General features: G+C 41.1%; 1 protein-coding gene across 1 annotated transcript; it reads right to left on the reverse strand.

Moving 5' to 3' along the window:
- Positions 1-9,088: 9,088 nt before the first annotated feature.
- EEA1 (early endosome antigen 1) lies at positions 9,089-82,840 on the reverse strand. Its single transcript, XM_059816592.1, has 29 exons — positions 82,797-82,840; positions 74,048-74,140; positions 59,790-59,917; positions 55,566-55,620; positions 55,365-55,430; positions 54,483-54,522; positions 53,535-53,642; positions 53,327-53,448; positions 50,127-50,282; positions 45,163-45,279; positions 40,017-40,355; positions 35,549-35,698; positions 34,383-34,502; positions 33,950-34,153; positions 33,147-33,347; positions 31,508-31,621; positions 30,113-30,268; positions 28,053-28,192; positions 27,115-27,445; positions 25,516-25,617; positions 23,866-24,060; positions 21,547-21,729; positions 16,004-16,189; positions 15,433-15,564; positions 13,395-13,580; positions 12,852-13,090; positions 11,273-11,393; positions 10,830-10,928; positions 9,089-9,761 (listed from the first exon to the last, which is right to left on the reverse strand). Exons 1-29 carry the CDS (start codon positions 82,818-82,820, stop codon positions 9,639-9,641), a joined length of 4,230 nt encoding a protein of 1,409 aa, XP_059672575.1. The 5' UTR covers positions 82,821-82,840; the 3' UTR covers positions 9,089-9,638.
- Positions 82,841-144,179: the final 61,339 nt, after the last annotated feature.

A 144,179-nucleotide genomic window follows, 5' to 3' on the forward strand; every position in this document is an offset into this window, starting at 1 on the left:
ACACTCCAGCACCTCAGTGTCCTTCTTGTAGTGAGGGGCCCAAAACTGAACACAGTATTCGAGGTGCGGCCTCACCAGCGCCGAGTACAGGGGCACGATCACCTCCCTACTCCTGCTGGCCACACTATTTCTGATACAGGCCGGGATGCCGTTGGCCTTCTTGGCCACCTGGGCACACTGCTGGCTCATCTTCAGCCGGCTGAAAGCTGTGGGGCAGCTTTCCAGCCACTCGTCCCCAATCCTGTAGCATTGCATGGGGTTGTTGTGACCCAAGTGCAGGACCCAGCACTTGGCCTTGAACCTCATACAACTGGCCTGGGTCCATCCATCGTGTCCAGATCCCTCTGCAGAGCCTTCCTACCCTCAAGCAGATCAACACTCCCTCCCAACTTGGTGTCGCCTGCAAACTTGCTGAGGGAGCACTCAACCCCTCATCCAGATCATCGATAAAGATATTAAACAAGACCGGCCCCAAAACTGAGCCCTGGGGGACTCCGCTTGTGACCGGCCGCCAACTGGATTTCACTCCATTCACCACAACTCTCTGGGCTCGGCCATCCAGCCAGTTTTTAACCCAGCGAAGTGTGCACCTGTCTAAGCCACGAGTCGCCAGCTTCTCCAGGAGAATCCTGTGGGAGACAGTGTCGAAGGCTTTACTAAAGTCCAGGTAGGTAACACCCACAGCCTTTCCCTCACCCACTAGACGGGTCACCTGGTCATAGAAGGAGATCAGGTTGGTCAAGCAGGACCTGCCTTTCATGAACCCGTGCTGGCTGGGCCTGATCCCTTGGTTGTCCTGCACGTGTCCCGTGAGCGCCCTCAGGATGAACCTCTCCATAATCTTCCCCAGCACCGAGGTCAGGCTGACAGGCCTGTAGTTCCCCGGATCCTCCTTCCGACCCTTCTTGTAGATGGGCGTCACGTTGGCAAGTACTTCACTGCTATCCCAGATCCGTGGTCTACATAGTAGAAGTGTGCTCCTGTTAATCACTTTATTTTTCCCTCTTTTTGAGGTACTGGAAGAGACCCATAGAACAGACCGAAACTGCTTGCTACAACATTCGTGCAGGTTACTACCACAGAGGGAGGGTGCTCTCACCAGGTTAGCTGTGGCTAATCCCCTGAGATTAGCCATAGTCAAGAGAGAAAGGGAGACTTCCCTAAAGCCACTCTAAGTGACTCTGTCACTTCTCCCACTTTCTGTCCCCAGTCAGCTACTCTCCCTCAGCAGAAAAATTAGCCTTTAGAATAGCCCCTCAGTGTCAGAAATTACTTTGGGGGGACTGAACAGAGAAGCCGCACAGATAAGGACTATGCTGAAGAATGTAGGAGTGCCATTCCAGTTGTTGACATTATTCACAGGTAGGTCAGCATTCACTTCACATTCACCTCTACTCCACAATCGAATTAGTCACAAGTTCAAGTGTTGCCCCCAAACCCCACTCCTCCCCAGCTCCACCCACGGGGATGTGGTGGTACATTTTATCCACTCAAGCTGGTTCACCTGTACATACAATCAACAGTCTGGAGGCTGTATATATGTATGCACGTACTTACCTGGTTCAGCACCCTCCAGATACAGCCTAGGCCGCTGCCGTCCACATTCCTGCTCCTCCCCCTGTGCCTGCGATGGGCAAGTTTTTGTCACAGCTTCCTAGGAAAGGAACAGCCACTCAGGCTCCATGCCAAGCAGTGAACATGTAAGGCAGAAGAGCAGCACAGGGTGGAGACAGCAGATCTGCTTCAGGACACCACACAAGCTGCAACCACTTAGCCACAACATGGCTCACACAGCTGTGCTCAATCTCCCCGATCCCAAGCTCAGCTGCGTCACACCCTTCCCCTTCCACCCCTGGTGCCTCACCAGAACCTCACGGTATCTTGAAACAAATGCTGATACCAAAGAAAGATATTTCAAGCCCAGGGAAGTCATGCCTGGCAGACGAAGTTCTGCACTTTGTGCTCTGGAAGAAGTGAGGGGGTGTTCAGCATCTCTGTGTATTTTTGCCAAGACGACCTTAAGCCAGGTTTACCAGACAACTAAGTAGTCCCAGAGATTCAGTATTTCCTGGAGGCCCACACATGTCCAAGGCAGACACCCCAGGGGAAGGAAGTTCTCACCCGCAGGCTGTCTTTAGGGAGATGTAAGCTCAACAGGCTCTTCTGTGGTCTGGAGAGAAAGATGCCTCAGAAAGCAGTCGAGGCAGAAATTTACTTCCCAACTCGAATTGCCTTTCAGAGGAGACCTCTTCTTTCTGTCTTTCCCCACTGCCTACACAGAGCCCCGAGGAAAATCTGCTTCAACAGTTTTGTGAATGACCCCACAATTCAACAGTGGCTTTGTCATGGGACTGATCACACACATATTAATCCTCTGGCTTCTCTCTGCAATGCAGCTCCACCCTGAAAAGTTTCCATCTAACAAGCAAGCCCTTCATTAGTCTAAAGAACTAAAACAAGTGCTACTTTCAAGTCTTCCAGTTATGCCAGTTGTCCGACTGCACTGGATGTGGTCTGAACGCTGCCAGTGACAGGAGGACTTTAACTGAACACGGGATACCCAGCAGCCTTGTGCAGTTATTGGGAATGGAAAAACTACTCTGAATTTAACCTGTGAAAAAACAGATTTGAAAAACAGTCATTATCTCTGTCTCCTCAGGAACGTGAAAGCTTTTGTTGAAGCTCCCCACAAGCCTAAGGAACTGGAGCGTTTAGCTTGTTCTTAGATGTGTGGCTTCCCAACAGTTCATTTGTAAAATAATATATCCCCCATTTCAAAGTAGCTTTGCTGTCTGAAATGGGGCAAGGTAGTTTTGAATGACAGAACTGGTCTATTACAAAGGTCTAATTTATTTAGTTTTATTGTCATTAATCATTCCTTTAAGAGGTTAGAAAACAAAAATGACATTTCAGCAACATTTCATCATAGTTTATACAGAACCGGTTGATGCATGGTGTCATCTTCTCATCCAAATCCACAGCCACCTTCCAAATCGCAGAGTTTAGGGATTACAGTGCGCACTGGACTAAATTATTTCACAATGTAAGGCACAACTACATGATCACAAGTAGTAAACACAAACACTGAAAATAGAACTTAAAAGCATTGAACTTCAATTAAAAAGGAACAAAACCAAAACACACCCATGCAAAAAAAAAATAAAAAAAAAAAATCTATCTACACCTACCAAGATGGTATGATCCAGTTTAAAAGAAGTGCAGTACTTTGTAGGTAAAACTGCAACATGAGGCTATTATAATACATTACCTCTAAATACTGTGTAAGAACTTAAAACTTTTTCCATTTATCTTTTATACAATTATACAGAAATTAAGCTGTATGGCGATATTCACATCTGCAATAATAAACTGATCATTAAAATTCAGAAAAGAGGCAAACAAGACAATGTAATTTGTAGCACACATCCATTACAGAATACCATTCACCAAGTTCACATCTCCAGTACTGAATTAAAAAAAAAGAAGACTAAATTAATGGTACATTTGGTGAATAAGGCTATCTATAGCCAAATGACAGAGCTGCACACAAAATTGTTTCTACCCAGCAGACCATGATTATGAAAGCTTGTGGTTATGATTTATTTCCTGTCCAGCAGCTAGAGTTTGCAAGATTGAAACTACAGAAGTTAAAAGAATACAAGAGTTTACAATAACTTGAAACTACTGGATACTTTCAAACACATAAAAAAGAAAGACTTAACTTTTTTCCTTTTTGGTGATAAACTTTTGCAATTTTGGCATTCACTTTTACATAACATGACTGAGTAAACCTTATTAAACTTATCTAATGTCTGAATTTCACGCTGAGAGGTAGTTTAAATGAAATCTTATGTAACGGCAACAAACGGTGGGGTTTTATGGTATTTTTTTTAACAATTTTTTTTTCTTTTCTTACAAAAGTGACAAATCCTATACAAGCAGCATTTTGGACACATTACTATAAAAAGTTCTGCTATTCGCTAACCCAGCGAGACATTCTTTCAAACATCCCTTTTGTGCCAGGAATCAAGCTTTAGCGGGATACAATGGAGTACTTTGCCATAAATTCAACAGCAAGAGTCTGGACCTGCCAGCACTAGCCTGTTGACATATAATGATGAACACTCTTTCCCAGCCATATTTACCCAAAAAGGGCAGGAAATACAGATTAATTTGGTTTTAGGTCATAGGGAGAGGAAAAATTGGAAAACACGCCTACCAGGCTTCTGCTTTCATAGTAACATTGATCCAAAAGGGTTAGCAGGGCTTCAGTAATCCTCAAACGAGCAGATAATCCTGTATCTGCTGCACAGTGAGTGCATAGTATGTGGTAAGCTACAGACCAAAGGCAGAGTTTATTACATTAACTAGTACCTATCATCTTTATTATTGTGATCTTAAGTGGCATCTAATGTTCTCTCTAAAGATGCAAACTTCTTTATTCAGTGCCCCTTAAAAAAAACCCCCAAAATACCCCCAAAACTGAGTTTCTGTGGAGGGACTTCACTATCCAATTATTGCTGGTTTTGAAAAGTACACCACTTAGTGCTTTTGGAGAGGCTGTGGTTGGACAATAATTTTAAACTTATCCTAGAAGGGGTGCTGAGGTCAAGACTTCAAAAATTAAGAACTGGACAACTGGCAAGACCCTTGAAAATACATTAAATTAATGTTTTTTCATTTTATAATCTTAAAATGAAGCTCTACAAAGACAATGTATGTGTGACTACATGCTTTTTGTTGTTACATGTGCTCTCAGACAATGACCATATTTTTGGTACAGAGGAATTATGAGTGCAATTCTCCTTACTTAGGAAGGAGCCAAATGTAATACAGTGGAAAGTCCAGCTGAAGATAAACCTTCTGTCCATTGATCACTGCTAACATGTGGAATGCCAATGATGCCATTCCACTTACTGTAGATTATATTCAGTTAGACAGCAAAAAGTGCATAGTGCAAATGACAGTGTTGTTTCCTAGTCCTCCAAGAATATGAGAGTGGGAGGGGTGGTACTTGGAGGAGTAATTTATCAGTTTCAACATACTCAAACCATGGTATCATTCTTCTTGGCACAGTTTATATTCTGTTTGAACTTAAGCTCCAACAGTTTTCTGTCTGCCACTGAGTAGTGGTCATAATTTTTTTAAGTTTTGCAACACGCATTTGTTCCCACTCCACATTTAACTGACATTTAACAATCCAGAAAAGTACTTGAGTTTTCCAGGTCCCTGCTTTAGGAATGTCACTTGTCTTACATCTAGCATGAGAGACTCAATTGTTCTTGCTAATGTAATACAAACACAGCAAAGTTACTTCATGCTTCTGCTCCCAAATCCCTTCTTGCTTCACTAAGAAAGCTTTTCCAGTGAGGATTCACAAATAATCCTAATCGTCCCAAACCCAACAAAAATAGTTATTAATTGTTCTTGTTTACCTAGCGTTCCACACTCCATGGCAACTTGGTTACTTGACACCTTCCAAAAACAGGAAAAAACCCACACTGTACCCTAGAGCCTTGCACTCTTGTGCCAGAGAGTGAAGCCAGCTGAAAAACAAGATCCCTCTAAACCTCTTGCCTCTGTTGGAAGCTGCAGCAGAAAATTCCTTTTGTCTCTTCATCTGCAGACAGCAACTTTTCCTACTGTGACTCATTAATTTTATCCTCTTTGTTCAACCTTTGCAGAAAGGGGAAGGTTACTGGAGGGAAGGAATACATGGGGAGAAGAAATAAATAACAGTGAAGCACAGCCAGCTAAGATCAAAAGCCTGCCACTGACCTCTGCAACGCTACCTGCCTTCAGAGGGGCTGCAGGACGGAAGTATTTATTGCTGACATGTGGCCAGAGTAGAACAGTAGGATTTGGCATTTTGGAGGCAGCAACGCAAGTGATTGTGGCTCTTTGACTGGGAAGAGAGGTGATGTCTCCGGGAAGTTAAAGAACCTTTCCCCACCCTTAACAAGACTATCCCTTACACTCTTCCAATTGCCTCCACAGCTTGTCTCAGCCCACATAGCAGCTGGTTTCTCATATTCTGCTCCCCCAGCAATTCTGAACATGGATGAAGTGTCCTGCAGAGGGGACAGTTTCTGGAACAAACCCCACATTTCACTGTCCCATACCTGATGCCATGGTAATGGCTAGTAATGAAAGGCAGCTTGATAATCCCACACACCTACTCGTTCAAGTGCTGGTTTTACCATTTCCACCTCTTGCTCTATAATGGCCTCTCCTCAGTGAATCAAAGCAATCTGGTTCTTGCTAGAGGGTATTAAAACACATCGCTGTGAGTCCTCCGGTTCCAAGACTCTAGTCTCTTCTGCCATTTTATTAGTTTTTCCCTCTGTTCCTGTGTTAGCAGTCTGAAAAATCAGTGCATGAAATTATTTTGTCTGGATTCCTTTAACTCAGCATGGTAAAAGTCAGCAGGCTTTTTACGAGGTTTTCCTATTATTTATATTTTAAAGCAGTGCAACAAAAAACCCACATTCCTACTGACAACATGCCCATCAAAACAGTCAGACTCTGCAAGCAAATTTATAAATACAAAGCTTTTCACCTTCCAGTTTCCCTTATTATATATCTCATAGGTCATTTTACTGAGCTTGAGCACAAATTCAAACCTGGCAGTGAGGCCAAGAGCATGGCAGGGTCTATTATACCAGCAACTTGTCGACAAATACAGACCAGCACTAAGAATCATAAGCACAAAAGAAGCAGCATAAGATTTAGCAATGGAGTCATAAATTTACTCCAGTGAAAAGCTGCAGAAATCCTGACCTATTGCTGCAGACTCAAAGCTCAAGCATGAAAGCTTCTACCCCACCACTGTTCCTCAAGACTTGAACAATCCCTCGTCCTACAAATGTGTATTTGAAAAGCATTTCCATCCCCTCGAAAAGTTGGTCATATAAACTGGTCAGCAAAAAGCAACATTCAGAAATTGAGCTGGTTTTGCCCCTGAAGCTGAGGAGCTCCAGACCAAGGTCTGATCTGCAGTCAACCAACCACACTGTTTCAGCAGCCAGCTGAGTGAGGTGACTCTGCTTGTCTTTACACAAAGGCATCCCAAAAGGCTGAATTAAGAACAACCCTACTAGAGCTTCTACCACTTCCTCTTTACTGCAGAGCTCTCTCCTCAGCTTTCACACATTCCCATTCAAAAGCAAAATGCCTTAACATAAGTGAGTCTTTTAACCATTCTCCTAGCTCCCCCGAGAGATTTCCATCTTCCTCTGCCTCATGCGTTTTGTCCTTGTTGTAGGAAGCTTCTCTCTTCCCTCTCAAAATCCCTTCTGCTCGACGTAGTCATCCTTCATCCTGAGAGCAGCACTGTCGTCCGTGTGTTACACAACAGGGCAGAGCATACCTAGGCTGGAGCACGACTGTCACATCTTTACTTTTCCCACATTTCTGAAGCCACGTGTCAGAAAAAGAAAGGCTCAAAAGCAAACTCTTCGGATTCTCTCATTAAATAAACAAGCAGAAAAAAAATTCCCACAGGCAGAGATTCTGTTTGTATTTTCTATTCAAAAGATTCTTATGACAAAGTTACACTGATGAGGAGAAACAGTGAGTCCAGAGGCTCTGTTCATACAGAATTGTTGCAGCAATTGTTTCTTTTCAGCAAGCAACTCTCAAGTTTGAACCAGAAAAGCAGGTCAGTATTTCACATAAACCACGGTTGTACTCCAAATCCTTTTACAGGGAGGACAACCAGTTACATAATTCAGCTGGCTTTTGGGAAATAAGAATTTAGTTTTAAGGAAACTGCTTGAGGAAGACTCCTTGAGGCTGCAAATGTAGAACTAGACAGGTAAGCTAAGAAGGGATACGAAACATACATCACTACTTCTGGAGAAGAGGGAGAAGAGGGAAGAAGAAGAACTTCTGGAGAAATTTTTCCACTTGAGAGTTAATCACGACTAGACATTTTTCAGAAAAGAGACCCTTCTTCATTCACATATAGAGCTGTCAACAGATAAAGCAAACGAACCTGCCTAACGATGGCTAAGCTTCCATCATTGTGACAATTTGATTCCTTACCTCAGGCAAGAAGTAGAGGAATTCAGGACACAGTTCTTTTCTCTGAACAGCTGGCAAAATTTTGTAAGACACAGAAGGGCTTGGGGTGTGGGGAAATTATTAGGGTATTTAAGACAAATATCAGAAGGCATAACCCCGGCTTGGAAGAAATAACCTTAATGGTTTTGAAATACCAGATACAAAGGGAAGAAAAGTTAAGAGACAGGCAGGCAAGAACGAACAGGTGTAAATAAAATCACAAAAGAAAAGAAGTCTGGAGCCTACATGAACTCTACAAGAAACCTCTGTTGCAAGTACAGAAAAGAAAATATGAATAAATATCTGAAGACATATATATTGGCCTTTCATTTAGAGCTATTGGCTTATAACTAAGCCAGTAGCAGGAGATTCACACCACTGTTCTGAGCAGACTAAATCATATAACTAACATAACATTTAAGATTCCCTGGTAATGGGGGTCAGATGGAGCAATGGAAAACAGGTTTGTCAGGTGTAGCAGGGGTTCAGCTTCTTCCACCAAAAGCTGAGGCAAGGGACAGAAGAAAGTGTCAGATAAACTGCAGCAGTCTCAAAAAAGGCTTTTTCTTAGTAGGATACCTAGCGTGGAAGGTCTGGAAGTCCCTTAGAACCACAAGGACCTCTGAGGGCTTCCAGGGTATGGGGTAGGGGGAGAGATGCACTGCAGGCTACTACCAGTATTGTTTGTTTGCTTTTTAAAACCCACATATAAGGGTTTCTGGAATATTAAAATCCATCAACTGAATATGTAAAAGTGAAATTAATCAATACGGGATGGAATATTGTGATGTATCATGTAGTATTCCTACAATGCCGTTTAAACTTTGTCTCATCATTTGCTCACACGTACTCTCCTAGACACACACACACACAGACACACACACAATCTATGCAATACCGTATGTGTAAAGATGTTCCAGTATCCAAGCACTGCAGTTGGATACAGACTCAGGTGCTGATACTACAACAAGTTCTAAGTGGGCAAATAAAATTGAGTTGGAGTTGAGTCCAGGTGTTACCCTCACTGTGGAGTTCAAACTTTGGAGAGAAAAGTCCAAGAACCAGAGAGAGAGAGAGAAAGAAAACAAAATCACAAGGGGTTATAAAGAACATCAGATATGCAATCAAATGCAACAATTAGTTATGCTTTTGCAGTAACATTTGATACATAAAATCCTCACAAGTTTTTGCATCTTCCTTTCTCTTTGAAGGAAACAAGAATAAACTGCAATATCACATAGACGCTGTTTCTCTTCAACAAAAAAATAAAAGATAAAAAAATACATTGTTACTCCTCTGTTTAAACTTTATTTACAAATAACTGGGTATTTCTAATCTAGACATAGAAGCTCTTTCCAGGATAAATGGCAATAAGCTATGGATGATCTGAGCCCATGTCTCACAAAAAATACAATAGTTTTACTTGGTATCAATAAACATTTTAAAATATACTAAATTTTGCCAAGTGTTACAATCATTGTCCAAACTGAATAGTAGTCTGAGTGCTGAACGAAGTGCATCAACAGAAAATATAAATTTTAGTGTAACATTTCTTTGTCATTCATGATAGCCAGTTATCCTTGCAAGTCATTAAAGCAAGTATCACAGACCCGGACAGGCTTCTTAGAAGAAGGAGTTAAGGCATTCTTTGCTGAGCACTCGGCACAAAAGATATTTCCACACTGTCTACAGTGATGCTGTGAAAGAGAAGAAACATACATGCTGAACATCAATGACAGGGCATTGATCACTAAGAGAGATCATTATCATGTCAAGTAAACTTTCATGTTTCAGAAGTTAGTTTGAATTTTTAAATAGTAGTTACATAGCACACAGAAGGGCATAGGAGTAAATCCTTTCTAAAGGGTATAGGAGTAAAATATTCAGAAGCACCTCACTGAGTCAGGAGACTATACCAGTTTCGGAAATGAACTGGTTGAAGTTCATCCTCCTCTTGAATTTCTCCTCTTGAACTTATTCTGGTCACATAAAACACATTCTTCTTACATGTAACTATCGCTTTCACACTGAGAAGTAACCTTGAATCTAAGGATCCAGCAGCCTTTGATCAAAGACTACCCAAAGGATATCACTGAAATAATGCAGGACAGGGAGAGGGTCCTAAGACCAAGTCAGGAAGTACTGCAAAACGAACCGCATTAATATCCCTTATCTACTTCATTACCAAGTCACTTTATTGGAGGGATGGTAATCTCTGGATGAAAGGCAGACCCTGCCAGCTGAGGGATGCTAACATCTTAGCTGACCACAGCTGTTTTTACAAAGGTCTGACTACAGACCTGAAACACGTCCAGTTGTTTCTTCTGTTTCATGTCTAGTTAGTGTTTAGAAATATATAGTCACAAAGCACCAGATCATGTTGATGCCTCATATTTTCACATATATCGAATTTCAACAAATCTATGTTCCTTTTATACCTGTAAATCCAGTTCAAACTGGTTGTAAATAAGTTTACTGTAAATACCCTTACAACAGTGTCATTTTGCTTGCTCGCTTAGGGGATTTAACTACTTTAACACTGTTTATAAACTGAGGATGTTAAAATGGCAAAAGAATCATGAATAAAGTAAGCTCCACAAACTTTATTCTTAATATTTAAGGCACTGCAAGTAATAACTGTATTCTGAGATGTCCTGAGTATCACAGCACTATTAAGGCCATTTTCTGAAGTTTGTATCCCATCTAAGTGTTTCAAAAGAATAGAAAAAGAAAATCCCCACAGACACACAGTAAAACACACCTACCCTTCTCACTGTCACTGAAAAGCCTTTTCCACAGGCCATACAATTCTGTACCTCATTGTCTTCTGCCCACTTCCTGTTGAGAGCTTGGGTGTGTTTGATCTATATAGAAGATACACAAAAAGCAGGGTTTTTTTTAAATGCATGTCTAATTCCTACTAATTTCCTCTATTTTCACTGCACGCACTACCCAGTGTGGTATAAAAGCACCAATTCTGCCATGATACTGAGAAGCTGTATTTGTTCAGAGAGAAAATCTTCCAACTTTCAAAACTATAAGCAGATTTAAGAACCCACAGACAGCAATATGGCCCTCGTACACCACAAGCATAACATCTTAATCACTCTGGAGCAGTAACCCACCACCAATCTGACAAAAACTTGAAATTCTCATAAGTTCCCACACAGAGAATCAACAGGTTTAATTGCTTCAAATCAAATTATACCTGTAATGACTGGTTTTCTCGGCCAAGTTCCTGCATCGCAGCAGTAGTGTTGTCCAGCTTTTTCTTCATTTCTACAAGTTTGGCTTGAAGCTTTTCAATTTCTCCCTCACTTTTTATACACCTGAGGGAAAACAGTAAATAGTCAGCTCAAAGCATATAAGGCAACGTACACTGCCTCCTTTGGGCAAGTTGTCATGTCTGAGAAGTTACTCTCATAAAATCCAGCCAAAAATATCCTTGCTGGGAAAAGTTCTTGGATGCCTTGAGTGGAAAAATGTTCTGTTTTAACAATCAGTTTAAGATTATCTGGCATTGCTCCCAAATATCTGCAGCTTATTAATAGCTGGAGTTTCTCCCAAAACCAGGGACAGTACTGAATGCAGTCCATCAACAGTAAGCCCCGATAAGCACCCCTGTGCAAGAGGACACTCTCATGAACCAGCTGCAACAGATCAGGTCAGACAACAGAGCAGAAAAGAAACATTTTTCTTTTAGCAAGGCCACCTCCCATCAGCTGAAATTCAGTTAACTGTTGAAAGCCAAATTTCAAAGAGTGTTTTTCTGCCAAGCTGTAAACGGCTACTGGATGAGTTCAGCACAGTATGGCAAGGGATTGCCAAAGAAAGAGGATCTCACTTGAATTGATCCCATCCTTTCCTAATGTCTACTGCTCAAAAAGCAAATCAGCAAGCTTGACAGTATCGAAAAAAGTTTTCCACTCTGCCTTCACCAAACATGTCAGGAAATAAGGCCAAAGAAAGTTTCCTGTCTCACAGGTGTTTCTTCTACCCTTGTAATCGCTGCTTTCAGGTAACTCCCACTGCTTGCATGCCTCCTGCTGCCTGAAGGAGAGGTGCTCTGCTTACCTAGCATTTAAGTATATTGCAGACACAATAGCAGAACTGGAGAAAAGAAGACTGTAGGTTTTCAGGAGGAAGAAAATGCTTCCTGTGTGAACCTTAGCCTATCTAATCCAATTACATGTTCAATCTCCTAACATTGAGCAGCGGGCATACCTAGAAGTCCCTAAGCAAATTCTGTTACTGGAAGCACTAAGGAGTCTCTTCCAGGCTTGTGGATGACTGCTGCATCTACTCTGACTGAGTCAAGGCAGGGGAGCCTCAGACTGATGGAGAAGAATAGTTAACTCAGGCAACAAGGCCTTGCAAGGTTCACACAACAGATGAGATAAGAAGCCACAACCTACACACCTCAAAGTTCAGAGAAGCCCAATGGATTTAGAAGGCTCTTACAGATGGGCATAAATCTTCTAGCAAAAGCACAGTTGTGGTTTTGCTGATAAGTAAGGTCCTGATAAGCCTGCCTGATTTTCTACAAAGCGATCACCCTGTCAAAGCCCACAAAGAGCACAGTTTGTTCCCAACACCCCTTGCTGTGCTTTGGCAGGGATGACAGAAGGTTGCACTCTGGAAACTGCACCCACAGGCCAGGCACTAGGAACAAACACAGATTTAGATAAAGCATGCATAGTGAATCCTGAATCAAATGAAACAAGTTTTCAGTGTGAGGCTATCCATTTCCCAAACTATGCTTCCACATCATCATGACCACAGCTTACCTCTCCAGCAACGCTCTTCTCTCGTCCTGATTATTCTGCACTGTTGCTTCCAAGACAGCAATGTCCCCACGTAGATCATCTGTCTGTTTCTCCAGCTCGCTCACTCGCCTCTGACTGCTTTGCCATTCTTTCTTCACAGTAGCCAAGTTTTCATTCAGAGCTGTGACCTGCATGGTGAGCTTGGTCTCCTTTTCCTCATGCTTTCGGTTTTCTTCTTCTTTCTCTTTTTTCTCTGTGTGCTAAAAAAACAATGGAACAATGAAAAACAACCTTCCAAGTATTCTTTCGCTATTCCCTACGTTTAATTGAGCAAAAGAATCTTACTGTACTAGAATCACTACTTTTAATCAACAAACGCTATTATACAAGGCTGTCATCCCACTGAATTTTTTTACACCATTAAATGCCTCAAACATTTCTGACCTTGTCATTTAAAAATTAATGTAATGTGAAACTTAAGTCAACTCTCTGCTTCCTCTCTGTCCCTGAAAGAATCCAAAGGCATGTTCACAAAACAAGTCTTATACTCTCTAACATACTAACCAGTTTATCTTCAATTTCAGCACATTCTTTCTTCAGGTCCTCTTCTCTCTTTTTCAGCTGATCTTTGACAGCTTGATGGGTTTTCTTCTCCTGTTCCAGAGCTGAATTCATATTATCTACTTTGACCTGCAGCTCTAATTTCTGTTGAATCAATAGCTGTTTTGCATCCTTCAGATTTGCCACCTCCTGTTAGGATACAGAGCTCAAAGTTAAAGTAGCAACATTGAAAGTGTAAATGATTTACATTCAAAATGACTGTAATTCTTTCCAAGGAGAGTACAGCAATAATTTTTAGTTTTATCACTGGAAGAAAGGATGATTTTATAGGACAAAGTATCAGTGATTTTCATGATCAAAGATTTTAAACTTATACCTGTATTATGAACAACCTTCAATTTTTAAAATAAATTTAATGTATGTTTCTACTAAAGTAGTGGAAGCTCTGTTGGATTATTTTATACAGCTCTTTGAAAAGATACATCCATTGTCATTTTCTAGAGTCTGTTCTAAAATTTACTTCACATTGTTCTCTCGTTGCAATAATGAGGTTAAAAGCATTGTAATGACAATGTAAAAACCAAACACTGATGAAAGAAAGCTAGTTTCGATTAGTCTTAAAAGTATAAATAATTACCCTGTGTTTTAAGCAAGTAGGATGATACATTTGGTCCTAAATATTAGTTTTACTTGTTCTTCTGTAATAAAACTTAAAAAATCCTGAAGTAAAATAGTTAGTTAAATTTATAGGAATCATTTTCCTTAAAATTACACAGCTAAGCATGCAGGTACTAACAGACTAATAGGGCTTGCCAGTTTTCCATAAATCAAAACTCACATCACAAATTAAAACAAACAAAGACAGCGACAGAACATATCCTGAGGACAGGGGCATTCCCTATAGATGCCTATCTATCCATTCCTTGGTAGGACATGGGAAACAGAGTATAAGCCTTTAGGAGACAATTTCTGTTTTAGTCTAATTGCTTGTAAGGAGACCAAGAGATTAATATTAAGCTGCTATTGGTGTGCACACATTTTATATACATCTTCATACATTTTCTTCTTTAGAATAGAGATTTTAGGAATGATGAGAATTATAAAAGCCTTTCCCCAAAATCCAAGAAAGTACCGGCCATAGATTGCTTGACAGAAACAAAATACAGACTTCTATCTAAAAATAAGAGACCATTTTTCTAAACACTGGAGAACAAAAGAACATCTGAAACTCGTAAGATATCACGTTATGTTCTTTTTATTAGCATATAGGGACTGTACCTTCATTTATACTTGTGCAGCAACTTAAACGCTGTGTGCTTAATAGATGCAAATACAACTACTAATAGTATAATACGGAAAACACAAACTATGGCCTTTTAGGAGTGTTTGTTTCTACAGAAACTAAAAAATAAAATACACAGAATGTGGCAAGAAATAGTTTGTTTTACTGAAGACTAAAAATTATTTAATTACAGCTTCCAAACTTTTACCCTTTAGAGAGCTCATTTGATTATGATGATTTTGGAAGTGAGTTAAGTCTTTTATGAGGCTCCTGACGTTGTTTCTTCCCCAACTGTGACTTTTTAAGACATTTTAAGAAACCACAGCACATCAAGGGGGTTTCAACTCTACCACACATCCTTAAGAAGTACCAGCTGTGCCTAGAATATCTGGGAAACTTCATGTTCATGACACTTCTGGACATCTTTTCTGCATTTCAGAATAGTCAAGCAAGGGTATGCACAGTGAATCTACAGTGGAACAGAAGAAAAGCCAGGACATACAACCCATCCTGAAGCTAAGAGAAGTTACATGGTCCACCTGGCCAAGAACAGTGGGCACCGGCGCTCCAGTATTATCACTAATCAAGTCAGCATTGCTCAGGAACCTCAACAGAATCTATGCTTTGGTTCCCTTACCTGCAATACTGATATTTACAGCAACCATCTTTGCAAAGCCATTCCAGATAACATCTACTGAGTAGGCACATATTTCCTATCAGATAACCAACCACATGAAGACTCAGTGTGTCTTAATATACCTTCTCAAATTCTTGCTTGCAGGCTCTAAGCTCTTCACCCAGCTTGGCACTTTCTTTTTCAAGTCTACTCCTTATTTCCTGGAGCTCTGTTGTTTTACATTTTTCATTAGCCAAGTCTTTTTCTTTCAAAATCTTGAAGAGAAATAAAAAGTGCTAGAAAAGTTACTTCTTCCAAGTTTACAAAATAAAAAAACAACCAAACAAAAAACATCCAGGGCCCAAAACCTACTTAGAGGCTTTGTAATTAAGGGGAAACAACTGCCATGTATCTCTATCCACAGGTTGTAGTGCAAACAATTAGCAGCATGTTTGCAGTTTTAGATGTAAAACTAATAATGTTTTTCCACCTGTCTAGCCACTTAGAACAAATTAACAGCCTATTTCAAACCAAATTCACTTCAACTGTCTGTTAAAAGTCTTTGCACCAGAGGTTCAGGAGAACTGCTATGCACTACAACAGTGCTATGCCCTCAAAATACCCCTTGTTTAGAGATGCAACAGAAATTAATAAAGGGTGCCTGTGCGGGGTGGATGTGTCTGTCTGAAGATTTCAAAAGATAGAGGCATTTACCCTGTCATTCTGAAGATCTTGTAACATTTTAGTCTTCTCGCCCAGCTGCTGCTCCTTCTTTGATGCATCCTGCTCCAGCGTAGACTTTGCTTTCTTAAGTTCCTGAATCTGCTGATTATTGCTAGCAATTCGATTTCTGCTGGAAACTAACTCTTCTTGAGCTAGAGCAAGTTTTTCTTCTGTGGACTAATTACAAAGAGAGTTCTGCAAATTATCTGTCAGTATACGAGCTTCAGATACTCAACAGTCACTTAAATATTTTCCACATGGAAAAATCATTATCTAGCATGCAAAATTTAGCTTCAAATGTTGACAAAGCAAATTCTTTCAAGATAAAACTAAATTATTTTTTAAGCTCTTACTTAAATCCTATTCAAACCTCTTGTTGAAGGTTAGTGATTTTAAAAGGTTAGTGATTTTAAAAGGAACAATAAGCACAACTTTGACTTCACTTAATTATGGATATGGTTTAGTCATATGTTGATTTAAAAACAATTTGATTTCTGATGCCTCCTAACCCTCCTGTTAATGTCTAAAGTACTTAGTCTGTAGAGTCAGACTTAGTTTGAAACACCAATGATGGAACACTGCTGATTCAATAGCATTTTCAACAACTGCAGTGGGTCTTAAAAGGTTCACACTGGCTTTTAAAATTACTTTGCAGACAAATTCATTTGTTTTCTGAGCTATTAGAGTTTACCACTTAACACTTCACAAGGTGTTAACTCCGAAATTTTTTTAAGAAAATAGGAGGTGCTTTTGCAATTTCAAGCTTTCAGCAGGGTGGGTCTTTCAGAAAGCAAAATTATCCCACTTTGCTCCACTGTGGGTAGTGGAGTACCGTATTTTCCTAACAATGAGAAATTATGGGAAGCATAGCACCATCATATAACATCTTCACAGGAAAACCCAATAGTCTCTGCAGTTTTAGAAAGAAACATAACGAAGCCACAGCTTTTATTCAAATTTGTTTCCAGTAGAAGAAATGTGGTTGCATCCAATTTGTTAGCACAGGATGATGAAATCTGATGAAGTGGAGAGTGACACCCAAATTAAAAGCCTCACATAGGGGATACTCCTCTTTCACCTTCCCCCCCCCCCCCCCCCCCCCCCAAAGTGTCTACATTGGACAGGTTATCTCATTGCATCTATACCTAGGCTAAGACAATGTAAATATTCTTAGAAGGGGAGCAAGTATTCAGCCTAGTCTGCACTGTATTATGTGCAAACATTTCTATAATTCAGTAGTTTGTAATGTAAGAGACTTGGAATTTTGCATACAATTTAGCATACTATAGTTTACATATACAAGTGCCTCTTAATTGTGCTGCAATTAATAAAGATGCTACCTACCTTAACTGGGAAACCATTCAATATAATATCAACAGTAAATCAACCTTCTATCTATTTATGCCTTTCTTTCTGATTTGTGCAAAAGTCCCTCACAGCATCCTTTGGAAATGAGCAGAAATCTTCTGGCACTTGGTTAAACATTCCAGTTATTATCCTTGCTCCTGGCCCAGTCTCCACTGAGACTGTAATTCAGCCCAATTCTTTTGGACTGCTGAGGAGCTCACATCTTTAACATAAAATCATCTCTCAAAACATCTGATGCCATTTACCTTATTTAATTACCATTCAGTTTTGCCATTGCTCCCAGAATATGATAGGTGTTCTCCCTAGAAGATACCCTCAGTCATGAGATTGCTCTTTAGGATGACAGACAAAACTGAATGCAAGGAAAAGGTACAGAACAAAAGATGCCAATCTGTACTTATTTTTGTAAATAAAAACAGATGGGAGGATGACTGGTATAGAATTTAAATAAATAAATAAAAAGATAAGAAGATAATACAGTCTGATTCACTACAGCTTGGGCTGTTGCAGTGCAAACAATAGTGCCAACTGGTCCTAGCTGGGTGGTGGGACCTGGATTCATTCCACGTAAGTGAGGTGTACAAACAAGCATTTTAGTCTGTGTGCTCCCTGATCCCAGTCCACAAGGAGAGACATGGAATTATTCACAGATGCTAACCTGATCTCTCTTCACTTCCTCAGAAGGAGGGTTAGACTGACTGTAGGCAACTTAGGCTCCTGACTTACAGACCTGAGGTTTGGCAGCATGAGTACTGTCCCAGAATGACCACTGAAGATACACTGACAGTGATGCCAATATTGGAGGCAAAGAAATATTGAGAACACAGAGGAAACCAGGACTGACTAGAAAAAGCACAAATGCCAAGACTGAAGGATACTTGGCAGAGCTCAGGAGAGCAGGATTCACACAACGTAGGTTTGCACTAACTCAAAATCAAGGCAAAAATAACAGTTCTGCATTTTTATTAACTCTTCTATATAAAAAATACCTTTTCAACAAAAAAAAACCCCTATTAAATATTTTGTGTGTGTATATACTAAAAAGTATTTATATATTACATATACACACGTATGTATTTGTGTATATATATGTGTATATATACACACAGAAAAATATTTAGTGGTATTCTTTTTTATTACTTATATTCCTTTTTATCAAAAACTATAGCTTTTACAAGCACTCAAATCCTACCCACTTTCTTTTTCCAGTTACAGAGACAAAAATGTGTGAGCGTAGTTACTGTTATAGATGGTGCATTTTTAAACACAGTAAATTTGCAGCAAATAGTATCCATAAAATTTTAACTACGTTCTCACTTCTGATTTTGTTACAACTCTTCTCACTTTCCCTCTGCAAGACTTACAGCTTCAAAGTTTGCATCTGGGTACAGCTACATAGCTAGGATCTTCTGTTATTGAACCAGAAACTAGGATTCTGCCGTGCTGACGGCACTCCAGAGAGCAGCTGCCTGTTCTGCGGCTCTCTCTCATGCAAGTCTCTATCTCCAACTGCAAAACTTCACTGAAGCATTTGCTGACTTTTCAATCACACCTCAGTCTCCCAGCGAGAGATGAGCCAGCAATCCCAGCAGTGATATTCGAACAGATGCCAGCAGATGGTGCTCTGTGTACGGCCCAACTCCTGCGCTCCCCTCCCAGGAACTACACCTACCACCCTCCTCATGTCACCCATACGCTGTACAGCCTTTTATGATCTATCCCCACGCCTGAAACCTTGGCCTCACAACTAGCATGGTGCTACACCACGTGAGACTATTTAAGTTCTCCCTTGTAGTATTTTTAACTAAAGAAAACCTAGCATTGCTAGGATCTCACGATACAGCCTGGCCCTGCCTGTCCTGGACAACGCTGGGCTTCAAACCATGCTGACTCAACACAGCTGTGCAGCGAGCTCATACCTCTACTAAAAATCCTGCACTGAAAGACACCCAAGTTCACCTTACATGCAAGTTTTTAAAACTTCTACTACTGCCTACAAAGAAGACTAAGACCAATCTGAACCACAGCCCACCCACCAGCTTTGGTTCCAAACTAATCAAAACCCATAGCTCTGGCTCACATTATCTACTTTTATTAAGTAACTCGCCCAAGGCAAAACATAATCCAGACAACTGACTTTGAATTGGACTGTGAAACTCCACCATAAAGTTCTTCTGACTTGAGTGGCATTTTGATATTCAGCTCTCAAGACTAACATTATCACACTGAGGCTTTCTGAACGTGCTTTTTCCTTTGTGATCTTCTAAGACAAGTTATCACTGCTTCTTTAGGTTAATACTGCAATGAGGCAGTACATCCACGATTAAAGATCAGCTTCTCACCTCTTCCCTCTTCTACATTTTACAGAAAAAAGTAGTGGCAAGCAGACCTCACTAATCCTAATTAACATACATTTTTAAAAAATCGTTTTTAAATCAAGCAAACAGCCTCCAAGTTGGTACATCACTTCAGTACTGAGGACCCCAATCTTCCTCAGGCTCTCTAGGCTCCACAGAGACTTACATAATAAATCAAGTTACCTGACTGCTCATCTTGAAAATCTTTTTTTCCCATTGCCATCACCTTATTTTACCTTTTTGCACAGATGTTCTCTCTCTCTTTTGCTACCATCCCCATTCAGGTTTAAAAGCATGTGGGGCGCCTACTGTCCTGTTTTATACTTGCCAGAACTAGAGGTCATCGAGCTGGTTTAATAATACCTATTCAGAGCTATTTTTGCAACAAGCGATACTTAAATGAAAATGATACCAAAAACCCAGTTACTCAGCACATGCAATGCTTTTACAGGTCACTGCATTACCATATGTTGATCTAAATGCATTGCAGGTAATTAACTCACACTTACATATGCTATAGTAACTAACCATAAGAAAGAGTATGTTTAAACCACCGTTGCTTGTTAATCATGCTGAAGCTCTTCACGATTTAACATAGCAATTTAACCAAGCTGCACTGAAAGTAAAGCTTCTGTAACCTGCAGGGCCATGTGGCAGGTAATCTAATGCTACAGAGGAGGAGCAAGATTAATAAAACTCCAATGGCCTATATGTAAAGGAGCTATTTCTCTTTTTCTTAAAATAACCCCAAACCTGGAGTTTGGCTGGGGCTCCACAGCTTACATGGGCCAATCTGAAATGGCCATAAGACCTGTAATGATTTCAGTGGTGGGACTGAAAGGCCTCTACTGGGACAGGTGAAGGGGAGTGATGAAACCTACGCAGTCACCAAAGGCTCCCTTTATACATAAGGAAGCAAACAGAAGCTGACATCTAAAACAGATCAGATGATCTGTCCTCCTGAAGTGCCTATTTCTCTCCATAAACTTCAGAAGAGCCTAGAACAACAGTGTCACACACAAAGCTGCAGTGGGATTCATCTGAAGGGAAAAGTGCCAAAGCTACACACCTTGCCAATAGACAGCTAGTCTCTGCAGCACACTATGTTCTGGGACTAACTGGAGCATTGGCTTAGCACTGACATGAAGGAAGGGGACAGGAAAAAAAGGGCAAAAAATACCTTTGCTGACTGACTCTACTCCCAGCAATACCTCTTTGAAGGCACTACACCCTAATACCAAATCAGATAAATTCAGCTTAGGAATAGCAAAAACTTGAAGGACTACATTCAGACACTTATATTCCAGGCAGTTCCCTAAACCTACTGTTTCTATTAGTTTGACATCTCTGAATGTCTACAATCAGCCAGGAAGAACCAGAAGGGGCAAGGACATGGGAAAAGATTGACAACTAAAATTTTAATTAAATCATCTAGAAGATAGCGGTTACTCACATGCTGGCAGACTGCCCTAATTAGCTATGCTGTTTAAATGAGTTGAAAGCTACAATATGTAACAAGAAAAGGCAACATGAAAAATTAACTCTTAAAAAAATACAAAAATAAATCATCTTTCACTTTGGGGCTGCACAAATGCAAGGGTATTTCAGGTAAACTGGCAAATACCCTTGGCTTTAAATTAGTTTCAGGATGTCCTTTGCCCCAGGTGAAGGGATTGAACAGCACTAAATTCTATATATAGCAGAAGAGCCTTTTTCCACCTATACCGTTCTTGCACTGTTTCTTGGTCTTCAAAACGGACATAAACAGATCTACTAAGTCACATATGACATTAAAATGACTGTAAGTACCTTAAGGTCTTGCCTGGTTGCCAGCAACTCAGACTCTTTCCCATAAAGGTCCAGCTGCAGCTTCTCCATGTTTTCCTTATGTTTTTCATGGGTCTTCTGTAAGTCTGCTAGCTTGACTTTCTCTGCTTTAAGCTCCTGTGCTGACAAAATAGACTGCTGTTGCAATTTATTCTCCAGTTCTGCCTGAAACGTAAGCATAGGAAGTTTCATTTAAAGTTACAGACAGTAAAGTAAGCTTAATCATTTCAATAAACTGCATTTCTACTGCAAGATGAGATTTTTTTCCCCACTAAAAAAACAGCAGTTCAGTAATCTGATGTTGTTTAATTCATGTCAAAAGACTAAGTGAAACACATTAAGACCAAACATTAAAAATCTAAGTAATGTTTCCAAATCCTAAAGTTTTCACAGATTGACTAAAGCACAAATATGGTCCTGTAGCATAGGGCAGCCAAAGCTGGAGCAACATTTAACAGTGCATGGCACACAACACAACATTCCCTAACGTTGTAAGACATTTGAACCCCTTCCATTACGGTTTATGAGTTTCATACTGTCACTCAGACAAATTCTTTCGGGATAATAAGAGACGACTTGGTTTAAAATGGCCATGGATGTTCCAAAACACGGCAGAGTTTGTCTAAACTACTCTCACAACATTCTACTGCTTCACAAGAAAATGGCAGCTCTTGCCTCATAGCATGCTCCTGAAGCAAAATAAACACATTCAATCTAGCCATTTTTATCACTTTATTGAAACTCAGAATCACAGAAGTCATATTTCAGCACTGGTTCTTTTTACTTTATTATTGTTGTTGTTGATGATGTTATTTCTATCTCCAACAGCATCTGAAGACCTTGTTTCCACATCCTGACCTTAACATTTGGTGAATGGAGTTAAATCCAGTTGGCGGTTGGTCACAAGCAGTGTCCCCTAGGGCTCAGTTTTGGGGCCAATCTTCTTTAATATATTTATCATTGATCTGGATGAGGGGATTGAGTGCACCCTCAGCAAGTTTGCAGGCGACACCAATTTCGGCGGGAGTGTTGACCTGCTCAAGGGTAGGAAGGCTCTGCAGAGGGATCTGAACAGGATGGAAGGATGGGCCCAGGCCAATTCGATGAGGTTCAACAAGGCCAAGTGCTGAGTCCTACACTTGGGTCACAACAACCCCATGCAACACTACAGCCTTGGGGATGAGTGGCTGGAAAGCTGCCCTGCAGAAAAGGACCTGGGGGTGTTGATTGACAGCCGGCTGAAGATGAGCCAGCAGTGTGCCCAGGTGGCCAAGAAGGCCAACGGCATCCTGGCCTGGATCAGAAATAGTGTGGCCAGCAGGAGCAGGGAGGTGATCGTGCCCCTGTACTCGGCACTGGTGAGGCCGCACCTCGAATCCTGTGTTCAGTTTTGGGCCCCTCACTACATGAAGGACATTGAGGTGCTGGAGCGTGTCCAGAGAAGGGCAACGAAGCTGGTGAGGGGTCTGGAGCACAAGTCTTATGAGGAGCGGCTGAGGGAACTGGGGTTGTTCAGTCTGGAGAAGAGGAGGCTGAGGGGAGACCTTATCGCTCTCTACAACTACCTGAAAGGGGGTTGCAGAGAGGTGGGTGTTGGTCTCTTCTCCCAAGTGACTAGAGACAGGACAAGAGGAAATGGCTGCAAGTTGTGTCAGGGGAGGTTTAGATTGGATAGATAGGAAAAAACTTCCTCACTGAAAGGGTTGTCATACATGGGAACAGGCTGCCCAGGGCAGTGGTGGAGTAACCATCCCTGGAGGTATTTAAAAGATGTGTGGATGAGGCACTTAGGGACATGGTTTAGTGGTGGACTTAGCAGTGTTAGGTTAATGGTTGAACTTGATGATCTTAAAGGTCTTTTCCAACGTAAACGAGCCTATGAATCTATGATTTCCAACAAGACTACAGCAAACAGCTGTTTATCACAAAGATAAATGGCCTCAAGTTGCACCAGGGGAGGTTCAGGCTGGATATTAGGAAAAATTTCTTCACTGAGAGAGTGGTGAAACACTGGAATAAGCTGCCCAGGGAAGTGGTGGAGTCACCATCACTGGAGGTGTTCAAGTGAAGTGTGGATGTGGCATTGTGGGACATAGTTTAGTGGGCATGGTGGTGTTGGGTTGATGGTTGGACTTGATGATCTTACAGGTGGTGTTGGGTTGATGGTTGGACTTGATGATCTTACAGGTCTTTTCCAACCTTAGTGATTCTGTGATTCTGTGATATTGACAGAAAAGCTGCAGCATTTATCAGAGAAATGTACATTAATTTTGTTAAAGGAGTAAGAGAGGCCAGTCTTACCTTTTCTAAAAGGGCAGTTTTTAATTCAGCTTGCAGTGTCTCACTATGTTTTTTCTTCTGCTCAAAAGATTCCTTTAAGTCTCTCAGCTTTCCCTGGAGATGTTGCTCGCTTTTTTCTTTCTCCTTTAGAAGACCCTGAATTTCCAGTACTTGTGCTCGTGCTGAATCAAGTTCTATCGACAACTGCTTAGAAATCTATATTTAAAAATATTAAATAACTGCATATAATTTTAATTTAAATCACTATTTGTACATGCTGTAGTATGTGAAACTGCTTATTGAACTGCGTGGATGACAAATTATGTAGTTCAAAAAGCAAACAGACAATTTCACAGCTGAAAAACTGGTCAAAGCTGTTAAAACTGAAGATACAGCTTCAGGAAATCAGCTCTCAAAAGACCGCTAGAAGTTGGGGAGAATCCCCTTGTTTGTAGGAATCTGAAAGGCTTGCCCTACTCTACTTTTCTCTATGCAACTTCTACTTTCCTCTGCCAGAGACCAGACACCAAGCTATACCTTTCTTGTGATCCAGTATGCCCACTCTTACGTTTTTACAAAGAGCTGCAGATTATTTGCAGGAAACAGTTTCCAAGTATGCTACTGTTATTTCTTGTACACAGAACCAGACCATCCCACAGTGCCGCTGCTGCTACTTCCTGCTTCAGCGCTAGGTGGTCAAACACTGGCAAGTAGATTTTAAGAGCTACCATAACATGTTAAAATCATCTGTTATTCCCAATTTCCTATCCTTAGAGCAACTGCAGTCTTTTTTCACCATTCAAAATTAAGAGCAGGCAACTTTTCTCAAGCCAGCAGTGGTCTGGGCTCTCCTGCTGCCAACTGCAGCAGACACCAAACTCATGCTCCTGCACTTGCCACAGAGCACCGTAGTGCTTCTGCTGAACAAGAGAGGAGCCAGGGGAGTAGCAGCAGTAATCACAGCACAATTACCATCACACCTGCATATCTACAAACCCTCTTTCAGGCAGTAAGAGTCCGTCACAGTCCGTCAAACTGTGTCCACTGATCATATCTTTTCAGATTCCTTTAGGGAACAGGTGACAGCCTGGGTAAAGAAATCCACAAAAGCGGATTTGGCCTTCAGGCTGCCAGCTGGACTACATGATTTTGCAGTCTGAATGCCCATCTTTAAAAAAAGAAGTAGTACATTTGGTCCTTATGCAGTCACAGGCAAGTGACTTATACAGGTTTGCAAAAGCAACTAAATCCTTCAAGGATATCTGAAAATGTCCTGTCAACCACACAGAGAACATACTGATTAGGCCTGAAACTAAAACAGATCTAAGGATACAAGACAACAACTTTTGTTGTATGAAAGTATGAAAAAAAATGAGGACATGGTAATACCAAGTAACTGTTTCACTAATGAAAAAACCTCAAGGGCTAAAATCCCCCACTAAGGTATGTGAGGCACAGAAAGGTAGCAGTAAAACCTGTATTTTATAGCTTCATATTAACATTTAGGAAATTTTTAGTATCACCTTATTTCAGTGCCCCAGGTAGGTTACAATTTGAGAACTGTCACCTCTTTATCACTCATCAGTCCCAGCATGTGAGACTGAAAATGCATCTTTTAAACATTTATTATTATTGGTTTCTAGATTTTTGAAACTGAGCAGACAAGCTTACCCCCTCCTTTTTTTCCAGTGAGTTTTTCAGTTCATTCCTCTCTTTAGTTACAGACTCTGTTTGTACCTGGAGCTGGTGTTTTAATTCTTGGCAAGATTTTTCCTAAAAAACGTAAGACAAGGAAATATTCCTGTGAGCTTCTAAGACTGGGTACCAGTTATTTTTGCAGGATCTCCAAAGCCATAAAAAATAATGCTTTGCTTTTCAGTGAAAAAGCTTTCCTTCTCAGCTGCAGATGTATTTTCAGCTCAAAACTTCTCAAAACTTTAACAGTGGTAAATCTAAGCTGAACACCGCTGATACCCTGTACTAACAAACGCAGCCATGTGCCAAAGAGTTTTTCTTATTAGAGACAGTATCCCTGTTTGAAACTGCTGTGGGCAGCCCTTCTCCTTGTGGGAAGCAGTAGGCTCATCGGTCTCCTCAGGATTCAAAACTTCTTGATGTTCTAAAACTCATGAGCAAGTACATTTGTGGGATTTGTATGCAAATACAACTACGTTTTAAGCCCAAATACTATGCACTTAAGACAGTGGTGAGCCTCCAGATGACTACAGAATTAGAAGCAGAATCTGGACTCCTATCTTCAAGTCTAAATTGGGGAGAAAATCCTTCAATGTTTTTTCGGAGAAACAAATATTTAAACAGCAGTAACTAAGTAAAGCAAACAAAAAGGCTTATCTTAAAAAGGTGAAAGAGCAAAGGAAAAATTGTTATTTTTAACTAGGAGCAGAATTTTTTTAGATCAGAATAAAAGCAGCTCTGAATGGGTTCTGGGAAATGGTGACATGTAAGATGAGAAGGGACTGAGAAAGACACTCCTACCATGTGTGAGGCAGGGGTGTCAAAACAACTGTATAAGAAAATCTATAAAACATGTATTCATATAGTGCCCATTCATAATACCAACAAAGCAAAAGAGGGAAGAAAAAGGTGTATTTTAAGGCTAGTGAGAGTTCACTTTCTTCACCCTAGTAGGTTGCTCTGGTGGTCAAGCACTTGTTGTTATACTGCCATTTGTGAGACCTTTCTGAAACTCAGATAGTTCTAGCACTCTGATAATTCCGTAAGCTAGGCATCTCCACAAACAACAGACAATGTTACTCTGCCTGCAGTATGCAGCCTTCCAGCATGTCCAGACAAGTGCACAGGAAGGTTCTACGTACAAAGACTCCAGAAGGGAAACTAAAATGGCCTCAGAAAAATAACATCTTCTTCGACATGGTGGCACTTTAGCAAAGGGTTTATAACTTTGTGTTACTATAATAAGATTATATATTTCTAAAAATGGGGACGTTTCCAATCAAAATTGTTTCACCACTTGTCTCCGCTTCATTTCTTCACCATATTAAAGGCATGCAGCAAGAAAAAGGGATCCTTTTGTGTGATATGACTGATCTTTACTACTGTAAAAATCCAGACAGAAATTTAAGGTAGGACACATGTATGAACTACTAGAAATCACAATTTGTTTTCCCTTAAGGCAATTAATTTCCATGCATTGTCATTGTATGTACACTGTTTTCAGACAGAAAGCAAAGTCATTTTATCAGACTGTAAATACACCAAACTTAATGTCTAATGAAAGAAACTACTAACCATTTCTGCCACAGCTGCTTTTCCTTTTTGTATTTCTTTTTCTAATTCCTCCTTTCTTTTTTTGAAGGATTCCGAACTTTTTGAGAGCTTGTCTTTGGTAGCTGTAAGGTCCTTTAATAGAGTATCCTTCTCTAATTTCACTTGTTGCAGCTCTGATATTGCTGTTTGCATTTTACTATCTAATTCCTTGAGTTGTTTACTTGTATCTTGATTTGCTTTCTCAAGGTTTTGTTTGAGGCTGGCCTTTTCCTCCTCCTGCTTTGAAATTTGATGTTTTGCTTGTTCAAGGACCTCAGATTTCTTCTGCAAATCCAATTTAGCATTAGACAGCCTGCAAATACAAAGAGAAAAATAATATTTTTTTTAAAATTCTTCTTCACGGGTTCTTTTGTATCATTAAATATCTCTATTATTTAATATATTAACTGTAGAACTACTTCAAAGCACATCTTTTTTATACAGAGCATGGACATTTTGTCTCAGCAGTGAAGATATACCAGCAACTCTAAAAACTATTTTGAGATGGACTTTTCTTCCTCAACTATAATGAACAGAAACTACTCCTTTGTTGCTTATACATAAATTGCAAATTAGTCTTTGAAAAAAGTTAGAGCTATGGATATTTAAAGATGGACCTCACTATATCAAACTGTTCAGATATTTAGCTGACAACAAGCACAGTGAATAAACTGAAGAAGTGTATTGAATCACAGCAGTCAGTGATTCACATGAGACAACATGGCAGATGGAGTCTGCATGGCATATAGAGTAAAAGAAAACAGGTGGGATAACACTCAGTTCTTGTAGCCGAGGGAACACATCACTTATCTATGATTTTAAGAAACCACAGAAGAGAAGAACAAAATGACAACTCCAGTCCAAACCACTCTAGTTTTGTGTCTGACTTTGAGAAGTACTATAATACAGGAAATGCATACGCTTCTCTTGCTTCTTCAAGTTGTTTACTCAGTTCTGCTGTTCGGAGGTCTAATTCTGTAGATTGCTGTCGCTGCTGCTGTAATTCCTGAAGAGCTTGTTCTTTGCCTGCTTTAGCATCAAGAATGTCAGCTTCAAGTTTCTGAGATAGAAAAATAAAAAGTTAGAGCCATCAGAACACAACCAACAAAATAAAAATAGCAATAAAAAGCAGAAGTCATCTAGTCTGCAAGTAGCATTTACTGTAGAAAGCAGTCACAATTCTCACACATGGTCTACCTGTTTCATTAGTTTGCTATTCATCTTTCATTTTTTAGTTCCTGCAAATCTCTTGCTCCTCCAGAACTGAACTATTTTGGTAAAACATTCTGAAAACATCTTTAAATTAAAGGCCAAGCAGCCATTTTACTGCAAAGTAATAGATAAAAAGCAGAAATCTTTAAAGAGCCTTGGACACCTATATTAAAAAAGGCCATACGCAGAACTCAGCTTTGGGGCCGGGTTCTCAGCCACCACCAAGTAGTTTCAGCAGTTTCAAATGACTGCTGATTTACATATCCCAGGAATTCTTCCATTCTTCATAACAAAAACAAAGACACAATCTACAGTTGTGAAGAAATCCTTTGCTTGCCTGGAAGAAGTTTTTCTTGGTGGTTTTTTTCTTCCCCGAAGGTACCTGTTCATTTACATGGAGTATAAAGAACACAGGAGTCTTCAGCAAACAGGCACTGCTTAGACTCTTCAACATACTGGCTGTTTTACAGGCACTTCTGCTTTCATGCAGTGGTGATAAAACAAAATGGACAAGTTTCTCCAAGAAAATTCCTGAGGGCTTTTTGTTTTCTATTTTTTTAATTTTTTTTCAATACCATGCATTCAACTGAAATAATCCCAAAGAATGGTGATTACACCAAGATTTTACACAGAACCGCATTCCTGTTGACAGCATCAACAACTCTGCCCAGTTTCACACTTCAACTACCAGGAACCTTGTAAAATGTTGTGCAAGCAAGCACTGTATTCCTCCCAAGCATTTGTGTCTGTTGTGAAACTTTAGCAAAAGGATGAAAAATAAAACCACAAATGAAAGCAGGCAGAAAAAAAAACTATGCAAAAGAAGAGAGAGATGGAAATACAAAATAATTACGCTAATGATGCAAACGTATGACTGCTTTATTTTTTAATAGCATTGGATTTAAAATTTCATACAGGGAAAACAACATTCCTTCTCTTCTACACAGCACATAAGCTAGGAAAAACACCCACACAGTCTTGAGCTAACCTCCCTCAAAACAGACAACACTGCAAAACCAGTTCTGCATTGCTTTTAAGACCCCTGTATCATATGGTTTTATGTATCGTGAATTTTGACCACCAAGAATACTTAACAAATATTGAACAAAGGTTAAAGCCCAAATTTAAAAGCGCTCAAGCATTAGGACTAATTCATATCCTTAACTGAAAATACTAGTATCTGGAAACGCCAAAAGGTTCTGCAAACCTTCTGCCAGAATTATGTCTACTTTAAGAGAAAAACTGATTCCCGAAATGGAATGCAAAACTCAAGATCAAGTTAGAGGAAAAACATTGATAAAAAAAATCTTGATAAAAAGCCTCTGCAGAAGCCTACTGAATGGTTTTAGAAATAAAATTAAACCAGACAGGTAGTGTTAACTTGGGCTAACCAATGTAACATATAATCCCTGCTACGACTTGTAAAGTGTATAAGGCTGAACTTGAATACTCTAATTTCAGGAAGTGTTCATGTTCCCTCTCATAACACTTTCCAGGTAGCACAGAGGTTGGTAGAAGCACACGTACAGAAAAGTGACAGTATAGGGGCAATGTCCTAAGCCTGTCTTCTTAGTGTGATATGCTAGCATGTAAAAGGAGAAGAATAGGATTAAAGGGTGGATCAGGAAACAGTAGTGAAAAAGATAACCTACAAAAGTGGTATTGATATAATCCTTCCCACATAATTTCAGCACAGCTTTTATCATATACTACCAAACAGCCGAGAACATCAGTTTCTGTAAGCTCAGATACTGTGTTCAATACAAACCTTAAGCTGTCCCTCTAGCTCTTCAGTTTTCTGTTCTAAATAAAGACGTTTCTCTTTGTACTCTTTAAGATTGGCTTCCAGCTGAGCACAGTATTCCTGCTTGTCATTCAGCTTAGATGTAACCTGATCCAACTGAATGCTGACCTTATTTAACTCCTAAGGTATAATAAAAATATGAGGGTTGTTAGTTTTTAAATAACTTCCAAAAATGACTAATGTCATATATGCTTTAAATTATCTAACATGTTCAAATTAAAAAGGAAAATAATGTTTCTTTTTTATTCTGAGGGGCAGGAAATTGAGAGGGGAAACAAACACATGCACAGATTCTCTCTGTTAAACTGATGAAATTTCTATTAAACATTCTATTCAATATTTTCAAGCCTCAATATTCCTCTCAAACTTTACAGGCTGTGGGCTAAATCTTAACAAAGGTGTTTTAAGTTAAAAATGGAAGAGAAATTGTAGGTGATAAACACACTAGATCCTGCAGTTAGTACAACAGTAACTAGAAAGTAACACTACAAAATCTTAGAGAAAATTTTTGCTGTCTTCATGAAATCAAACACCACTGAACAGGAAAGCTAATACCATGGAAACAGTCAGTTCTCCACATAGCAGAGACTATTTCAAACCATTTGGTTCGACACAAAACAACGTAATTTCCACAAGAGACATGAACACATTCACCTAGTAACCACTATGATGACAGCTACATCAAAGCTCGTTGCTCTCCAACCAAGCCGATTTATTTAATTATTAATTAATTATGTAATCGTTACAAAAAGAGGTCTTCTATTTATAGCAATTAATTACTTTCCCACCCTAAAAAATGGTGCTAAGTTAGCATTTGCTGGACGTTTCCATGTAGACCACAGCAGCACTGATTCTAACAATGCAAATATTTGATTCAGCAGCCAGTGGAATGCTTCACTAGGATTAACAAACATTAAAACATGCAATTTTAACAACAGTCTTTTGGGTTTTTTGTGTCAGTTGGCACACAGATAATGATTTCTGAATACAAGCATCTGATTTTGAATTTATCTGAATCTGCAATAAGAGTTGAGTTTTCACTTGTACCCAGTGTATTCTACAATCTTTTCTTCATAACATACAGGTGAGAATTGAATTATACCCCAAATAGGACAGCTTAGATTCTGAATCATCCTAAAGCCAGAAGTGGATTCCTAAGTAAATTCCTTACACTGCAAAATATATCTGGTCCAGATTACGGCAAAAAGAACTGAATACATATCACATGGTTAAAATATCCTAAATGATGATTTCCAAATGCATAGTCACGTTTGTTTAGTTTGTAAACAGACTATTCTTATGTTTTTAAGTAGCTTTTTAGGTAACACAGAAACTTTATGTTTCTATGTTGCTTACAACCTGTTGCTTATCTTGCAGCGTATGCTGGGCAGTGTCCAGATGATTCTGAAGATCCGCTCTTTGAGCAGCTTTCGATGCTTCTGCTGAAAGTAGCAATTCAGTCTTTGCTTTTACCTGAAAGAAAAGTTTTATTGCACTAAAACATATATTCTATGTAGCTCATTTTAATTTTGTTTCATATTCATCAGTAAGCTTAATAGTAAAATCAGTAGTTTTCATGTGCTAGTATGAAAAAAAAAAAGGGAAGAAAGATTTTCAAGGTTTAGAAAAATACCAGGATTTTAAGCCACAGTTAGTTCTTACTTTGTGCTAAAAAACCAGACAAACAAGAAAAACCCCACCAGTCTCACTCATCTTCTATTCTAGGAAAATGGTTTTGCTTACTAAGAAGGAACAATGGGGATAGACTTACTGCATTCACACCCATGCATACCTTGATAACCACAGACTATACATGCACGTTTAAGGGCCTCCAAAATTTTTAAAAGCAAAAAGAATAAGAAACAACAAAAATATGCTTCCACATGCATATTATCTTTCTCTGCTCCGATCTGCCTGTTAAGGAGCAACCTTCCTTCCTTTCAAAACGCCCAGCAAACAAAATTTAGAAGGTGGGTATGAATGGTGTTGGTGCAGAGAGGCAATATTCAGGGTCACCTGCCATTGTGGTTTACTGTTTTTCTCCCTAATAGAAATGCTACTTCTCTGAAGACTGTAAAGAAGCTCACATTGCCTTAAAAAGCAGTTGCAATAGTCCGTAGATTATTCAGTTCTAGCTCTAATGTCCTGGTGAAAAAACAGCTCAGATAGTGTAGCGAAGCCCAGTAAAAACATCACAAAGCTACGTCAGAAGAAGTTCCTAAACCTGTTTGGAAACTGAGTAACACTGATTCAAAAGGCACCACCACAGCGTATTAATCCAACAACAACAGTACTAGCTGTTCCAACTGTACCAATGCAAGAACTTCTGATCAAATGTTATTTATTCTTTGGGATAGCTGAACATCATTAGCAGCTACTAGCCGTTCCAACTGTACCAATGCAAGAACTTCTGATCAAATGTTATTTATTCTTTGGGATAGCTGAACATCATTAGCAGCTTTTAGCTTAAGCTGCACTTAATAGTAGGAGAGTCCACATTGAGTCCATACTGGGGAATTTCCTTATTTAATAATTAAATTGACAACAAGGTGGCCTGCAGCTTTTTATTTTTGTTTTTGACAAAAGACACCAGCAAAGGAAATTTCTAGGCAACAAGATCTTAGTGACTTGACAGACTTTCACGCTGGTACAGAGAATTCAGGACTCATAAGAGCAGGAGTTTGGATGGCCAATCATTACAAATATACAACAAGAGATGCCTGGGGACCGATTTTCCCAACTCAATTAAGAACTCTGGGGTTTTTTTAATTAAAAAAAAAAATAGACAAAAAACAACAATAAAAAACCCCAACATTTGCCATCTATTGCTATTCTGAATCCACTTACATTTTCCTCAATTTTATCTGCCTTATTCTACCTCTTTTGTCTGTTTCTAGGAACATGCAATTTTTCCCAAATTGCTTTGTATGTTCTCTGGAGAGAATACAGAAATCACAAGCAGGATTTATCATCACCAGACAGTACAGAGTTCCATTACCTGTACATCAAGCTGTGAAACTTTCTCTTTACTTTCGTTTAGCTGGCTGGTTAGTTCGGTGATGTTTGCTTCCAGGGAGAGCACACGGTCTTGAGCAGCTCTTAGATGTGCCTTTTGCTCCTGCACTTGCTCGTGCAAATTCTCTTGGGCTTGTTTATGACTTTCTGATTGATTCTTCAGCTTCTCTGTCAGCTGAGTTACCTGCAGTGAAAAAAAAAAGGAGGTAATTAGAAGAGAGGGCTGGAACAGCATATCCAAGGAAGTCATAAATCTTTTGAATTTTAGCATGTCTTGTCATGTCTTTGGAGACTCAACACTATCACATTTCTTTTTCTGAACTATTACAGTAAAGCTATATTGTACACAATACCAGAGTTTAAACAGGTTACCACTTAAAAATGGAGACAAATAGGATTTGTCAATTTGGCCTTACTGTAACAAAACCAAAATACTAAGAAGACAACAGATGCATGCTAAACTGAATTTTGGTGCTGAACACAGGGATTAAACCCCTTTTTAAAATAAGAGAAACAAACATGTATATGTATCCAAAAATTATTTGTAAGCACATATTACTAGCATATGTACATAGGAAACATCTAGGAATTCCCTTCCCTAAGCTGATAGCAAGGAAGTCAGCAAAACACAAGTCCTGTGAAATTTACAATAAGATCTTTAAAGTAAGCATCAAAGAACCAGCAAAGTACAAAAAAGATTAATGTCATCTCTGATGAGACAGGAAAAAAGGAAACACAATGCAATAATGAGAATGAGAGAAAAGAAACAAGTCTCCAAGTTCTTACCTGTATTTGCAATGCATGGTTTTTCTCTTGTAGCTGGTTAAGAACTGCAGTTTCTCCTTCACCAGCTTGAATTTTTGCATATAAGTCCTCTCTTTCCTTTTCTAGCAGAGATATGTTTTCTTTGCTTTTTTGAAGCAAAGCCTCAAGATTTTGAATTTTTTGGTCCTTATCTCCAATTTGTCGCAGTACTTGCTCCAAATCATTCTAGAAAAATCACATAATAGCTTCCTTAATTATAGGGACCTTAGAATTTATTCCTAATGCATAAAAAGTTGGATAAATTTATTAAACACTCTCTATATATTCTGTTCTAGATTTACAAGTTAATTTTTTGAAACTAGTATAAGACATGCAAGGCATTTTTATAGAGAAAACATTTTTAAACTAATGAAATCCTGAAATACTTTCACATGAGGATACATAACTATGTTACCTGGGCTTCTCGTAGTTTTGCTGTAGTATTTTGCTGAAGTGTCTGCTGTTCCTGGTGCTGCTGTTTTGCTTTATCTAATTGATGTTGCAATTCTGTGGAATTTGCTGCTTTTTCCTTTAGCTGAAAAAACCAACGAAACAAACAAACCAACCAACCAAACAAAACAGACTAATGAGTGAACAAGCACCATTCAGTATGCCAATAGTGTTCAAATGTTCATTCTAATGCTAAAAGATTTTACTCTAAACACAAATATTTAAAAACTGGTATAAAAGTGTGTGATGTTAGTTAAAGGATCAAAATCTAACCAAAGCATTCATTACTATTAATAGGTAAGATTCTATATCACAAGCGAGAACTATAAAACAATTATCAGACATATAAGTATTTTAGCTCTCAAAAATCTAAAACATAAAAAATCTAAAACATAAGAAATCTAAAACATAAGAACTGTTTTTTCCAACAGTTGTTAAGATGTAACATGACTGATAATATAGATGATACCTGTAAAACAACATCATCATTATTATTGTTATTAGCAGTTTTAGTAGCAACTTCAGTTTAGCAATCTCTCCATTTCTATACTGGTCAAGGCTTTGCAAATTAGCTACAGAAAAGCTTTAAAGCTTTGACAACATACCACTCAGATATTTGGCCAATCCCCATACAGGCAGCAGAAAATCAGCAACATATACAAAATGCTTATTAAAACAAATGAAAATTAATAAAACAAGTGCTTTCCGCCCATCCACCCACGCAGGCTATTAACTATCAATGACCTGCTGTGCCACGTTCACTTTGTCTTCATGTAGGGCTTTATCTCACAAAAATATCTACATACAAAAGTCTACCCATATGAGTTTAGATGCACCTAAGTCTTTTTTTCACAAGATCCTTAGACAAGGCTCCTAAGTACAAAAAGCACATCTTTTGTTCATCTGTAAAGCACCATGAACATCCATGCATCTGATAAGCATTTAGCCTTACCACAATCTGTAATGCAAGTGGCATTCTGGCAGATTTTTATGATGCTACTGTAAGACTTTAACAGTGTTAGTCAAATGAAATTCCCGTAAGGACAAACTTCATAAACCGCAACATCACAAAAGCGTATACAGGCTACTATCAGAACCAGAGCAAACTAGTGTCTCCATAAAAGCCCCTACCTGCTCTTCAGCACGAGAAAGTTTTAATTGCAGATCAGCCACCTGCTGCTCTTTGTCCATCAGTTTCTCACTAGACAGCTGCCTCTGTTCCTTGAGCCGCCCATGTGCTTCCCCTAGCTGGCGCTCTGTTTCTAGAAGTTTACTGTGCAACTGCAAAAAAAAAAAAAGTCATCCATTTATTTCAGCCATTTCTTTAGCCAACAGCGCTGTGTTTTAGACTCGCTTTGGGCAGTGTTCACCAGAAGTTTTCATAACCCAGAGTGAAACAACTACATGAGCTCCTGAAGTCATGTATGCACATGATACACCTCAGAAACACAAATCATGTTAAAGAACAGCATCAACTGCACAAGCATGAACTAATATTCAAAAAAGCAGGTTGGAGGGATCCAGAAACATCCTCATTTATCTACACAAGCCCTTCAATATGAGTTACAGAGATTTAGCAGAAACACAAAGAGGGCAATCCTTCAAAGACATAAGGATTATCATGTAAAATAATGATGCTTAGAGCAATCTCATCTTACACAGCACACACCCTCGCTCCTGTAGATCCAGTGGCTGAAGCACCATGACTTTACCTGCTCCAGTGGCTCCCACAATATACTGTTCTGCATTGCTAGACTAGTAAGAGTGTGATTTTTAGGTTGACCTGGCTATGTCAATGGCATTCATTCTCTGCAGAGAAGAGATACATGAAGCTTCAATGTAGGGTACCCAGTAATTTTGGTGGCTTATACCCCAGCACCTCCCAGTAGCAGCGAGTAAGCAGGGGGACATGATCTTCCAGCTGGACGTAAGCCTGCCTTTTTTCAGTCATCAAAAGCAATACTGCACCATCTTCAAAGTGCAAGAATGGCCTTTTACAATTCACTGTTATAAAAATCTCCCTCCATAAAATCAGCTTTCTTTATCTGAAACTGTCACTATAGGCCCTGGGTTACCTCCTGTGTACTTCTACATGAACACATTCCTGAATACACAAATGAACTTTCAACTCAATGCAAAAACAGAGAATGGATCAGGCCTTGCAGCACAGCAAGAACTTTCTACAGGTATCAGGATGAATGAAGCTTCCTTCCCTATGAATTTATGTCCAAGACCCTTGAACCATTCACCTTTTAACTCCAGGTCCTCCCTTCAATATCCCTAAACCTGTCTCATGCTTTCCTCAAAACCCTACTAATACCTAGGCAAAAGGCAGCACAATCTTATTGCTCACTGCAAGCTAGCACTTGTTGACCAGCTGGCTGCCTAGTGGGACAGAATAAGGAAGAGTGGTTTTGATAACATTAAATCTTCCCTCCAGGCATTAAGGGGGTGAGGCATGAACATAAGTCTCTCTCCTTTACCCAGCTGCCTGTTTCCACAAGAATTTAACACTGAAGAACCTAATGCTGAAGACCTTTGGGCCATCTGTCAAAATTTGGCTGAAGTTACCAAATAATGCAAAAGTTGCATTATTTGCAAACAAATGTGTCTATGCCTTATTTTCTTAGGAAACCAAGCTAAATTATTTGTTTGTATGTCCACAACCACAAAAACGTGAATGAAAAGCTGTTTGGCATGTGGCCAAGATGCTGATTACTAACTGTGACCACACAGTTAAGAGAGAGGTAGAAGAGGGAGGATAGGATGAGGAAAGAGACCATAATCTCTCCTCCAGTAATCACAAACATCTGTCTTTTTCTACAGGAATCACTAAATTATTAATATTTCCTCCTCACTAAAAATACGAACAAGAGCTGGAGGAAAAAAATCTAATGAAGAAAGGGTGCAACAACATAACGATTGTAACTATTCATGGCTATGTTGATACTGAGAGGGAATATTTGGAAAGGGGGAAATCAGCAAACAACATTTTACAAAAGTCACCTTTATTACCGGCATAGTTAAGTGAAGGACTTCTTTAAGACTGGCTTTAAGTAAACAGAACCATAAAGTTCAGGATTAACGTATGTCACAGAATACAAAAATAATAAGAAAATATTTAGACTTCCAAATATACAATCAAGTAGATTCAAATTTTCTCAACAACAACAATAGTATTTATTGGCAATTAACATTTCTTCAGGATTGAAGGAGTCCATATTTTCTTGTGTTACCCTCTTCCTATTGCTGTGCTGGAACCAACATTGTCATTCATCTTAACAATGGAAGGAAACTTCACTTCCTTCACATCACCCAAATTCTAAAATATACAAACTTAACCAGATATGCATCTGTTCAAATTAATTTTGAGAAGATGGCAAGGATTCTTTCAAAATGTGGTTTGACTAAACAACTATACCTATACCTTCAAAAGCAGCATTCATTGTGTCAACATAAGCTATTGGACTACATGCATAAACAGATGATTCCATTGAAGTATTAAGTGAACAAATATGAGAAATCTAGTCCTTTCATGACAATAGTAACTGAACTCTTGTTTGGAGGGAGAAAGAGGGAGAGAAGTTTTCGCTTGGCTTTAATTTTATTTTATACTATTTATGAAGGGCTTTTTTCCCCCCCTCCACTATTCTTTTACAATACAATTCTAAAACACATCCTGAGATCCAGCAACTTGTTCAGGTTTGCTTGCTTAGACTGGCTTCCTTCCCAACGGTGTCACCAGAGAATGTACGCTGTCTCCACTTCCTTTCATAGAAATTCATTCAGCAATGCTTTTATTCACCTTCTTCCTCCTTCATTTTCCCACCCCAAAAATCCTTCCTGAAAACATCCTCTCAGGCTGAAGCCAGATTTCAGCTCAACCACCTGGCTGTGCTTCTGAAGCTTGCATACATGTTGCCTAGGCAGACTGAGGCAGTTTTACCAAGTGAGGATTCCTAAGCAGGTAACTAATATAATTATCTCCCCTCCCCCTAACAGAAGGCTGATGGGAGAAGAAAAGTCATTCTGGGGATGTAATACATACATAAATGAAGTTTTGCCAAGCCACAATTCTTCCAAGATAACTATATGTGCACAGCTTGTAATTTAATCTATTTCAGACTTGACAAAGGGTTGAAAATTGAGAAACACTCACTTTAAAATTATAAAGATTTAGCAAGAGATTAAAATGAAGTACGCCATACTAACAAAAAAACAGATTATTTTTTCCATCTTAGGACTGGAAATGATTCCTGATGCACAAATATTTCTCCCGTCTAACACATTACTCCCCAAGACACTAGATAAAACAGAGTTCAACCAGCCTCAAACTTCCTTACGCTCAATGTTATATGAAAGTCCTGCTTCCATAACTCATTGGACTCAGCAGAACAACACATAAACGGTGGGGGGACGTATGCTGCGGGTGTACTCATAGCTATCAGCAACATACAGAGAAGGTGTTTGCGAAGAGACACAAAGGAAGCAGTATTAAGACTTCACATTATCCCTGCTTTTCACACTAAGTATTCCCTACTGTATTCATTGTTCAGTTTTAAAGCAAATCAAGCGTTGTTCAGTTTTAATGTAAAATGAAGAGTCACTTTTCTCAAACTTCCTATACAGTAGTAAAATTACTATTAGAAGTGAAGCTACTTCTGATAGTCTACCTGAATTTGTCTTTCTCATAACCTGAATTCATTATAGCTTCAGCTACCTTACTCAACCAGAATAAATAACCTGGCTGACTTCTTAGAATTTGTCTATTACCATATTTGTCACGGAAACCTCAATATTCTGGGTTGCCCTCTCATTTGACAGTACTTCCCTTATTTCAGGGAATGCATCAATAAAAAAAGGGGAGGGGAAAAATTGTACGATGAAAGAAGAGTTCATTTAACACTGTAAGAGAAAAAAAGTAGACAAAAAAACTGTCTCAGATCAGTTAAATCTTTTTATTCACATACAAAAAAAGTCAAATCAGAACATGAGAAATAAGCTACAAAGTTTATGCTCATTCAACCTTAAGCTCCAAAACTGAAATTATAAAGATAGTTTTAAGGAGAGTTCTAGATAGAACAGAATTAGTAAGATGTTTCCCTTTCAGAAAAAGGGGAATTATACTATAGATAGACAGATACTGCATTAGCTTTCTCAGAAATAAAAATGTGGAAAATTGGTTTTAATTGTAGATCTTGCCGAGTTTGATTGTGACACAGGGGCTACAACTATCCTCATTTGCCCCTGACAAGAGCTTGGACCTACTAAAAAGATTCAGATATAGCGACAAACAAATACCAAAGACTTTCTGCACCTTAATCGGAGCCTCTTCTTTTTGCCTGTTCTCTTCTTCTTGAAGGGGAAGAAGTGATTGTATCTCATTCTCTGCAGTGTTAGGAGGAATACTTTATATTTATTCAAATACCAGCTAGCTTTATATTTATTCAAATATAAGTATCGGCTAGTTACTCCCCTTCAACAAGGAAATACAAATGCATGTGCATGAAAAATATGCACACACAGTTTAAAAAACCCTAATGGGATGGTTTAAGGAACATTCCCAATAGGATGGTCTAGGAGGCTTAAGGAACCTTACCTGATTGAGCTCGCTTTGGAGTTGTAGGCCATGCTGCTCTTTTTCTTCCCTCTGCTGCTGAAGCTGTTTACATTCTGCCTTGAGGTGCTGGTACTTTGTCTCTACTTCGGACAACTCTTCTTTAAGTTTCTGGCTTGCTTCCCCCTTTTCACCTAGCTCTGTCTGTAATCTCTGTATCGAGGCTTCAGATGCAGACAGCTTTGCCTGAAGCTGTTGGCAGTCCAGGTCTTTCTGGTGAAAGCTTGCCTGCACGTTCTTCTTACTCACAGATACTTCATTGTGTTTTTCTTCTAGCTGGGTGTAGTCCTGTTCTTTCTTCAGCAGCTTCTCAGTCAGACTCTATGAAGAGAGTTACACAGCAATTCAATTGCAATTCTGCCTACAGCTGTTCAACGCATTATTCAAATTTCTTCTCAAGTGTTGATGCTGAATGGTGAAGAACTTGCTCAAAAACATTATTAAAGGAAATATTGACCTTTATTTCGTATTATACAAGTTAATTCTGGAGCCCATACAGCACACAGTTTCAACTGGAAATACTGTTTATCACATCCTCACATAATTACACTTCCTCGTACTGAGAACACCACACAAACTCTGTTTTTGTATCCTGAAGACTAATTTGCTTTCCCTGAACGTTCAAATTCTAGGTTATTACAACTGCATTTGCTTGGGGAGAAGTTGAAATAGTAATTGGAGTTCTTAGCATACAGAAAAAGTTTTCAAGTATCACTGTCCTTCACACAATTCCCTAAGCAACATTATTTATGGTTTAATTCCTGTCTAATCCTGTGCAGTCATCATGCTGGTCATTTTTAGAAGTATCCTAATTTTGCCCTGTCACTATACTTACAGCATGATCTGCTATCCAAATTATGGAAGAGAACGTGTGAAAACTAATACAATTTGTGATGTTGATAAATCACAGAATGAAACACTCATGATTTAACCTTCATTTTAGAAGACGATGTTTTTTACATTCTAATTCACACCATCTAATTTCCTTGCATACAAATCAGCTCAAAGAGGATGGTTGCTTTGAGTTTGAAAACACTAAAAACTGGGATTCCCTAAAGGAAAGACATGAACATCACTGAGCGTCACATTTTTCTTACCACATTAACAACAGTAAATATTGCAGGGTCTAAGGTCATACTATCAAATTTACACGCTGAGACAAATATTGAAAAAAAATATATTTAAAGATAATTTTCAGCTATTACATAATGCTTTTTATCAAATTTTATGAACTAATCAAAACTATATTCAGATATTAAGTATCTTAATGGACAAGATAGAATTCCAGGAAGTTTAGGTTTTCCCCCAAGCTTAGCTGAGGCACTAACTAGAATTTCAGAGATCTCCAAGCAGGACAAAGAAGCCATGAAAACCATTTTGATTCTCCAGTGGCACTTTTCAAAGCACAGGAATAGAGTTGCAGGGAGGCCCTGGTCATCGTCCAACCCAGGTAATTCATTCCATCTTCTTGAAATGTACTAGCAGGTTCCATTTAATGCAGCATCTTAGTGATATCTATCTCATTAGAGCATTACTATGCACACCTTTTAAATCCTTGCATTCTTCCTGCAGTTTCAGTGACTACTGTATTCTCTAGTGACCCTTTCAATTAAAATACAGAAAAATAAAGAACACTTCTAGCATGTCAGCTTGAAAAAATGCCAACAACTGAGGTCAGTCTTATGCACCAAAACTTCAGACAGTTCTGCAACTTCGGAGTAACACTGTTCCAAAGATAAGATAGTGCTGCAATTCTAGCTCTGCTGAGCATCTTAAAAGCACACTTCTGCACAGGATGAAACCTGTTTTGCCAGAAGAAAAAGCTGTAAAATTATTCAAATAAGTTGAACAGTTCTGTTCTTTACAGATTTTAACAAATGATGACGATATTGGTCATTATAAACCATATACAGACACTTCTATTTTACAATCATGATAAAATAAACAGAATAATCTATAAAAAAAGAGAGGTTAGAAAACAAGCAATCTTCCAAATGACAACTCTAGCAGTCCAGCAATCCATTTTTAGAACAAATATAATTAATGCCCTACATGCCCATTGAAAAAAAAATACAAAAATACAAAAAAAAAAAAAACCAAAAATTCTGACTCAAGACTGAAGTTTGGCTATTGAATTCTAGCCCTGACGTAGTATTTTTTGAAATGTTTCTTGAAAAATAAAGCAACCTGTTGCTGTTACAGGTATGCAAAAGTTTTTATATATGTAAATACAAAATGCAGGAATAGAGTACACAAAGAACATACTGAGGTCAGGTGTCATCTTTATCCTCCTGAAGCCAGCGGCAAGGCTCCCACTGCTTTTAGAAAAGGTTTCACCCTCAGAATGTGAAATAAAATTGCAATTCCCTTTTCATTAAAGAGAAATGGCCAGGCAGGATCATTAACATTCATACTGAATTGTGTTCTTGAAATACCAACACACTACAGCACCTTCTTCATCATAGCTGGGCACGTTAGAACTAAGGTATTAGTATTACTACTACTTCATAACTAGATCCACACGTCACATGTAGAACTGCTACTACCTACTTTGTGAAGAGTCAGTGCAGGGCACTAACTTAAATTTTCAAGTAAAGTTGGGGCAGGGGTGAGAAGGAAAAAAGAAAGAGAGTTAATATTGTCTTGAAGCAGGCTGAGACTCTGGGAAGCTTTCAGGAATGCTATGTAAACCAAAAAAGAAGCAAAGGTTCTTCACCATCACCTTACAAACTATCCAAAGGACAGCAAGAAGCAGCTGCTCCACATTCTGTGCTACTCTTCTCTCTTCCTCCTGGTCTGATGAGCTATACAACAATGAATGCCAGTGTTTAAAGCCACTGCCCCTGACCGCTGAACACCTTCTGCAGTCATGAATGGTCGGACAGAGCCACAAACAGCTGCTGCTGCTTTCATGAGGGAAGAGCTGGGTTTGCCCGACAGCCTGCTACCTCTGTGTGTGACTGAAGCCCACGAGCAGACCTGAGGCCACAGAGCTGCCAAGCTACGGTCATGCAGGTTACATCAGTGGACCCAGCAGTGCAGGTTACATCCAGTGGACCCTGGATGCCTGGGACACATATGCCAGATATATAAAAGGATATCTGGGCACACACCAGCCACTTCTCTTCCCCAAGCCTTGATTTCCACAGAAAAGAAAGAGGGAATGACAGTATGTTCCAGCATTCAGTGAAGAGCCCTGAGCCTTCAAAGCTCACAAGATGCCGGGGGAACACCACACTGATTGCTGCTTTTATAACTGCTCCATGCAAAAAAACATGTAATACATGTTAGTAGTAACAGTGGACAGACATTAAAGAACGAACTCTGTGGTCACTGACCAAATTTCAGAATAGTTATGTCAGTAGAAGGTTGGAAACTAAGCATTCTTCCCTGTAGATAATGCATCACAATTTTCCTAAAACAAAACAAACAAAAAACCCCACATGCAATGGGTTTGGAATTACAAGTCTTATACTTCGAGGAATGTGCTGGTTTTTCACACATTAGGTCTCTTCTGGGCTACGGGCTGTTACTGGCCTTTGCAAGGCAAGCCAAGCCCCATAATTACAGTGCTTTATAAATGAAGGAAAGGCAGTTCCTGCTGATCTCAGAGAGCTGATCTTATCTACTTGTCATCTGCTCTTCTCAGTATAGCTCCTGAAAATATAAGAAACAGCTTGCTTGCTTGAGGTTGTACATGAGCTTGAAAAACTCTGCGTCAATGCACAGAAATATCTTCCCACATTGCAATGGAATTATAAATGGATGTACATATCAAAATGCAATATATTCTATCCTGCATTAATGGCTCCTCCCCCCTCCCTGACAGCTTCTTCAAGGAGTGCAAACTGTTCGAAGGAGGAGCAATTTCTGTTATTTGGGAAGCTAGTCTTACCTTTTCCAATTATAGGTCCAAGTCCTCCAGGCCAAGATTCCTTGGCTAGCATACCACTCTTATGGATATCACCTTTCAAAAGCTGCATAAAAGAGTCACTGAAACTGAAAAAGGAAAAGCAGCTCGCTGCCACTTCTCTTCTTCCTATTCCTCAAGTGGTGTTTGGCATTAACCTGACATAGAAGAGGACTCTCTCTTAAAGTACGGTTATCTTATGCATCAATCTGTTTAACTCCATGTTGTTAATGGAATAGCAATATATTCAGGCAAGGGCTCTATACTGTATAGTAATAATTCTGCAAAAAGCTTGATTCAGTATTGTTGGTCTGTGGAAAAGTACAGCATGACAATTCTCACCATCTCAGTTCTGCACCCGATTTAATGAGCCAAACCAAGAGTCATCCTACTAAAGGCAAGTTTAATTTACCAAATTTTAATTGCACCTTCTTATATTCTTTGCAAATGCTGCTTTAATATTCGATTGCATTAAATACACACAGTTTGGTCTCTGTCCTTTCCTATCTTCCAAGATTGACAAGGTTTCTGGTAAATACACGTACGTAATGTGTACAATTCATATACAGTGTTACATATACACGCAAGAAAAAGCAGCATGCATCTTTCTCCTTGTCTCCTTTCCTCCCTTACCTCCACTTATTACCCCACAACACATGCTTTCTTAATGCAAATACAAAACACAGCAAGCTCAAAGGGCTTTGATAAAAGCTCTCAAGGAATACTTATAAGCTGAGAAGCTTCTGGAGTTTATTTCAATTTTCTACCATTCATGACTCTGATAAAAGGCCAGAAAGTATGACAGGAATGCAATCTAAAAGCTAAGAAACTGTAAGACCAATGAAGAGAGCTCAAAATGTCTTGTGAATTATGATTTTTAAGCAAACATTGTAATATTTCAAAGGGTACTGCTTTTTTCTTTTAATGTACGAGATGGCAATACTGCTTAATGATAGGTAACATATACTGCAGCAATTAGAAATCTGCAAACATAACACCGCTGAGGATTTCAGTTGTAACATACTGATGATCGTTAAAACATAGTGTTTGTTTGTACATTATGATATCCCTCATGTTAAACAAAATGGCAAAGGAATTCTCAACTTCTGCAATATTAAGAAGTGTTTTGTTACGGTCTTCAGCGCTTCCCAAGGCAATGTGTGATGTGGTTCCATTTTAATGTGAACTGACAAGCACAGGAAATAACAGCATTCTCACCTGTTTTTTCTGTTCTAGCTCTTTGACTGAACTTTGAAGTTTTTGCAGCTCCTGAACATACACAGCTACCTCCTGAGGTCCTTTGGCAAGTTCAGCTCTTAATTGGTTAATGGTAGCCTGAACAGACAAACAGAAAAATCCACACTTAAAACTAAGCTTTGCACTCATAACCCAAACAAAAGCAAGATGTCTGGTGGCAAAATAAAAAGCATCTTGTATACAAATAAACAGCTTAAGAAAAAAAATCACCTGCAAACTCATCTCAGAGCACCATCAGCTGCAGAAGTACCACTGAGCATTATTTCCCAGCTGAGAAGACATAAATTTGCCCCAGTTCAATAGAAAATGCCAGGTTGAGCCCACAACTGATGAAAATCACAACAGATTATGCATTAATCATTATCACAGTTCTAGCTCAAAGTGAAACCCTCCCAAGTCATTGCAGTCATATGGCCAAAGGCTTTGCCTCTCTGGTAAGGGAAATGTACTGGAAAAGGCACTAGAAGCGAGTCCGACATCTGATGCAAACTTGGTGTGTGACTTTTGGACGCATCAACCCTGCAGGTCAGTATAATCAGAGTAACAATACTACCCTATTAAACAGGATTGGTACGAAACAGAATATATCAATGACTGTACAGTATTTGAATACAGTAAGGAAAGCAAGTAAGAAAAGTACTTCAGACAGGGAACAATGGCTGCCCTAAAGCATGCTGTGTATGAATGCACTCACTTTGAATACACTATATAATGGTGACCTTTCTAAAGATGTTTTCTTTCCTTTTGTTCTCATAACCACAGATTTCAGCACAAAGGTGTAAATACTGAATTCAAGAATGAACTAAAGCTGTAGAACAGAAGTAGCAGGCAATAAACATACTATTTATTAATTCTGACTTTCTGTAATGCTGTGCTTTACAAGGCTGTTTTGTTACGGAGCTGTTAGCTAAAACACATCTTGGGATCTTTGGCAGACAAACATTCCAGGATGTTCTCAGAAAACAGAGTATGGATATTTCACTACTGAGAGAATATTGTGCAGAAAACATGCAGAAGCTTGCAAAGGACAACACTGCAGCCTTTCAAACTAGAACTGCAATTTATATGCATAAAGATACATTTGTCTTATTCACAATTCAATAAGCCTGTCCCACATTTCATTCTTAACACGGAAATATATCATGGATGAATATTCATTCCTGATATTGTCTGGCTGATGTGTCTGTGTGATTAATGAACCAATAAGCAAACAGGAATGCATCTGTTTAACAACGTTTTGAAATTATCTTGATACAACAGAAATCTACTATAAGAATAAAAAGCTTTCCAAAAATATTTACCTCAAATTTAAGCATCTCCATTAGAAAGCAGACAAAATAGAATGGATGGATGAAAGATGGAAATAAGCAGTCACGAAAGCTGTTAGTAGACACACTTCCTCAAATTTATTTTCAAATATTCACTGTTTTTAATGCCTTTGCTTAGTGGAAAAAAAACCCAGTCCTTGCTTTGTTAAATTTACCCATAATTTAATCTACTAATCTTGTTTAATTCTGTGGACACTCAACAATCAAGTCTAGACCCTGTATTTTATGAAGATATATCAGATACTGAAACAAATCCCAATCTGCAGAGATTCACAGAAATGCTTAGCTCCACAGCAGTGCAGCTGTCTTCATAATGTGTTTACTACGCAGGAGTCACTATAGTGAAGAACTAAACATGGAAGGAGTAGCTCAGAATGAACATTCATCTAAGAGATCTAGACACCAGAGTTGCAGGTGCAACTCTGAAATAAGGCGTAACACCCAACAAAAAAAGAACAGAAAACAATTAATACATTTAGGTGACAATTGCAGAGCTATACAGAACACGTTTCCCCTCTCCTGCAGCATTTGAAGATGCTCATATAGGGTTTAAGATGATCTTTGTTATTCTCTTCACCCAGGCCATAAATGTAACTTATTTTAAAGAAGTTTCACTTTGGAAACCAGTATTAATAAATGTATCCTCACTGAGCTCAGCAAAATAGCCAAGGATGGTGTAAGAACCACTTCACTCTTTCAGCCCTTGAGGTGGTCTTGAAGAGCAAAGCTGAGATGAAACTGCCAAACTTTTATGGCCAGAATGAAGGACTTCCAATGAAGGACCTCCATTTCTTGTTTTCTTACGGCTAATACTTTTCACAACTGTGGTTTTTTTAAGAGAAGTTTTTACCACTATGACTTTGAGTAATTTTTATTTTTTAAAAAAGTCTGACCTGTCACTTTACATCGACAGAAAAGCTTTTATTTTGAACACATCTTGGGCTCTTGTTCCCGTATGTTGGAATTAAGCAGAGAAGACAGCAACACTTCTGACAAGAACCAGACTGCCACTGCTTACCATGTCCTGCCACGCAGCAACTCTGTCTTCTCTGGTTCAGCCTACATACTGATGATACTACACAGACATCTGATATTATTATAATTGCTGCAATGTATTTTATAATCCTTCCATACATCTAAGACTAGTAACAGCTAGGGGCATCATGCAGCCTTCTCCCCCACCTGCCATTACTTCCAGGAAGACTGAAAAAACCTTCTTCATTTGTCTTTTTTCCTGTTAAAGGCTGCACATTAAAGCTACATTTTAAAATGGCTAGTTATGCCGTAACTTAAACATACCTAATTTGGGGGAACAGGAGCAATTCATGCTTCTGTGAGAATGTTTTAAGATGAAAGATTTTTGTTACACCCATGTCACTATGCCATTTCATCTTCACATGAAAACTAAATCTCCAAAACCACAAAAGAGTACAGAGGCAGTACTTTGAAATGAAATTTAAATTCTGCAGCATAGTTGCGGGATCTCACAGTTAAAACCAAATTACAATTATGCAGCAACTTACATGGCCACATAACCACATTATACTCATAACTCCAACTGTGATATTCCTTTTTTCACATTTGATGAAGCTCTTGGCATATGTAATTTTAACTTGAAAACAATGGTAGATTCATGTTTAGTAAAATACCGCACCCTTGCACAATTCCTGGAGCTCAACATATCTGTTGCGAGGGGAGGCAGGAGGGAAAGCCCTAAGGAGTTTAGAATAATGCCAGGCAGGACATCTCTAAAGCTCTACGGTGCAAATGAAGAAACAGAAAGTTAAAACTGCAGTTCTGAAATCTAGGGCGCATGAAACCCCAGAATAACAAGATGTCAGGAATCCTTCACATCCACAAATCTCAACAGGACAGAGGATACTAGGAGTCCTACAGAAACTCTAGGCATTCCCTCATGTAAGCTGGGTAATTCTGCAAGGACCCCACTTCACTAGGGACCACAGCTCCGCGTTGACAAATTTTGCTGGCATTGCTGCATTGGTGGGGGACAACAGAAAAGGGGGATGGCAAAATTAAAACGTCTTAAACACAGCTGACAGTCTTCAGTGAAGATCGTTACACTGTCAAGTCATCCATTAGTAAAACTATACCAACCAACACACTAGTGAGAGGCAACAACACTCAGCAAGAGAATTCTTCCACAGGTATGGATTCACCAACTCCTCAGTAGAATAAATTATATGTTAGACAAAAGCCTTTTTGGTCATACTGTATTTTCATTAGGATTTCTTGCCACTATCTCTGTCAGAGATTTCCCTCGCTGTCATGGTAAACAACATCAAACAGGCTTTAGCCAGGAGGGATCTAAGACAGTTTGAGGAGTAAGGTTCCCTCTTAAAGATGCAAGTCAGAGCTGTTATATCCCTTTTTCTCCATCTTGCATGGAAGTGGAAGTGCTCACTGGCAGGAAAGCAGAGGAACCAAAGCCAAGAAAACCAAATATTTGCTGTGGGAGAGGCAGTTACTTTTCCTTCCTTAAACACAGAGGTATCATCAGTTCTATATGTTTTCAAATCTCCCATCAGCAATTTAAAGCTTCTTCCACTTACTCAGCCAAAGCAGAGGCAAGCCTTCACAAAGTACTTCTGAAGAAACCAGCATATTCTGCAACTCAAGTAGACAGTGAAGTCTACTGTGTAGTGAAGTGGGATGAATTTAAAACATCCAAATCCAGGAAAAAAGGAGAAAAAAAATAAAAAAAAAAAGCGGCTAACACAAGAACAATAGATTTTATTTTCTACTTTAGACTCCAACAACAAAGAGAGAAAAACTACAGTGCTGTTGCCTGGAAACAGATTACAGGTGACAGACTGACACCTTGACCTTAAGACATGGTGAGGCCTGGCACTCACTTTCTGCTCTAGTGGCTAACAGGCAACACTTGGTGGCCATTACACAGTGGATTGTGGGGGTATCTGTGCAGAACAGATTTGTACTTTACACACAAAATATTGTTACAATAAATAATAGTTGTAAAAAAGCTTCCCATTTGACAGTAGACACTAGAAGAAACAAAAATGAAAACCTGTTGTTTATAATATCCATTGATATGTTTAAATCTTGTGTTAAGTTCAAGAATCAAATGTCCTATAAGAATATTCAAATTATTATCTACTTTGTATTAATAATTTCTTTTCATATATTTTAATACTCTAGCATCCTTTTTCAGACACATCAATTGAAATATTAACCAAAACCATCATTTTCAGTAACAACTGTTTTTACCCACCCAGCTCAGTAAGGGAAACAAGTCTTTGAATCACACAGGTACTGCTCTATTTCTCTCTCCCAATAGAAAGAGCACAGCTCTGCCAGGTAGCTTTTTCCTCTGCTACTGAGCTCTTGTAATAACTTTTTATGCCAGGGAAAGGTTTTGCAATGAAAAGCATGGGGGCTTTTGGAGGGTAGATATTGACAGGATTGCACAATTTACTGTAATGAAGAAACACATCCATTAGGTAAGTTAGAAGATTCAGTTAAGAAAGAGGTTTTTTCATTATGATGAATTCATACCTTCCATTTTCATATGAAAATCATGGAAAAGCTAATACACACATCTTTAGGTATGACTATTACCTCTGAGTTAGCCTGCTCTGCCTGCAAGTGCTTGCACTCGTCTTTCAACTTTTCAGATTCTCTCTCACGTTCCAATGTCATTTTGTCCATCAGTGTCTGAACTTGGACCAGCTCCTTTTTCAGGACAGCCACATCTTCCACGCCTGGCCTCTGCAGCTGAAAAGTAAAAGAGTAGCAATGAGCAACATACTGTTGGCAGACATGCTTCCAGTGACAATGTCACCTTTAAAAATTTTTCAAATCATCAATTTATAGACAAGGTGACATATACAGTATTACAGCTGCGGGGAAAAAAAAAAAGAGGAAAAAAAAAGCCACCAAAAACATCCCAAAATACCCAAAACAAAAACAAAACCAAAAACCCCCAAACCCACAGAAAAGTACATATCATTTCCAAAGGAAACAGGATTTAATGGCTGGTTGTCAATTCTTGCCTACGACACTTTGAACTTGTTGATTGATTTCAACCAAATCTGACAAATGGGATAAGGTCTCAAAGATTAAATTTCTGTCATTTTAATGTAGGTACATGGCTAGGTACAGGAAGGAGACCTTCCCTGGGTGAAAACACTGAAGTTACAGGAAATCCATGCAAGAAATTTATCTGAAGTCACAATTACCCGAGAAATAGGCTGTATTGACTCCACTACTCTACAGAAGAGATTACTGTGTATACTTTACTGCTGCAATACTCACAAGCCGTTCTTGGGACTGACACACATAACAATCCAATACTACACAGACTTTTATAATGATACTGCCCCAGTCTTCAAGGGCTATTTCTGAAAACCACGAGAACAGACAAGAAAAGGGCAGCTGAAGGAAACCTCTTGAAGGAACTACCAGGCATGACTCTTATCAGACCCATAGGTAAAATCTGTTGGTAATTACATCTAAAGTACCATAACGTCCCTCAAAGTGAAAAGCTATGGAGGGAAAAGGGAGGGGAAAGGCAATACTGGTCACTGAAGAAACCAGATAAAAGCAAGTGCTGGCATCTAGAAGAGAAAAGGTACAGGAAAACAGTAAGAATGCAGAAGGAGAAAGGAAGACAGGAAACAACTAAACAGATCATAGAATCATAGAATCTTTTAGGTTGGAAAAGACCTTTAAGATCATCAAGTTCAACCATTAACCTAACACTGCTAAGTCCACCACTAAACCATGTCCCTAAGTGCCTCATCCACAAGTCTTTTAAATACCTCCAGGGATGGTTACTCCACCACCGCCCTGGGCAGCCTGTTCCCATGTATGACAACCCTTTCAGTGAAGAAGTTTTTCCTAATATCCAATCTAAACCTCCCCTGACACAACTTGAGGCCATTTCCTCTTGTCCTGTCCCTCGTCACTTGGGAGAAGAGACCAACACCCACCTCCCTGCAACCCCCTTTCAGGTAATTGTAGAGAGCGATAAGGTCTCCCCTCAGCCTCCTCTTCTCCAGACTGAACAACCCCAGTTCCCTCAGCCGCTCCTCAGAAGACTTGTGCTCCAGACCCCTCACCAGCTTCGTCACCCTTCTCTGGACACACTCCAGCACCTCAATGTCCTTCTTGTAGTGAGGGGCCCAAAACTGAACACAGTATTTGAGGTGCGGCCTCACCAGTGCCGAGTACAGGGGCACGATCACCTCCCTACTCCTGCTGGCCACACTATTTCTGATACAGGCCAGGATGCCGTTGGCCTTCTTGGCTACCTGGGCACACTGCTGGCTCATCTTCAGCCGGCTGTCAATCAACACCCCCAGGTCCTTTTCCAATGGGCAGCTTTCCAGCCACTCGTCCCCAAGCCTGTAGCGTTGCATGGGGTTGTTATGACCCAAGTGTAGGACTCAGCACTTGGCCTTGTTGAACCTCATACAATTGGCCTGGGCCCATCGATCCACCCTGTCCAGATCCCTCTGAAGAACCTTCCTACCCTCAAGCAGATCAACACTCCCGCCCAACTTGGTGTCATCTGTAAACTTACTGAGGGTGCACTCGATCCCCTCATCCCAATCATTGATAAAGATATGGAACAAAACTGGCCCCAACACTGAGCCCTGGGGAACACCACCAACTGGATTTAAGTCCATTCACCACAACCCTTTGGGACCGGCCATCCAGCCAGTTTTTTACCCAGTGAAGAGCACGCTCATCCAAGCCATGAGCAGCCCGTTTATCCAGGACAATGCTGTGGGAAATGGTGTCAAAGGCTTTACTGAAGTCTAGGTAGACTATATCCACAGCCTTTTCCTCGTCCGCTAAGCAGGTCACCTTGTCATAGAAGGAGATCAGGTTAGTCAAAAAGGACCTGTCTTTCATAAACCAATGCTGACTGGGCCTGATCGCCTGGTTGTTCTGTATGTGCCGCGTGATGGCACGCAAGATGATCTGCTCCACGGTCTTCCCTGGCACCAAGGTCAGACTGACAAGCCTGTAGTTAGATAGAGAGGAATGGATAGGCCCCAGGCAGGGCCAAGAGGGACTCATGAGCCCTTCAGGGCAGCCAACGAGGGAAGAAGTGGGATAAACAAGTCCTACTTTCCTCCAGAGTCTAAGCAGTGGTTGAGTGGGAGAAACTAGGAAGTCCCCTTCACTACTGCTTTAGAAGCAGCACGACTGCTGAGTCACTGGGCTTGCTCCCTGGAGCCACGGCTGTATATAAAAGTCACCAGGAGCCAAAATCCTGGAATACACACACATTGGTATTATCAGCCAAGCGCAAGAGGGACAACATTAACATAGGCATGGTGATGACAGCTGCCAGCCTTTCAGCCACCGTGTCACAAAACACCTCTCTGAGCACTTCTTATGAATGCAGCTGGCGAGGGACAGTCAGAGCATAATACTTCATGGAAAAAGGGTGATCTAAAGACAGCTGTGGAAGTCAGCAATGGCATGCTCCAAGTACAGGCCTGCACAGCATATCTATACATGTAATACTCTGCAAAATTGCTGAAAGGTAGAGCATCCAACAAGCAGACTGTAATATAATGTAGGGTAAATTTTAATATATGTCAGAAACAACATATGTTTCCTCACTGGAAAAACACTGAAAATTTAGGTCAGTGAATCAGATAGTGTTCTGAACTTTTTCAGCCCACAAGCAGATGTCTTCAAGTTCAACAGAGTTTGACTGCTTTAAAACTGCATTTGCAAGCATTTAAGTATATCCCTCCCTTGACATGAAAATAACAAAAACATTACTGTGACGTGAATACCAGCTCTGTCTTTAAGTCTTCCACTGTACTTCTCTCCTTCTGCAGTTCTTGTGTCAGGTTTGTCACTTTCTGTTCTGCACCTTCCCGAAGGCTGATTTCTTCATCATACTTTGATTTAAGATCTAGTAAGAAGGAAGTTGAATAAATGATCACTTGCACAAGTCGCACAAGTAGAGAACAGAATCAGACCTCATGTCAATATACCTACCCACAATTTCAGTGGCCAGTTGTGCTGCTTTTTGCTCAAATAAGTCTTTCATTTGCTTAATGTTAAAATTTTCTACTTGGATCTCTTCTAGTTGCCGTTCTAATGACTCTATTTCCATAAAAAGAACAGTATTATTTTCTGGAAGAGCTAGGATGATACAGTTACTCTTGCCCATAATGAACCACAGCAGATAAATAAGCAATCCAAATTCACTTAACATCCAATTAGCTTAGCAAAGTGAACAACTTTACTGAAGTTAAGTATCTACAAGCATGATGCTGGAACCTGTCACTAGTTGAGTACTCTGCAGGATTAAATACATATTGCTTTTCACTGGTCACAAATAACTCTTCAGATCACTGCAACATGCTGCTGAACTGTGAATAAAAGCTCCTTAATCATGATCAGTCAGATACTTTATGCACACATAAGGAAAACTTTATTCCATTAATGCCTCATGGACAAAAACAGCAAAAATTATTGGTCTGCAAAACAAAAAAAACAAAAAAATTCATTGTTTTCTTTGCTAGCAATGAGTACAGAAAAACACTAAATAAAACGAACACTGACAAATGCTATAGTTTAAATATCAACAATCACTGTCTTTCTCAGCAGAAGATGTGTACTGAATGCTTGGATATATGAAATTATTAAAAACGTGTTCAAAACTACTCATGAGAACTGCTTTCAAAGTCAGGAGAATTCCTGTCTCACTTCTAGAAATTACAAACCCTGACCCTCTGGAACATTTCCCCAGACTATAGCTATCAAGAGCTATCTATCTTAAGCACCTACAGTGAACTTTTTTCCCAGTAATTGTACCATTCCAGCTTTCTAGCTCTTTAATTTACCAAATTTATGGTTTTTCATAAACCTGAAAGCTACACTGAAAAAAATTTCAGAAATTCCAGAACAGCGCAGAAATTAATGTATTAAAATGTTAGCCACCTGTAGATGTAGCCGTTGTCAATCCATCAGGCTTCGAATCCTTAAGAAAACAGAATAAATGCATCATTAGACAGTAGGAATAAAAACTACTACTTCTAAAGTTCATCCCATTTTCGGAAAAGACAGGGAAATACAGACTTCCGTGCTCAAATACTGCACAGCAATAGAAAAATACCTGATTTCAAACAGTTATATCTGGAAGACTGGAAAAGGCCAAGACTATTTTCCATTTCATGTATCACTACGCTATCAGGCTTCAAGACTTGCAAGACTCCAGTAACAATCCCCTCCCCCTCCCTTTCCTCAATATTGAAATCTGCCCTAAAACCAGAGGTTACAGACGTCATTAAATATATTCTGAGAAGGTATTCTGTCCAAAACCAATTTCTGAGGTTTGTAACAATCCAGTATCTAAGTAGCTCATAGTAATAAAAGAAGTGAGAACTTCCTTAGGGCACAACACACCACAATTTGCCTTGCTTTGTTTGTTCAGTTCATCTGGACACATCTGTGAAATCACACTACTGTTCTCCAAAAGTTCTTACAAAAAAAGACCCCATTGCCCTTTCTTGCAACAGATGAAACACCACATTCGATTTATTTTCTTTAATAAACTGAGTTCTGAATAAGCCCACCAGAAGGAATAGTCTGAACTGAACTTGTAGTGAGTAGTATGGAAGAATCATTATCTACTCTGACTTTGTTCTTCAGATTTATATATACAGTTACATTGTGGAGAGATAACCTGCTTTTTTTTCAAGAACATGTCAATATTCAAATTACGGAACTGACTAAATCAGGCCACGTGCCTTACAAAAAAGGTATTAATCTTCAATGTCAATGCTGATGATAAACCTGCTTCAAGTATTTTAAAGCAATTACTTGCTGCCGCTGCCCCTGCAATTTCTCTAGTTCTTTCTTCAGCTCTTCTGAATACCACCTCTCCTCCTAGGGGGGAAAAAAACAAAAACAAAAACAAAAAGGAGATGGGGGAGAGAGAACTGTAAATTTGGTTGCTTAAGACAATGGAACACTTTGCAATTTGAAACAAAGAACCAAGTGCAAGTAAAATACATTTCCAACCTTCAGCGAAGCTTGCAAGTCTTGGACTTCTTGTCGGAGCAGCGATACTTCATCTCTGAATAAATATACCATGGAGTGGAGAAAATGAATACGCAGTGGTTATATTTTGTCAATTACATACAGGTTATAAAGTGTGTTAAATAAATGGAGTGATGGCCATGTACTACATAACTTACATAATTATAAAGAGTTATTTCCATATTTTTTGAAACTTGGAACAAACTGGATTAATAGATACTTATTAGTTCACTTTGCACATCACTTGAAAAATGCTAAACATATTAATTGGATAAGCAAAGAAATAGATATGCAAAAAGTCTCATGAAAACAGAATGTAAATCTAAATCGGTCCATCAGCTCAACTACATGAGTTCAGAATTGCAAAGCTGTGCATTGTGACATTTAACTGTTTTGCATGCCTTTTTATGAAAAGGACAGGTCTATTCTCCTTCACTTTCCGTATCATGTAAAGGAACACTGCTGAGAGACAGCACAGTATCTTACTCCTTTTGAAATACGCAGTTACATAATTTTTCATCCACACAGCAATTCGGTATGCCCCACAGACACACTCACTTAATGGTCTAAATGTTTTAAAGCCTTGGAATTTTAAATTCTCAAATTTCATGCTCAAGCCTCCAGCCATGCAAGATTCAAGGCTAAAATTGTCACTAACTGATTTAGACAGCACGCTTCTAAACCACAGGTCTCCTTACAGAACTGCACAACTATACATACAAGGGTAACGCTGCATTACTGAGATACAGCCATTCTAAATGTATTAATGCAAACATACCCTTTTTTATTGTTTGTACAGAGGCAACACTGAGGAGTACACAGAATATATGTGCAGGGGTGCCAATGCCAACAAATTCTCTCAGTTTTATACCACACAATTTTATTGCTGCTGTGCTGCATTCTCCCCACCTCCAAAGATGTTCTTTTAAATTATCTCATACTTACGAGAAAAAAAAACACCAAAGCAAGCTATTCTTTAGCTAAACTGGGAAGGAATAGATTCAACCTACATTGGCATATTAACATGAGGTCAGGGTCATCAAGAAGCAAGTGAAACACACACATTTGAAACAGTGAAGCAAGAACTCCAAAGTGGACCAATTTTAATGGCAAAACAAACATGGGATATTAGGAAGCTAATTTTTTTCAGAGGAAGATTTTCTCCTATTTACACATTACTCCGCCTGTGTGAGACATTCACTGGAGGTTTGCAAATACAACTTAGTACTGAGACAGGTGTAGCTGTAATCCAAAACTCATAAATTGGTTGTGGGTGGAGAAGAGGGAGTAGCTTTCTCACCAGTATGAGTAAGTAAATAAGCTAATATTCACACCTAAGATTATAAGTGAAATCTCAGGCAGGTGAAACAATTAACTATATTGAAGTTGGGCCTGAACACATACCAGATCTGCATATTAAAGCATATAACATGTCCTGGTCTTTGTAGCAGATAAAAAGTTTTGAGCTGTATAAAAAAAGTCTGTAGTAGAGGAGACAGAGGAGGGGAGGAGAAAGGGAAGAGAGAGAGTTTGCAGTGTCAGGACCCTTATAGAGTAGTTGCCTTGATACTCCCAACATAGTTTTGCTTGACAGTTTTAAGATGAAACCTAAATTCAGTTCAACTGACCAGTGGAAAATGGTATAAATGAGAATCTTGAGTCTGAACACTCCTGAAATTAGAGAAGGTTCAGATCTGAACACAAACGTCACAGCATCATCCCGGTTCTGAATTTCAGCAGTGATTTTTCAGGTGGGGGAGACTGAGCAGCAGTGTGTGATCATAGAGATATGGATGAGAAAGAAACCCTTCCTCAGTAATATAGCAGAGTACCAAGCAAGTACACGGATTTTAATCCTGCCAGATGATGGTTTTGTCTCATGTTGCTTCATGGCAGATCCTGCCTCTCCTGGGGAAAAAAAGGTGTAAAGGATCATTCTGGACACTGTAACTTTGTTTTTCTTACCACCGTCCAAATCCTCACCAAATCTCCCTTTCTGCTAGGGCTGTTACAATCCCTTCACTCCTCTCAGCACATCTCCTCAGCCTCACCATCTAGCAAATCCTTACTACCTTTTCCTTATGCTCCACTCCATTCCCCACATGTAATGCCGGTGCTTCCATCCTAGCACCGAGTACCAATGGCCTTGATAGATCACACTGGGGAGAGTTACACAACTTACTCTTGGCACTTAATTATGGTAGTTTATTGGGAGGGTGGGGGGAAGAGGACCAATGTAATTCATAGTACTTAGCTTTCTCCATTGACTAGATAAGGAACTTCACCTCCTAACCTTTGTCCTATGAATTACATGTAAGCTTCATTCATAGGCCGCTAACAGAGCTCCCTGCTGCAGGCTGCAATATTTCTTTAATGCGGTATTCCAAGTCTTGGAAAAACATATTTATGTTGAATGAGAGTTTTCTCCAGCAAGCATGCAACTGAGAAACATTAAAGAATGACACACTAATACGAAGAAATAGCTCATGTGTTACACAACAACTCTCACCAGACTCCCTTCACTCCATCCAAACTCCCTGACCTTGTCCGCTTTTTCAATTATATGAGAGAAAACAAAACCACTTGTCCTTAAATTGTCAAGAGCCAGGAAAAAAATAAACAAACTTCACCAGACAACATCTGGTTGACATTGGAAACTTGCAGGCATAAAAATAAATCTTTCATAAACTATATAAACAATACAGTTATGACCAATAATTCCCCCATGTGAATGCTATTATTCTACTAAAAGTACCATTTCAGGTCTAAGTTATATCACTCTGAAAAAGCTTTCATCAGACAGAGAAGAAATACTCATTCTTGAATAAATGTGCATATAGGAAACCCAATATAACTCCACTAGTACCCTACCACTTTCTCCTATATAAAGCCCTAATTTTGGTTTCTTTTCTTGCAGCAGCTGGGAGAGAAGGCAGCTACCCACAAGGAAGGCCCCATCCATGCATGAAGACATGACCTCTGCTAATGCTGGCTCTTACTGGCTTGCCAGCTCTGCACAATACTGGGGAGATACGGATCTTCATTCTGATGACAACTGAAATATATTACCTTCCACTCTTTTCTCACCAAAGAGCCACCCTCTCTTGAGTTAGTTACATAAACACATGTATTTCTTTCAATGTAATTATTTATCATTTTGGGTCACAGTTCTACTAGTGACAAAACATTTGAACCATTTACTTCCCAGCATCAGCAGAAGCCAGCTCCGTTAGCAGGTGACCACCCGCGGGGTTGTGCGGTGTGTACCTCTGTTTGCTGGAGAAGGCCACAGGCAGCTGCTCACTCTGACACTGCTGTGCACAAACCAAGAGAGTTTGGGGGAGTATGACAAAACAGCAGCATGAACTGTCATTTATAACAGTCCAAAATAAACACTGAACAGAAAAGGAACTAGCAGGAAGCAAAAGGAAACCTATATAAATTTTTCCCCTAAGAAAAAGCTCCCCAAGCCACCATGAGTGATTACTGCTACACAGGCAGACTACTCAAGTTAAACTTTTCTAGAGAAAGTTTCACATTATCAGTTCCTGCTACATACCGCTGCTCTCAAAAATAAAACAACCTGATATGTTTCCTAGGAATATATTTAACAATACAGTTTTGACCAAACAATTAAATAAAATAAATTAGAGAAGATTTCTAAAGATCAGCATGGAGTTTCTGGAACACAGAAGGAGAATTAGTGACACAAACAGAAACTTCTCAGATTTGCAAATAACTAGGTAATATGGGAACCTATTTAAGCAAATAGTTATGTTACAATTACCCACTAAGTACACTAACAATCCAGGGACAAAATCAGGTTTCTTCTCTATCTTCAGGGTTGTCCTTCCCCACCCTCAAAAGATGACATTTCAGCTCTATGCCGGAAATTAGGAGGAACCTGTATTTTTTCTACCACACTCCTAAAAATCATTCCAGTGTGTAATATTGCATTGTCGGCTGCATGAGAAACAGGTAATTTAATTAACAATATAAACATGTGTATCTGATTTTCATTTATTGTCAGATCAATATCAGCCAATGTAAGTTCCAAGCTGCTTTTTAATTGTAGTTGGAAATGGGGCATGAACATTTAAATACTTAAATACATAATTAAGTGTTCAAATTAATACAGCCTTCAGTGTAATTAGAAGCACCTCAACACCAACACAAAAGCACATGCACAAATGAGTACTGTTGCACCTTTCCGGTGACAGATGACCTTCCCCTCCATGAGTTGAATCAATGCCAGAATTATGCACTGCTTCATAGTGCTTGAACAGCTCCTCAGCTGATCCATGAGACTTCATACAGAGGGGACAAATAAAGCCCTATTATAAAAAGGAAAAAAAAAAAAGTGAGAAGTAAATCTTTTTTTTTATTTTTACACAGAATTCTAAATTTTGTTTGCCCATCTAAAAGGTAGCAAATACAATTGTTAAGATTCATACTAATTATTTCATGCTCTGATAACAGTTTTGGCAATTAAAAAGTTATAAAATGCCTACAAAAGTCATATTCCATTATTCAGTGGGGTTTTTCCCCAACAGCATTATATACTATCAACAAAACCTTCATTTAGAAAAATAAGAAGTCATTTCAGAAGGATTGTTCTGCTATTTCTTCCACCCCAAGAAAAAAATATTCCATACAACTTTTCATAAAATCAGATTCTTCTTCCAAAGAGGAAGTAGGGTTTGGAGTTTGGTCTTAAAAAATAGATACAAAAGATACAAAAACCCACTCTAAAGCACAGCTATTCATACACCTACTACCACCATATTTAGGCTACCGATTTTAATACGGGCCAGAAGATTAAGAACCACTTTTTACCTTGCATATAATTTAATTATTAAATGCAATTCAGATAAATACTACCTCAAGCAAATCAGATCTCTACAGCCTAAAGAATCAGAAATCATCCATTTTCATTCCAGCATATTTACTGCAAGCTTACAAGAGTGAAAATTTAGCAGAGCAATGCCCTCATTCTACCCATTAGCCCACAGACAAATGGAAACAGTAAATACTATGTACCTCTAAACATTTGTGGAGTGTCCAAACAGCCATTTATCAGAAGTACCATCTGCCTCATTTTATCTAGCAACCTATTACACCTGCTTTTAAGTGCTGGATTCGTATCGGTTCTTCACTCATTTGTTTATCATGCCAACTCCGAGCCCAATTCCCATTTACGCTACAGCCCATACACACCACAGTGGCAAAACAGAGACATTTCAGAGTCAGAGGAAACAATTTATTCTGACAGTAAAGGCTCCCTGTAATTCCAAGTTGTGCAGAGAGCACCTCGTGTAAATGAGATTAAGGCCCCGTTTCTTAAATTCATTTCAAATACACCTTTGCTTATTTATATGTTACCCTTAAGTCCCTTATGCCAATACAAACTGTAGTGCGCTCCAACGCTAAACCAAGGCTCTCCAGTATCCAAGATGAGAGTACCCCTGTGGGATTATCACACTTCACACAACATATGCTCCCGTACGATTTCTGAATTACATATGAAGAGATTTGATACTCCTTTTCTTCTCTTAACTTTGCCTTTGGATGTTACAAGACAAGCCACAAAACTTAAAATAGTAGCACAAAATTAACATACTGAATGTGTATGTTGATAAGCACAATAGCACTCATTTTCTAACTTGACATTCATAGTATTCTGTTTCACTACTCACTAAGAATTGAACAACCAAACACTTCCATGGATTTAACCCAGAAGAACCATCACATTCAGCCACTCAAGCATGGCCGGAGCTCCAGACCACTGAATAGGGACTTCATAACTGCTATTACTTGTTCAGTGTTTCAGAAATAAATAACCAAATACAGTTGCTTGTCAAACCTACCACATATCATACTGAAGACTAATTTTGGAACAACTAGATCAAAAAAAACAGTATACTCCTTTCTAAGCAGACAACAGGCACTTACCCTTAACAACCATTTATTTATTTCCAGAATTGATCAGCACAGTTTCACTCCAGATTAAACCAAGTTAACTCATATGGATGTATACGTGAAATGGGTACAGAAAATTGGTTAAAGTACTAGGTTCCCAATGATGTTTCTCTTGTACAATTAGCATATAATTATATGATGGCAGTAACAGTCACTCTGAGCAAAAGAACCAGAGGGAGATTCCTGGCAAATAGTAATGGCAATGTACTATGGGAGGGGTCAAAAAGCAAGGGATTTATTTTTCCTAGTAGGTGAAAGCAGTCAGTCTCATACAGTGATGCTACAACAGCATCCTTTTGGGATGAAATGCTGCCAAGTGGTTCTCAATGTTTAGTTTAGTTTCCCAGTGATGGGAAAGTCTGCTGTTCACAGAGAAAAGCAAATGTTCCTCCTAGCACCAGTAAGTGCATCTGGAAAGAATGAGTGTAGAAAATCACTCTGGCCTCTCCTACTTTTTGCCCTTTCTTTCTTTCTTTCCATTTAAACAGCAAAGTCTGTTTCTTTGCTTGTTTTTTTTGTGGGTTTTTTTGTGGTTGGGTTTTATTCTGTGGAACTAGAAGTCCTGGAGAAGAGGAAAGAATAGATTATATGTGCAATTAGCCTGAGGGGACAGCAATCAATCATTTGTCTCAATTATTAGACAAAGCCAGCCCAAGTTTTCCCAGGCAGGCAGGCAGATCTGAAGGCAGCAGCTGCAAGGACGAGGGGCCAGAGGCAGAGGAGAGCTGCTGAGCCAAGGGAATGTGCTGTGGTTGAGAGTCCACGGGGTGGACAGGAGCTCTGGGGAGGCAAGTGTGCTGTCACTGGCAGAGGGGGGAAACATGGACAAAACCTCCTCTTTACGGTAGAAACCACCTTCTTCTCACATGGGCAGGGGTAAAAAGTGCATCACCCACCAGCCCCAGCCTCTCCACCAGCACTGCCATGACCATGGCAGGCCTCGCTTTTGAGGGACCTAGCATTGTTGGAGTCAGCGCTGGGGTACAGCTCTCACACACACCCTTACTCTAATGCAATGTTTCCTAGAGGTCTGACGCACAAGCTCTAACAGAGTAAGATGTCACCCTTCTGCAACTGGGCATCCTCGCCAGGGAAAATGTCATCCTTCCTATGCAGAGCTGGGGTGGGCAGGAACACCGGCTCCTGCAGCTGCAGGCACCACCACTCACACATCAGAGCCCTAAACTGCACAAACCCAGGACCCGGCTGTGTTTTGCAGGCTGATAATATTCAGTCTGATGTCAGCAGCATTAATTCAGTTCTCCTTACAGTAAGAAAATCAGAATCATCAGGACCTTCCTGGGTACCAGACAGTAACAGACAGAAGTGCAAAGGTTTCCTGGGCCTGCAACTATTAGCCCCAGGTGACAATCTTGTTCAGGGACTTGGGGTGGTGGGGCTCTTGCTTTATTTCCTTTAAAAAAAAAAATTTTAAATACAGTCATAAAAATACCTCTCTCTGAGCATTATCTTGAGATGAATTTTGAAAATATATGCAAAAGTGTATTTTACTAATCTAAAGACAAATGTGTGAGAAGAAGGAAAAGGGGAAGAAACCTGATGATCTGAGATGCTTAGATCTTGTAAGCATTTTTGTTAGTTTGCAGGAATTTATATCAAGTGCAAGATATTCCTGTATCGGGACCATGCCTGCCCTGGATAAAGAGGAGATTGGGCAGTTACAACCATGAGATGTAACACTGGTCACCGCAACTTGAGGGAGCTGAGGTGTCCTTGCCAGTAAGTCTGCACTTGGCTCCCTTAACCAACAGACTCCTTTACAGAAGCAGTAAGTATGAGAGCAATGTTCTTCATTAGAAGAAGGAAGCTACCATATAAAACATGCAAAATATACTTTTCAAAAGGCTGTATTTGCCAGACACTTGGTAGGTTTCATTTTAAAATGCATTTAGGAGTTACTCTGCACTGCTACAGAGAAGTGAAAGGCAATTCATATTCTTCGTTTAATAAAAGCGAAGACATCACTTACAGCCCCTGCAGCGCTGCACCGTAAGTCCTAAGTCCCTAATCAATGTTTCTAATTGGGCTTTATCTTTCGCTTTACACAGGGACAAAAGAGCCCAAAAGAAGTTCAAGGATGATTAGTTGGGTTTTGTTTTTATAGATACAGACTCTTTCCACTAGGAAATGACAATTTATTGAATCCAAAGCTTTTTGCAGACACCTGTCAGTTAACGGAAAATAAAAATAAAACCACAACCACCACATGCACAAGTGTTTATCAGGAAAGAGTTCTTAAGATCACCACAGAATTGCTGAAGCAAGACAGAGCAAGAACAGTAAAAAAGAAAAGTCCAAACCAAAACCCCATATACATGCAAAAACAAGCCACTAGGAGTCAGCACATGATCTACAGCTCAAAATAGCCCTTAGCCCAGCGGTCAAGGCATTCGAATGAGAATGAGAGAGGTGCTAAACTTCAAATCCCAATTTTCTGATCCCAAGGGAAATGTTTCTTTTTCAGGTAGACACCTGTGAGCCATGCCTAGCACCCAGCACCTCCACAGCACCACGCTGTTCACGGTGGGACAGGCCCTCCTTGGTGCAAAAACTCCAAAACATACCGGTTTCACTTGGAGCAGAACAGAAATTGCTACATAGAAGTTTTGCAGGAAAGTGTCTTGCCTGAGTTTGAGTTATAACGCCAAATTTCACCAAAGATCTTGGACTCCATGGAAGCACCAGAGGCTTCTTTACTTGCATTTCTTAAGACAGACTTATGAATAAGCCTGTAGAGAACGTTTGTAGCTATTTGTCCCCTCTAATAATTAAGATTTACTTTCAGGCCTGATAAAGTTAAGCTTCTCAGTGCTCTCTCTGCTAAAAGGCATACAAGGTAAATGATTCCTTTTGGGTAACATTAATATTCATACGAATCATTAATACAGTATTCTTTGGGAAGTAAGCCACCATGCTAAAAGCAACAGTGGAAGGAAACTCTTGCTGCAAGAACTACTGTATTTATTTTTATTGTACCAATATAATTTACAGGGCTATTAACTGTTGGAAGAACTTTGGCCTCCCACATCGAAACACACTGCCCAACGAGAGCAGGGGCACGGACCCAAAGGCCCACAGCACACAACCAGGCTGACTGGAGGCTACCGTAGAGCCCTCCTAATCCTCAGGCTGTTTTAAAACTGATTTAGAAATAGTTTGCATAACAGAAAAATTAATGTATAGGACTGAATGGATTCTGTTTCTCTGGCTTCTCCTTGTATTACTCTGTAGGACTGGAAGGGAGTAGGGTAGTGGTATAAAAATATATTTCTGAACATTTCTTAGAATATTGTCATACTTGTAATGGTTTTTCCTCACCATTCTGCACAAACCTGATCTAATGAAGTTGTGTAGTGTGGCAAGACATTTTGAAAAGAAGTATTTTCCTTACTCACTAGCAAAGAAAATTGAAAATCTTCAAAGACATTGCCTCAACAGGCTGAAGGCTCCCGCTTGAGGTTTAAAAAGTAACCAAACATTTACATGTAGGTGTCTACTCCCTAATGACTACCAATGGAGAGCTATTCAACACAGTTAACAGAGGAAGAAACTGGTAAGCTGACCCAACAAATGTGTATACCATAGGTAGGGTCAGCATGACAGCTCCTGGGCGCCATCATTGATAACTGGAGCTTGAGACACCTACCTACACATGCATTAAATCTGTCTTCATCTGCCAACTGCTCTTTTTCCCCAGAGCTTTAATGAAATGGTCTTTGTAGAGCTCATGTGAAATCTTGTCTTAAGTAATTAATGAGTAAAAGTACAGCTTACTTTATTTGAAGCTCCTTTTTCACAAATTAAAACTGGAGTTATCTGGCAGAAAGAAGATGACACTTCTTGAAGGACAGTCCCATGGGCAAAACAGTTTTTACAAGATGGAATTCAGATTTGCTTATCTAGTTGGAGTCCAAGAAAAAAGGAACCCTATTTAAGTTTGACAGTCACAGCCATAGCTACCCAGCTTCCTTAGCATTTTCTTGAAATATGTGATGACTACCTAGTCTATTCTTCAATCCCATTTTAATATTGCACAGAACTGAACAAGTGGTCCCATTTTGGCTACTATGATTGCTGCTGATCTACAGCTGTATGTGGTAGAGAGCCATATAGCACAAATAGCACACACAGAGCCCTGTTTGCTAATATAAACAGAGCTTCTGCAACATCTTGATTTTTTATCCCAGCTCTTATGTGATGAGTCAAGCTTAAAGAACCAAGGAACTTTGCTGTTTTCCACTAAGAAGTCAATTTTATTCCACAAACACTCTTCTTGGAAAATATTTAAGTACTGTGGTGAACACAAAAAAAAAAAACCACCACACCAAAAAACCAAACCCCACAGAATTTCAGTATAATTGATAATTTTACCGTATGGAAGAGATGAGTGACTATTCTACCATACACATACTAGAGGACAGCTTAGCTCAATCCAGTATGTACTTTAACATGCTTGGCATTCACACAACCAGGCTTTAAGTTGAAAATAAATACATAAATAAATTTGCGTTTCTGGGCTTCATCTTTGACCTTCCAGAAATACTGGGCCAGCACTCAAGCCTACAACCTGTTTCCAGTGAGCCGCATGAACAAAAAGCAATAGCTGTGATTCAAGCCCAAAGCTGTAACACCTTCCAGCCATGACCTATGTTTGCCCATGTCTCAGAATCCAGACTTACATTAACAATTCTTTCACAACTGTATTGGTACGATAAGCTGTATGCTGCGAATAAAGTCCAGCATGTTTAAAAACTGAAAGTAAGTTCAAGAACTGTATGGCATGTTCACGTGCTCAGAGGCATAAACGCTTTTCTGGAGTTGATTTTAGGTTTTGTGTGTTATGAATATTTGGAAAAATTCTAAACTCACCATTCACATTTTTCCACTGCAGGTGAACCTCCACAACCTTCCTTGATACAAGATACACATCTTCACCAGCATTTAAATAGTAAGTCTAAGCTAAAACTCATACATTCTCCAGTTACACAGTGATTTAATGAGTGAGACATTTTACAGGACAGAACATTAGGAACTATATATACTTAGGGCCAGAGGACAGAAACATACTGATGTTTCAGACATCAAAGATGTATCAAGTAGTTTCTAGGCTTTACTTCCCAAATATATATCGAAGCAATTAACTGAATCCTCAGGAAGTTCTCAGAGGCAGATTAAACTGTCTGCCTAGAGAGCAAGGGCAAGACCACATTTCACAATTTATTTCAGAAGTCTTACATACTGATACAAAAAAAAAATCATGAGATATTTTAAGTTAAAGAATAAATAAATCAGGTCACTCCCTCTATATATTGTTAAAAGGAAAATACCGTTGACATTTTTTCCATGCCTTCCACCAGTAAAAGCCTTTTCCTCTGTGTTTACGTAAACAGTAAGACAGTGGCTTCCTCAGATAACATCTCTATTTAATCATTAGAAAAGTAGGTAAAAAGGTCATGGTTTATACAATTAAGACCTGCTGTCCATTTCAATTACACAAGTAAGTATTTAACTTTCTGGACAAAAAGAAAAAAGGTGTCTTACTACAGTTTATTTTATACCAGACTGCAGACTCAATATCTTCCCAGAAAAGAAGCTGGATTTTCTCCTGAGAAGAATAGAACCAACATAATTTCTAGTTCAGTTCTCTTCTGTTTTTATTACTGTTGATAAGTAAGACTACAATTCTGTCACAACCTACAAGACTACAATTTTGAGATGAATTAGAAATTCTAATCCAGTGGATTCTCTATTTCTTAAAGAAAAGTCGCATCACATGGCCAAGCCAAATCAAAACAGTATCTCTAATTTTTCATTCTCTTAGTATTGTTCATATGCTGCAGCAAATTAATGTACTAATGTAGCTCAACCAATGATTTTTGTTCCTGTGTAAAGCAGGCAAGTATCACTGAGGTGAAAACTGCCACAACCTAATTTGATAAGCAACTGAAAGAGCAGCCAAAGAGAATAAAATAGCAGCATTAAAGCATTGACATGATGTTGTGTGCCAAACCAGTCCGCAACATTCCAAGGGCATCCATAAAAGCAGAAGATGCAATCAATTGCCTCTACAACAAGAGAAAAGTAGGAAGAAAACACCATAAAGAATGAGGTATTTTCAAAGAAAGACCAAAAAACACACATTTTTGCACAACTAGTATGCCAATTTACACTCTAGGCAATCCTGCTATGAAAAGCCTGTTCAGAAAACATCAGGGTCATATCTTGCTTGTATTAGCTAGGAAATACATATTTATTGAACATCTGGGAAGTTATGAAGACTACCCAAAAGAACTGTGTAAAAATTGCCTTAGATTTAGCCTAGTTGTAGATAAGACAATAGATATTAACAGCCACTATATTCTAAACATTGTAGGAGTACCATAGAGTGGTTTTTTTGGATGCCTCAGGAGAAACCGGGAAGGGAAGTCTGAAACTAAGCCTCTCTAACTGACTCAACTCTTTAGATGTCCTGAATGTCCAAGAGAGACAGTCAGGAAATGCTGGACACGGTTTAGAAACATATCATTGCTTTAGGAAAAAGAAAACAAAGAAGAAGCAGCCACACAGCTTTTGTTAGTGACACCACTGTATGCTTGAAAGTTGGGGAACAATGTCCCTGCTTGGGAACGTGGCAATGCACATGACTTCCATAGGGCATTTGTTTGGCGGAGTTGGCTATATATGGACAGAGACACTTGCCAATATTTTGGTGGTTGTTCCTGCAGCTGCATAAGCCTTTGTCTTAAAGTAAGGCTTCATCAGTGCTTGGAGGGGCAAGGGAAAGTATTTCACTGTCATTTTCACCAGCTATCATACGGTGCAATCCCTAGTTCGAAAAACAACGGCTACACAGAGAGCTGTTTAAGAGGAAGGCCATGAATAAGGCTGTAGGCAAGTGGCAAGGATCATTTCCCACAACCAGACATCAGCCACCTTTGGGAACTGCAGGAGTGGACGCCTGTGACTGAAGAACAAGACCAACTCTCACTGCATGAGGACAGAGAGGAGGGAAGGGCAAGGAGAACAGAGGGGCAAATGACCTGACCTACTAAAATTTTCATCAGCAAGGAGGGTGTATCAGTGGAAGACAGGTTAGTGAAGAACGCTATAGGCAAAATTAAAAGCAAGGTACTAATGCTTTTGTCAACCAAGTGACAATTTTTCAGGTCTGACAAAGTGTGACCAAACAGTGCCCTTGCAACAAGTCCTATCTCCATGTTTGAGGAGAATGCACTGGCAAAAAAACTGAACTCGGGAGCTTCTTCAGCATTGTTTCCAACAAAATGTATTTGAACTTTTCACAGTATCCACAAGCAACAGAAAGCCAAACACCAGTCTAAGTAAGCCAAAAACTCAGCCATGTTTCATGTGTCTGCTACATAAGATGACATTGGTAACAGAACATATTCTTTTTATAATGCTGACTCAGGAATGGCAACCTAGCTGTGTTGCTGCTTCAGGATCACAATGTGCTTGTTGCAAATGCAAACTATCATTTTCCATCAACAAATGCAAACCATCAGCTTCTCAGTAGTCAAGTATTTTAAACTTTACATATTAGTATTGATGATAACGATTAACAGATTTCCCCACTTTTTCACTGCTTCTGTGCACACTGGTATAATAAAAGATCAAACTGGGAAAAAAAAATCTATATATATTAGCGTTCTTTGTTTCTCACCTCTTCCAGATATTTACTGAATCACTGTACCAAGAAACACAGCTTTACCAACAGGAAACAGTAACAGCTAGAAACAACAGAATTTGTATTTCATATGTTACAATCAATACACAAGTTTTATCAAGTTAAAAAGTTGTAATCAGCTATTGACAAGTAAAAAGTACTGACAAGTAACTGATGGTGGAAAAACAAAAACTCAAAGTGGGCAAGAACCCACAGTTAACTCCATGAAACTACGTTAAACACAACCCAGCTTAAATAAAAGAGTAACTTCAGGTAACCAAACCACCTCTGATGGCTCACATCCCACAATCTACTGTTATCATTGCATCAGGAATGCCACAATCTGCCACTGGTAAATCATAGCTTATTCAAGTAAGGCACTTGTATTGTGACCAGATAATAAAGAAAATAAAAAGCTGACTTGACCACGAACAGAGCTCTACAGATGGTCCCTGCTTGAACAGGAGGCAGTAAGGAGTCAATCAAAAGCTAGTCTCCAGTTGTCCTGGCTCTGAGGATGTCCCCAGCAGTCCAGGAGAGCAGCATGGGCCAGTTTTACCACAGATCCTGCTCACTTTAACAGATGACACTTCACCCTTGGAAAGAGATCTCAAGTAACTCTAGGATAATCAGTGTATTGATGGTTTTCATCATCTTTGGGAATAACATCCCACAATTTGAAGTTTTCCCTTCAAAAATAAAGTGTAAATACACACTGAGTGTAGTGAAGGAAAAAAGCACAACTTAGCAAATGCATACAGCAACAAACACAATAAAATCACATTGCTCACACAGCCTAAGAAAAACACTTTGATTCCAAAACTCAACAAAAGTAATGTCTGAAGAAAGAATGCAAAACTTCACCACCATACAAACCCATTTAGTGCATGGCAAGCTGCCTGCCCCCAGAAGTCAAATCTACTCTCTGAAGGTTCACAGCAGAAAAAATTCAGATAGCCTTCTGCAGCTGGAGACAGTTACCTTACAGAATCTAAATCCTTCCAATTGAGGAGTGTAAAACTACACACTTTGTTTTAATTGTGCAGTTTTACACTCCACAACTGAAAGAATTTAGAAACGCACTACTATATATAATGTCTGTTAACTGAAAGAGCCTTTGCATTTTGTTGGGGGCATAACAAATTCCAATAAAGTTCTATATAAAAATCAGTTTTATAATTATTTTTGTAATGTTGCTGCAATATGTAAGGCTCTTAAACATGTTCAAGAAGAGAAGCTTCTAAATTTTTTATATTCCTGTCCTCTGTTCCATCTTTTACCCAATGTACCTATCTCTCGCTAGAAATCTGCTTTAAAAATAGTTAGCTAATAAGAGCTCAAAAACATTTTTTTTCACAAAGGATGTACCAGATCCAATACCGTATTTATCACTACACTGAGTCCGAAGTGAAGTAAATCAAATATTGTAATAGTCTTATTTACAAGAAAATCAAGCAAAAGCTGTTCAAAAAGAATACGCCCATGACTGCAAGTCTCCCAATACCACAAATATTTCATGTGAGAGACAACTGCAAACCAGAAAGCTAGACATAGATTAATTCTTCTCCTGAATATGTACTTCGGAATCAAGCATAAGGGATCAAATTATGTTTCAGCAAGGAATCAAAAGAAACCATTTAGCAAGCTGACACCCAAGCCAGGAGAAAAGAAGTATGTTCATTTAAAGCAGCCCATTACCAAAGCTATTGAAACAAAATAAACAAGACCCACAGTAACAGCTGGGAGGTCACGAAGCTCCTGTCTTCCTTCTGTCCCAGTGTGCTCATTCTGGTAATGTTCAGACAGATCAGTGGGAGTTACACACACTTTCATACATAGTGGACAGATGAAACCCTGTGAAACGTATATTTGTTTTTAAGAAACTAATAAAGACAAAAAAGCAGATTTGGAATCAAACACAAATTCTTACACTAGAAGTTCTCTACAATCACCAAAAGCACAGTCTGTTTTCCTTTTGGAAAGATAGTTTTTGCAAACCACATATCAATACCATGGAGAAGGCAAGAAGGAACAGTTATTAAGAACATGAAAATAAACAAATCCAAAACACGCGTTAAAAGTTAGCACCATGCTGCATACTACTATGGGTTTTCCAGACACTCTTGGTACCCCCTTCATGTGACAGAGGAATCAGCTGCATAACAAATTGTGAGTGAACCGTTATAGGGCATCACGTCAGATCCATCACGCAGTTTCCCATAAGGGCATTCAGATGTTTCACAGAGAGAGACAAGGGTGGTGCGGTGAGACTGCATAAATACCCCTGTAAATTAATAAGCAAGTTTGCGGCAGCAGGAGAGGCCTAGGTGCCAGCACAGCCGCATGCTTAGGGAAAAATATGTGCCTTCCTCAGTAGAATTTTTAAAAAAATAACAACTCAGCATGCTCACCAGAGATTTACCAAAGCCAAAAGTTAAACCCATTTCTGAAGAACAACAGCTTTACATCTTCAAGACACGTGCCACATGCTTAAACACCTAGCAAAAGCAGGGTAAAGAGTAAAGTGCTGTGGGCCTCTGTCCACACTGCTGTCTGGAGAATGCCTGCACCTCCTTGGCAGAGCGCTACAGGCAGGCAGAACAGCCTGAACACAACTCTCTGTGCACGCATGGAAAGGTTAAGGCCCCTTCCAAAAAGGATGTCCATGGCAAACCTGTCTAGCTAACACAGCCACATTACACCAATGAAAGCATAAGCACACTGGTGGACTCACTGCAAGCATAGAGTATTTAGCAACCCCGTACTGCAGATAGAGTTGCACTGGGACCTAAGCTACAAAGGTAGGATAGGCTCAAACGTTTCCTCCTTGGGCAGATTGCACAGTGAATAAAAGACGTACCTAGACTTGATTACAGGTCCACATGTGATCTGAAGTGCTCACGTGGCCACAGACACAACTAAAACAGATTTTCACCTCTCCTTGAGCAAGGAACTGTTTGAATTCAGACCTCCCCACTCCTTTTGTTTCATACTACAATTCTCAAAAATCAGGACTGCTTTCAACCAGGTTTGAGAAGGTAGGAAACATGAGAATATGCACAGATTTAATAATTAGTCTCCATTTGAATCTTTCAGCAATACAAATTAGAAGATCTAGCCAAGAAACTGGAGCTAAAACAAGTCAACTGGATTCCTGACTTTATGTAATACTGGAGAACCTGGTGGGAACATAACAACAAAACGGAAAGCAAACATTCTGCAAAGTCTGGCTACAGTGCTCCTGGAGAGAAGTTCTCAGAAAGACAACACCTCAGGCCAGCTGCACAGGAAAAGGACGACCAACAGAAAGGCTCAAGTTGCGTGTTGTAATGTGTGAATCTCAGGAGAGTAAGGACCCATCACCAGCTTTGGAGGTCAATTTCAAACAGATTTTGAAATTATATGCTAAGGCGAACACCCCACCTCTAACTAATGCAACAGGTGGTGGAATTATTGACAACTAAAAGACACTTCTTCATGTTATACAGTATCAAAAGTGACAGGGCAGCCTTTAGTCTGACCCAGTTTCAACTCAGTAGCGAGAAAAGCCAATGGTGCAATAGTGCAGGCACACCACCACTTTGAAAGCTCATCCTATGTCAAGAAAATACTACTACATTAGTATTGAGGTACCTTGTGACACACACCAGCTGTGCAGTCAGTGACATTGCACTCACATTAACAGAATTGTGCAATTTTAGCCAAGCTTTGGAAAGAAGCAATTATCTCATTGCACATTTTTATGCCTTTAATTAACTACAAAAGTACTGAGATTTTAGTCTGCAATTTAAGAATATTTATTTGCTTCAGGGATGTTGTAAATAGGCATACAAACCAGATTTGGACTCACAAATGCATGACATGTAAAACATGCAGCAAAATATTAAGGAATGTCTGATTATACAGACTGTAATAAGGCTTCAAGAAGTAAGAAATAAGCAGATGCACAGATGGAAGGCAATTAGGATTCTAAACAGCACAGTGAAAGTTTCTCTTATCTCCTACCATAGCAGACATAGGAGTATTTGAATCATCATACACTTTATTCAGTGTAAGAATTTGCTCCCTTTAATGCTGTAACAGGAGTAATTAACCTTGCACTGCATTTGTATGCTAAGCTTGAAACGTTTTCAAGCTAGGTAATCAGGCTACATTAGCGCAAACTAGCTTCAACAGCCAGTGAAGTCAGTTTGCATTTTTCAGAGTTAATCTTTGACAACACTGTATATCCAAAGACATTGTAATATGGGATTGAAGCAAGAATAACAACTTACTCTGTTGGTTAACTATGGCATATAGCACATAAAAAATAAATAGGATTTACAAGTGGTAGATTTATACACCAACACCAAACAAAAACCAACACATTTGATATTTCACAATGAGGAGGAGGCTTCCAGTACACATTATAGCTTAGCAGAAGCAAGGTGAAAAGGGAGTACAAGTGTGATAAAACGTTAAGCCCCATTTTTCAGAACTTTCATAGAAGATTTATTAACAAGGAGTCTTAAGCTTATGTCTCATTGCTTTTAATTTTAATAATTCACCTCTAGAATTACAGGAAGGATTGCTTGTGACTGTTTAAATAGACATATAAATACAGCCTAGCCTTCATTTTTTATTTAAATAACAACCAATTCTTAGAAGATGACACTTCGAGCGTTTATTTAGTACTGCTGTTATTTAGGTAGAGCATCAAAAGTTACTCCCAACAGCTTCATGGATCAGAGAAACAGCACCCAAGGTTTAAGACTCCAATCTCATGTACAGTGTACAGTACCTCAGAGGTGCCTTCGTTGTTCACGTCCACAGCATTTCCTGGTGTGGCAGATGAATCCGAATCCGAGCTCTGAGATCCACCTCTACCCGGAGTCTGAAATAGAAGGGGGAGAGAAAAATGAAATAAAGCATGGTACATAACCTATACAAAGGCCTCTCTTCTACTTGCTGGAATACAGAAGTATTTTCCCTCCAGAAGAATAATGAAGTGAACAAGTTGACAAGCAATTATATAATTTTCAGTGCAACACTTCAACAAAAGCTGTTATCCAAGACTCTCCATGCATCAAAGAACAAGCAGACACCAGAAGCAAAGGCCAGGATTTTAAACCACTTCCTCTCATGAACACTCAACACAAACCAAAGAATTAGGCTAAATCCTGTCCTTATATCACTCACTCTGATGTTAAATTAGGTCTCTATATCCAATAGGAAAACACTAGAAATTACAATCTAAACAGTTTCAAAAGTAGCAAACTAGTATCATCCTACTTTCTTGGTAACTTGTCTACAATCTGAACAAGCCTTTAAATATCTGAAAGACAGAAAACTAAAGAGTGAGGACCCTGCTGATACAATAAGCACGCAAGCGGGTACAATTCCTTGATATGGAAAAAATAAAAATAAAAATCAAGCCTTTGGTAAAGTTAAAACACATTAATCAGTAAGACAACCTATAAAAATAAACTCCTATGAATACGGTGAAAATCAAAAAAACAGTATTGATTTGAAACTACAGATTTAAAGAAAATAAGCAAATAAATTTGAAATACTACATGATTCAAAATCTGGATAGATGGATCACAGCTTATAATCCTTATTTAACTATAACTTTGATTTAAATTTGATATAACTTCTCTTACTCGTCTCCAGAACGCCATTGCTGGACCAATGGCAGAAGAGTTAGCACTCTCAAAGCAAACATCAGTAAAGAAGTTATCTTAATACTGATATGCAATCCTAGTTTCAACAAAAAATAAAAGTTCATATTATCCAATTCCATGATGACAATTGCAAATGGGAAGAAGTAATGCTACTGCTGTATTTTAGCCCATCTGGAAATACTTGTAATGTTACAAAGGATTTTCTATTTTAATATAGGGGGATTAAAGATACAGAATTTTAAATACAGAGAGGAAAATCTACAGAGAGAGGGACAGAAGTAGATAAATAGTTTTAGTTTCTAGATCTTGGGGTCTACCAAATCTTATTTGTTTTAGAATTTTCTTGCTCAAATATATCCTCTTTTATTTCCCAGACAAATCAGCTATATAACCTTTTATAAGATATCTGCAGCATGCATGCTTTTCCATACTTTGAAAATTAAGTACACTTTCCTGCTTTGTTTTGTAAAGAATGTTCTAGTTCCAACTTTCATAAAGATAACAGCCTTTTATTGCTAATCAAATAAAAAAATATATAACAAAAAGGCCAAGTTTACTGATTAAGGACTTAATTTCCAGTGAGATACAGTTCAATTTTAGAAAGGCTCCGAAGACTGGCCAAAGGGAAGTGAGGAGGAATGAAGCAGCAAGCTATCAGGGCTGGCGACAGTACGTGAAGGAGGGGATCATCTCTCCTCATTCCAGCCTTCTCCGGGGTCATGAGTTAAGCGATCAACATATGCTGGTTTTCCTACCTGCATGTCTTTTTTATTTTAGCTGGTTTATGTTTCTAAAGAAAATAAGAACACAATATAGTTTCCTTCTAGTACAGCATACAAAAGCAATAGGCAATGTGACGCAAACTCTCCAAGTTAATAACAGGAGAGGCAAAAAAGGATGTAAGCAAAGAATACGATGCACATGCAAAGCATGTTGAAGTGAAAGCATTAGTACTTCTCCTCCAGGTCACTGATACAGACAATAAACAAGGCACGTCCCAGCATGGACCACGGGTGCACGCTCATCAAGTGTTCATATGACATCAAACTGGGAGGACCAGTTGATACATTCAAGGGCAGGGCTGCCATTCAGAGGGACCTAGATGGGCTGGAGGAACAGGCCAACAGGAACGTCATGCAATTCAGCAGGGACAAATGCAGAGTCCTGTGCCTGGGAAGGAAAACCCCTGGCAGCAACACAGGCCTCTCTGCTGAAAAGGACCCAGGGCTCATGTCAGACAGCAAGCCGAACAGGAGCCAGCAGCATGTCCTGGCAGCAGAGAGGGCCACCAGCACCCTGGGTTGTATTAACAGGAGTCCAGCCAACTGACAAAGGGAAGTGATCATCCCCCACTGGCCAGCACCTGTTGGACCACGTCGAGATACTGCATCCAGTTTTGGCTCTCCCAGTCTAGGGAGGACATTGATAAACCAGAGTGAGTTCAGCAAAAGGCCACCAAGACAGCTGTGGGGTTGGAGAACCTGCCCTGTGGGATGAGGCTGAGGGAACAGGAGTGGAGCAGAGACAGCTTTGGGAGGGCCTAACAGCAGCCCCACCACCACCTACAAGGAGGTCATCAAAAAGAGAAAGCCAGGCTGCTCCCAGCAGTGCACAGTGGGAGGACAAGACACAGAAACTGAAACAAGAGAGGTTCCCACTCAATGTAAGGAAAAGCTTCTCCAGCATGATGCCACACCTCAGCAGCCTGCTCCTGACCTCTGAGCTGGTCCCGCTTGCAGCAGAAGCTCAGACTGAGCCCCTGAGCTCCCTTCCCACCCAAGTCATTCTGTGATCCCTGAAGCACTACCCTGCAGAAACACACATCCTGCAGGAGAGCTCTGAAACACAAGTTTAGTAACTCCATTAATGAGAACATGGATTGCGTGGATTGACAGTCACAGGAATAATATCTGAAACAATTGGTAAGGTGTAGCAAAGTTTCTCAGTAAGGCAGGTAAGTTAGAATATTGCATCTAATGTTATGAACAGTTTTCTGCGGTTTATATAGTTCAGAAGTTCCTTTCCATGCAATCCATAAACCACAGTCAAGCAACCCAGAGGTAAGGCTCACTTGTGAATCCATTTTGTGCAAGAATAAAGAATCCAAAGATGATGTATATACACGTACATCTACATAAGGGAAGATGAAGAGGTCAGGTGTCAAAGCTTTCTTCCATAAAGGAGCTGAACTTTCACAATGTAAGAATCCATTTCTTACTGAGAGGAATTTTTAGAAAGGCTTTAAAAATCAGAACGTGATAAAAAGGCTTTTGTATGGCAGTTAGCTAAGGAGGCTGCTCTGTTCCAGGAAACCTGAGAACTTGGAGCCATATCTGTCCCAGCATCTACATCCACAAGTAGAAATGGGATGCTTTTAAATGGAGAAAAGTGTCAGCATTAAAGGATATCCACTTTTTCACTAATCCTTTACAAGAAAGGGAAGCCTTTGGTTCTACTCTTCAGCTCCCAAAACTGAAGAATGTGCCTTCATACAGCCTTGGACAGAAAGGCATGAGAACAGAGTGAGAACCTGAACAAAACTTGATAGCCTGGGCAATGGCAATAAGAGACAGTCCAACCGCCTCCTCAGACAGGCAGCAAACACCTCCATTTTCGCAATACCTGAGCGTATGCTTTCAGCATACCTAATGAATCATTTCGTCCCAAAACCAAGAATCTTCTGTGACAATTAACACAGTATTTTCTTCACCTTAAATCCTAACTTCTTATACAATGCTACTCTGCATTGTTAATCGCCCATCACATTTCACCCCAGAGTTGACTGCATTTTGCAATGAGATTTGCACATTAAGTTCTGCTAGTTCTAGCACTACAAATTGAAGATTATTACAACCTCCAGGATGAAAGCTCTAATATTATAAGTACATTGTTATTACTACGTGGTTGATTAAAGTATTTGCCTTATGCAACACTTCAGACATGCTACAAACACACTAAAAGGCACCACATGGCATGTCTTACTACAGAATCACAGAATCACTATGGTTGGAAAAGACCTGTAAGATACGAGACAGAAATTATTAAACAGTACCTGGTAAAATCCTTTTAATCTTTCAAAAAACAACATGCTCTCCTTAAAAGAGAATGCATAATTCCAAGCTAGATTTAGAAAACTTTGTACAAATAGGTGGCATTTTCTGGTGAGTGGCATGCGCAGGGAAGAAGGGTGGGAAGGAAAGATGTCATTAAGTAACTTTCAAGATTGGGAGAAACACTCCAAGCATCCATTTGCAAAGTAATACAGACTAGCAAGAAAAATTTAATACAAATTTGGAAGGATGTTATGGAAACCAAGACCATAAATGCAATTAACTTATCTTTCAAGGCTGTAATATAATTTAAATGTCCTTCTCCAGCCATATAAAGAATGGGGGATTGGGAATATTTTTTTAACTGATCGTTGCTTGATCAAATAGGTTCACACACAAGTTTAAGCTAGGCTTCCAGACCACTGTTATATCAAGTTCCATAAAAAAAAATTTAAAAATCACAACACACTGAACAACTCAGTTTTTGTGAACTAAGGAAAGACTCAGAATGATGCTCTTTGTTTTCAGTTGGACTATACAGGGGAGCAAAAGAATGACTTATGAATCCCATAAGAAAAGTACATTTTCACACAGGCTTCTGTACATGTATTTTTACAAAATTAACATTTGACCCTTAAAGGCATACCTGGAGTTGAAAGACTGATTCAAAATTAGTTTCTCACCCAGCGTATTTCTTTCCTAGTTGTCAGAGTTATATCTGTTTACTTTGCAGAGAAGCATGTTTCTACTACTGTCACTAGAGTTGTAGAAGTAATATGCTAAACTTCATAATGTTGTTCTCTGTGTTTTCTCCAAACTGCAAGCTAATATAAAGAAACATCATTAACACAAAAAAGATGACAACGATTGCAGCTTGTTTGCTGAAAAGGAATAGAAAATTACATAATGACTGAGTTGAGCTAAAGCATTAAAATGATGGCGTATAAATATGGATTGCTACCGTGTCATTTTTGCATAGTCATTTGTCTGTCTATAGCTACACTCCATTCAGTTATGATACTCTTTTCAGCAGTTTTAAATTCAGAATAAATTAAACCTTTGAAAAAATATGTTAAGCCTTGAGAAAGTCTGAACAAATATGGATTTATACAGTTTTCCCAGGACAGATTTAAATACCACAGAAGGGTACTATTGTCCAAACATATTAAGGTCCTGAAGCAACAAATAAGACGCAAGAATGAGAAGATAAGGCGGCCAAAGCTCTTGTTATCAAACAACTCTCAGTGCTAGAAACAGTACAGGCAATACAGATCCGTAACATTGTTTACTTCTGAAGAAGTGTGACACTATTTTATGACTCCGTAAAATGAAATGACTCCTGACTTCATAGGGCATAAAACCTTCCTTTCCCATCGCACCACCTGTTCCACGCAAGCAGACCTTGTGCCCAGAAGAGGCACACGTGCTCCCTTTGACCCCACAGGGAGAGCACGAGCACAGCTGCAGTTCAGCATCCGTCCATGTAAATACGCTATCTAGTGAGCCCTGCAATTATAAACGTAAAAAGAAAATTATAGGTAAGGCATGAAATGCAATGCATCCCAGACAAGTAAATATCCCTGCTCCGGAGCTTGGAGTAAGACAAAAGGTGATTGTACTACCCAAGCTACAGAAATGCCCGCAAAGCCCTGTTCTCCACCGAGACCCCAAGATCTCAAGACCAAGAACTATAGCATTGTTAGAAACAGAGCAATAGGATCTTACCACCTGAACGCAGTACAATGGCTAACAGTTGTAGACAGCCAGTTAAACACAAAGAATGAAGACAAAAACTAAGGTAAACAGTAGTCGCAGTGGCCCAACAGATGAGTCCTTCACTACAAAACATGAGCGATGGGAAGAAGGCTCAGAGGAAGGTCAAAGTAATCCACCAGCTGAAAATAAATGCCTCCTCCTTACAAAAAGTGGTTTTTTTCTTTTTTTTTCAAGTTTTGGTATCTTGCAAATACAAGAAGTGAGCTCTGCTTTAACAGACCAGAGGCAACGGCCACTGTCCTACTAGTAGATGAACAACAGAGAGGGGACACAGTGGCCACAAAGGGCCTTCAGAGTTGAATACAATAAAGAAAAGACAGCTCTCTAAAGAATACACTGACAAAAATCAAAATATCTGGGCAGGAAAGTTGTGTCTCGAACATTCCACATGGATGTCTTTTGGGAAAGACTACCTTTTTCCTAGATCCGCACAACAAACAATGCATGGAACTGAAAAGTGGCAAGAATGAATTAAAGGGGGTTTTACAGCGCAAACGTACAGAACAGATGGATCCCCGAGATGTCATACTGAAAACATACATAAAATTTAGAAACAGCTTGCAGGGAAAGGACCTAAAACGAGGACCTAGTTGAAGACAGCATGGAGATACTAACTTCAAAAACTAAATGAGCAAAGCTCAGTAGTAATGAACATATAATACTTTCCATTTTGAAAATACGCCATTCAAAGTCACTGTGAAGATGCCTTTAAAAACAGAAATTACAACTGTGGAAGAAATAAGAAGGTGATCAGGGAACAGAAGAAGTATAAAAAAAGAAACATCTGATGTTTTAAAACTTAAGGAATCAGAATTTCAAGTAAGTGACTAGAACTATAAACAGTATCTTTATAGCTTTTGTTTTCCTCCTTTGCAGCTTGATGGTCAGCTGAGTTACAAAAGAAAAGGAATATAAGAACAAACTCCTTTTTTAAAAAAAAAAAAACTTTCATAATTCAAGTTATATCACCAGTAATGACTAGCCATCCAGCTAGAAAGGATAGCATCACCTATAATCAAATAATAAACCCAACACATATACAAGAACTATGTTTCAGTGTCCGGAAGGTGGGGGGGGGTTGCCAGCTACATTAATGATGCACAAGAGTCAAGAGGAGGTTCCTTGGCCTTCAAATTACTGACTCAGAAACGTGAAAGATTTTAATACTTATGTTCTTTATGAACAAACTTGACAGCAAGTTAAGGCTCACTTTTAACACCAAAGTACTTCAAAAGTCTTTTTCATACTTTGCCAACGGCAGATTGTAAGTCAAAAAGGTACGTATGAAGTTGTGCATACAATCACTACTCCTATAAAAGGCCTAAAGCCCTCTTAATAAAAGGTGGATTTTTAAAAGCATAGTTATTTGCACCAATTAAAAGATTAATGCCTTTAAAAATCTTGGCATTTCTCTATTTTTTGGGCATGAAGAAGTCTGTTTCACCTTTGTTGGCAATTAGCTCTGCTGTAATCCTGTGATTTTCAGGAGCCACTGGGGAATAGTTATTGGTTTAAAATTTTCAGAGAAGATGGCTTATTTCTAACACACAAAAACTTCTGCACCGACTTCAGATTTTTATAGGAAGTGTTTAGCTGAACTTATACTTGGGGGCAAATTTCCTTTGGCACTGTATCAAGCTTTTTCCTCCGTCATAGAAGCTTTCCTTGATGGCCTGTTATTTCTCAGAATCAATAAACATCCAGTTAAACGCTGCCAATATTTAATTAGATCCATACTAAGTTTCCCTGCTTCTTAGCAGGGCTTCCCATCAAACTTTAGGAAGGAAGCTCTTCCCTGTAAACACAAAGCTCCAAGCAAACCAAGAGCGATCCTCACCTGCTCAGGGTCTATGAGTGATAAACAATTTGAGGCACACTTTACAGTAAAAAAGTCGGCAGTATGCATACCGATGCACTTTCTTCCCCTCTGTTGACTCTCATTCCTGTAGCAACACTTCCTTGCATGGCAGATAAGAAAAGCATGCCAGCATTTCCAATAAAACACCCTTTCACAGACGTGTTATACAGACAGCACGCTTCCAAAGAAACGCCAGACGAAACACCGAGGGCAGCTGGTTTCCCTTCCATCCATGAGCACCTTCTGCGTGACACCAACACCACGCTCTTGCAGTGCGGGATCTGGAGCGCTGCCTTCCCACCGCCGGCGTGACTCAACCCTTTTCCGTGCATCGCCAGCGATGACGGACTCCCGGAGCCCTGAGCCACGCCGACACCTGCCCTTCACCAGCACCTCCCTGACAGCTTCCACCCGAGCCACGAGCAAACTGCACAGCGGCCAGCACCGCCGCAGAGATATGCAAGGATTTTGGAAGGCGAGAAAGATTTCATCAACGAGTGTCACAACTTGGCTTTTCAAACCAGCCTGAGGTGCCGGAAAAGCCGGTTCCTAAAATAAGGAAGACTGTTGGCCGGTGGCCACGGGCCTGGCTTTCGGCGTTAGGAGCCTGTTTGCTAGCTGGCCCCGTGGGAAATAACCCCAGGTGCCCGCGGCGGCTCCCCCCAGGCTGGGCTTCCCTTCAACCTGCCCTAAGCGCGGGCGGCCCGCAGCCGCGGCGACGAGCGAAGGTGGCGGGCGGAGACGCCGCCGCGCTGCGGGAAGGACCCACGCCGGGCCAGGGCCGCCCCTCGCCCCACCGACAGGCCCCTCGCCCGGCCGCGGGGGCCCGCCCGACGCCGGCACCCCCGCCCGGCCCGGGGGACGCCGCCGCCCCCAGCCGGGACGCGGCGCGGGAACGTGGGCCCGGCCCGGCCCGCCCCGTCGGGGCTCGGGCCGTCCCCCACGGCGGGCGAGGGGGCGGCGGCGGACAAGCTCACGGCCTCCGCGGCCGCCACGGGCCTACCCCCTCCCCTGAGCCGCAGGGCGGGCCGGGCCGGGCCGGGCCGGGCCGGTAGCTCCGGTCCCGCTGTGGGGAGCCCGGCCCCGAGCCCGGCCGGCACCAGGAAGCGGCACCTCCCCGCCACGCCACAGCAGGGCACGGCACCCTCGCCGCCGCAGCCGCGGCGGGTCTCGCTGCCTTACCCGCTGGAGGATCCGCCTGAACATGGTGGCGGAGCCCGGATGCCGCCGGGCGGCCGCGGCCAGGCCGAAGGGGAAGCCGCGGGGCCCCACGCAGCGCCGCCCCCGCCCCGCAGGAGCCCGGCGCGGCCCGCTCGCCCCGTGACAGCCGCTGCGGCCGGGGAGGCGGGGCAGCCGCCGCGCTGGGGCGGGACCGCACCGCCCCGGGGAGGGACGAGCCCGGCAGAGACGGGGTGCCGCCGCCCGGCCGCGGGGAGCCGGGGGAAGAAGAAACGGGGAAGAGAGGGTGGAGGGTGCCCGGGCGGAGGACGCCAGGCCAGCGGGTCTGCTCCGCGGGACGGGGTGGCTGTGGCAGCGTGGAGTCTGCGCCGCGATCTCATCCGCGGGCGCCCGGGCCGGACTCCTTCCCGCCGCGGCGGGCCCAGCACCGCCGCTCTCGGTGCCCTGCTGCTCTCTGCCTGCTGTCTCTGCCGCCCGGGAGACGTCCCGGCTGCTGAGGGCAGGGCGCGGGAGGGGGGAGGACGGCGGTGTCTCCCCCCGGCCCTCGTCCTCTGCCCGCCCGGCCTGCAGTGCCCGCGCAGCCCGCTGCTGGGAGGAGGCCGGGCGGGTTTCCAGTCCCCTGGCAGCACGGCCTTCTCCCCTCAGGGGCTGCCCCAGGCGCCTGGCAGCTGCAGGGCCACCTCGCCGCTGTCATTCCTCTGGAATCGGGTCCTGGCCAGGGGAAGGTAACACACTGTAGTTTGAACTTGCGGCTGAGGGTTCACTGTATGAGGCAAAGCGCAGAGGCAGCCCCGGGTTTGTTTTGTTAGTCCTGCGGTATTGAAAGTACCGAGGAATGCACGTTAAAGGAGTATTGCTAAGGCATTCTGGTTTGGATAATTAATTGGAAATTTAATTCTGAAGGAGCAGCTGCTTACTTCAAGCCCTGAACTGAAAAGGCGACCTGGTGGCATGACCCACTGGGTCTTTTTTAAATGTAAGAAAAGAACATTTTGCTCACACAAGCACATACCTACCTTCAAAAAAAGTACAGCCCAAAAACATCAGTTCAGCCAAGAAAAAATCTATATCTGTAGGTGCTGAGGCAAAAACCCACGTGAGATGTGGCAGGACAGTTGCTGGAATACCAGTAGCCTCTAGAATATGTAATACGGTTCCCTGTTCTATTCTAAAGCTGCAATTTTTACACACTGGATGCAAGACAAAGGGTCATGAGTAAATAATAAATGACTAATTGTGCCAAGTAGAGCAAATATCATAGCAGAGCACCAGTTGTACTGCAAAGATCGAAAACATTTTTCCACTCAAAGGCTGACATTTCTAAGCACTCTTAGATCCTCTGACTTAGTGTGAGTTACCAGCACATGACCTGAAGGATTCAGCTGCAGCAGCTTAAGGCTTGAGACACAGCAGCATTATGTGTTTCAACTCAGTTTACTCCAGCTACAGACTCCAGTGTGTTTTCATGCTAACATCATTTAGTCCACAACTGGGGTGGGTTAAGAGCACACATATAGCCACTAATGGCTTCAACTGATGAGCAGTGACGTCTTTGGTCACATCCATTAGATCATTTTCATTTATGTGTCCATAGTAGGAAATAGCTTTGATATTTGGCATACTGTATGGCAGTAATGAAGTTTGTTTCTGAATTTTGTACATGGGATTAACAATGGGAAAAGGATTGTCCTCGTATGGCTGTACAGTTCCTTAAATATCTAGGCAGGCTGTAGATATTTACTCTAATCAAAATGACTGCAAATTTTAATATCTCACTTCCTTTACCAGATATTTCAACAAAAGCAATTGACAGCCTAGATGATGAACTGCTGGAGTGCTCAATTTGCCATCCCCAGGTAAGTTAATCAGCCCGTCTTTGCAACACATTTTTTACTCTCCCAGGTTATCAACTCCTGAGTGCTCAGAGAAAGATGATAGAGATTTGAGGGCACCAGTTAAAAGTCTTACATCAGAGGAGGATTTTCTTAGACAGGTTTTGCAAGGAGATGCATGATCCTTTATTTGTGTGGATGTTTGTGTGAACATATGCATCTGTCTCCCTGTCCACCCGTCATTCCCTCAGTAACTTATGAATCCACCGGCCAATTTCAATCAAATACAACAGAGCCGGATAAGGCTCAAAGATATGAAGTTCCTACAAATTTAAATAGGCAGCCAAGGAGAGAAGAGAGACCCTATTGATTCCCGCCTGTAAAAGAAAGACTGCAGTGTGACTGCCTTTACTAAATACCAGAAAATGCACATAAAAAATTCACCCTTGGGGCAGAGATCTAGAAAAAAAATATTAAATCGGTCCCACTTCCAGTGGAAGTCCTTTGTTTTAATTCTTGTGTGTACGGTAATGCCTACGAATTCATATCATGTGCTGCCCTAATATTGAAATCTCAGGCTGTTAGAATATATTTGATGTCCTCAGGCATGGGAGTTGTAAATTTTCATTTCATCCAACCTCATAAACTCTGTGAGGGGTTTGGTGACAGGAGGGTTAAATGGCGCCTTTCTATGGAGTCCATTGGTGGCAGAAAGTCTCAGGCCAAAATCACGGCAAAGACTTTCCCGGATCCAGCTGGAAGAGGGTATTTCATCCTCTAAACAGAAGCCAAAGGCTGAAAGTCTGAACTACATCAACCTCTTGCACACCTGCAGAAGCCAGCATACCTTTATTTCAGCAGAGAACTGAAATCAATCTTTTGACTGTACAAGCAGTATTCAGGATGTCCCAGCATGCACCAACACCTCTTAGACCTTTCAACAGATAACTGGCTTTTTTTTTTTAATGGCTATGCGTACAGCCAAATAAAAGCAATGATTCCTGGACCATGGCTCACAGGAATCAGTGCCCATGCAATCTTCTGCCATGACTCAGGGCCACAAGGAACACCATCACTTGGTACAAAATGGCAGGGAAAACAATGTGTGGTATGTCCACAGCACATATGCTTGCTTAGACTTATGGCCTATAAATTTGCAAAGATTCGGGGCTACTGTCCTACATGTTCAGAGTTTATATGGATGATTACATGTTAAGTTCCTGACCTCAAAATCTCTTGGTCACAACTTCTTTGGGTTCATGACATGCTGCACTGGAAAAGTATCCTGTTTTTTCAAGATGTTGCTTTTAATTATCCTATTTATAAAAGGCATCAGCCTCTGGTTGGGTTTTTTTTCCTAGCTCTTTAACTGTACATTTTTGACTGTCACTATGTGCTGCTCATATACTTTCAGCAAGTAGCTTTCAAATTTACCCACACCTTTTTCTGAGGCTCTCTCCTTTCAAGTTAAAGTCTATGAAACTCAGTTGAAGACAGTTTGTTTAAAGGATTTGTATGTTGAAAACCATAATAACTAGCAGGTAAAAGTAATATCATGTTAAAAATCCACATCACAAACCACGAAACAAAGAGACATAATAACATTAAAGAGTATTAGAAAGTTGCCAATTATCTGTCTTCAAAGATTAAAACTTTCCATAAACTCCCCTTTATCTCCTCAGCCCACCTCCTCCAACAAACCCATGTTTGAGGTATTGGAGAAAACTGGCTTCTACACACAATTTAAATATGAACACCCCACCCTCCTCAAACCCCCAAAATGATACAACTTACCATATGGAAATTACTGATCAAAAGAAGTATTTTATCTTAAAATACTTCATACAAGCACAGCAAATTTGTTAGGTCTTGGAAATTGTTTGTAGTATTTGTAGAACAAGTACTGTGCATATTTACGAAATGGCAGCCAAGGAGTCAATATAGAGATAAAAGATTATGGCCATCATCTCCTGTTCAGTCCTCAATGATTTAGAAAACCTGCCACCTGGAGTTTGGATTCTAAAACAATGGTAAAGTACATAACATTTCATAAACAGACTAAGTTAGTAAATTTGTGACAAGAAAAAGAAGCAAGCTATTTTAAGTGCAAAACTGTAACTCATAAGTAAGTAGTACAGCGTAAGTTAACAACGTTGCTGAAACAAGAGAAAACATACATCTGGGATTTTCAAATTCCTGCAAGTGGCTTATGAGTATGTATTTCATAGAAAATTAGGAATTTGGGTGTCCCTAAATCAAAGCAGCATTTCATCAAAATGCCTACTAGGAATTGTCATTTAAGAAGAACATGGCTGGACAAATGAAAATTTCTGAAGGAAAAACTACCTTGAAGAAGAATGTTTCAGCTATTGATACTCTTGTCCCTCAAAAATATTTGCAAACAAAATATGCTGAGTGCAGTTCAAATTCATGTTTTCTTCATTTTGCTGAGAAACTATAACTGAAACTTGTCATTCTCGCAGGCAGCACCAATAAGCTTGAAGAGGCCAACAGCAGAAAACGCTTGATAAAAGTGAAGTTCTTGATGAAACTAGTGATACAGAGAAATAAGTGTTAGATGGTTGGGATGAGGCATCAGTGAGACTCACAGTACATCAAGAAAAAACAATTTTAAAAGTGACAGATAAAGGCAAAAAGTCAAAAAGGTGAAAAAGATTGGAAACTACAGAAATTCCACATTTTGTTTCAATCTTTGTAGACTTATGAAGACACAAAGTCATAAAAGCGTATAACAAAATTTGGAAGCTTTATGAAGCACAGATTTGGGCACAAATGCATTTTCAACTGAAGACAGGGCTTCTTAGCAGCACAGATGGGCCACTGCCATATAGTGGGGGTACATGGACCTTGCCAGAGAGTGCTAAGGCAGGCAGCTGCCAGTGCCTCACTGCCTGCCACCTGTATGTATAGGGCACATCTGCTCCACAGTAGCCATAGGAGAACTAAGATATCTGATTAAGAACAGCTAAAAGGTTTCTCAGAGTTCTCAAAATAAGAAAATCTGTATGTTACTGATCTTAATATTTATGTAGGAATATACTTTAAAATAGACAACAAGTAAGTATTAAAATGACAGCATCTATCCTGCCTTCAAAAGAGTTTGACAGTTTGGACTGAACTCTCAGTGTTTTGTTATTTACCATTTGGCTCTCCCTCAGCTTTATGAGGGGACATGAATGTGTTTAGCCTGGAAAAATATTTAGGGTGGTTTTAAACTGGCATTAGCAAATCAAGATTATCCAGTGGCTTGGGCACTAGTCTAAGACTTGGGAGACTGCGTATAATTTTGTACTCACACCAAAACTAGTTGTCTGAGTAGCACTTCCCACCTATAAAAAAGAAAATACTTATACCTCTCTATTGTGAAAAGAAATTGGAATCTTGTGATGAAAAGCATTATAGAAGAGTCAAATATTACTACTAATGTAAATTTATTGGCAATTAATTAGGTGGTGATAACCAAATGATTTATGAGCAGAGAAAGAAATGGTCTAGTTTCCCATGAAGAACATATCCCACAGCTTCACCTTTACAGAAACTCCATTCTCTGTCTCTCCAAAGCCACTCAGGGCCCCGCCACATAGAAGATAGGATGTGCTGTGGTTAGTCCAGAGCAGCACAGGAGCTCCTGTACATCCGCTTGGCTCTCTGATCTTTCCAGTAGCATAAATGTGAATCTTTACCCCTACCCAGTCATCAATTTTGTCAGAAACCCAAGAAATGTAATTACCTTCAAGACATCTATGCCTCTTTCCATTTAGACTTAAACTGCCCCATGGGTTCGACAGGTATGTGGTGGGGAGCAGAGGGGAAGGATATTGAAAGACACAAGAGGTCACCTCTGCTTCCCTAAGGAGCCAGGAGAAACCCATAGGGTGGTTTTAGTCTATGTTTGAACTAGTCACCAACCTTTCCTGACCCATTCCCTTCTCAACACAGAGAAAAATAACAGCTCTTCAATTCTTCATTCGAGGTACAGAAGAGGTTGGCCAGAGCATCAGTACTTTATCCTGCATGTGTTAGGGTGAATGTGTTTGCTCAGCTACTTTAGAACAAGGCAGACTCTGTGATGATGTCCGTAACAAAGAGCTGACAACTGGAGGCCAGCTCCTGTGCTACAGAAAGCCTCTTTCAAGTCAGTGCAATTACTTGCAGGAGTAACAAGCGTGTGTACTAATAAAGGTTGCATGGCTAGCATTAACACCAAATCCAAGAGCTCAAAGTCATGACTTCTATCTAGTGTTACAGAACCTGAACACTGTCAGATTCGCACAGCTCCCTCCACGTAACCCCAATTAAAGACAGAAATAATAGCATTATCTCTATTAACAACAAAAAATTGCTCCAGTGACTGATTTTTTTTCCACCCACCCCAAGACTGAATCACTGTGTGGAGTATGCCAAGTAGCTTTGCTGGAGTAGCTGGAGAGACAGGCACTGGAGAGCTTAAGTCAGAAATATATATGAGTTCATGTAAAAAATAAACCTGATATTAATACAACCAAAATCTGAGATGGAGAGGATCTGCCGCTGAGTCATGCAATGCACTCTTTGCCAAATGGCTCAGCTAAGACTTTATTCTGCATAAAGTTGAAAGCCTGCCACAAAACAAACACTTTCAAATTCACCCTAAAAAGCTGTGGTGATACCATGGCCATTCTGATCCCATTACTTCAGAGACATTAGCACTTGCTGGCAAGTTTCCTAGGCACTTTCCAGTAAACGGCACAGAAAATGGGTACGTAGGAAGAAGACAGAGGATTGGTGGAATTCCACTGCAGAGTAAAATTCAAATATTTTAATGAACACATTCTTTGGGGTTACTTATCTGCTCACTTTGGTATGTATACCAGAAGTGATACTAATATACATATGTGGCTTCTCTTTCTTTGGGTCTTAGACACAAACTTATTCATCTCCATCAGTCTAGGCACAGGAGAGCCCTTAGTTATGCAGGTTGTAGGGGATACCAGTAGTACTGATCATTGAAATTAAACTGGAAACAAAAGACAGATTTTCAGTGATGTCATGTATTTTGATTTAGTGGTAATAGAGTTATGGGCATTGTTTTGATCACCCTTCTGAATAATTGCAAAAAAGCTGAAGGTTTGTGGGGTTTTTTTCAAACACAAATCTAACCAAATGTAGTAACAAGCTTTATTTTTTTTAAATATATGAAGGTCCGTACAGCACTGATTCAAACACTGTCTCTCTGAAAATCAGTGCACTATTTGTTCATGGCTTACTATGTAAGCAGATGAAATAAATGTTGGCTTTGTTGGGAGTCATTGTGGACATGTGTTGCATCAGCAATTCAGTTAAATATTTTTAAACGGTCAGAATAGAGGCTGCTAAATAAAAAGGACAAATTTTAACTATAAAATGAGGTTGACAGGCTTTCTTAAAACAGCGAACAAATACTCCTGTAGCTTTAGAGTAATCACACAATGCTTAATGGCATTTGTTATTATAAACTTAACCTCTCAAACTCTTCCAGAATTGTATTTTAATGTTAGAAATTTACTGAATTGAGCATCCAAAATGCTATTTTTAAGCTGTACAGTATTACACTGCTAAATGCCTGCTGGCCAGCCTTTGATTTTCTTGCAGCACTAGCCAAACCTGTCTATGTAGCAACTGTAGTAGTGATTCAGACATGAGGAAGAATCTTGGGAATAAGCAAAGGAGGATTACATATCTCTCTCAGTTATGTATTTTTTTTAAGTTAGAATGTTCACATTAAAAGAATAATGAGTGGGACCTTTCATTCACCATCTTCCTTTCCTCATATAGAGCAGGTAAAATGTGTAATTTCATCAAATACTAAAGTTTGCAAACAAAAAAAAAAACTAATTTATAAACGGAAAACAAAATGCGTATACTAAAGCTTAGGGCAAACAAACACCAGGAATCAATGAAGGAAAAAGTAACAAATGCATTTCCTGTGGGATGACGAAATGCTACATGATTACATGGTTTTCAAGAATCAACCCTTCAACAACTGAGGCTTCCGTTTCATTAATGCCAGCTACATGCATTACTGGGTGAGTTGAGAATACAATTTTAATCTGGATCAAATGCGTGCACCACTGTATTTCTGTTTCTTCTAAATTAACAAGAGTGTGGGATATAGTGTTAAAGCAGTTTTATACTTTCTGTTGATTTTAAGTTGATTGTAGGAAAAAAACCAAACCATTAACTCCATTATAAAGCTGGCCAGTTACTGCTTTAAAACAATGCTAACGCATTTTACTAGATCAGATAAGTTTGCACCAGACCTGCAATTTTACAATTTCTGCTGGTAACTCCTCTGATCCATCGTTAAGTACTTTGAAGCCAGATGTACCAAGCCATGTAACCACAGCCTGTCTTTTCTTAGATGGTTGTTAGCTGTAATGGTAAGAGCAATGCCAGTGATGCATATGTTCAGAAAATAAGTGTACACTCCTTATTTCCTGCTTGGCATTACAATGATACTGAAATTGCTCTTCCAAAACTGGATATTATATATTGTAGAAGTCTATAGTATGGGCCGTCTCTGCCTCAAAATGTTTTTGAACCAAATAAGCAAGAAAAAGCATCTTACAAAGATCTTTTTAAGATTAAACATTACAATACTGATTAAAACCATCCAACCTGCAAAATGTCTCAATGGTGGTTTAACTACTTGGCTAGAATATGTGTTTAGTACACCAAAATCTCTTGATGAGTTTGCCAGGTGATTTGGATGAGCAAGAAATAGAAAATTAGCTGTACTGTTTGAAGTTGGCATATTTTATTCATATTAGACATTTCTGATCAAACATAGAGATTTTCCATAATGAATAGTAAAGCCTTTTTTGGTAGGCAATTGGACAATCCTGATTTGTATAAAAATCCTTCCTTTTTAAGCCTGTGTAGCATAATCAGAGACCCTGACAGTGTAATTGCAAAAATATAAGGTTAAAAATGTCATTTTTCTTCAGGAAGGAAGTGAGGGTCATCTGCTACTACATCATTTCTCAGCTGTCCAGCAACATGATGTCCACAGCCAATGTGTAAAGGACATTCATTTTATAGCCTGGCCCAAGGCAGAGAAATAATGGAGCAGGCATTCAGCATTTCATTTCAAGACATTCGAAGAAATCTCTCCATATGTGTCAGATATTGAAGGCTGGACTCTTGGCTCCCTTGCAGACAGTGGGAGTTTTACTGCTGATCTCAGTGAGGCATTGAAATCAATATACCAGTCTACACTAAGGAAAGAGAGGAACCATTGCACATGGTTCATCACTGGGCGGGGCTTTTCTGGTCATCCTGACTTGACTCCCATTAAGAACTGGTGTCCCTGTTAGGTAGAAACACAACTTGGGACTCTGTTGATGTGGAAAGGTGGATAACATGTACCTGTACATGTCAGAGAGGTGCGTGAGGCCACAGCAATGGACCTGGCTGAGTATGGGAACCAGAGTGAATCCCTTGGCTGCACAATGCAGGAGCCCCACTCTGAGGTCTCACAAGGATACCTGTGCCTGCCTATAGACATACATGGGATGTAGGAGAAAAAAAAATATTGAGACTTACAATCTTATACGTTAAATATTGGGATAGTAAATACGGAGCTATCTCAGTCTCACTGGGGGTTTGCAAGGAAGGGCCCTGAAACAGAAAGGGGTTTTGTGAAGTGGTGGGCAATTCGTTGTAGTAATTTACTGAAGTGAAGAGTCTTATGTTTATAAAGGACATATATAATAAACAGCAAATACTAAAAGGTACTTTCTGATCTAAACAGAAATTGATGCTGAATGAGGTTACTAACCTGAAATATATTTTAAGAGTATTAAGAGATTTTAAACTGAAGTTGCAGTCAGGAATTCAAATTGCAGCTTGTTATTAAAGATCTTGGTTTCCTGATGTCTGCTACCCTACTTACAAAGAACAAGTGCTGGCTACGCTAACTATCTCTGCATCGCAAAAACATTTACAGATTATTGTAACAGGTCTGCCCATTCTTAAGTTGCCAAGGGCCAGGTTATTTCCTACTGAGAAAAAACTATGTAAAGTTTGTACAGTTACTACTTGGTATTTCTTACTGACCCTTTAGTGCAGAGGATGACTGATATTTGCGGCTCTACAAGTTACACTCCCCTGCATCCGTAGGGTCATCACACAAAACCCAAACGCCCCTGACAGCCTGTGGTGGCTGGGGAGGCCTCCGGGGCTTCTCTGCTTTGCTCCAGAGCTATCGCCCAACAAGGCTCCCTCTTCATCTCTGCTCTCACTGAATCCTCCCTTGAATCCACCAAATGTAGATTTGCTAGGATCTTTAGCATGCCCTTCTTCCAAAATGTGTTCCTGTCTGTTCTCTCTTTGTACATCTGCTTCCTCCACAGCCATTTATGTCTTTCTCTGAGAGCTGAGCTGACATAGGGGCAGATCCCAGGGGCTGTCCCCCCACGGCAGTATGCCTCCATCAAGTGACCACATCCATCAAGCAACCCACCAGGGGAGTGAGACTCTGGCACAAAATAAATCCCATTTCCTTTCCATATACCAAAGGGTATTTCAAAGACCTACAGCTGACGGCAATACTTTTTGCAGCAATGGCAGCCCAAGAAACAAAAAGCTAGTCATCCAATGCCAGGCAAAGATGCTGAAAGAAAACTGTTATCGTCTGATGGAGCAAATGTGTCCCAGCAGTCCCTGCTAAAACAGAGGATCTCTGGGCCGTCCCACCCTTCCACCTCTACCAGCACAGCCCAAAGGGCAGATCACATGATGATTACTGGTGCCTTTTTAAAGCATGTTTTAGTATACCATCTACCTGGAGATTATTTTTTTTTGTTGTCTATCCCCATTGTCCTTAGCAATTTGCATTTAATGAGTAGACTACATGTATTTTTATGGCTGATGTTTCACAGAATCAAATAAAAAATACTTAACTGCATCTGGGCAGCATGCAAATGGATCCTAATCCTATGTTGAACCAGTCCTGGAAGGAGTGTTTTCTGCCCTTTCCCCCCAAGAATGGAGCTTAAGCTGCCAGAAAGGCCTGCTGAGAAAAGAAAAGATCATTAGCCACTGTGGATGAACTCAGTCTCTTTGAAGAGACCTGTTTGCTGTGGACTTCAGGAGACTGAGAGTATTACGCCTTCTGTTACAAAAAGCTGTGATGGTTGAACAGCACCCAACAAATCACTGAGATGTCATGTCACCAACCTCAGCTTAGCAGACAGCACAGGCAAGGATGCACCACATTAAGCATTCAGGCATCTCCTGGCAAACAGTTTTCCTCTTTCCACCCTGACCACTCAGCATGTCAGCATTGTTTTACATCACCTTTGCGCACAGCTGTGTTCAAACATGATGAAGTCTCGTAATGCATGTGTTTTTGGCATCATTACACAATTGTTACACAAGCAACCGCTAGTTCATTGGGTGTCTTTTTTCCCCTCTTCCCCCTGCCTCCTAAGTGTCTGCTCGCAGCAGAAGCTAACTCCATTTTTCAGCAGCTAAGGAAGGCTGTGGTGGGACAGCGGAGGACTTGCTGACCAGCAACATGTCATGTAGTATCTGAAGTGGAAAAGCATGCGGGGAAAGCCTCCGCACAGAGTGAATGAGAAGGGCTATTTAGGGGAAATAACAGAAAGCATTGATAACAACAAACATGCTTCAATCACTTACTAACAGAACCGTCCTTACATGTCCTTCTTCATGGAGGCCCCATAGCTTCTTTTGCATTTGTGGAGAAACTAACAAGTTGAGAGCCCGATCCAATTAAATAAGTTGGATGTAATAACAAAACTCAGCCATATTGTACTGTTATAATACACAGACGTACACGGAAGGACTGATTTAAGAGGGTATAGGCTGTCTTAACCTTGGCATTCTTCACCAGTTGAAAACTTGACCATTCGGCATTGGTAACAATCTTTCAGTCTAGTATTTTTTATGCAATTAATACACAAGTACCTCTATCAGTATATCTGTCTACATTTGAAACAACTACAGATACAATTTTTCCCATGTCACCTTGAAAATTTTTTATCTATTCACTTTGCTCTGCCTTTGGCAATTCCTAGTCAACAACAGAATTTATTTCTCACCTCAGACCCATTCACCCTCTTTCCAGGAAGCTGTCAAAAACCTTCAAATTTACTCTTATTACTTCTTTTTCCTTATTCCACTCTCCTGTTGACACACAGTCCTATGCTTGTAAACCAGGGTGAACTGCTGTATGTGTGGCTTGTCCAACACTGCTGCAGAGCTAAAGGCAAAATGGAGGGTGGGTTTCCTCCAGCCCAGGAGTTGTTTTGCCCTATCCCCTGCTAGAAGTCAGTTGCCTACCAAAAATGCTTCTCTTCTTTGAACTTTGGTGTAAAGTTCATGCCAAATCCATCTGCAGAATAGTGATTCCTGGAAAGGTATGAAACCAAGAAATCTATCATTTTTCCAAATTATAGCTATGCTATGAAGATGTGAGGAATAAGATGCAGGGGGCTCCTATAACTAGCTAAAAATCTACTGAAGTCTTTCTGGGCTTGCTGCAGCACACAGGTTGTGAGTCACAACTCCTGAGGCTTCCAGTTAACAACTAAAAGGGAGAAATGATCGATATAATTTTTCTCAGTGAGTGATTAAGACTGCTTTTAACAATGCAGTCATGCATGCTATGTACTAAAAGGGGTGATTCATCAGTTACTTGGAAGAGGAGCATCTTCTTTTCTCAGTTCAGAAGCCAGAGGGATTAGCCAGTGCAGCATGAGCATGGCTGATTAGCATGTAGAAAGAGAGGAGTGGAATACTGGCTACTTTTGTCCCTGTCCCCACACCTGCAGTGCTCTTCTCATTAAAGCAAAAAACAAATGGGGGAATTTTGTATTCAGCAGTGACACTCTTTTAGTCATACTTTGCATAAGTCTGACACCAGAGCTGGCTGCTGGCAGATACTGGCAGCTCCCTCCTCTGTCCTGCAGTCACAGGCGCCTGCATCCAGTCTGGAGCATGACCTTCATGGCCATGCTGAGCAGTCCAAATAGCAATACCAGCTGCTCTGCATACCACTTTCTGATGTTGTCCTGGGAAATTTGTTCATCTTGATTTTTGTGGTGATCACCTCTTTTGAAATAAAAAAAGAACAGTTATAGGTAGAACTGGCAAAGAGGATGATGATAATAATGTATTTTTTCTCATTTGAACCATATTGTTAATGAAATGAAATTTATAACAACTCCTCCCAACTTTCCATCATCTTAAGTTTGCTAACGATAATCTTCCTTTTTAAGATGAGGTCATGCATACAGTAAAGAATATGCCACTCCCGAGTCTTTTTACGTTTGGGTAGCTCCGCATTCTTTGCAACGCCCTGGTGGTGCAATACAGTAGCGTGATGGCATTAACCATCTGAAAGGTGATGCTGACATTTCTTACAGTCTTCTTCCTGTGAGGAGAAATTATGTTGCCAAAGCCTGCATGCAAAACATTTCCAATAAGTGGAAATTGATGTTGCTGTCTTGTCATCATGACACGAGTTTGATTTATGGGCACGTACAAAGCAATTTTTTTTCTGAAGAGACTAATCAAAACCGTCACATGCAAGACTTACACCTCTTTCCCCTTTTCTTAGAGCCCAAATATCAGATACAAGTATAACTTACTCATTTTGCATGCTTCTAACTGCAGTCTCATGTAATAATCATTTGGACACACTGTACTCAGAAAACTGGTAGCAATTCCAAGATTGATGTACGTGACAGACCTCGGGCACCAGCTTAAAGATGTTCAATATCTGCAATGCCCTTGCATCCAAACATAACCACCACACTATTCCTAAGCACACTTATATCCTGAATTCTACCAATTTCACAGAAACTCTGCATCATTCATCCCTGGGCTAAGCCTTTGTCTCAGTGTTTCTCTCTCTGCTTTTGCTTAGCCTTTCTTTTGACCTAATCCTGGCTACCCCTTTTTGCATTTCACCGCTCTTCTCCTCTGTCACAGGTTGTCTCCTTGGCTGTCACAGCACCAGATATTTAAGCAAAATGATTCATCTTCTCCCTTAGTCATGCCTCTCTTTTCTTGAAGAGGTCTGGGTAGGATGAAAGGAGATGCAGCCTCCACATCCCAGGACAACCCTGACCCACGTGAAGCGGTAGCAGCTCTAAGGGGTGGATAAGCCATCCCTGTCAGTCCTTCGCTCCCCAAACACATTTGAGCAATATCCTGCCCTGAACGTGGTCTACCCTCAAATCTCCTGTGCTGGTTGGTATTTATTACCAGCCTTTTGTTACCTGAATCCATCTTATTTCCCCTTGTCAAGTGCAGAGTACACTTCCCGTAATGATGGAGTGGAAAACAGTCTCTGTAGGTGCCTGTCTAGCTGAGTTCCTGATAGAAAGACCACACGCATTTTGCTTTATATTAGCAATTATGTAAGGATGCTTATAGCTTTGGCTACATATTCCATACATAAAATTCTAAACATACAATTTGAACCAAATATATTACTACTGAAGTAAGAAGTTCTTTGAAAAAAAATTAAGATTTTTTGCAATTTAGAAGGATGATACTTTGGTCTAAAACAAGGATAATTTCTGTGGTTTTGAAGGTCAAAAAAAGGTCTCTTGAAAACCAAACAATTGAACTGAAACATGGACAGGGGTTCTTTTCATTAAATAGTGGAATATATTGACCAAAAGAAGGATCTTCTGTGAAAATCTCATCTTCAGTCAAAAAGTTTAAATCTCCTGAATATATGCACAGGACACATTGGACACCAAGTGAAATCATCCTCATTATATCTATGTACATAACCATTGAAGAGCAATTTATTCCACATAAAAACAGAGCATTATCAATTCCATATGTAAGGGGTTATGTAACTTACATTATTTTTTCTTTCACCGTTATGCTTCGGCTTTCACCAGAAGCTTCAAAGACAAATAAATCATTAGTCATTTAACTGGTGATACATAGTACTCATATTTGTCACCTCTGGCAGGGTTTTGCTTTTAAGCTTAAAATAAAGCCATTCATTTGTGTGCTAACTGACATAAGTACATAAACTTCATTGCAGCAGATCTCTGATAAAGCTGAACACAGAGCAAGGTCAGACCTTGTGAAGGAAAAGTGAGCACAGTGCTGAATGACTGCTAAGATTATTTTTTCTGTAACTTAAGCAAACTTGTATGTTGCTCTTCTGACACTTCCTTGGAAATGGCTGCATCATTTTAGCTAAAATATTTCCTGCCTTCTCCCCTCAGGTCCCCACAAGAAACAGCCAGAGGCATTTATTTAGCATTGAAAGCATCTGAACAATTTATTCACATTTAAGAAAGTATGGAAGAGCTGAAAACAGTATAATTTAGTGGAAAGAGCTGGGCAGTCTTTTCCTAGGAGTTAATACCTGTGCTCTGCATAATGGAAGAATTGCCATTTTTCTTTATCAGTAATTCAGTGAGATTGTTACTCTGCCACTCTCTGAAAGGTCATCTATAATGGTTAATATATAACTCACCAATGTGTCAGTTCTTCCCTTAAGTGTTATTTCAGGCACTGCGGGGGAATTCCCTCTGATATCTGTGCCAGAGCAAAAGTACGCTAGCAGCTACAATTTCACAGAGGGGGACTTCAACTCCAAGGCCAGGTTAGGAACGTCTGTCTCCCATCCCTGCCTTGCCTCCAGCTGTTTCTTCACGCTCATGCTACTCTGCAACTGTTGTTGGGGCTGTGCTGGTCACTGAGCTTGTCCAAGTTACAAATAATCTTTTTTATTTAAAAGATTGTTCTTAATACAGGTTGCTTTTCTTACCAAAATTATGCCAGACACCACAGTGCTGGTGCAACTCAGGAGGCAGGGCCCTGGGACAGAGAGGAGAGAAAAGCAGCCAGGATAGCAGGCACTGGGGAGGAAGCGTGCCTGGATTCATGGAACTGCTGGCTCAGAGGGTGTCTCTTCCACTAATAAGGGTAGAATGCAGTCAGAAGGGTGTTACCATAAACCGTTAACAAACAGAAAGTTCACACACGAAAGGATCATGCATCGGTTTAAAAAAGACTAAGACTCAACAGTAAAAATTGCTTGATAAGTAACTTCTGCAGAAAAAGGAGCTATGAACATATGTAGGTGTTAGAGAATGTGTATATATACACACAGACGCATACACACACATATGCATATTCACACACATACACACACACAAAAAAAATCTCTAAATTTAAAAGAAATGCAAACTATGTCTCACTTCAGAGTTTTTGCCAGCCTTCAAAGCCTGCATGCAGCTCTCATCCCCTGGATGGCCGGCTCATGAAAGCAACAACCAGGAAAGCCTGTAGAGGGAGCAGGTCGCCTTCTTTTCCTGAGTGACAGGAGTTTTCCAACCTAAAGTGACGACCCTGAGAGAAAGGAGAGACAAAGGTAGAGGATGAAGATGTCTTAGGGAGCAGTCCCAAGGGCCAGAGCGAGTTACCCTGCAAACAGGGGGAGCAGCAGCAGCACCTGTCTCTCAGGGCATGGGCAAGAGGGCTGCAGATCCACAACTACTGTCTTTTCCTCCTCCCTCTTCTTCAGGTTCACACCTGAGCCCTGCAAGGGTCAAGAATCTCTGTGTTTTCCCCTTCTGCAGTTGCTGGGGTGTCCCAGCACTTCAGCACATTGCAGGATGGCAATTTGCTTGTTTAGAAATTGAGCAGAATTCATCTTCCAACACCTACAGCCGAAGTAAGAGAGCACTGCCTAGAAGTAAGGGAAGAACGCACTAAGAAAATCCTGGGACTTCATGTTGAACAAAAGTAGTAACTCAAAAGTGTATGACTGTGTTTCACAGACAACGTAAGAGAAGCAGTATTAAGTGGAACCCATATTAAAACTGCATTCAGAAGATAAAATATACAGAAATATCAAAGAGTTAGTTACTGTCAGTAGAAGCTATGTGCCTGAATCGAACATTATGTTTATTCTAATTTACATGTGCATACACAAAAGTTTCTAAAAGTCTTTAACCCATGTATACCTGTATTGTAGGTCCAGAAAGCCAATAGTTATCTGTATGACTGTAAAGCCCAGAAGGCCCAGCCTAGTCAGAATTGCATTTGCTGAGCGTGACACAAATCTGTGCCAAGAGTCTTTGCTTTACCATGTTTATTCTAGTCCAACAAAAGAGAGGATAAGATTTTTTTTCCTTTTTCTTATTCTTTTTCTTTTTGAAACAGATAGGGAGCTGTGACCAAAAAAGTTTAACAGAAACTAGATCTTATCAAACACACACAGATTCAGCCTTTGAGATCAAAAGACTAGCAACTAAAAAATACCCGTTTGGGAGCAATGACTTTCATAAGATGCTTGACTGAGTAGTATATGTGTTCTCAACTTAAAAATAACAATTAAAAATGAAAAAATGGTGTGCAATACATGGCAAATATGCGTGTTATTTACCACGTTGTTCCTGTGAATTCCCCTTGTAGAAAGACTGGCCACCAGAGTGTGCACCAGCTAACTTACATTTCTGTAAAAATCTAAGGTCTGGCATAAAGCATACAATATTTATATATTAAATTATACTAAGAGCTCTTCCCCCCCCACGCTAAGGTCTAATAATACTTTAGCATTTGTCTCCTGGGGAGCGAGAACAGGTCTTAGGATTGCCACATAAATAGTTAAACACAGGTCATGCAGCAGTAAAAGAGAAAAGGAACACTTTATGCCCTTCAATTCCCAGGCACTGCAGCATGAGGCATTAAAAAAAGATAATATTACTTTTCCTCAGCTAACCCATATAACATGTTTCATCTTTTGATACAAGTTTGCCTTTTTTTTTTGTTTTCTTGCATCATTAGAGAGAGGCCATTTGAGGAATATATTCTGCACAATGTGATTCAGCAACTTTCTGGAGAACATAAATGCAGCCCTTTTTTCGGTGCACAATGAAACACAACTGGCAATAATTTTCTTCTAATTGAGCCTAACTGGAAGCAGGCGATGTACCGTGTAAGCTGAAGCTCAGTGGTCTTGGATCACAATGTCATTTTTCATAGTTTTTTATATGGTTGAATATGAGCCGAACACACCCTGCTGCTCAAACCTGGCCAGTGACAACAAATACATTACTGTACGAGCTGTTGCATTACCAAGAATGGCTCAGCAAATACATTTTCCTTTTTATCCAAATTCTAGGTAGCTTTTGTCTATACCTACACATGAGACCGCTGTTTCTGAGCACGTCTCAAGGGCATATTGGCAGAAAGGTTATCCTGCAGTTCCCTGAGGGCAAAGTCCCTTGTCATGAGCTTGTCCCGTCATAACTATTTTGCACAAAGGCATTGAATGGTACTTGGTAAAACCACTGTAGAAACACTATGTAATTTTGCATATTTGGTATTCCTCACCCAGAAGTGCTCCAAGTATGGAAAATGAGATCAGGATCAAAAAGCTTTCACCTTAAGAGGAACAAAATCCCGTCAGTGACACACAGGGTAGTCAAAAGAGTTTAGGAAGCCGTAGTGTCTTGGTTCTTCATGGGCATGTTTCCCAGCAAAAATATCCTAATGAAGAGATCCTTGTCTATTTAGCCTGATAGAGGAGTCCAGTCTCCAGGCAGGCACGATGTGGTAGCCCTGGCAAGCGATGAGTGCCTGAGCTAGGGTGTGCTGTGTGTCCTGTCTTAGGGCACACACTGCTTTTTTTCCAAGCAACATGTGAGAGTGACGGGCAGCATGTGTCCCACTTACCGCCATGACCCTTCCTGCCCCGAGCCGCAGGAGAGCTGCCATCGCAGCTCTGCAGCCAGCAGCAACCACAGCTTGTGAGGAGCGGGTCCCACCCCCTCTGCGAACCAGTCTGAAGATGAAAAGTGCTGTGTAAGTGCCAGTTACTGTTACTGGCAGATCTGCGTGGGGATGTTTGCACACAGCGCCTGTGGACTTGCCTAACCACTAACCAGCATGGAGCCAAGCAATATTCTGCAAACATACTCCCATTTGCAAAAGAAAGAGTCATTTTGACAACAAAGTCTTCCAGTGACTAAGTGGCCAGTGTGTTGCTGGCATTAAATAGCTGGCAGAATTTTTATCACAAGCATTGCTATCAGGTCATTGTATCTCAGCTGTAAAAACTTGCTCCAGGCTGATATTTGGCAAACAAGACCCAGCAACATAATCCTTTTTTAAACACATTACCCTATTTGAGTAATCTACAGACATGTAAATCAAGAAGTCTGCAAATGTGGGCCCCACTGACACCTTCACTGACTCTTCTCTGCTGATGCTGTGGGCATCAGGGGAAGTGAGCAGCTGGCCATCCCAAAGCACTTGCTCTGGGGCTTTCCTTTTTCTTCCAGATGCCCTGAATGGTTCAGATAAAAATGCTGGGGAGGCACAGGGCAGAGCAGACAAGCTGCAGTCAGTGAGGAGACACAGAGAAGAGTTGTAGTGGCTGACAACCCAACGACCCCCTGCCCCTTTCCTCTTTTCGTAGAAACACACAAGCATCGCTGATACAAACCACACAGTACAGAAGGCACCCAATATCGGAAGAAGCACCCTTTAGTGAGTTTTGACAAAAGGTGCCTGATTGTAAAAAGCACCTTGTAAGTAATTGCACGTAGGTAAAGCAAACTTGCATGTAAAAGCTGAGCTTAGGATAGAATTAACTGGGGATCTCACTAGCACGATGATACCCTCCTGGCCAAGGATGACCGCATGACACTGCCAGTCACTGTAATTGCAATTGTAAGTTTGATTTGTATTGCTATCATTTCAATTTCGATAAGGTATTTGTACATCTTTATCAATGAGTATTTGGATAGAGTTACATCTCGCATAGTTTCTATTCATGAATACCCGGATGCTGAATAAATCGTATATAAGTTGGCAATTGATTGGTTTATTTCTCATCCTCTGGGGGCCCAGTGGACACTTTTATCTCTTATTCGCAAACGTCGTTCTGTGGACACTGGTATTGCACACACATTTTAGAGAGTTGGGCAGAAGTAAGGCAGCCGAGGAGGAATACAGGTATGTGACCGTGGCTATAGACTAATACCAGGATCTGCCTCCGTAGCAGCCTGATTCTGACCTTCAGAATCGTCAGGTTATGACAAGAGTTTCCCCAGGAGAAAAGCCCATCTCCTTCGAACGTACACATAGCAAGACACTGATCACCTTTTAACACAGGTGAAGAAGAGCAGCTGCTGGAAACCCCCAGTGTCCTATCTAGCCATATACGTGCCTTCTTCCAGATCTGGAGCAGCCAACTTTTCCATATAAGTGAAAGAAAAATTGCATCTATTTCTATCTCAGAGGAAATGTCTGCTGTTGCTTCAAAGCTAAAACAGCTTATTGGTCCTAATGCCATAATGCTGCACTGGCTACACAGTCCTCTTGTGTTTCGAAAGGTTTCCTGTGGACTCTACAATATCTGACAGATGCTTTTGTGGAAAACATGTCATCCACTGGCTCTTCTGAATGGACATTTCCAGATCTGCGCAGAATATCCCCAGGACAAATAAGCAGTTAAATGCAACAGGGGTGGAAAACTCAGCAGTGAACAAATGGTAGCAACTCTTTATGTATTCATGTTAAAGTATTCAGGATTTATAGTCAGAAATACTCTTTTCATTTATTTCATTATTACAAGTCTGTTACAGCTAAGGTTTTTTTTAAATGCTGAATCTCATTTCCAAATGCCCTGATGGAACAACAGCCACAACAATAAAATTAGGAACCCATTACTGAAGATAAAATTAGAATAACTAAGCTCAACACTATACAGGGAAAATGCAGTGTTAAAATGTATGAGGTAAAATGTTTTCTAACTAACTATCCCAGTGTTAAACTTCATTTTGTCCTTGGAATCAGGAAGGGCAGAAATTTGTGACAAGCTACCACGCTATTAAATACAACTGCGTTTTGTGCAAGTTACATGCTAAATCAGTGTATTTTCTCAGTATAGTCAAGGCCAAAGAGGTTTAATAAGATATTTTAAAATAATTTTTAATTAACAAGACTTTTTTTTTAAATGCTTTTATCCTTCACTTCCTTCAGTATTGTGATTCAGGGAAGTACTGAGAAAACAGATGGTTTACTTTTCAGTCCTGCTTACACAGGAAACCTAGAGGGATATCTCAAGTGAAAGAGATTCTTCAGCAAGCATGGAGAAGTCACCGTTATGACACCTCCATGGCAAAAGCAGCAGAAGGTGACAGGTATCCACCTATCTATACTAGGGCAACCACTCAGATAATAGAAACTTCATAGTGAAATTTCCTACCATAGGTAAAACTCACGTTTCAGAGCATACATACTACCGTGCCCTGGATGAGATTCCCTTATCACTCCTGAACAAGTATCTTCATGAGACAGACACTCTCACACTGCCTGCGAGCAGCACACACAAGTTGCGCAGACTGGAGAATGACAGTTCCTCCTCACAATCACGTTGAAAAAAGGCATTCCCTTTTTTTTCAGGAGCAGAAAAAGAAATAGCATATTTCTAAAACCAGACCTGTGTCATAATATCCAAAATGGGATAAGAGGGGTGGGGGGTTGTTGTGGTCTGCTCTTTCTTCTCACATTAGGTAACTCCCCCCTTCCTCCTCCTCTTCCACCCTCAAACACGTGGCTGTCATAAACCTTTCAAGGGAATATTGTCAAATGCATTCACCAAACATTCTGACACTGATGAAAAAGAATCATTCAAATGAAAAAAACACAGTAATGAAAACACTCTGTTTTGAGCATTGCTTCACTTTAGTGAATAGCTCACTTGCTATTCCTGGGCATTAGAGTCGAGCTCAGTGTTTTTGCAATAGATATTTTTAAATAAAGGTTAAAGAACATGTTTGTCTTATGTTACGTACTCGAAATGTCTGTGGAAACAAGCAAGCACCCTCTTCTTACAGTAGTGTCTATAGGTCTTGAAATGAGCAGACAGACCAAATACACATGAGTTTCACAAACTGTTCTCCAGCAAAAATCTACACATATGAGTTGACTCCTTATCTCCACTTCAATCAAACGAGCTTATTGTTAAAGTTTTACAAAGCAACCCAGCAACAAGGTGAAAGATGAAGAGATTATTGAATAATAGATAAGAGTATTTTTAGTCAGCTCAGACGTATTCATGTATCTGAGAAAGCACCAGGAAAAAGCCCTCAGAAAGGCGCCGGCTGAATTCAAGCAAAAGCAACCCGACCATCAGTGCCCCATGAAGGCCGGGGGCTCCCCATGGGAGGTGGCAGGGCAGAACCCAGAACAGGGCTGGCCGGGGGACACCAGGGCACCCGAGGCAGCCCCAGCCCCAGGCATTGGGCACCTCACTGGGGATGGGGACATGGACCCATGGGTGGGCCCAACTCAGGGGGCCCATGGCCAGGCAGGGCTGTGGGGAGCTGGAGACTGTCCCTGCTGCAACACCACTGGGGCAGGGACCAACAGCCCCAGGGGGCTGAAATAGGGTCCTGGGCTGAGGACAGGGTGGGGAGAGCCCCAGGGGGCTGGGCAGGGGCAGTCAGGGCTGGGGGTGCCCACCTGACACCAACACTGACATGCAGAGGTGCAGAATTACTAAGAAAAAGTTCCTGGTCTTTCTGCTCCTGGAATTGATGAAGATAATATTTTTGCTTCCTTTTCACTCATAGCTTTATAAGCCCAGCAATCCTGACCTTAAATTTGCAGCAGCTGGAATTTTAAACCCATTCTCAAGGTCATTCCTTCCCATCACGTTCCCTACGATGCTGTTAAATGCAGGGGCAACAAAGAATTTGTAATGCTCTGGAAAGGACCTTCCCCACACGCAAAAGAAGGAAACTACCAAATTGTCTGATTCCAGCACTGTTCTGCTTCTTACCCTGCACCCTTTAACCGAGTGAGGATCATTGCTCCCTTATGGTCTGAAGAGACAAAGATTTTTAAAAGATCTTTTCACTGCCTGAGCCAGCCCTCTCCCTGTTGTCTTTCCCTTTTAATGAAGATCACAGAGCAGCTGATGTCTTTGATCTCACCACAGATCCTGAGAGCCTCTGAAGAAGTGGAGGTATAATAACATCATTCACTTAAAAGCTAGGGAGATACTGACTGAAACTGCAACTACTGAAATAAAGTACCAGTGAATAATGAAGAATCACTTGGATATTCAGAACTTCATTCATTAAAATACATTTCTGAAAGGAACTGGTTCATGTGTCCCCGGGAACGCTAATACAAGAACCACCATGCTAAATCAGACTTGGCATTTAATCTAGAATCAAAGTACTTGCACATAGTCCATCCTCCTGCAACACTGACTGCAGAGCTATGAGACTATATGCAATACTGGGGTAGAAAATCCTTTAAAAGACAGACGTAAACAGGGAAAACTTATCTCAGTAGTATATAAGAAGCACAGCCCATTACAACATAATGGCATGACTACCCTAAAAATACTGTACAGTGTGAAAAGACCCAAACTTTGGTCTTTTGGGGCAGAGACAGCCATCAACCTGCAGCACCACAGAGCTCAGCACTGCCTAATTTACCTTGATTTTCTGACAGGAAATTTTTGGTGAACTCCTTGCCCCCCTATCTAGACTGCTGTAGGCAGCTGAGCTAACAAGTTTAAAATTAGCTTGATGTGTCTAAGTTATAGCTTGAGTCCTGGAAAAAAAGAGCTTGTATGAGCTGGTGCTTGAGACTGCAGCAGAGACACAATCCAGCATTTTTGGACCCCCGTCCAGCAAAGCGTTTCAGCACGTAAGTAGCTGTAAGACTCTGAATAGACTTGGCAACTGCATTAACTTAGTAATGGTGAAGCATGTTGTGAGCTCCCTTCTGGTCTGGGAGTTATCTCTGGAGGGTTTTATAAAATGCAGTAGAGCCTCATGAAGCAGAGAACAGTTACTCAGTTTCTGTCCCCTCCACCTGGATGCATTGGAACTAGGATGTTTTGGCATAAAAACCAGACATATTAAAGCAAATACCAGAGGCCACCAAAGGCCTAGCAAAGTCAGTTTTGGGGGGTGTGGGCAGGTACAGACAGGACACTTGTCCCAAGGCCAGATAAGCCCAGTGCCAGGTGACAGAAGTCAGGGTGAACACTGGCAACACGGGACAGGGAGCCCCACGTCATCTTTCTGTGAGGACTTGGCCAGGCTATGGTGCCATTGCAGTGTGCAGGGCCCAGAAGGCTGCTGCAAGTAGCACAGCTTAGTAAGAAAACAGTGGTAAAGAAATCTGTGGGTTATATTCTCCTTTTGGTGACGACCCTTTTCAAAAGTAACCCACAACAAGCATGCACCTTCAAGAGAAGAAAACCACATCAGAACCCCTTACAGAATCCCAACCTGTACCCTTGCACACACACAAACACACAGACACCAGCATATTTATCCAAAACAATCTCACATAGAATCTCACTTCAGATCTTGCAGATCACATGGGAGTGGAGGATCATCCACATGCAGATCCACTGCTTTTGCGGCTGTTTTGATCCACCATCTGCATCTTCCACTTCCCAGCTCCCTCAAAGTGAAGTTTCAGAGTGACTGAAATACTGAAAATCTCCCTGCCTGCAGATTGCATCATTTGGAAATGGCTGTGTTAGCTAATCTTCACCCCCTGCAATTGCACCATTTGACATTTGAAGCTGGGTTTTCGTTTCTGGGGAATAATGCACATGCCTCAACTCCCTTCTCAGATGTGTCATCCCACGGCTATTCCTTTCTTCTTTAAGCTACAGTTTGGTATTCTTTTAAGTGAACACAATTGCCAATAAAGCATTCCCCGCTTTTTCCCACTCCCACATCTTCTCCCAGATCATCTGTTGTACTGTGCCGTCATAAATATTTCTGTGGCTGCATGGTGAACCAGATGAGGGAACCGATCCAGCTGAAGAACAGCCCCTGGGAAAAAAAATAAACCATTTTTTCCCACAAGGTCATACAAATGCTTGTGCTGCAATTGTAAGGAGGTTTCTGTAAGGACAGGAATGACCGAGTGAGAGAAGGAAGGGGGAGCAGCTCTCTTTTAAGCAGCTCTGCTGGCCTTAATGTGGTGCCATGGTTTGGCATTTGCTCTCACCAGCATGTTCCCGAGAAAGCACATAGAAACCCCTGTTTTGGGGAGTAAACAGGCACAGAGCTACTGAAAGTTCCTCCTGAACGCCCAGGGAAAAGTTCTTTGCGCAGCGATACCCAATTCTTGCCTGCATTTGAGGCCAAGTCCATAATCTCCAAGACAATGTCCTTACACCTGAAGAAGAGCTTTCTCCTATTAATGACAAGCTCAGGGATCCTTTGAAGTCAACTGCTAGCACTTCAGAGGCAAACAGCCTATTTCTCTTTCCCTCACCTTCTCCGGATTTGAGGACTGATGAGACAGAATGCTATCCGGTTACCTATTCCACAACCCTGTATTGTAAATGGGAGGAAAAGGTCTGGCAGCATTACCATTTGATTGCATTTTATCAAAGACTTTTGAAAACAGCTCACCTCCCCATTTAACATTTTCTAAGAAACTAAGGCTAAAATTAGAGCCAGGAAGTCCTGACACTAATCCCCTCAGTTTCACTTCTTTCTGTCTCGTTTTCTTTTTTCACAATAAAGTGACAGTTCCACTGCTGATATTTCTCAGTATACATGTGATAATCTTTTGTGAGACACTTGAAAATGGCAGTTAAATGCAAGCTTGCTGCTGAATAAAGCTGTACAGAATACAAAAATGTCCTTCCCTTGCCTCCTCCACTTCAGTAAGAGTCAAGAATTACTGTTTTCTCCCCAGTGGTTTGTGGTTTGAGATAGCGAGGATACAAAACTAGCTGATCCTACGAGTGGGAGGACTGACTACAAAGAGAACTTTTTTCTTCTTTTGTTGTTTCCAGCTACTGTACAATTAACTTAAATTGTGGCTATCTTTTTGCCAGTGGGCTTAATGTATTCAGACTAAGGATAGTGTCTAAGGGAACATTACAATTTCCTGAAGAGACGGCAAATCAGCAGTCCTCCCTGAAATCGTATCCCATTGCTTACCCTTTACTAAACTAGAAACATGAAGGCAGTATGTTATCATATCCTAGGAGATTTCCTTCACATAGTGTCTGTACCATGGCAAGCTTGGGGATAGAGCTCTGACACATACTTTGATGGACATATTGAGCTTGAGGCAGTTTATCCAGTAAAGATCAGGGGAAATTGTGCACAAAGATAACAGGAAGGAAGTGATCCTGGTCATCTCTACTATTTGGGTAGCTCTGCTAATTTTGGAGAAAGCTGAGCAGAATTTGACTATGTAACAAACAGGCAAGCATTTTTAGACATTAAACTGTTTTGAACTCCAGGAACCCTAGAGAATGTAAAATCTACTGCTGGGCAGAGACTGTGTACAGAAGTCAGAGACCTGTTTTTAACATAACCTTGAGAAAGCCTGCAAGAAGAGCTACTCTCAAATTTCTTCTCCAACTGCCGGTTCCCCACGTTTTATTCTGTCTCTGCTTCTAGCTGTAATAGTGTGGCTGTTGGGCCTGTGATGGTCTCAGGACATAACCAAGGCAATACTTGTAAGGACAGATCCTAGTTTTTATTAAATTGTGTATTTTGGGGGAAAAAACATATTTTCAGACACACAAGCCCATCTCCATGTCACTGAAAAGTTAGTGTGCCTAGAAGTGTGTCTGGGCTTTTTCTAGCTATATCCATCTAGTAAAAGATATGACACCTCCCTTCAACACTCCTCTCCTTGATTTGATGCTCAACTCTCGCCCCAGTAAAGCCTCTTCTTACCCCATCTCCATTCTGACAGCACTCCCAGTCTTGTCTGGACCCACCACGTTTTTATACATTCATTTCCACCTTTCTTCTCATTGTTCTCACCCTGTGTCACCTCACTGAGCAGATCCCCTGGATCCCCCACCCTTCTTACACTGAAGCCCCTTTGACAGACCCCTGTCAGGCAGGAGCAGTTCCACAAAACTTTGTCTTCTGCAAGGCAAAGCCACCAGAGCGATTCCTGTCCAGCTAGAGATGCTTTCTCTGCCGGGCACTGCCTGCTAACTGCATGATGGGGCTATGCTGCTGACTATACTGCTGCAGTGCTCAGGAGTTAAAATAACCCTCAGAAATAAAGTTCCTTTAAGCTTTGATCATTTCAGTGATAGGGTTCAATCTGCTGCCTGGCATACAGTCGCAGAGGCAGAGCTGGGGGGATGAAGCAGGGATGGGAACGAAAGGCTGAGCATAGGGTGAAGGAAGCAAGTGGTGGGTTAAGGCCGAGAACGGCTTGCGGTATCTGCGTCCTGTGGAGAATGCCAGCAGGTCAGGGAGGAGCTTCCTCGGCAGTAAGGAAGCAGTCAGCATACAACAGGCAATATTTTTCCCTGCAGAACATAATAACATTGCACCTCGAATCCTGTGTTCAGTTTTGGGCCCCTCACTACAAGAAGGACATTGAGGTGCTGGAGCGTGTCCAGAGAAGGGCAACGAAGCTGGTGAGGGGTCTGGAGCACAAGTCTTATGAGGAGCGGCTGAGGGAACTGGGGTTGTTCAGTCTGGAGAAGAGGAGGCTGAGGGGAGACCTTATCGCTCTCTACAATTACCTGAAAAGGGGGTTGCAGAGAGGTGGGTGTTGGTCTCTTCTCCCAAGTGACGAGTGACAGGACAAGAGGAAATGGCCTCAAGTTGCGCCAGGGGAGGTTTAGATTGGATATTAGGAAAAATTTCTTTACTGAGAGAGTGGTGAAGCATTGGAACAGGCTGCCCAGGGAAGTGGTGGAGTCCCCATCCCTGGAGGTATTTAAAAAAAACGTGTGGACGTGGCATTGTGGGACATGGTTTAGTGGGCATGGTGGTGTTGGGTTGATGGTTGGACTTGATGATCTTACAGGTCTTTTCCAATCTTAATGATTCTGTGATTCTGTGAACATGGCATTTTGTGAGCTTTGACCACAGCTTCTGTATAGAAAATGCAGGAACATTTTGCAATATTTTTATTGTTGTGTCATAGCATTCTCCAGTTCTGCATGAGTGGTTAAAAGGGACAGAAACAGGTTAGGACCCTGTTGTCGAGGGGAAAAGAAAAGCAAGGGAAGGAAAATTCTCAAGCATTTGCCTGAACGGGCCATCAAGAACTGAAGGGGGCAGCACCCTGCAGACGTGCACAGGCTGGCAGCACAGCGAGGGAGCACACATCGGACAGTATGTTTCTGCAACTGAAGTGAAGACCGAAGAAAGCCCCTGAAAGAAGGGTGCTAGGGGGAGAAGGAAGGATTTCTAGCAATGCTCTGCAGAACAGTGAATATCCTTATATTCAAGCTTGGCTAAGGGCTGTGGTAAAGAGTAGGAATGCCTTAGATAGATAGGATGAAAGGAGAAAAATAATGCCCCAGCCTTCCGCCTAGCGCAGACCGTATGGGCATTTGAGCTGCCAATGAATCAACATGAATCAGCCCTATTATACCACAGACCGTAACCATGATGTAAACCGAGGTGATGCAGCAGCTGACTCAGAGGCACCTTGCATGTCCAGGGTGAGGCACAGAGCTGGGGACAGCAAGCTGTCAGCCATCCCCAAATAAACTCATAAAGCCTGGGCAACAGGCCCAAAGGATTTTGCCCTCTGTAGTTCAAATAACCCATACGTATCATGCCAACCTGTAACGTGCAAAGGCTCACTGACTTCCTTTAAAAGAGCAAGTCCTCCTTCAGAATTGATTTGTCTCGCCAGTGAGGTCACTGACAAGCAAAGGTGCTGTGACTACAGCCTGGCTCACCACACCCAAAGGAGACAGGGGCTGGTCATTATGTAAGATCTTCTCTGAAGACCAGCCGAAGGGTCATCAGGGACATGTGTAAAGACTCGTGTTACTAGCAAGAGCTGCTTGACAGGACATAAACAGAAATCTAAGAGACTATGCAATGCAATGGACTACACTGAACCTTTAAAGAGCAGCTCTGAGCAAGAGTGTCTGTGTAAACCTCACCATGGACATCCGGCAGCAGAGCCACATAAGGCAGTAAACCACACTGCAAAATAATAAAGAACGCATTATACCTCAGTGGCATCAGTTTCCCAGTGCAGTCTCTCACATGGTGATATGAACAGTTGTGTTGACATGGAGAAAAGGGCCATCTGGCTTGAGATCTCAGCTGGGATAAGGTCTGCCACCAGGGAATTCCCCTTGAGACTACGTCCCTGAGCTGCCCAAGAAGTCTCGACCCTGCACTATGCTTCTCTGAAGTACAGTTTCTCTAAAACATCCCTCACATGCTGCAGATAATAATTTGCTGTCGGCTTGTAAGGGATGCAACTTATGTGCCTCTCCCTCTGCCATACGTAATGCTTGCTGGCATGCAAGAAATGCAGGCAGAGCTGTCACAAGAAGATTTGGGAGCATCCCTCTCCCAGACCATCCTACTATGGTGCTTATTCCTGCCTTTCACACTCCTACTAGTTGCCAACAGGGACCTGCAGGGCCTGTGTCTGGGTAGCAACAGCTATTGGCATGCCCTTACACATCACCCTGCTTGTATGCTCCCCAAGTTGCGACACTCTCCATGAAGCCCCTACGTGGCTGATGTCCCCCTTGACCTGGCTCTGGCCGTGGCTCTGCATGTCGGTATGCTTCTGTCCTTCCTCACCATAAGCCCCTCTCTTCAGTACAGATCAGATCCAGACAGAGCTAAACATGTTCACATTAGTAATGGGGATCCGAGAGCCTCGTCCTATGTTAAACCCGGACACAAGTGAGGCCTGTAGTAAACCAGGGATGAGATTCATCTCACTAAAACTTTTGATGCCTTTAACGTAAACATGCAAAAATGAGCTAGTTGTCTAGACAACCTTTTTACTGTAGTGGAGAACCACTTCTGGAGTACAACTCATCTGAATCAATTTATATATCTACCTTAGAATGGGATGACTCATGTATTGCAAAGTATTTATTCCTCTCCATTGAATCAATCAATGAGTCCCATTCTAGATGTCAAACAAGTGGAGCTGTATTTGCTTGCACCATTTCTTACAAATACCTGCTTGGATACATTTATATCAGCTTGGAACTGATTTATTCCAGTTTCATTTGCATAGTTGGAGTTGATTCTCACTTAAACATAGTAAAACTTTAGAATTAGGTCTCCCACTTATACTTTCATGCATACAAAAAGGGTTTTTATTTTTTTTTAATTGAAATTGTGCAGGCTGCTGAAAAAGTGGGGTACATCACTCTGAGTGCTGGACACAGGGCTCCTCTTTGGCCATGGATCTCTTTGTGCAGTATGCTGTGGTGTTTCTGAATACAGGGGGGACACCTCAGACAGGTGGGAACTGTGGACTTCAGCACTTTCTTTGATACCTGCATTACTGCAGCTAGAGTAGGGGCTACTTTGTCTTTCGCTCCCTCTGCATTTTGCACATGAGGCCAGGCACATGGAAAGGAACATCGCCCTCAACACCAGCATCACAGCAGGGAAGAAGGAAACAGAGGTATATATTCAACATAGCTATGCAAGCTACTACCAACACACGGTGGCCCTGATCCTGAGAGATGATAGATGGCTTTCAGGGATAGACCTATACCACAGAAGACACTGCCTGCTTTGTCACTGGCTATGGAAGAACAGGCTCAGTAGCATGGGTATCACAGAGAGTTTGACAGTGGTGCAGGTATGGGGTTGTTTAGACATCATCCTTTCAGCTTTCATATAATCTACAATTAAGCTGTAACAAATCAAAATACAACAGTCTTTACACTGCCATGTTTACAATTCTTATTTAGGACAAAGCAGAAAAGAATAAAGAAAAGTTGCAATAGTGTTGTTCTTACTAAATAAAAATTGGGTGGATATGATCTGGCTTCTACTATGTTGAGCATACCAGATGGTCAGAGGGCCTCTATCTCTGTTGGACAGTATTGATCTTAGCTTTGTATTTGTGCTCTTGAAGAAATTTGTGCAACAGCATGACAGAGTCAAAGGATGCCTGAAACAGGTTTTAAGTTTGAATCATAGAACCACAGAATAATTGAGGTTGGAAGGGACCTCTGGAGCTCACCTAGTCCAATCACCTGCTCAAAGCAGGTCCATCGCCAACCCTATATCAGGTCACTTCATCAGGTTTGCCCTTGCTCTCAGAGCACTTTCTGGGGACTGAGGTTTTGGCAGCCATGATGCTTTTGCCAACTGAAGCCATTCCTACTTTACCTCCAATCCTGGTTCTCACAGTGCCCTCCCACCACAAGCATTTATGTAGTCTCCTAAGGAAGTGATTCAGCTGAAATATAGTCTGTACCTCCAATATAATAACCATTTTTTTAGCTGGAACGCTTCCGCAGTCCAACTTATTCTGCAGTCCTACTCACAACTCTGCTACCATGGTGGAGGGAGAGCCAGACAAGGACAAGCAGCCAGGAGGAGGAAGGGAAAGGAGGAGGAAAGAGCAAGGAAAATGCCTGCCTGAGCCAGAGCTGCAGATTAATTTATTCTGTGCCAAGCCCAACCCTCAGAGAAGCAAGATTCAATTCCTGCTCAAGCCCCTTCACAACTACAATTTCATCGTCTGCACAAGGGGGAGGTGGCTGCCTTTAGAGAGTTTGCAGATAAAAGATGAAAGGCATGATAGGTATTATTGACTATTTTCACACCCACTGAACTTATTGGGAAAACTCCACCAAATGTACAGGAACCAGGTGAATCTGTACATCTCTTAGCAAGGAGAAGCAAGCATAAAGTTGGCCTGAACTATAAAAGAAATAAAATTTTCCAACTGAAATAGCCAGACTGGCTGGGCTACAGAAACTAGGGTGTCTCCACCCAATGTCTTGTGGAAAGGCACTGTCTTCAGAATTAGATCAAGCCTGAACAAAGCTGGAATGAACTCACCTGCCTTGGCTCCAGCTTTCCCATTTTCACAGTATCTCCACATTTGTCAAAAGGATTCAAAATGTTATTCAAAATAACTGACAAGGAGAGCAACCACTGATCAAAATAATCTGAGTAAATTCCCGAATAGTACTAGATTGCTGCTGATGTGCTGAAAATTCAGGCAATTGATCCTCATTAGTGCTACTGCAAACATGCAAAAAAGACCTGATTCATCCCATCTAGCAGTAGGTATTTAATGCAGGTATCTGACTTGGAAGCCAGATCACACTAGTCTCTCTGTGTAGTCCATGAAGAGTAACAAGCACCCCCTGAAGATAATTCATCCTGACATCTAACTTACCATTTCTCTATAAGCCCATCAGAGGTCAAGACTGCCCTGCAAGCAGTACTCAAACTCTCATGCTCATCACTGACCAGTGAGAGGCTAGATGCCCTGCCCTGTCACTTTTGAGTTCAGTCTCAGTCTCTCATTTCTATTGGCCAGAGTTCAAAATGCAATTTGAAAGCCAAATACAGACTGAACTAAAACCTGAGTTGCCAGATATTATGCTTACTAAAATCAACCCAATACTGAAGCTTGAGCTTATTTTTAAAACTACATGATTGACACTGATCTGCCCAGATTTAAGGACAATACTCCTAACCAGAGTATAATATTCCCATACAGATTCAGCAGAAGCTAAGGTCTCCAACTAGTCCTGACTCTCATTGTTATCCTGACTTTAACATTAAATGTATCCCTATAAAGACTTCCAGTCCTACCAAATGTGGAAGCAGGAATAAGCTCCTGGCTCCTAACTGTCGAAATCCCTAATTCATTTCAGCACATGTACCACATAAGTAGTACAGAAAAGCTGCCTTAACAGCAAGGAGTGTCTTTAACTAGAACGCTGTACCAAACCTTTAGCTTCTGCCTACAGCTATATCACTGATTACAGGTTCATACTGAAGGGTGACTGGGAGAGGCACAGCCCACAGATCAAAGATACCTAAGTACATAATAGACACGGTACACATGTTGGATACAAACTGACATAAACCAAACTCTGCACTGACAGTATTTCTCACAGCTAATATCAAGAGCACAGTTGTGTTCCTTTTTAAATAGAATACAGTATTTAAAATTAATATGTTCCCTTCCTAAAGTATTAAGAGTAACTTAATTTTCTAGGATTGATTCTATGGACAAGACCTGTATAATTAAGAAAAGGGAAAATGTCCTAATTCCACTTCCTGCTAAATCCCATCCTACAAATTACTGGCTTGTTCAAAAAGCCAAACTCACCCTGCTCATTATAAATTCTTCTCCCCCAATTAGGTAATGGAAATAATAACAAATGACTTAAGTAACTAATCACAGCTAAATAGCGGAGCTTGTATTGTGGATACCAAGTATTCCATACTGCAAACATACTCACAGAATATGAACAAGGAAAGCAGTCTGTCTGCATGAACTCCACAAGCGGAAGAGGTTACGTTCACTGAGCAAAATGCAGCCAATAAAAAGAATTATTTGGGACTAATACAAAATGCAATTAATATGTCATCATTCAGTAGCTTTCAGCTCCAGTGCGTTACTTTATTTTCAAGATGCTTTACAAGCTGTTTTCTGCTTTTGTACCATGCTACTAAAAGATTTTACAAGTGTGGAGTTAAAGAGATCTCAGCAAGACCTGCAAGTGCAATATTTCTGACTTACTCTAGATGCAGGCAAAGTGAAAGACCAGACTGAAAGCTGATTACACTCCTTTTAAACATGAGTGTCATGTACAGTCTGTACAGTGACTTTTAAGTGTCACATGATTATTATGTAGAAACAAGCTAATCTTTGGTGCATTTTAGCTTGAAGCTTTCAAAAGGCACAATGTATTTTCATGTTACCCATCCTGACTATAAAGAAAAATTTAATAAGAACTCCAATTAGAAGCATTCCTGGATATGAATATGCTGAACATGATTTTACACTTTGAAATCCAAGTGCTAGCACATTTAGCTTAGAAATTAGAAGATTCTGGCAGCTAACTAGTCAGACTACAGCGGGCAGCAACAAATGGAAGGCAACTTCCATTTTACTCCCTAGCTAGCAGATTATTTGCAATAGTTCATGGATAAAAGGACAGAAGAAAGATACCAAACCGCTGCCTTTGCAGTGCACTATTAAAAACCACTGTATACTCATAAGCAGAAGTACAGTTACCACGTAAGAGCAAGAATAAAGAGGAAGGAAGAAAGACTAGTTGCACCTTCTGTTAAGGAGAAATGGCCAGCAGTTCAGACACTCACCTCTGGTTTGTGACACCTGACTCCAATTCCTTGCCATGCCTCAGCTAATCTGCGTAGCGCTGGGAGACCCACTAGATTGTCTCTGTGCCTTCTCTTGTAAAATGGCAATAGCAGACCACTGTTTCTCCACGGGCATGGCATAAGGAAGCCTGGTGAGAGAGAAAGAGAGGTGCTGAGATGCTCTGAGTATAGCCATATGTGTAGTGGAGGAGATTTAACAGCTGGTTGCCTTAGGATGCGATGGTCCTGCTCCTCCACTTCCCTTCTCCCTCTTCCTTGCTTGTATCACCATTCCCAACCACAAAGCCTCAGCTCCTGTCTTGTGTTACTTCTGATGCTCTATCTATCTGTAGAAAAAAAGCCAATTCAACCTGCTAAGAAGCAAAAAACTATATTTTGGTTTTGTGCTGAGGTTATTTTAGTGCTGCCAAATTGAGTCAGGTCACTGTACAGTTAGATGAATCCTAGAGACAGCGCAGAGGACAGCCAGAACTATGCAGCCTGAAGAGGGAGGAACAGAGCAGGGGAGAGCAGCAGGATCTCTTCAGCATCAGTAATTCACCAGACTGGGAGCTACAGCATGTAACTGCCCGTGACTGAGGGCACCTTAAGGTAGCAGTGCACAGGTACGGAGAAAAGCAGCAGCTGTTTATCGCAAGGAGCGGTGATCAAGGCCTGATCCAGCACAGACGCCAGAGCTCCAAGAGACTCTAAGAGATTGACAGAGAGGTCGCAGACCATATAATGGAGCTGGAGCTTGATATCACTTTTTTAAAAAAGAGACTGAACCTATAGCAGCTCAAAAATATAGGCAGGGAAGTTTACTGACGGCTAAGAAGAATACACACTCTCTCTCCCTTAACATAAAAGTTATTAAGTCTTCGTTTCAACTGACTGCACAGTGCTACCCCACCAGATTTGATACTGTTACTCAGTTTGCTTGCAAATAATACCATTTTCCTAATCTATTTTGCTTTCATAACATGCTTCAAGGACAGTCTGTGCATTTGAATAAGGGGGTACCACGGGGCCACCTTCAGCAAGACAAAGCCTTGGGTCTGTGCAGCAGAACATAGTAAAGACATTATTTGGTGACTGGATGCCCTTGCATCCAGTGTGGCCCAACAGAATATCCTGGGGAACATTAAGAATTGTTGTTAGCTTTGGACTAGTGTTCTGCCAAATTATAACCACTGTGTTATAATAAATGTGTAGTGATTGTGTGATTTGGTGTGCCTGTTCCCTTTCCAGAATGGTAGAGCAATGGCACATACTGCTCTTACATCTTACTGCTGTGAAAGCTAAGGCTGCCACCATTTGATGCACGGTAAGTCTGAAGCATACCGTGCACCTTGTTGAGGGGGACTGGTAATACATTCCTGATCACCGCTGACTCTGTCCATAAGAGGGCAGTGATATGCATCTACAACAAACACATCCACCATCCCCCCGAGTCTTGGGATGACACCTGGGTAAACACAGTTAAAAGCATGCCCACTTCTGCAGAAAGCAGCAAGGACTGGCATGAGCCTGTTGGCATCACCCCTGCCCACTTCCCACTCGCCAGCCTGAATGACTAAACCTTCATTTAAAGCAGGATCCCGTGGGAACCACTGTCAGCACACATATGGAGTACAGCCCATGTTCATGACTCTGGCTCTGCGGCCAGGTCTCCTAATTGCTCTGCTACCAGGCCCCTATGGGCTGACATAAATTACATTATTAATGGCTGGCAACAGCTGTTGGAAGCTGTGAACCAGGTTTATTAAACAGATAAATGCACCACCTTGAAGAAGAATGCATGCTTTACCTTTCACGGTAGCTTCTCTGCAGTATTTATCCCCAAATGCGGTGGTGAATTACATCACGTGAATAAGGCAGTCAGATCATAAAACTTGCAAATATTCCTACCCAGTGTGATTAACAGAGGAAGGAAATCACAACTGCTCATGTCTGCTATACACATTTTTCCAGATGCTCAGAAAGAATTGTGATTACATTTTGTTTTCTCATTTTAAAAAGATAAATAAGAATATCATCTGTCAAGCTTCAAGAGTAGATCAACCAGCCTTTCATTCTCGGGAGAATTCCAAAATATCAGTATTCGAAAGGCAGAGAGCACACGTAGCAATATGTGCTGCAAGGCCCCCAGTACACTAGAAGTGCAATGAATAAATGATCATAACAATAAAGCTGTCTTGCATGTAAATAACAGCTTGCCTTGATGTTTAAATTTAGTAAGCACTATTTCCCACTGTACATCAGTTTTGATTCACCTATGATAAGGCCAAATCACGAAGTGTTGTTCTGGTGATCATAACATAATGGTGCAAGGAATGGGACATGAGAACTAGGTAAGGACAATTTAGGAGAATGAAAGAACTAAAAATATACTCCTGGGAAATGAAAACAACAGAAAATGTCTCCATGATATTTCATAGAAAACTTGAGGTAATTCATTAGTTGTTTAAAACTTTATATAGGAAGGATAATTGGCATTACCCAAATTTAGGCACCTCCCAAGCAAGCAATTCTCACCATATCCAGCAGAAAGGGAGAGGTTCCTTCACTGGCTGATCAGGACTCTCTTAACTCTGGTGTTTTCAGTTGCCTTGTCCAGGGGTCTCGCTCTCCGCTACCTACTGAGGAAGCCTAGGCAGCCTGGCTGGCTGATGTGGTGACTGAGGCCACAGGATTCAACAGCTGGGCTGGCTAAGACATCAAGAATGCCTATCTTAAGTATCTAATGCTGGGGAAATGCACCTTCCCTCCCCTATCTGATACTGCATTAATCTGACAGTCTTTATATTATTCACACATTATTTCTCAAATAAAAGGTTTCGAAATTCACTCAGCTGTTTTTCTTTGGGGTTGTTTGGGTTCTTTGTTTTCTGCAGAGCAATGTAACTTACAAATACCCGGTGCAGAAAACAGCCTAGCAATGTGAGAGGCAGGATGAGATACGTCTTCAAACGGTAGTTATGTTTTTCCCTGACACAGCAGCCTACAGGATCTTAGGCTTTCACTGCCTCCCATCAGGCAGCTTAAGAAACTCCAATTTCCAGAGAAAGGAAGACAAAATGTGATGTCATTTTTTGAAAGAGCTAAATAATTTCCAGAAATGTGTTTAACTCATTATTTTTCAGAAAGTTTTACTTTGGTTCTAGAAATTCTTATAGAAATTAATTTTTCTGCCCCCTTCGAAAGCTTTGGTTTGGTTGTTTTATCTAGTACATCAAAAAACTCTGGTGGAGATAGGACAAGCTAGTTCTATTCTGTTGAAGCTGGCTGGTCTGGAGTGTTCTAGGCTTCCTACTCCACTGGGCCTGAACACACAGCTCTAACCCGTGTCTCCCAGCCCATCACAAACGTCACTATCCAAAACCCAGAAGCACGTTCCTCTAATCTTTGGAAGTATACGGAACCAACTGCATAGAATAATGTCCAGTTTTGTAGCTTGAACTATCACACACAGACAGCTAAAGAAACAAAATGTGCTGCCACGTGATAAACGCAGCCAAAGGGGAAAGAGAAGAAAACTAGAGAGGTCAAGAGGGCCACAGTAGACAGCACATTGCACAGGAGCAGTAACAGTGCAGCATCCTTCCTTCTCCTCCTGCTTTACAGGTTAGGAGGGGTTAGGTTACTCTTTTAATTTATACAGATTCACTTTCTAGAGTTCTGTACTCCCCTTCATTGGTGGGAATACCAAAATCCAGCAAACCAAAGCAGATGCTCAGGTAATGGCCTAAGCAGGCAACTATGTAGGGTTGCAACTAAGGGTTGCTACTACGCTCTTTAGAGCAGGGACAGATGGCAACACAGGACTGACCTGACAGACAAGCCTTTATATTCCCTCTGAGCACTACTCAGCTGGTTTGTAGTTCATTCCTGCCCAAATCAGCTATGTTTTCTGGATGTCACCCTTTGCCAGATGTCACCTAAAGCCAGATAGCATTACTCCTGTCCCTTTGACTCTTCATGTCCATTCCTTTACCGTTCACAGTTTTCACTGATTATCCATAACAATGTGGTCTGAAAAAACATCTATTTTGATTTGTTTTTTCCAACTCTGTGCCATTCCTATTCTGCTAATAATTGCTCCAAGGAACAATATTCAGCAGAACGGATCTTATATAGTATGTAGCCAGCAGAAGCTGCTGTGTAACATTAAAGAGACAGTGTAGGTTCTATTGCAGCTAAGATTGTTATGCCTGATCTCAGGTAACTAAAACAAGGGTTTTCATCACCAGCTTACTATTTAGCTATTGTTATTGCAAGAAAGACTGATTTCTTTTTTAGGTTTTCAACCAATCCCAGTTTGATAAATACATTATCTGTTATTGCATATAAATGCATCCAATGTAGATGTTCTGGGTTTTTAAGATATTTTTTGGACATTCTTCTTTTTCTCTCTTCCAGAACATCCTAATTTTTTTATGTCTTTTCAGACTGGATAACAAACGGGTTCCAATATTAGGAATGCTTTTTCTTAATTCTGTATTTTCTATACCGTGCCTAGATTAAAAAAAAAAAAAATGTCCTGTAAGCCTGAAAACCCACACTGGCACCAAACTGAAACTGAAGTAGAAAGCTTTTTAAAATGCTTCTCAAACCTTGTTTTAAGCTGGAAGCATGACTACAATGTTTTTCTTGGCATACCTTGTTGCCTTTGAAATACACAGACCACTATTCTTGATATATTCTTGTTTTCCTTGTATTTTAATTTAATAAGATGTGTTCCTTGGAAATGCATGGTGAGTCCCTTTTCATAGGGTTGCTCTGTCCTCTAACTGTAGCATCTATCTACTGCCAAGTATGCAATATATATTTTTGTTAAGTGTTTATTTAAGTGAGGTTCAGAGATTTTCACAGACCTAAGCAAGTGTCACAGACTGACACCAGATGTAGTATCTAGTGGTAACCCCAGAAAATATTAAAAATCAGGCATTTTGTTGCAGGGGAGCCAGGTAAGCAAGTCTTGGAGCTGTTCAAATAATATAAAAACCTTCCTGAAACAGCCTCGCTGAATTCAGTACTTAACCTCTCCATTAAGAGTTGTTCAGAAATATTCCAAGACCCAACACTCTGTTCTAACAGAATTCTGCAAAAGGTAGTTTCACAAACTTGGTTGACAAAAGATATAGGAACATGGAGAGACCCAACCCACAGGGAAGCCAGCTGCCTCCCTGGGGCCCAGGTGAGAGAGGTCACTAGGAAACTCCCTGGTCTGGTACGACCCACCGATTACTACCTGCTGTTGGTTTTGCAGGTTGGCAGTGATGAGATTGAGCGAAGAAGCCTAAAAGGGATCAAGAAGGACTTCAAAGCACTGGGGAGACTGGTTGAGGGATCGGGAGCACAGGTACTGTTTTCCTCAATCCCTTCAGTGGCGGGGAGGAACGCTGAAAGGAACAGAAAAGCGAACCTGGTCAACGTGTGGCTCAGAGACTGGTGCCATCGGAGGAATGTTGGGTTTTTTGACCATGGGGCGGTCTACATGGCACCAGGCCTGCTGGGTGCAGACGGTGTTCAACTATCCTCAAGGGGGAAAGGGATCCTCGCTCATGAGTTGGCAAGCCTCACTGAGAGGGCTTTAAACTAGATTTGAAGGGGGAAGGGGATGAAGCCAGGCTGCCTAGAGATGAGCCTAGGGGTGGCGTGCCAATGTTGGGGGTAAGATCGATAGCCCAGCTCAAGTGCATCTATTCCAATGCACACAGCATGGGCAGCAAACAGGAGGAGCTGGAAGCCATTGTGCAGCGGGACAGCTATGACGTGGTCGCCATCACAGAAACATGGTGGGACGACTCGCATGACTGGAGTGCTGCGATGGATGGCTATAAGCTCTTCAGGAGGGATAGGCAAGGAAGGAGAGGCAGTGGGGTGGCTCTGTACATCAAGGAGAGTTTTGATTGTATAGAGCTCAATGATTGTGATGACAGGGTTGAATGCTTATGGGTAAGGATGAGGGGGAAGGCAAACAAGGCGGATATCCTGCTGGGGGTCTGTTATAGACCACCCAACCAGGACGAAGAAGCCAATGAAGCATTCTACAAACGACTGGCAGAAGTCTCACAGTCGCAAGCCCTTGTTCTTGTGGGGGACTTCAACTTACCGGACGTCTGATGGAAATAAAACACAGCAGATAGGAGACAGTCCCGGAGGTTCCTGGAATGTGTGGAAGGTAACTTCCTGACACAGCTGGTAAGGGAGCCTACCAGGGGAGGTGCCCTGCTTGACCTGCTGTTTACAAACAGAGAGGGTCTGGTGGGAGAAGTGAAGGTCGGAGGCCGTCTTGGGCTTAGCGACCATGAAATGATTGAATTCTCAATTCTTGGTGAAGTAAGGAGGGGGGTCAGCAAAGCCACTACGATGGACTTCCGGAGGGCAGACTTCGACCTGTTCAGGACACTGGCTGAGAGGGTCCCTTGGGAGATGGGCAAAGGGGCCCAGGAAGGCTGGACGTTCTTCAAGAAGGAAATCTTGAAGGCGCAGGAGCAGGCAGTCCCCATGTGCCTTAAAGAAGAGCCGGCGGGGAAGACGACCGGCCTGGCTGAACAAGGAGCTTTTGCTGGGACTCAGGGAAAAAACGAGAGTTTATCACCTTTGGAAGAAGGGGCAGGCAACTGAAGAAGAGTACGAGGATCTCGTTAGGTCATGCAGAGAGGGAATTAGAAAGGCAAAAGCCTGGCTAGATCTCAATCTGGCCACGGTCCTAAGGGATAACAAAAAATGCTTCTATAAATACATTAACAACAAAAAGAGAGACAAGGAGAATCTCCATCCTTTACTGGATGCGGGGAGGAACATTGTCACAAAGGATGAGGAAAAGGCTGAGGTACTTAATGCCTTCTTTGCCTCAGTCTTTAACAGCCATACCAGATATCCTCAGGTTATTCAGCTCCCTGAGCTGGAAGACAAGGATGGAGAGCAGAACAAACTCCCCGTGATCCAGGAGGAAGCAGTTAATGACCTGCTATGCCACCTGGACACCCACAAGTCTATGGGGCCTGATGGCATCCACCCAAGGGTGCTGAGGGAGCTGGTGGAGGAGCTTGCCAAGCCACTCTCCATCATTTATCAACAGTCCTGGTTAACGGGAGAGGTCCCAGATGACTGGAGGCTTGCCAACGTGACGCCCATCTACAAGAAGGGCCGGAAGGAGGATCCGGGGAACTACAGGCCTGTCAGCCTGACCTCGGTGCCAGGGAAGATTATGGAGAGGTTCATCTTGAGGGCGCTCACAGGGCACGTGCAGGATAACCAAGGGATCAGGCCCAGCCAGCACAGGTTCATGAAGGGCAGGTCCTGCTTGACCAACCTGATCTCCTTCTATGACCAGGTGACCCGCCTAGTGGATGAGGGAAAGGCTGTGGATGTTGTCTACCTGGACTTTAGTAAAGCCTTCGACACTGTCTCCCACAGTATTCTCCCAGAGAAGCTGGTGGCTCGTGGCTTAGACAGGTGCACTCTTCGCTGGGTTAAAAACTGGCTGGACGGCCGAGCCCAGAGAGTTGTGGTGAATGGAGTGAAATCCAGTTGGTGGCTGGTCACAAGCGGAGTCCCCCAGGGCTCAGTTTTGGGACCGGTCTTGTTTAATATATTTATCGATGATCTGGAGGAGGGGTTGAGTGCACCCTCAGTAAGTTTGCAGGTGACACCAAGTTGGGTGGGAGTGTTGATCTGCTCGAGGGTCAGAAGGCTCTGCAGAGGGATCTGGACAGGCTGGATGGATGGGCCCAGGCCAATTGTATGAGGTTCAACAAGGCCAAGTGCCGGGTCCTGCACTTGGATCACAACAACCCCAGGCAACGCTACAGCCTTGGGGACGAGTGGCTGGAAAGCTGCCCTGCAGAAAAGGACCTGGGGGTGTTGATTGACAGCCAGCTGAAGATGAGCCAGCAGTGTGCCCAGGTGGCCAAGAAGGCCAACGGCATCCTGGCTTGTATCAGAAATAGTGTGGCCAGCAGGAGTAGGGAGGTGATCGTGCCCCCGTACTCGGCGCTGGTGAGGCCGCACCTCGAATACTGTGTTCAGTTTTGGGCCCCTCACTACAAGAAGGACATTGAGGTGCTGGAGTGTGTCCAGAGAAGGGCGACGAAGCTGGTGAGGGGTCTGGAGCACAAGTCTTATGAGGAGCGGCTGAGGGAGCTGGGGTTGTTCAGTCTGGAGAAAAGGAGGCTGAGGGGAGACCTCATCACTCTCTACAATTACCTGGAAGGTGGTTGCAGAGAGGTGGGTGTGGGCCTCTTCTCCCAAGTGACGAGTGACAGGACAAGAGGATATGGCCTCAAGTTGTGCCAGGGGAGATTCAGACTCGATATTAGGAAAAATTTCTTTACTGAGAGAGTGGTAACACACTGGAATAAGCTGCCCAGGGAGGTGGTGGAGTCACCCTCCCTGGAGGTATTCAAGGAACGTGTGGACGTGGCATTGTGGGACGTGGCTTGATGGGCATGGTGGTGTGTGGTGTGGTTTTTTTTTTTGTTTGTGTGGTGTTGTGTGGTGTGGTGTTTTTTGTTGTTGTGTTTTGGGTTTTTTTGTAATGGTTGGACTTGATGATCTTACAGGTCTTTTCCAACCTTAGTGATTCTGTGTGATTCTGTGTATGGAGAGAAGGATGGAAGGGGAAAAAATTGGTTTGTAAAGACTGGTGTATTTGATCAGAAGACAGTAACAATATGACTTATAAAATACAACTTAAAAATGCTGTCCTGTAAATTCCCCTGTCTCATGATTTTTAAGTCAGTATCAGGATTCTTTAGAGGGTCAACCTGTTAACCTTACAGTGATTGGGCTGTCTGTACTGAAAAGACCCCATCACTTACAGATGGTGAGCAGTCCATGCAATCTTATGGTCAAATACAGATGTAATAATTACTTCAAGGCTTTCTAAAACTTAAACGTGTTCATGGATGCTTGCCAAAAGGAGAAAAAAAGAGCTATACAGGTTGACTGGAACAAATAGTTACATTAGTCCTCACAGATCCTTTCAGCTGCTGACACAGCTTAGAGGCTAAAAATTTTCTAATGTCTCAAAAAAATTCAAAATAAAATGTCTGTGCTGGCAGAAAATTAAAACCCTGTCAGGAAAGCTCCAGAACATTCAGTGGATGGGACAGTCACACCATTCATCCAGCTTGCTGGCGGCTCATGTTCAAATCCACTAATGACACTCTTCTATTATTCCATGGTACTTGAGGATCTCCTGAACAAAAAAAAAGAAAGAATAAGAATTATTTCAGGAATTATTATGATGTTGGAGTCCACTTGTACTTTCTTGTACTTTCAAATAATTCAGTTTCTCTTTCCTTCCCTCTTTGCTTGATCCAAATATAGCACACACCACTATAGTGCAAAACTGTATTCTCAGTTTCACTTTGATTCAGGCTTCTTGGACATCCACACCATATGTATATCTTGTGTGTTTTCTTGCGTATCAGTCCCAAGTTCAGACTCTGTTGGAATTTTAAAATATTTATTAGAGAATTGTATCTTCCTATTGCACACCTCCCAAGCTTCGTCTTCATTTCCCTTTTTTTTTCTTCTTCTTCTCCAAATAAACTGAAATTAATAGTTAATGTTGCTATTCATGAAGCGAACAGACTCCAGGGCTATATGATATGGCAGGAAAACAGAAAAACTGTCCTTCTTGCATAAGCCTTACATATATTATGTTAAATTTGGTACAGAGAAAGCAAACCTTCCAGGTTCTTGGCAACCTAATTCCATCACTGCTTGCAGATGAAATGAGATGACTGGTGGTGGTAGGAGGGCAGAGAAGAAGAGTGGGTTTTAATTTACATACACTTGGTAATTCATTGCAGAAATTAAGCCTAATAGGTACAGCTGCCTCATGGGCATGGAGAAGTTTGAAATGGCCAGCAGTGCCCTTGACAGCAGGTGGTGTTTTGGATAAAGAGCACCAGGAAGTAGCTAGCAAAAGGCAAAAGAAACACACTGGAAACACTGTGTTGGAATTTGATGAAAACGTTTTCCAGACAGCTCAGCTCCTAAGAGACATGCAGATCATTTCAGTTCAAAAGCAATATCCAGCTGGGAAAAATCTCAAAGACAAAAAACTACACAGCAGTAATACTTGGTCAAAAGGGCTTGTGCTACTCTAATAGTCACTTGTATGGTACATATCAGACACTGCTTAAGCTTTAACAACCAAATTTGAAGACCCAATGTTAGACTTTAGCCTGAAAAAGCTGGAAAGAATGAAAGGAAGGAGGGGAGGAATGTCCCACAGCAACACTCTTTCCAATGTGGGGTCCTCCTGGGAGCACTCTAACCTGGGTCCTGCCATCCCCCTCACCACAATGTAACAGAGAATCAGCACTGCAAACGTGCAAGAACAGGACACAGCTGCTGTGAGAATCGCTCCTGAACAGAGGCAGGTCTAAGACCTGTATTTAATCTGTGGTGTTACTTTCAGTGTTACATCCTTATTCCTAAGGGATTCAGAAGTTTGGGACCCTTGACACTTATGTGAAAGGTCACCTACAGAGAGAGAGAGGATGAGGAAAAACAGACAGTAGCTTCATCGTGCAGGTGCATTGGGATTGTCCGTCTCCAAAGAAAAGCTCTGCAGAAAACAGCTTTCTCAGGCCAGTCTTACACTTTTGGATGAGTTCCCACTGGAATTAGCCCCAGCACAAAGCTCACTATCTTCTACTCTGAATGTGAGTCACATAAATACATACAGAACTGTGTAGAAACAATGTAATAACTATTTTAAAAGACACCGAAAAATAAAAAAAGCACAAAAGTCACTTTTGGAAAGAATGGGAGAGAGAAAACCATATGTAGGAGATGACAATCCCATCACTTAATGCACTTCTGGAAGACATTCAACCCTGTGACGTGCAGCATATAAGAACCTAAACAAAACTTACATAACGTTGCATTACATTGATGTGGTTTTCTAGGTAGAGGCACTGGCTGCAATTCTTATAAACATATCCATGGAAAAATAATATCTCATCCACATGTACAGGATTTACCAAATAAGAAGAAGTACCACAGTGCTTGACAATTAGCATAACATGCTCTTCATAAAGTGTGGCTAAGGAAAACAATATCCAGTGTTTCCTAACAGGAAATGTGGGTTGGTGTGGGTTTTATTCAATTGTCTTCTGCCTTGCAAGGTAACAATCTTACTCCATGGATACTACACAACACACTTCTGTGGTGCCCCGCACAAGTCTAGGTTTGGTAGCACTCCATATTTTCATTTTGATCCAACGCCAGGACATAATTCACATTGTCCTAATTCTTACTTTGCTCCATGTAAAGCTGTATCAGCAGCATTTAAATCTCAATGTCCCCAACAGAAACTCCAATTAACATTTAAGCTATGAAGACTATTTTAAAGAGTTATGGTGCAGCTCTTAGCCTGCTAAGCAAAAATCCAAAACATTGAAACTTCATGTTAAACATGACAAAATGGAAAGTGGAGGTCACCAGTAGACTGGTTGGTGAACATATTTAAGTCTTTTTGCTCTTGACAAGTAAGAACTAAGCATTCGTTAAAAACCTAACCATGATAATTGTCAGTAAACTTGTATATTTGCACAACGCTTTGGAAAAAGGCATAAATAAGCCCAGCCTTTTGCTGAGAATTTAGAAGCATAGCTTCCACTATATTTCAGGGTCTGTATACTTTAAGACAAAAAAAAAAAAAAAAAGAGTTCTGCATCAGATCCTAGTGAGTTCAACATAAACCTAGTGAGCAAGAGTTGAGAACAGCATTCTTTTCTTCTTTTCATCTTTTTCCTTGTATGATGCAACAGAAGACATGAAATGTTTCCAAACAGCTTGATCCAAGCGGATAAAAGGAAGGAACTGAAAGAGTTTCTGCTGCTATTACAATACACTCACCGTAAAATAATTTTTATTTTCCCAGCCCTTGAATGCTCCTATTCAGTCCAGATACATATGCTACTTCTGGTCCTTGTGCTACCTCAGCAATCTGCTCAGAGAATTCTTTCACGCTGTGTCTATACTGTGGGAACTAGCAGTGTTTTGCAAATCTCAGGTGTATGCATACATGGCATGTCTTGTCTTGACCTGGGGCGTATCAAGACTCAGGGCCACTTGTTTGCATCCAGTTTGCATGGAAAGAAAAGGATACAGACTGCTTTCTCATCCTTTTTCCTCCACAAACTCTATTTTCTATAAGAAGAAAATGTAGGCAGACAGAGTGGGAAGGCATCACAATATGGTCCAGTAGGTGCTCCCATTTAGACCTTTCAAGAAACCTTAAAAGAAATTACATAGTAAGATTCATCCTTCATAATGGTGCTTATCCATGATTTTGCACATCTTTAGAGGAATAATCACTCTACAAAGTTACAGGCAACAACATAATTAATTTTTTGACCACATGCCAACTTTCTGCCACCTCAGCCACAGACAGGACTCCCTCCTGCCTGTTTTGTACCGGTGCTCCCTGGGAAACTCTCCGTATTGTCCAGGCTGAGAGCAGAGCTCCCTTAGGATGCAATCGCATGGATGTGCACAGAGCAGTGTGTCCTGTGATGATCACATACACACTCAGAAATGAAGAGGACCAGAAGAACCACACATGCACATGGGAAAGTGTCTTCTCTGCTGTTTCAAGCAAGAGCACACTGACCATGTCTCAAAGGCTACTGGGTGTCAACCTAGGCCTATGTCAGGCCAAACGTTTTGGTCTCAGTCATATGCTCAGATTAAGGAACCTTAGCAAGTTATAGCCTGTCAGATTAACCATGCCAGCTATCCATGGGCATGCTCTCGGACTACCCCAAATACAAGGTAACATGGCTCACTTGTACTTAAATATCTTTCATGGAGGCTTAAGCTAAGTCATATCACCTTACAACTGCGGTGGGCTACGTTCGCACACCTGGACAAGTACCAACAATTAGATGCTCAGGGGCACCTTTTCAAGCCCCTGTAACCCAACCATGTGCTGAGACCGTAGTAACTGATTGCAGTCACAAATAATGTTCATACTGAGCCATGCAAGTAACCATTTATAAACTGGACTAAGAGTAGGAGGATGTAAAGCGTTGATACACAGGTAAAAGGATGCTGATACTTCTAATTTTGGGATAGTTATTCACTTTAGGGTTAAAACTGCACTTCGGTTTTCACCAAGCTGTAGAGCTCATTTTAAAATTTTAGATTACTGATAAAGAAATAAGTCTGAGAACGCATTTAGATATGTATCTCAAACAGTATTCCTAATTATTACCATCAAAGGTGAAGGGCCCATTCACTTAGATCATCTTTTATAAAGTACAGGCACTCTGGGGTCTCTGCCCAAAGCACCAGCTCAGAGCGGTACTGTACGTTCTCCATGCAGTGTGGAAGACTCTTCTTCCTAGCGAACACCTTGAGCTATAGGTGAAGGCTGCTGTGTATACCTGCCCCAACACACAGCTCTCCAATGCCCTTTGCACTGCCTGCACCATGAACAAAAGCCGTGAGATCCACACCGCTCTTTTTTCCACCAAGTGACGGCCACCTCCAAAGCCTGAATGTACTACAAACAGTTTTCTATAAGAAAGCCCTTCCCAAACACAAGGAATGGACATACCTTCCCAAAGTCTAGGCTTTTCCCAAAGCTACAGAAAGTTAATCCATGATGAATGCTGTTCTTGTAAACCACCTCTTCGCTATTTGGGGTGGCAGAGGTGGCGAGAGGTTCTCTTGGAAAGCCCATGGGTTTTGTCTAAATTCACTATTCTGCGTTCCATAAAAATCAGATCTATTTTCACTCAAGTCAAGATGAAACACACTGCTGCTTTTATAGAGTAATGTGTTTGGCAAGCTTAACTATCAGCAGCGTTATCTCGGCAGCTTCTAATTCTATACCACTAGCTCAAAACATATTATCAGCTGTTGTATTTTTGGATGTGCACTAAAGAGCGACCAGATACTTATCACTATAATATTTCTACCACACAGTTCGCAAACCCACCTACGTAAGTATTCAGCCTGCTGTTCCTACAGTGTAGCAAAGTCCCTACCTACAGCGTACAAAAGCTCTGTCATGTGCTGCAAGTGTAAGCTCTGTTTTACATTAGCAGTGGAAAAGTCATACCCATACAACTTTGCTGGTTGAGTTAATGATTTTGCACCAGTGTGGCTGCAATGATTCAAGTTCCAGTGCAGATGCATATAGTCAGATTGATCTCATTCCAATGTAGACATTTGAAAGCTATATGTCTAAATCTGATTTGTGTTAAGTACCCTGTACAGTCAATGAAGAATGACTGACACCTCCAGGGTGATTTCTCTGATTTGTCTTAGATATTTTACATATGTATACTGAAGGTACTATTTCTCCCATTGACTAAAAGGAAGCCCAGGACACTTGAGTAATTTATATGTGCCTAAATTTGGGAAGATGGACCCCACATATAGCAAAAAGCTTTATACAGGGAGAGTTTATTTTTCTTCTCAGACCAGAATAAGGTATGTCAGTATAAGCATTCCCATCTAAGTTTACTGCATCCCACTGGGATTTGGGCTGGCTAGAAGTACACTGCTCTGAAAAAAATGTCCAGTGCAAAAAAATTCTGTGGTGTTCTAAAGTGCCTGTAGCCGGCCTCTGCCACTGAAGAAAGAGGCAAATACCATACCCAGCACTTTCCAAATCCTAATCTTGAATAATTTATTATCTGAAAGAATTTACATGACCTACAGTAACTCAGTCAAGAGACAACACTTGCACGTATTAAATTTTCTCCTGCATGTAACAAAAAAATTAAGAGAAAAAAACACAATCTTTCACTGTGACAACTCCCTAGATCCACCTCCTTTTCCTCACTTTCTCCACATTATTACATTTTTTGTTGGGATCCTTCAGTCTTTTCTTAAGCACTTCACCTTATAACAGTGCCTTTTGCCTTTTACCTTTTTATCAAAGTCTGTAAAGACAGGGTGTGTAGACAGGTTTCCTTAATAGCTCAGAGGAAAGGGTGATGTAGGTAAAAACTAGTAAGCTAATAGATAGAGTCCACTGTTTGCCTATTATAAGTGGGCTGGTCGTTATACCTGGGCTGGTTCCCTAGGAATTTACTTACGTCTCCACTGCAGTGCTAGGATGTGGTCAGGGTCGTCCCTCCTGCAATGGTGAGAGTCTCATGGCAGAGGCTCCCTAAGGTACCGCTACAGCCCAGCTCATGTTCGCGGAGTAGTCTGGCCCTCCCAGTCTGCATTGAAGCCCCTAGCATCACTGCATTGCTGTGACTGTACACAAGGTAGCTGGAGTGCAGCTCCCCCAGGTATGGCTACCTGACTCATCATCATACCTCTGGCCACAGTCTGTACATACCCACTTTTTCAGCATACAAGTCCTTCTCTTTCTCCATGAAGAACAATCAAGTAATGCTAACTACCCCTAAGCTGAGGAATTCCTCTGCAGGAAGGTCTAGCTCCTTTCTTCCCTGGCTGTGAAGGGGCTCCTTATTTTGTGAAGAGGTATCCTGTGTTCCTATGTGAAGTCCTCTTGTTCTCCTACTGTTTTTCCACCAGGAGTCCTTTGTTCCTCCTCCTTTCACAGAGGCTCCTCATTGCCATTCCTGCCCTAGGATGATCATCTCTGAACCCTGCCATCTGGGGCAGATGCAGATTCCGCCTCTCCCCTTGGGCAGATTTGCTGCTAGCATTTCTCTTTTTTCATTACCCCAGCCCAGTGAGTGACGTCCACAAAAGCACAAACTGACCAGAGAATCAACAGCCCTTTTGCACTTCCAGCTTTCTCAAGGCGAGTGAGTCTCCAGCTACCACTTGATTTTTATTTCACTTGTCAGGAACCTGAAGGAAAGAGGAACTGATGGTCTTCAGTTACTAAACAGAAAAGCAGACTGTTTCCAGTGTGTTAAGGATTCTAGTATGGGCTGTTCTCTCCTCGCTCTGCCAACTCCAGACTGTTCCACAAAGGCTGCAACAGCCAGTTGTGAGCTAGATGTTTGCCTCAGAGACCTTGGGGTGTTTCAGCTCTATAATCCTATGCTATTTGAAGTTAAGCACAGCTCAAAACACAATCAGAATTTGCAGTTTTAAAGTGTTAAAACCAATTAACAAACAGCTGACTAAAGAAGGAAAATCCTACATTCCCAGCAGCAAATAGATCAACTTCTGTTGTTTGTCATACTGTACTCTCTGTTCCATTGCCTGCTCCAGAAACAAAACACCTCACTTTATTCACATTTCTGAGATACTTTATCCACCATAACTTAATATTTTCTTAGCACATAACTTTGTGAAATATGATCTCTCTTTCTTTTCATCCTAGTTGAATGATTTTTCATGTTTTGATTAGTCTGAAGAGAATGATGGGAGTACTCCAGTTACACAGATACACCGTTGCCATGTATGTATTGAATTTAACCAAGACTTGGAACTTCCAACCAATCTATATTTTTCTCAGTGAAAAATAAAAAATACAAGAAGCATCAAGATATTCACATTACCACAAAAAAAAAAAAAAAACCACCAAAAAAACCCCCACACCAAACCAAAAAAAAACCCCCAAAAACCCAAAACATATTTGTGACAGGAAGGATAGAATTCATCTTTTCTAATCCATGAGTTTAAAACTCAGATGTCAAAGTGTAGGGTGGTCATTCCTGACTCTATGTATAATCAGTGAATATACTGAGTACCTCTTCAAGACAAGTCGTCTTGCCCTAGCTTGTGACTACCGTCGGATTCATTGATCCCTGGGGGTCAAACTCTCTTTCTTTCAACTGCAAAGAAAGCCCAGGAAGGCCAGTTTAGATTTGGATGTTTAATTTTTAAGTATCTAAACCAGAGTGACTTTTTATTTGATTTGCAAGCAACTAAATAATTCTAAAGTTTCAAAATGAGTAAAAAACCAGACCAAAACGAACTCACAAATCCAGTTACCTGAGATGAGATGATAACAGAAATCACAACTTCTACGCCTGCAATATATGGCTGAGCAACTATCAGAAACAATGGTATGATGGTGGCTCTGAGACAACAGCTTTAGTGTCCGGAGCAGCAGCAAGACTGCACTGGTAGGAACCATGAGGAACACAGACCCATTAATTTTGGAAATCACCTAAACTTATCATAGCAACATATTATTCAGAACTGCATGATTCTAAATGAAGTTTTCATAAGCATTTAGGAAACGCCATTCTAGCAAATTCATAAAATTGGTTAGATCACAACCAAAGATACTGTCCTTACTTCAAGACATGAAAGACGAGTGGTAAGTGTGCCACCAAGCACCTTTGTGCTTTGTTAAATCAGGAGCACGTGCCACAGAAAAGGCATTGACTTTGCTTTCAGAGAAATGCCTTACATGATGCATCTTAAGCTGTGAAGGAAGCAATGCAAGCTCCTTATATGAGAGTCTGAAGAGGGAAAAAAGGTCAGAACTCCCTAAACATAGTAGACAATCTGTCCAAAGCTCTGCAAAAATCAAGTATTGTTGGAACAGAAGGCCCATCTCTTCAAAATGGCACTTAATTCATTTCAGTGAATCCACTGAGATGAAAGCTACAACATACTGTGGGAGCAAAATCACCAGTAACGTTTACAGCTGGAGGTGCCTGAGATGAAAAGTTCCCAAGAAAATCCAGGAAGGACTAGCAAAGCCAGCTCTCCAAATTTGTTAATGTAACGCTAGCAATAGTTCTATTATCACATAATGGATTTTACAGGTATTCAGCCATTATTTTTTCAGGAAGACTCAGAACTATTTACTGTCTTATGATAGTTCCAAATGTGGGAGAATGTTAATTAAACAACAGGTTTCATCTATATAGCTCTGATTTCAGTCATGACTGACTAATTATGTGGCTTTATCTGTTGGAAGCCAACTGTTATCTTACAGAAAGTTACTGATGCCAGTTCAGAAATATCTCCATTTGCTCAGCCAATCTAAATATCAGAATTTTTTTTCAGAATCATAGAAGTTGATTTAAATTATTTTCCTGGGACTGAAAAACAATGCTGTGAGCAAGCAGAGTATTAAACACGGCTTAACTTCACAGCAGGAGAGTTACACCCCAAACAGCGTAAGGGTCTTGTAACACTGCAGCCAAGTCGATCGTGTATTGTACCTCGCCAAGATTTCCATTGTTCCGAACTTTTTCAGATTTGCAAGACATTCCTTTTTGACGTATTTCAAAAACAGTGTTATAATACATAGTTCTGCACCACGATTAAATTTTTCCTTTGCTAATGAAGTGAGAGATACAACCTTCTGTTTGAAACTGTGTATTTTCTCTAGTTATAAGCATAACCCCATCATTTCTGAGGCAGCTAAAGACTGGCAAAGGCCACCAGTGCCCATGACCGCAGGCAGGTTCCCACACAGTCCTGCCTAACTTCTTTTCTGGTTCTGCTGTGAATATGAACATTTTGAAAGGAACTTTTATGGGGTTTATAATCAAGAGAGACCTGGTAATTTTCGGCCATGCCAAACATTATCTACAAAATTCAATGTAGCTTCTGAAGGGAATGTAACTATCATTACAATATATCCCTTTCTTTTCCCTTCCCCTCCCTTTCCTCTTCCTCTCTCCTCTGCTCTCCTCTCTTCAAACCACTCTAAATCATGCTGTTGCTTTACCTTACTAGTGTGATGAACTATGATAGTGTTTTGAGAGTGACTGTCACACAACACATCAACACAAATTTCTGTCGTGCTATTTACTCCATCCAGATGTAATGCAACCTATTTTTACGGTATCTGGAAGTAGGTTGACATTAAAGTGAATGTGAATGAACAACTGTTAATGACAGTTGACACAAAACTATGCCTGTCTTTATCGTTCATGCTGGTCAGTCTGATAATACTGCTCTGATTCCAGGACTATACTAAAAACAATAAAGTTATATTAAATTACTACCTGTTGCCACATCCTAAAACTTGCATAGTTAGGCATTTATGAGCTGCTACACAAAGCGTCTTTGAGCTCTGAAGACTCTTCCCACCAAAAACCCTGTGGAATTTCCTCAAGAATTTCATATGCAGAAAGTAGAGGCAGGTAAGATGGGCTGAGTAAAGGCACTGGACAGGATTCATGTACTAATGGACCAAAAAAAAGCTACAAAAATGCGAATTATTTTCCTTCTCTTCGTATGAAGAGCATAGATTTCAGCCTGATACTTTGTGGATAGACTTCCTCCACCTGCCCTTTATTCAGAGAAAATACCTATTGTAATTCAAAAGTAGCAGCTGATCTTCCTTGTCATAATTTCAGGGATAGATAATAGCTTCTCTGAACAAGACTGGACCACCATCCATGTTTGCTGGTGTTTTTTATTAGTCTCAAGTCATAGTTCTTATTTATTCTCTCTTACCCATTCTTGTCATTTTTGCTTCTTCAAAGTAATCTTTTGCATTCTCCTCCCTTCCTAGTTCTCCTTACACTCCCTGATACTGATTTTATGCACACACTGACTCTGCTTCTTGCTCACTGTAAATCTTTGGTCTTACTTTTGTCTGTGCACCTACTGACTCTGCTAGTGCTGACACTCTGGCACTCTGTCCTGCTCCAAGTTCTCCGCCTGCGTTTCCTTCCTCTTGCCCCTCTAATGATTGCTTTCCCTAAATTCCAGTCATTAGAGAGGTCAGGAACAGACAGCGTCACAACCACATGGAAAAGTGTTTCCTCTACTTCCCGTTTTAAGATAATCTCTGTTCCAGATGGTTATAAGCATCACCTGGTTGTGAATTGCTAGTGTGCATTTGCTCTAAAATTAGGCAACAGAATGTAAGAGCATTAAATTGCAAAACAGAGAGACAGCAGAAATTGCCAGGTTGGTTGTTACAGCTGCTTGCCACACCTATAATTAGCATTGTCTGACAATTCCCATTCCATGGTGTTTTTTTAGTTCTGAATACTTCGCCAGATCTCCGTCCCCATAGCTTACATTTTCCATCTGGACATCTCCTTTTAGAAAGTATCAGTCAAAATGGTACAACAATGTGTAAGAATGAATCCAAAGAAAAGCCAGCTTTGCTCATATTTTGCTCATGTTAAAAAAATGCACGCAAACTTTTTTTTTTAAACCTTTATACCCCCATATTTGGGGACAGAAGTTTGAAGCTTAGCAGGGAATAGCCTGGTGTAAGAGAAGACCTTTTTCTCACACACACGGGAGGAAAGAAGATGGGGAGGAGGGTAGCCTGGGACAGGAATCTTAAGGATTGAATTTCGGAACTGAGGAAAAAAGGTTAGGGTAAACAGGGAAAAGGTGTCTACAGAAGCATCGAAGCCTACTAGGACATGGTCCCCTTCAGAGAAGGCATCTGACCATTCTCCTGCTGTAGCAAACATGACGTGGGCAAACTAAACCCCTCCACTCTGGAGAGGGCTCACAGAAGGATGGTAATACGTCCAATTAATCTAAAGGCTTCAAATGGCTTACACAGGGCATCAATATGATTGCCACATTGGTGAAGTTGCTTCTTAGTGTTTAAAAATCTAATAAAGTAGGCCTCATACTGTGAAGCATTTTCTATTTGCCTTTAAAGCCATGTGAAGTGGCACACAACAAACCTGTGACAGAAAAAATAAATAAATCTGAGGCTGCAGAAAAGAATTAAGAAATGGTGCGGTTGCTTGCATTACCTTGTCTTCATCTCCCAGGCACTACAACGTATTTGCTCTACAATATAATCTTTCACTGCAGGAATACATACCATTGGTTTGCAAAGATCCTGTACCTCATTTAGCGCACACAAGATCCTACCCAGAGATGCCTTCCAGAGAAGACTACTGGCTCTTCAGCCTTGCTTCTTTTGCTGCAGAAGTTGTAAAGTGTGTGGTAAAATAGATTTATATCTTCCAGAAGAGAAAGGATCATTGCACAGCTGAACACTTCCAAGAATAAATGGATTCTATATTTGCCTCTGCCACAGACTTCCACAAAAGGTACTTTGTGGACCTGTGTTGTTCCAGGGATGTGTATAGCTCCTTAGTACACGTAAAGAGCAAAGTGCCTGTGGATAATAAATCCCTTGACTATGCTTGTTTTTCAGCCTGCCTGCCATCTTGTCCCCAAACACCTCAACTGGAAGCCTGAATCCCCACTACCCAGAACACAAACCAACCAGACAACTGGGAATCCGAGATGGCTGGACTGCCATGTCCTGGCTCCCAGAAACATGGGAAGGAGTCAGAGCCTGCAAATCCTTCAGCCCCCGAGCTAGAAACGGTAGCTACACTGAGATCCAGATACTTCTACTGAATAAAGGGTTTAATGACAGCAGATTAAGGAATGCATTGTTTACTTTTATCTACCTAACTGCAAAGTCATACGTAGAGGTACAGACAAAGTACTCAGCATTTCCTGCAGCTGAAACCACCTCTATTTCCTCCTTCTAGTAAAACTGGACAGCCACTGCATGTGAGTCATCCTGTAGCAAACACACACCTTTCCCTGTAAGTATCAGGGTCCTAAGTGCACCAAGAGGCCTTACGGGTGCTGACGCACCTCACCTGGGGCCTCTCCCACCGCTGTGCCCATGGCCCAGGACCCCATTTCAGCTCAGTCCAGAGCCATCAGTCCCTGTGCTAGCAATGCCATAGGAGTGACAGCCTCTAGCCCTGCCTCCTGCATGGACTTCAGATCCACTTTTTTGTTTCCAACCCTGTCTCTGGCCCCGTCTCCTCTTGTTCCCAGATGGACACCCTGGATGGATCCTGGACCTGGGTCATCACTCCCCCAGTCTGGGGCTGTTGATGGAGCCTGCTACCAGCACCTGGCTCTGCCCACCATGTTTGGCCCCCATGGGAAAAGCACCCCGTTGGTTACAGCACAGCCTGCACTGGGGTGACTGTCAGCCCCAAGGTCCCTGTCCCACAAAGGAGAAAGGTGCTATGAAGCACTAGATAGCCCACATTTGGGTTCACTTATGACACACTTGCTCTCCAGGTAAGAACCGGCTCAAGCTGTGACAAGAAATCGTTCTCCGGAATACCAGGTTTGATAGGCACTGCCCAAATCCTGCCTCCCCTGGACACAGGTTAGATGCCCTTCAAATTCCCATTTTCTTGTTCTTCCATTTCATAAATGCTGTTCACCTTCTACCAGACTCATCTGGTGACTCAACAGCCATGAGAGTCGATGTTCCTCATTCATCTCCCACACACCTCCCCTTTTTGAAGAATATGAAGTACCACTAAAGCACCTTTTACAAAATGCTTTGGCAGTGTGTCAGATCCTTCCACCCCCAAACACCTTTTGCTTTCAGAAACTGTATCTGAGTTGGACACTGGCACCTATAAAAAGCACTCCCTTGAGTGCCATCTGTCAATGAGTCTTCAGCAAGGCTATAAAACAAGGCCACTGACAAACACATGCCAAAACACAATGCACGTCAGTTTGAGCATTTACAAAAAATATTCCAGGTTATATAACCAGAGCAGCAGTCCTATACGGTTCCTCAGCCTCTTTTACGTCAGTCTCCTATCAGAGTTGGCATTTGATGTTGGCTTTGTGCCTTTTTCCATCAGTCAGCCTTGACAAAGGGGATATCATCTGCCCCTTTGCCAGTTTTAACACCAGAGTCAAGATGCTGAGCAGCCACAGCAAGTGCAAACCCTGTGGCGCGATGTAGTTTGAGGTAAGTAGAGATGATGTTTTCCAGGAAAAATTTATCCAAAGCAGACATAAGCCTGCTGAACCTAAAGCATGAGTCTACAGATTAGGTGACAGGAAAATGGCCTGATAATTAGGATGCTGGATGCTCACCTTGGCTCTGCTACTAATATGCTGTATGACCTTGAGCTGTTTCTCTCTCCACTCACCTCCATCCTTTTGTTCATCTTAGCTGTTCCAGTTAGAAACTTAACGCTTTCTCCATATACCTTATTTGACAAATCCTGTTACCATTCCCAGCATTTTTTACACAGTATGATCACCTCCAGTGACTTAGCACATTCCTGCATGGCAAATTTACGCAAGGCAAGTCCACACAATGCAAACGCCCATAGCTTGCTGGTGGTGGCTGGCTCCTGGAAAGGGAGTTGTGTTCTCCTTGGCAGCGTCAGCAGCAGCAGCGGTTCCTGACTCTATGCTGGCCAATGGGCAGGTGCAGGAGGAGGTATCTGGGTGTCTGACAGCTGCCAAAATATCTGCTTCCCATCCTCTCCAGAATAAAGACAGCAGGCTGGATTTTGTTGTGTGTACCACTTTGACGTAGCTGCAGTACTGCTAGCAGTTTTCAGCCTGGGGACACCTGCTACACCTGACTGAACCAGTACCTGTTTTTAAAACAGTCCACTGCTGTGCAGGAAGACCTGCCATGTTTCCAACAGCAGTCTGTCCCTGTACCACCTTATCGGACTTGTGAGCCCAGAAAAAACTCACCTGGCACTAGCCCAGGAGTGCAGGCATCACCTGGCCCTGTGTGGAATTATTGCTGGAGGTGACTTAGAAATAAAATCTACATTTGCATTTTCAGGAAAGGTACAGCATTGAAGAAACCTTCAGGATGGAGTATGGTGGTCATGCAAGGGTTCCATCCCACAAAAGTTCCCCAGGCAACCTTAGATGTTGGCAACACCAGGGGAGCTTGGTGTGCTGACTCTAAGAGGAACTGTATGGAGGGTGGAGCAGAGTGGAGACACCACGGCCAGGCTCTGTGATAAGATGGGAACTGGAAGGTACTATGGTACAATGAGATGGAGACTCACCCTGATAATTAGGATACATACCTGGTCAAAGACAATGCTACTGTTCAAAGATACAATAACCTATTTAGTGTGTATAATGGTGTGTAGTGAAGTACCTGGGAATGGGCCCACAGTCTGCCACCTTTTGAAAAAATACTCATTATAATCTCATTACAATACTAAAAACCACACCTCCATCCCAAAGCTACCCACCTCCAAGGTGCGACCACCCCCCACTGAGCCTTTGCTCTGAATTTTTCTTGGTCTATACCTTTAAAAGCAAAACGAGAAACTTTTACACCAATTACAGCAAAGAAATATATGACTAGAGTCACTCAAGCTCCACCTGTAAAGTAAAAATAGTATAAAAAGGCTTAAGAGAGGAGGGATACTAGGGAAGATACCATCACAGACCTGCTCTGACATCTGGGATCCATCGACGGGCTGAACCTCTCTTCCCCCCCAACAGGGATGCCTTTGGGCAAGTTTCGAACACTTGGCTATACCAAGCCGGGAGATTTAGAAACCTCTATAGAGTTGTTTTGTGATTTAGCGCACTTGTAGCCAGGCTATATTATTCATATTCTTGGTATTTGCACATGCTTTGTGGGCAGTAGTTCTATCACCAGCAATCCAAAAGAACTTGTGCACCTGTTGCTTTAATAAACGACACTATTTATTAATCTAGCCATAAGAGTTCTCATTGAACACGACCAAATTCCTTAAGGATGGCTGTGCTAGATCATGCAATGCGGCTAGACTGAAAGTGTATGGAGTTACAAGCGCATCCATGTATATATTGAACACAATCGGACTTGTAATACAGGAAATCAGACATCACTCAGAATCTAAGCCTAGCCACCCCAGCCCCTCTGATATCTGAGGACAAGCTGGAACGCAAGGGGGTTTATTTTCTGCCAAATTGCTCAGTCCTTTAACGCGACACCCTGCATGGTGCAGCTATAGTCCCATGTTCAACTGTGAAATCCTGAAAAAGACAATCCTCAAAGAGATCTGGCAAGTGTGGAAGAAGGGAAGGCACAGGGGAAGGCTACTGCAATCCCGGCAGAAGAACAGTGTGAGGAGTGGTGGTACTGAAATGACAGCTAATGACAGCAGGCAGTCAAGTGACTGAAACAATCAGCAAATTTGACTAATGATCGAGTGCCGAATCCATTTCCAAAAATCCCATGGGAACCTCTTAAAAATCTTGCTGAACACAGTGAGGAAGACAGGTGTGTATTTCCCTGTCTTTTCTGACTGCAAAGAATTAATGGTTTCATTTTTATTCGTATTCTTAATACTGAATGGGCAAGGAAGGAGTCATGAAGCAGAGAACTGTGGAAACTGCCTCTACAGAAACATTTATGACCCATACAATTTTCTGTACTGGTTTCATAAGGAGCCATCCCTGGGAAAAGACACAAATCACTAGGTTGGCACTTGCAGGTCCCAAGACCTTTCCTCAGTGAAACTAACAGTGAGAGGATATGATACATAATGACATATCTCTGGCTGTCACTACATCTAGCAGTTCAGGTCCAGGAGTAGAAAGAAGGGACGAAGATAACTCATGAAAAGCAAAGGTGACAGAGTTTTAATCTGAAATTTTAGGCCATATGGTATAAAATCAACTATTCAAAACAGAATGGGCAAGTAATTATAGTACACTCTTTCACTGTATTATTTTGCTTTTATTTCATAATTTCTCTTTCCTAAAATAGAATTTTAAAAAAGCAATACTTTAGATATTTGAGGATTTACAGCTTCTCTCATCTCCTGTTTTGTTTAGAGCCTTTTCATAAAAGCATGAACAATAAAGAGTTGAAAAGAGAAGATGAAGTGGGAATTCAACCACTAGTCCCAAAATAGAAAAGGAAGAGATAGGAGTCTTGTTTCCTGACATGAAAGGTCCCAGGAGGGAAGGTGGCAGGCTTAAGAAAGAAAAAACCTCTTCCAAGGCATTTTTCAGATTTTCCCCAATTTTTTTCAGACCACAATATCATCAATGTCAAATCATTCTCTCCAACATTTTTGCATTAAAACAGCATTTTCTAGTGGAAAACTTCTGTCAAAATGTCATGACCAACTCTATTCAGTAACTTCTGTTGCCATGGAGATCTTCTCAAGGTTACAAACAGAGCATTAGAAATAATATTTTCTCAGCCAAGCAGCTCCTTGCTTACCCAGCAAAGAAGCTGGTCAAATCACCGCTCCCAAGAGCATTCACCTAAGAGGAGGGAGGGGCAGGCCAGCCTGGAGTGGAGATTGCAACATTTTCCAGGCAGGTTGAGTAGTTTTGTGAGATACTTAGCCTACTTACAGCCAGTTATTCCTGACGTTATTTTTTAATTTATCTTCCTTTTCTAGATAAACATATCTGCAAATCTCTAGGCCCTGAGTAAATGTTTAATAATGTTTTCCTCTAAAGGTAACACGCCGAATTCTCCACTCCTATGTCTGCATTCTAAGATATGCCTTTGCCTTTTTCCCCTGAAAAAAAAATTAATCCCGCCTTTTTATGCCTTCAGTTTACATGGACTCTATCTCCATCTATTTTTAGAGAGCAGGGAACGGTAGACAGCAGATAACTGTTGATACCAGGCAGTGCTGGGTGAGAACCAGGCTCCAAGGATAGTAATTAAACTCTTTTTGTTAGTAGTGCTTCCAGTTTGAACCTTCAAAGTATAGATCATGCCTGTCTAGACTTAGCTATTAAGTTTCTCAAACAATGACATGGTCTTGCCTGTGTTTGTACACACAGATGTACACACCTCTTTACTGAAAGAGCAGTGATGGGCTACATCACCCCTGAACTGATAAAACCAATGAAATAGGGTGTTTTAAGAAGTATCCCTTAGAGGAGTTACTTTGGGACATACCTGTTCAACAGCAGGGAGCACACTGTAATAAAACACAGATCCACCTTCTGCTTTCATTCATTAATAAGAGGCCTTCCCTTAGCTGCCTTTTTGAATCCAGAGCTCCCTTGTTCTATATCGTTCTTCACAGTATAGTTTTCATGAAGCTTCTTGATTATCAGCTCCAAAATCAGCTCCTTTCCACCTATCCGAGAATTGTTCTCAGTACTCCTTGCCCCAAATTCACCTGGTCCCACTCTTCCTGGTCTAGAAATCTTCAACAGTATGGTAAATTCTCCTCTAAGGCAACAGCAAATGGACCCAGAAGTGCCATGGCCATGGGACATTAGGCACTCATTCAGTATAAATTCACTCTGCTGGTTCAAATGCAATAAAGCATTTTTGATGGATTAATTTTGCACTAGCAGATTTTATGCCAGATCAAGCACTGCCCATCTTTGCATGGCCGCTGTAAAACCTGAATAAACACACAAAGCAAAAATCCACACCAGAATGCATTCAGCAGAAATGTGATCATGTGCCCATCCATCTTCTGGCTCAGGTTTGTACTGCTGGGTGACCCCGGAGGGGTATGTTGGGCAGGAATAGTTATGGTACCAAGGCCTGGGGGAATTCACAGTCCATACAGAAGCAGGGGATTCTCCCTTGGCTCATGGGATTAGGACTGGGTCTGTGGAAACTGCCATTTGGTAGGGCAGCTTCTGCTTTTCTAGCCATCACCACCTTTGGTGTGCTCTCCTCCCAAGGGTGTGGGGAAGGGCCCACACCCCCACAATGCAGGCTAACTGGTTGTACCTTGAAGGTTTGGCCTCAGCCCTCTGAAATAGGGCAGTTTCATCACCCTAATGAGGGGTGGACTGGACCACTCCTTGGTGACAAT

This window comes from Gavia stellata, chromosome 4 (genome assembly GCF_030936135.1).
Source record: "Gavia stellata isolate bGavSte3 chromosome 4, bGavSte3.hap2, whole genome shotgun sequence".
In the NCBI taxonomy this organism is placed as follows: domain Eukaryota; kingdom Metazoa; phylum Chordata; class Aves; order Gaviiformes; family Gaviidae; genus Gavia; species Gavia stellata.

Coding starts and splice junctions, on each gene's coding strand:
- EEA1 (XM_059816592.1), bottom strand. CDS start 82,820: ATGTTCAGGCGGATCCTCCAGCGG. Junction 53,449..53,534: donor ACTGGCCACTGAAATTGTGG/GTAGGTATATTG, acceptor CCTTCTTACTAG/ATCTTAAATCAAAGTATGAT. Junction 15,565..16,003: donor AAGATCTTCAGAATGACAGG/GTAAATGCCTCT, acceptor TTTCTCTTCAAG/ATTTTGAAAGAAAAAGACTT.